At 38.1% G+C, this 121896-nt stretch overlaps 1 protein-coding gene across 1 annotated transcript; it reads left to right on the forward strand.

Annotated features, from left to right (window-relative positions):
• The first annotated feature begins 2220 nt into the window (after positions 1-2220).
• On the forward strand, positions 2221-121641 carry PRKAR2B (protein kinase cAMP-dependent type II regulatory subunit beta). The gene is made up of 11 exons (XM_045828483.1): positions 2221-2796; positions 26166-26201; positions 91571-91623; positions 94963-95046; positions 104439-104545; positions 107160-107313; positions 113871-113972; positions 115266-115340; positions 117426-117491; positions 117632-117770; positions 119736-121641. The coding sequence occupies exons 1-11, from the start codon at positions 2487-2489 to the stop codon at positions 119867-119869; spliced, it is 1260 nt and encodes a 419-aa protein (XP_045684439.1). The 5' UTR covers positions 2221-2486; the 3' UTR covers positions 119870-121641.
• The last annotated feature ends 255 nt before the right edge of the window (positions 121642-121896 follow it).

Here is a 121896-nt window from a genome sequence, read left to right on the forward strand (position 1 = left end):
AGCTACTTTGAAATATGGCTCTTATAAATGTTTGGAAAAGGAGTGTTTTTCTCTCCTGCCATTTCTGTGGGAAGGGGTGTTAAGCATTGTGACAGACACCGATTATTGTTCCCAGAATTGGTTCTCCTTCATCTCCAAATGTTTACTTGGCACATGATTGCTTAAAATAAAGATTACATTCCCAAGCTTTCCTTTTAGCCATGTGTTTTAGTTGTTATTGCTGTGTAACAAATTAACCCAAAACTTGGAGAATTAAAACAACCTTTTTATATGCTCACAGATTCTGTGGGTCAGGATTTCAAACAGGGAATCACCAGACTGGCAGTCTCTGTCATACTGGAATAACTTCTATCAAAACCCTCATAAGCCCTTTCAGATTCAGAAGAGGGGAACTAAGACTTCAATTTTTAATAGAGGAATGGCATAGTTACAAGGAAGAAGCACACATGAAACAGGAAATATTTTTGCAGCCACCTTTGGAAAATGCAATTTGTCACACCACAGATGTGGCCATCTTGACTAAGTTCTGGCCAAGAAGATATAAGAGTACTAGGTGTGTTTAACTTCCTGGAAGTGTCCTTAGAGACGGTGTGTGTGTGGCGGGGGGAGTTGGGGGCAAGTTCCCTTCTCTTTTCCATTTTCCTCTTGGCTGAAATATAGATGAGATGACTGAAGATGGAGCAGTAATTTTGGACCACAAATTGAGAATTACAGAGCAAGGGTCTGGAAGGAGGCTGGGTGCCTGATGATCATGGAACCACCATTAACAGTACTGAACTGCTTACATTTTACATTATAGAGAAATAAGCTATTGTGTTTAAGCTACTGTATTTTGCACTTTCTGCCACATACAAACAATGCTCATCTTAATAAAAAACACCATGAATAAACACAGATGATGCAAATTTGTCTTAAATTACTAGAGTTATAAAGATAATAATGCTAACTTGGTTAGAGTTTGACAAATATTGTGGGCCATGCAGTGAGGATCGTGGTATAGTATTTAATAAAAGCTTACTCCTTAAAATGCTTGATACTTACAAGTAGAAGTACATTACTATATTTAAAAACATTACTATGAGATTGAAAAGAAATGGAAATAGAGAAAACATTCACCCTTGGAGTGAATTCAGGTTGGATTATTTAAAAAGGTTACTATCAAGAAGTACTTTTTATAAAAGGGACTATTTTGTTACAATTTGATTTCTAGTTTCTAGTCTCTGAGTAATGAAGAAAAGATAACTCAGAGTAAGCTAGCTTGCTGTTCCTGTATTTTATTTACAATAATATGGTGGCCATTGTAGAAAATGACGTATGTTTTTAAATAGCATTTAATTGGCAAAAACCAATTTTATAATTCAAAACTGTAAACATTTGCAGAATTGGCTTCATTTCAAAGTCAAGACTCTACTTTGAAAGAACACATCTCTAATTCCATTTCTCTTTATATTGAAGTATTCTTATTTTTGAAGATATTCAAAATCACGGAAGGCCTAAGGGAAAGTCTTAAAATAAATAATAAGAGCCTAATCAAGCAAAGCTTTTCCTGCTTTAGGACCATCTGTCCTAACCATGACATTTTATTCCAGTTCCTGCACTATCCTATTTGAAAGGTATCCACTAACTTTGATAGGTGCCCCACAATAAACGGTATATTTGTCTCAATAAGTAGTAGTAAATGCATAGGGTGGAAAATGGAATAGTATCATTAAAGCAAAACATAATAAACAGGATGGATGGAGAAAGGCTGGATAAAATGTGGTGAAAGAAAAAGGAAGGTGTCACAAACATATTTTCTTTATCCAAAGAGAACCAGTATAACTCTATGACTTTAAACAAAAGACATTACAAACACTTATCAATGCAACTAGATTCTTGGAAAAAAATAAAATGCCGCTACCGAGGTGGGGGGCTTCAGTTTCAGGGCTTGTGGCACCAGCGTGGGTTCCCCCTGGTGAAAGACTCATGAGAATTCGGCCCTGTGGCCCGCCCGCTCAGAGCGTCTGGACAGGTGTACGGCTAGGCGAGGCTGGTTACCGGGCCCGGGGCGGGGACGGGCACAACCCCGGGTACTGTGAAGTGGAGGCCCCACGCCTCAGCCGCGCGCAGGAACCACGTTCCCGCAAACCCGCCAGCCGGCTGGGTTACCATGGTTTCCGAGGGTCACGTGGGCGCACGTGGGAGCTCCCTCCCGCGCTGCGGAGGGTGGGGGCGGGGCGGTCCGGGCGGGGGAGAGAAGCCGCCGCGGTGGGAGCGGGAGGAGCCGGAGATGCTGCCAGCCCTCCCGGGGCCGCACTCGCTCAGCTACCGCCGCCGCACCGAGCAGCCGCGTGCTGGGCCAGCCCGGCCGCCGACTACCATTACGCCACACTAGCAGCCGGTAGCGCTTCCTGCACCCACGGCGCTTCGTGGGCGCCGGGGGGCCCAAGGCTTGTCCGGGGAGGGGGCGAGGGCGGCGCGCAGGCGCCCGCCGCCCGGAAGGCAGGATGAGCATCGAGATTCCGGCGGGACTGACGGAGCTCCTGCAGGGTTTCACCGTGGAGGTGCTGAGGCACCAGCCCGCGGACCTGCTGGAGTTCGCGCTGCAGCACTTCACGCGCCTGCAGCAGGAAAACGAGCGCAAAGGCGCCGCGCGCTCCGGCCATGAGGGCAGGACCTGGGGGGACGCGGGCGCCGCCGTTGGGGGCGGAACCCCCAGCAAGGGGGTCAACTTCGCGGAGGAGCCCATGCACACCGACTCCGAGAACGGGGAGCAGGAAGAGGAGGAGGAGGCCTCGGAAACCGGGGCGTTCAACGGTGAGGACTGACCCCCTGCCCGCTCCCTCTCCCCACAGCCTTTCTCCCCTGTGCTCTTGAATTCCTCATCTTTGCCCACCCACTTCTTCCCGCATTATCCACCTTCCCTACCTTCCCATTTCGCTCACCCCCTCAGCATCCATTTCTGACTCTCCTATTCGCCCACTTTCCTACTCTGCTCTCTTTTCATGCCTTTCCCCTCGTCTCCTCCTGGAGTGGGGAGCTGAAAGGTAAGGGTTCTCTGCCCGTCTGCCCTTCTGGCCCTGAGCTGTGAGGCCGAGGACGGTCGGTTGGGGATGGGCATCTGCAAGACAACTTTCACTGTGGTTGGAGATAACTGCTTTGGACGGATACCATTGTGCATAAAGAAAACTGGCCCGCTTGGCATCCTCTTTCAGACCTTATGTTTATTAATGGAGTGTCCTAAGCGAAAACGCGAGGGGTGTTCGATTGGATTGGCTTTGTTGTTAGTGCAAATTCTCTAAAAGCATGAAATTGGGGAAGAACAAAATGTATGGTAATAGCTTTGATATTCTTGGAAACAAAGTAATCCCTTATTTTCCAATTTACCAATTCTGCGTTGTGTTATTTTTGGGGACACAACAAAAGATCCTTTTTAACCTGTAACGTGCTGGGTCTTTGGAATGAAGAAACGGGGTAATAGTTTGTTTTTCATATAAAACAAATATTGAGTGATTCGGAGCCGTTTAAAAAAAATAAGCGTTTGAAAAACACTGTAGGAAGTTTTGAAAGCTTGGTAAGTTGTCTTTAGAATTAAAAGCCAGTGAGTAATTGCAAAGACTGTGCCAGACACTGAAGCTAGAAAGATGAATGGGAAAGAAAAAGGAATTTTCTCAAATAGCTGTTCCTGGCAAGTCCCACCCCTTCTGCTTACAACCTTCTTTCCCTAACACACACCCACATTTGCAGCCTCCTGTGTTTACACAAATGTGTAAATCCCATCTTTATGGCATCACAAGTTAAAACAACATGGTGTGCACTGTGCAAGTGTTTCTCTTTGTGGTATAAGGCAAACATGCATTCAGCATTGCAGCAGCTTTTATTTACTTACACTACTTGTGACTTGTGTGCCTGCAGTTCATTTCATATGATGAAAATAGTTACAAGTGTCACATTCTTGTGTGTGTACCTAGGAAGGTGTTTCTTTGCAAAGTTGTTGAACTCTATTATAAAATTAAAGTATTTTTAGCTTGTTCAAAACAGCCACAAAATCCCTGGAAATTAGTGCTCTGTGAAGATAAAGGGAAAGGGTGTTACTTAAAAATTTTAAATCAGTTTAAATTTTTTTGTACAAGAATTTAATCAAATAATTTTCTTACTAGAGGCAAGAAAAGGATAAAGGAATACATATTTTAAATAAATGAGGAGAAGCCATTAATGGATAACACAAAAGACAGAGGCATCTAATGTTATTTTTTTATGCTTCCAACATACATGTGCACACATATGTGCATACCCATGCACATGCACACACACAAAAGGAAAAAAGAGTTGTTTCCAAGATTGGAGGAAACTGGGAACTAAGGGAGTTGTTAAAGAACCTGTATGTGCTCAATACAATTTAGTATAACTAAAATACTGTGTATAATGCTTTTGAAGTACTTGGCATTGATGATTCCAGTTTTTCCTTACAGCCACGTATGTTACACACAGGGCAGATTTCATTTCTATTTTGCAATGAAAAAATAAGTTACTAACTTCTGAACAGCAGGGATCATTTTGTATGGTTTTATATTTTCCAAGGCACCCTTATTGTAAAAATTACTCAGTGTGAGTTTTAATACATACTTGTTAACCAATTATACCACCTTCAACAACTTAAAAACTTTTTTGATTTTAACCAAATGCAATTTGATCGTTACCTAGTACACACGTACACACACACACACACACACACACACACACACACACACTATCAGAAACTTTGGCAATGGTACTTCCCTCTACTAGGTGCAGTAGAAAATGTCTACTAGAGTATTTTCTGTTATAATCCTCTCCTTTAAAAAAATAAATTGTATTGAGACTTGGAGTTTAAAAACATTTTCAGGCTGCCAGTGGTCGGCAGACTTTTTTGTAAAAGTTCAAGCAGTAAATACTTTATTTGATTTTGTGAGCCACATTTGGGCTCTGTATCATATTCTTCTTTTTTTTTTAAACAACCCTTTGAATACGTGTTCCTCTGGAGGTTGGGGCTGTACAAAATTGGCCACAGACCAAGGCCGTAGTTTGCCAGTTTCTCGTCAGAGAGGGGAAAAAAATGTCAGAGTAATGCCATTGGAAAACAAAGGAGTGAGCCTGTCTGTTCAATGTCTAGGTCCAAAAGAGTGCCCAGATATATTTAAACAAACAAACAAACAAACAAACAAACAAACAAATGAACCAGTTACTTGATAATCTCCTAGTAAAGGAAAGAAGTACTGGAAGATAAGTCCTAATTTACTGTGACACAACACAGAGCCAGCTGGATCAGTAATTCTTAAATTTTAGTATGCATCTCAAGGAAGTTCGATTCAGAAATGAATATTCCTAGGTACCATTCTTGGAAAGCTTTTTGAATAAGTTGGGCTGGGACAGGTTTTTTTTTTTTTTTTTTCCCAGACATGCCAGGTCTTTCTGATACTCATCGTTCCCTGACTACTCTTTGAGAAACATTGATAAACACTGATAAGAATAATATCTTTCTTGTATTAACAATTAAAAAGTAGCTGCCATTTATTGACATTTGGTGTATGCTAGGCACTAGCTAAATGCTTCAATTCATTATCCCACCTTTATGACAAAGATGACTGTTATTTGCTCACTATTTCACAGCCAGCGTGCTGTAAACCTGGAATTGCAACACAGGTGGGCTTGGCTCCATCCCTGTGCCCTTAACTCCTTCCAGCTTTTACCTCTGGAAGGCAGTGAGGGCTGGCATCACTTGAGCATTTTTTTTATGTCAAGCTCTACCTTAATGTGGTTTATCTTTAGAGCTTTGAAAAATTAACTTGTCCAAGGTTACACGTAGGGCCAGGAAGTAGCAGAGTCTGTTTTCTCACATCTCTCTGATCCAAGCCTATCAGGGAGTTCTTCCTAAATTAAATTTGTAGAATGGGCTGACTCACAAGTCAGGTTTTCCTGTCGTTGTTGTTTTCCTCAGTAATGGTGATACAATTGCATTGATTGGTTCATACCCATTTTCATGAATCCCTTTAGGACAAGTACTGGAATTTATAAACAAATGGGCAAATAGGCAAGTTTTTGACTGTGGAACGGGTGCTCGTAAACTCACAGGCATGTGACATTGACATCTTAGTGTGGTGATTGAATCAAAACAAGGCAGCCGGGTCTAGTAGCATGACTGTGGATGACACCATATGAAATAGGTGGGTGAAGGTGGTCTTGACTTCTGCTTTCTTGTTCCTCTCCTGTTTTGTTTTAATTTTGTCACTTCTGATTTCTGTTTTCTGTTTGCTATCATTTCTAGTTAAAAAGGCAGTTTTTAGTTGTTAGAATAATAATGGCACATGGTAATCCCCTTTTGGGGAACTTCTGACATCCTGAAAGAAGCTATAATGGAGACCCTGCCTCCCTCTTTCCCATCCTGTGGAAGTGAGTAAAGCTTGGCCTATCACTTCTGAAAAGGCAGTGTTCCCAGGCTTGGAATTTATTAGAAAGGTTTAGAGTTTACAGAACAAATAGTTGGATTAGCTGCAGTTTGTAGTGGACTCTACCCATATAAAAGTAGAGTGTTCCTATGAAATCTTTTGTAAAATGAAGAAGCAATTACAATTGACCCTTGAACAACAGGAAGAAGGGGTGGGGGTGGGTGTTAGAGGTACCAACCCCTGGTGCAGTCGAACATCTGTGTGTAACTTTTGACTCCTCCAAAAGGTAACTACTGATAGCCTATTGTTGACTAAAAGCCTACTGATAACATAAACAGTCGATTAACATATATTTTTGTTATATGTATTGCATACTGTATCCTTACAATAAAATAAGCTAGATAAAAGACAGTGACTAAGAAAATCATAAGGAAGAGAAAGTATATTTATAGTATTTACTGAAAATATTCTGCACATAAATGGACTCATTCAAACCTGTAGTGTTCAAGAGTGAACTGTACCATTAATTTATATGGAAAATATTGACCCCCAAAATAACCCACCAAACCATGCCAAATAGCACAAACCTAAAAATAATACTAACATAAAGTAAAAGTAGCGCCACTCTTGCTGCTCAGGGTACGCACTACCCCTAACATGGCTTGCTACAGAACAAATGCTGAACACTGTTTTTACCTTTTGCCTTGTTTCATAAGAATGAAAATCCTCTTTTTTTTTTTTTCAGTTAGCAAAAAACAGGTATGCACTAATACAGGTTTTGTCGAAGTGGTGTAACATGAACTTTGAAAAGCAGAGAATACCTGTAGTGGTTTTACATAGACATCATTGTGAGATCTTGTGTTGCTCAATAATTTCTTCAGTGAAATTGCTAAAATTATAACATTAAATAAAATTTGAAGATACCCTGATAAATAGACAAGTGTCCAGAAAAGCGTAAGTTATACATTCTGTATATGAAAAGCAATGAATCTGGAAGAAAAATAAACTAATATACACTATGGAAGAAGTAATTTTCCTTATTGTAGAAGATAAGGATCTAGAATTCAAAGTGGATAAACAGGCCAAAAATGTAGAACAATATCTAATAAGCAGGCATGTCAGAGGTATATAAAAAGAAATTTACCATGTAAAAACTATGACTTAATCCCCTTAACTTTCAGCAATGTCAAATTTTTGTTGGAGATTGTTATCTACTGTTGACTTTTTACAATTTAAGGGGATTCTCAAAACCATGCAAAATATTGGAAAGTTGGAGCTTGTGGTGGTGGTTGTGGCGGTGGGAGACTTAGGGAACAGTTATGAAATGGTGAAGGAGAGTTGAGAAGGATAGTCGTGTTTCTAAAAATGTTTTCTTAGTTGATTATGAGCAAATATCTGTTAGAGACAGAATTAGAAGAACTAAAGCCCCATTCCTACTTGAAGAATACAAGTCAGAAATTTATCTGTTGACACGGTTTACATGGTCTCTCTAAAATGAGATGACGGAAAAGTGGTGAGGGCAATAGACGGACTAACTTCTCAAGACTCAGCTATGAAAGTGTTCTCACTGCGCTTGTGCTGGGAGTAAGAAATATGTTTATCTATCGAGTTCATGACCCAACTGATAGCAGGAAGCTGGAGAAAGTAATCATCACTTGAAAGAATTGTTGCTTCGGCTAATTTATTAGGCTCACTTCTTTGTGCCTTTATATAAGAACTTGCTTTCTCTATGGTGAGGAGATTATTATGAGACAAAGCAACCAATTGTCAGCTCTTACTTCCTCCTACATGTAGCTGTCAGCATAGTACTGAAGAAATTTTGGTTGTTGGAGTTATCTTAAGCAAGTGACTAAAAGTTAAAATGTCTTAATATATCAGCACCCTCTTAAATACATTTAATCAGTTTGAATAATGTTTATGAAAGTCAGGTTTTCAGGCAACATTTATTTTTTATGTATGGAGTGCTGTTCTAGGCATGTTGCCATGTTACTAGAGTAATAGTACCTACCTTATGAAGTTGTTATGGACATAAATGGTTTAATATTTGTAAGGCCCATAGCACAGTGCACTCTCCAAATGTTGATTGCATGCTAAACAAATTATCTCATTAATGTGAAATCTTACAGAAGTGTATGTACACTTTTCTTGCAGAATAGTAATTTTATTGTATTTGGGGGAAATGAAGCTAGCATTTGCACTTTCTGGAGATATAAAGTAGGAAATAAGTTTATGTGAGTTCTACTTAGGATTTAATATGCAGTTGTGTTGCACAGTAAAAAAAGAAAAACCCTCACATCCTTTCAACTCATAATTTGTAGCTAAGAGCCCAGCCCAGGATTTTGTAATTAATGAGCCTTAATGGTCTTTGGATATTAGAAATTTATGTGGTAGTTTTAAATCCTCCTGAAATGGATTACATCATTTATGACAGATGGCTAAAACATTGAAGGCATTATTTTACTTATGAGCATCAAACAATACTATTAGAAATTTAAAAAATAGTTTGAGTTATAGATGGTAATTATGATTTTCAGAGCAGACAGTTAAGAACATTATTAATTTTTATAGTAATATTCAGTGGGTTGCTTTAGTGTTGAAATTAGAAAATCAAAGTACTTGAAATAGTGTCCTTTTTCAAACTGTTATCCAACTTTTATTTTAGGCTTTAGGAAAAGAGGGCATAGAATGAAAACACCCAAACAAAAGTAAAGTATTGGATGCTTCTGTGTGTCTACTTAAGCAATATCAAACTGTTTAGTCGTCGCTTAATGTAATGGTTACAAGTTTTCTTTTTGGGTTGCTGGTAAAGTGATGTGCTATGTCTGGATGGGACTGGAGTAAACATTTAATGGTTATTTGTTGTTGCAAATCTCATTTTATAGATTCTAGTAAATTTCCAGCTGTAAAGATTTTGTTCATAACTGTGTCAAAAAAACCAATGTTTCTTTTTAAACTGTGTAAATACTAACAAGATATTTTGAATTGATCAATAAGAAGTTAAATTGTAAGCCATTAGGTGATTTTTTTATAGCCTCACCCAAGGACATGCTTACTGATTTTAGAGGGAGGGGAATGGAGGCAGAGAAACATCAATGTGAGGGAGAGAAACATTGATCCATAACCTCTTGTATGCACCTGGACTGGGACCAAACCAGGACTGAACCCACAAACTAGGCATGTGCCCCAACTGGATATCAAACCCGAGACTTTCCTGTGTACTAGACAACACTCAACCAACTGAGCCACACCAGCTAGGGCTGTAACCCATTTCGTCTTTTAATGAAGATAATCAGTAGAGCAAGCAGGCCTGTGGTGGAGGTTGGGATTGATGCACTATTTGAGAGTGAGGAGTTCAGTTAAGGAGATTTTGAGTAACTGACTGCAGAGTCTACTTTCTTAGTGTCGAGGGTCACATGATGCCAGAAAGGGGCTGAGGCCTGGAGAAGGAATACCTGTATGTTGGAAGGTAGGGTGTTATGCTGATTCACTCATCCACTCACTGCAGAAATTTTTGAGAATCAACTCCCATTGTTTTTAAGAAAAAAGAAATTATTCTCTTAAGTGTTCTATCTCTAGACTTCTTAGGAATCAATCCTGTTGTCAGATACTGTCTCCCAGATAGCATACATAGTCTATTTCATTTAACAGGTGGAGCAGCTGAGAGCCAGAGAAGTTCCTTAACCAAATTTAGTTGGTTTGGGTCTTCTTGGACATAGAACTATCACTGACATTTTGAGTGCTATTTATATTAACTTGAATATTATGAATTCTTTCTGTTTTCTATCAAAGTGATAGATAAGGTTTAAGGTATAAAAGATTAGACCAGAGATTTTCAGCTAGCATGCCCCAGAAAATTTTAAAACGTACAGTGCTTGACTATTTACTCAGGGGCACTGACCCTTTTTCCCCTTGGACTGTCAAATTAGAAAAACGACAACAGCCGACAACAATAGCTTTCTGTCATGAGTGAATCAAAATTATAGCTTTTTTTTTTGGTCACATTGGCATAAAATATATTTTGGGTGTGCCTTGGAATTTTGGTAATTAGTTAATGTGTACCATGAGATGAGAAAGGTTGAAAATTGCTGGGCTAGGCTAAAGAAAAGTACTTTTGTATTTTTGTGTTTGGAATTACCATTTTTTAAAGTATGTTTTATTGATTACACTACTATAGTTGTCCCATTATTTCTCCCCTTAATACCCCTCTGCCTCGCACCCCCCTCCTGCCAGCATTCCCCCCCTAGTTCATGTCCGTGGGTCATACATACAAATTCTTGGCTTCTCCATTTCTTATACTATTCTTAACTTCTCCCATCTATTTTGTACCTACCATTTATGCTTCTTATTCCCTGTGCCTTTTTTTTCCCCCATTCTCTCCCTCCCTACTGATAACCCTTCATATAATCTTCATGTTGTGGTTTGGTTCCTGGTCTAGCTGTTTGCTTAGTTTTTGTTTTGTGTTAATAGGTTCAGTTGTTGATGGTTAGGAGTTTGTTGTCATTTTAATGTTCTTGATCTTCTGATCATCTTCTTTTCTTAGATAAGTCCCTTTAGCATATCATGTAATAAGGGCTTGGTGATAATGAACTCCTTTAACTTGACCTTATCTGGGGAGCATTTTATCTGCTCTTCCATCTAAATGATAGCTTTGCTGGAGAGAGTAATCTTGGATGTAGGTCCTTGCCTTTCCTGACTTTAAATACTTCTGTCCAGCCCCTTCTGGCCTGCAAGGTTTCTTTTGAGAAATCAGCTGAGAGTAAGGGAACTCCTTTGTAGGTAACTGTGTCCTTTTCTCTTGCTGCTTTTAAGATTTTCTCCTTCTCTTTAATCTTGGCTAATGTAATTATGATGTGCCTTGGTATGTTTCTGCTTTTTGGTTCCTTTGCCAGATAGGGGAAGTTTTTCTTTATTATATTTTTCAAGTAAGTTTTCAATTTCTTGCTCTTCCTCTTCTCCATCTGGCAACCCTATGATTTGGATATTGGAACGTTTAAAGTTGTCCCAGAGGTTCCCTAAGGCTCTCCTCATTTTTTTTGAATTCTTGTTTCTTATTCTGTTCTGGTTGAATGTTAATGTCTTCCTTCTCTTCCAAATCATTGATTTGAGTACTGGTTTCCTTCCCTTCACTGTTGGTTCCTTGTACATTTTCCTTTATTTCACTTTGTATAGACTTCATTTCTTCCTTTATTTTGCGACCATACTCAATCATTTCTGTGAGCATCCTGATTACCAGCATTTTGAACTCTGCACCTGATAGGCTGGCTATCTCCCGTTGCTTAATTCTTTTCCTGGAGTTTTGATTTGCTTTTTCATTTGGGTCATATTTTTTGTTTGTCTTGTCACACCTGTTATGTTTTAAGAGGCAGAGCCTTAGGTATTCTTCAGGGCAGGACAGCCCATGGCGGGGCAGCCTTCTCTGCGTTGTGGTGCTATTTTGTCGGGGAGGGGTCCGAGAGGGGACAGTGCTGCTTACTTGGCTCTCGGCAGGCTTTCAGTCAGTTCCCCTTTACCCACAAACAAATTGGGCCCTTTTGGTCCTGATTCCTGGGTAGGTGGGTTTGTGTATGTTCTAGGACCCTGTAGGTCTCTCCAGTGGACTCTCCTGTGAAACTGGAAGTTTTTCCCACTACTGCAACCCCCACAGGTCTTTACAGCCAGAGTTTTTGAGGCTTTAGTTTCCTGCACTGGAACCCTAGGTTGCCATGGTCTGTCGCACTCCCCAGTTGTTCCTCCTGGTGTATCTGCACGGGAATGTGGGATATCTCAGTTCTCCCCCTGCCCCCTGCCAGCCGCTACATTGTTGCGCGTCCTCTCTATCCTGGCCTCCTGTCTCCACCCCTCCTATAGGTCTGGATGCATGTTTCTTCTTTAACTCCTTTGTTGTCAGACTTCCATACAGTTTGATTTTCTGTCAGTTCTGGATTAAAAAAAATACTGTATTTATTTATTTTTCGAGAGAGGGGAAGGGAAGGAAAAAGAGAGGGAGAGAAACATCAATGTGTGGTCGCCTGTCTTGTGCCCCCTACTGGGGACCTGGCCCACAACTCTGGCATGTGCCCTGACTGGGCCTCGAACCAGTGATCCCTTGGTTCGCAGGCCAGCATTCAGTCTTCTGAGCTACACCAGCCAGAGCATAGTTGTTTTTTGTTTATAAATTGGTTGTTATCTTTCCTTTGGTTGTATGAGGAAGTGAAGCCTATCTACCTATGCCTCCATCTTGGCTGGAAGTCCTGAATTACCATTTTTTCTGTTCGATTTTTTTCCTTGAATTGAAATCTCATGTTAGACTTTATTTTTGTATTACTGAAGAAGAGACAATTGAAAAGTAAAAAGAATGCAGTGATTTTTCTGAGTTAGATGAATTATCATCATCGTGTTCTTGAGCCTGGTTTTATTGTCCTTCTGCTCTTACACACACCATTCAGGTGTGGTTGGGATCATCACAGAACCCTGCACAAAAATCTCACTGTGATGCCAGTCATCATCTTTATTTTCTATGGGTTAGTTTTGTGTTTTGGAAGTTCAAAATGACTCAGATTGTTCCATTATGTAATTATTTTGTGGAAAGAATTTGATCTAAAATTTGTAGGTCATGACTTACATGAAAACAAAACAATCTAAAAAAATCAGATATATAAACACAGTTGGTGTAACATTTATAAATGTTTCAGCAATAGGCTTTGTCATGTGTAGCCTAATATGTTTGGAAACAGAAAAATTCATTCCAGTTGCTGCTGGTTAAAAATGTTTCTGTATTTAAGAAAAAAGACAAAAGGTCAAAATATAAACACATGTTCCACATAAAAGTGAAGCCAAGAAGATACACTGTATACAGTTATTCCAGTATCCGTTTGGCTAGGGACCGACATTGTTTAATTTACATTAGCTGTTCCAAGACAGAATAGTTTATGGCAGTGATATTAAGAGGATTTTTTTGGATTAAAAAAAAAGAAAAGAGGAAAAAAGCTTCTGTTTGTTTAAATACATTTCAGTTAGACCCCAAAAACATCATTCCAAAACATTCTTCAAATTAAAACATGACTCAGCTGTTTCATTTCAGTACTGTGGAAAGCTAATATTTGTTAAATGATATTCTTTTTATTTAATAATTGTTAACATTTTGACTGCTTAAGCATGAGACATTGAAAAAATGCCACTTATAAAGTGTGATGATTGGGTGTTCATGCTCTGGTGTGTGATGCACCTCCCACAAACCTTGAAAAAATGCCGCTTATACATACTTAGCCCTCACCAAGGAAGTGGTATAGTCAGGATTTGAACCTGACAGTCTTAATTCAGAACCCATCTCCTTAACCATGGTATGTACACTTCATTTTCAGCAGTTCTTACAGGGTAACATAGTTTAAAAGAACTACATACCAAAAAGTAAGCTAGTTACTTTTCTTTCTCAAAATTTGCAGTCTAGTCCAGCATTGATCTGTCTGTTTTAGTTTGTTTTTTTCTGTTTGTTACATTCAAATTCGCATTTACAATAGTACTTTAGAAACTAAAGATACTGTTTATTTTTAGAAGTAGCACCACATATACTGAACTGTTTTAATTCTCAAAACTTTTTTGATTATATACCATCATGGGCAAAATCTATTTGAATATGCATTCCCAATAGGTATTTATGAATTATATACATGTACCAGTATATTAGTTTATTATGTAGATGATAAAGCTTCCCAGAATGTAGATATTGAAAAGAAAAAATAATGGTAAGCAAGTTCTAATTTTTTCTATACTCCGAAGGATTGCTTTATACTCTGCCTGGGGTGCATGAACCCATTTTGTAGATCCCAACACTAAACAACACAACATGACCCAGAACTATTAATATATAAGACAGCATGGCTGATTACCTTTGGTTTCCTGACTTAAGCTGTTGGGTTACAAAGGACCTGCCCATAGGCAGGGTTACTGTGGGTGCGCATGCTCTCTTAAATGGACATTCATTAGGTAAGTTGTTTGACTCAATAGAAATCCTATTTTTTTTAAAGGAAATAAAACCAAAACCATAGTAGGGAAGATCCAGGCCTTAAATTTACATTCCTGTCTTCACCTTGAACTCCAACCTAGATTATAGAATACCACTATTCTTCATGCAGATTCTGAGTATGGACAAAAAGACTCATCATATTGTAGGTTTTTAAGAATCACGAAACCATGGAAATGCCAATTGGAATTAGAAGAAAATCTAAGCTTAAAGAAGTTTAAAAGAAATGCAGTTTCATGGAGCATCTCTCTCAGGAAGAATGTCTCTGGAGATGACATCTGGTTAGGAGGGAGACTTTTCATTATCTCCCCTTTTTTGTCTTTCGAAAAAATGTTTATCACTATACTTGTGTGATGCAGACACCAGCCCACATTGTCCGCAGTGTCATGCATGAGACATGAGACATTCACACGGACTACCAAGTCCTGTGTAGAGGAAAAGGGACAGCCAGGCTACCCTCTCAAGGGGAGGGCGCCTCGGAGTGGCCTGGCCACTCTCTTAAGAGGAGAGCGCCCCGATCCTTCCTTCACAGGGTTTTTACTGGCTTTTGATTTGCCCAGGAATACAGGTAAAGTTCAGGCAGTAAGGATCAAACAATAGATAACATACAAAGAACTCGGAGGGCCTATTCTGAGTCAGGGTCTGTTAGCTAAAGGGCTACAAAACTCTGAGAAGCAAACCCATTTCCTGCCCGAACCTTTATCATTTAATTAAGAGCATTCTTAGTGAAGCAGGTTTCACAGGAGTTTATGTATTCTTTCTCAGGCCTGATCACCCTGGGGAATCTGCCCTTTCTAGCACAGGGCTGCACTGCCCTCTGTCATTGTTTCAGGATTAAGTCAGGCAGAGGGAGCGAGACAGCCAAGAGATTAGAAGACTTCTTGCAGGCAGAATGAGAACTCAGGCTATGTGAAAGCTGAGGGGCGAGGATCCATCACCGCCTTTCTCCATAGCCCCCCAAGTCCTTCCCTGGGGCCTCCACGTGATCATGCCTGTCTTAGGTCGTTCCCCCCTTGGGGAGTCTTACCCGTCACTGGCTAACTGATCAAGCACTGGGGTCAGTTACAGATGAAGTAAAAGGAGCAGAAGTGGTGCTCCTGCCAGGGAGATAAGCTTTTGTTTCCTTAGAGGCTTATGGTCTGAAGGTCGCTCCCTCAGCCTTAGCCATGGGAGGGTTACAGCTCCTGAAACCAGGCAGGGTGGTCCCCAGCACTTGTGTTATCTATTTAATGAATTTTAACTGTAACGAGATGTGAAGAAAAGTCAATTCTTTTATAAATACTCATTAAGTAGTCATTAACACACAGTCTGTAGAGGCACATGACATGGTTCTTAACTGACATGACTGAATATTGCTGCATAAGTTATTCTGGTCCTGACGCCTAGTCCTCCCTCCTTACCTTGCTGCTGAGCCCCACTCTTTCTTAAAGGCCAGCAGACGTTGTGCCCTGACAGAAATTTGTGCCCGTTCTCTGGCCAACATTAATGGCATCAATATGGCAGGGTGAATATGCACTGTATCTGAGTAAGCTTTGCAGATGTCAAGTGTCCCCACCCCAGGCAGGCAGGAAAATGCAGGACTATGCTCTCTTTCAGCTTTCTGGTGTGGACTGTGCTTTGCCCAGAGTAAGTGCTCAAATATACTTTAACCTCAATTGAAAACTGTCTAATTAATAGTAAATGCCTGTACATGGGTATTTCTGAAGTGATTGAAACCCTCTCATGAATGTACATTTTTAAAATAGTCTCCTAATAATTCTTTACATAAATGAGTTTTAAAATGTTCACATGAAATGTAATAGCCTTAGCCTATTTTCAGTTTCATAGATTTAGACTTCATTGTATTAAAAATGAGGCCATATTATGTATTGGCTTGATACCGGTTCAGTCTGCAAAATGCAAAGAACATAGGCATATAGGCTTACCTTGCTGGTAAGTAGTTCACATTCTAATCTAGGAGACATTCTGACCAACCTAAGTTTACCACATTACCTCTTCTTATATGAGCTTCATGCCAAATCTAAAACTTGTATGTTGCCATGAACCTTCTTCCATCAGCCTGAGTGCAGGCTGCCTCCTTCCCTTTCTGAGTGACTCCTGCCCACCCCTCAAGGCTCACATGTTCTTTGGAGCCCCCCAATTTTTCCTCTTTTCCTCTCGCTGCAGCACAGACTTCCCTTTATTTAAGATTCAGATTAACACAGCTACCCACTTACCAACCACCTCTACTCGTGTGTCCTTTGGGCACCTCCATATAATTTTGTTCTAAACAGAATGTGTTATCTTCTGCCTCAGTTGTTATTCTTTCCTGTACACACTCATGTTGTTCTTTTTTTTGTGTGTCTGATAATTTGATAAATGTGATCAATTAGAGCCTATATCCTCTTCCTCATACTTCTTATACCTGGTTGTTTATGGAAAACAAACATTGCTTTTAGTTGCTGAAATTTTAAGAGTAGTGACAGGAAAAATTAGAAACAATGCACACTTTAAAAAAAATGACTTCACTTTGGCATGGACTCTGGGTTTAAATCCTGGCTCTGCCATTTATAACATGTGGAACCTTGGGCAAATTACTTTATCATCTGTGCCTCAGTTTCTTCATCTATGAAATGGGAATAATGATAGTATGTACCTCAGATGGCTGCTGTAAGAAATGAGTGAGTTAACACTGTCTGGCATATAGTCATGATGAGCTTGTTAAAGAAAGAAGGGAAGGAGGGAGAGGGGGGGAAAGGAACAGTAAGTTTTAGACATCTGAGAATATGACAGTTTCTAAAAATGAAGTTTGCTTGGAAATATAAGAAGTGAGAAGTTGCTTTCAAGGCTGTGTAGTAATAGTAACTTTTTTAAAAAGCTGTTAACGAGCCCTGGGTGGCTCAGTTGGTTGGAGCTTCATCCTGCACACCAAAGGTTGTGGGTTCGATTTCTGGTTAGGGCACATGCTGGGTCTCCTGTTGGGTCATGGGTGGGGTGCATATGGGATTGATGTCTCCCTGTCTCTCTCTCTCTTTTTTTCAAATCAACAAACATATCCTTGAGTGAATATTAAAAAAAGCTGGTAATGAAAAATATGAAAACAGTCTTTAGGTTTTTGAGCTGTTTCAAACTTTTAAAAAAATGCTCCTTTAAATCTGAAGCCCTACTTCTTAATTGCATTTGAAATGCAAGGCAAATAATCTGACTTTTAAAAATAAAGTTAAAACAACCCCCAAACAATAGGATAAAGCTTTGCTTTGTTTTCCTACCATCCCCTACCTCGAGAATTAACTGACCGCATAAACAAACTTATGTGTACAAAATCTTCAAGTTTATAGTTTTATTTAAGTTTTTAAAAAAATCATTTTAAAATGCTCCAGGAAAGAGAAGGTAGGAGTATTGAAAATCATCACTTTATTTAAATGAGGCAGATGTTTATAGTAAGAACATCACTATGTGTCTGAAATAGAAATTAATTGGAAAAATTTAGTTGCATTAAATTGACAGCTTGTTTCTGTTTCCTCATGTCATAATATTTATGAAAGTAAGCTCAGGGTAGGACAAATTCATACCTAAGTTTTACATTAGAATGAGGTTTTATTTCAAAAACCTAATTCTGTACTTGCTCCACTATAAATTGCTAGCTTAATAGATTTTTAGAAGAAAAAAAAAAAGGCAGTTCTTTCAGGTAACTGTTTGTATGGAGTTGTTCACAGATCTTTGATTTCTTATTTGACTGTCATTAGCAGCAGTTTAACAGCTAAGTAACAATAGGACATTTGATTCTTAATAATTCCTTAAAATAATTTCCTTACAATCCCTTTAAAAAAACCAAAAGGATTTTAGTGTTTGAATTTTAATACTCATTTGTAAAAAGGATGTTTTGTAAAAAATATTTTAGGAACACATTTAGCATTAAAAAAGTACAAAGTTTAGTTAATGCAAGATGAATGAGTTCTGGAGATCTAACGTACAGCATGGAGCGGTAGTTAACCAGTACTGTGTCATGTACTTGAAATTTCCTGAGAGGTATATCTTTAATTTTTCACACACGCACACACACACACAAAATGGTAGCTATGTAGAGTGGTAAGTTATTTAGCTTGATTGTGGTTTCACATTGTGTGCATATATCAAAATACCAAATTAAGCTATCAATATACCTTAAATATGTACAGTTTTTATATGTCAAAGGTGATATTTAAAAAATGTGAATTAATATGGTTGGGCTACTGATAATACTGTTAGAGCATAGCAAGAAATTTTTATTTGCCAAAACCAACTAGCGCAGAACATTTTCTATTTTTTTAAAATGTGAGATATTTCTGCCCTGGTTGGTGTGGCTCAGTGTATTGAGCGCCAGCCTGCAAACCAAATGGTGGCCTGTTCAATTCCTGGTCTAGGGTACATGCCTGGGTTGCAGGCCAGGTCCCCAGTGAGGGGCACTTGGGAGGCAACCACACACTGATGTTTCTCTCCCTCTCTGTCTCCCTCCCTTCCCTTCTGTCTAAAAAAATAAATAAAAATCTTTAAAATGTGAGATATTTCCAATACACAGAAAGGAACAGAGACTAAATAAAGAACACTCACATAAACCATCCTCTAGCTCTTAACAAATTTTAACATTTTAACCCTTGAGGTCTTTTTTTCTTTTAAGAAAATATCACGTACAGTAGGAGTCCCCTCTCTTACCCCATTCTCTTCATTTCTTCTCCATCCATGACTGCCACTGTGGTCAGTTTGGTGTTTCTATTTCCGGTGCATGTGTTTGTACTATAACTACTTAGCCATCTAATTTTATCCAAAGATTAGAAACGGTGTTATTTTGCATACTTCCAAACCTTTTAGTTGTACCACTTACAGAAGTTTCATTTATATAAATTTTCATCTTTCTACTTGTTTTTGAGAACACTGTAATGATGTTACATAGACTCATTAAACCCTAGTTCATTTATTTTAAACTGCTGTGTGATAGACCCTTGTATAAATAGACACTTTGTACATTCTTCAATAAGCATTTTGATTGTTTCCAACTTGTTGTTACTGGAGTGCTGTAGTAAACATTGTGTGTTATACAAATGTACTAGTGTTGGAAAGGTGGATTTCAAAGTGTTATGTGGGGACCCTTGGAGGATCCCCACATAGGTGTGAGGGTAAACGCCTATTATATTAATTTTTCATTAGCATTATTGATTCAGCTTTTGTTGAACCTAATGTTTTATACCAAGCAGTGTTCTAGGCCCTGGGGGTACAGTCTTGAAGCAGACAGACAGGGAAGGACCCTGCCCTCAAAGAGCTTATAGTCTAGTGTGGGAGGAAACAAAATAAAGATAATACCCTGGATACCTTTAGAAGTGCTGATGGCTATGAAGAAAATGAGACCGGATGATGTAGGGTCTACTTCCAACTGTGTGTTCAGGGAAGGGCTTCCCAAGGAGGGCCCTTTGAGTTGAGACTGGAATAGCAGGGACAACTTCGTCCTATGAAGCTGTGGGGGAGGGTTTTCTATAACTGTACTTTTAGGCCAACCATAATCACATCCCCTGATTGTTTTCTCAGTTGTTCTTCATTTCAGAGTCCTTATATTTTTCTTTTTTTTTTTAAGATTTTATTTATTTATTTTTAGAGAGGGAAGGCGGGGGGGGGAGAGAGAGAAACATCAATGTGCGGTTGCTGGGGGTCATGGCCTGCAACCCAGGCATGTCCCCTGACTGGGAATCCAACCTGCGACACTTTGGTTCGCAGCCCACGCTCAACCACTGAGCTATGCCAGCCAGGGCTTATATTTTTCTTGATTACCCTTTTTAGGGTTCGTTTTGCTGTGACTTTATGGTTGTGAGACAATCTGAACTCAAGCCTTAGGCTTTCCTCTATTCCTACTAATTTATTCTGTAGCATTCACTCTTAGAAACAGAACAGTAGTCTCCACAAATCTTCTCTTTGTACATATTTGACCTTGTAGGTTTAGAAGAGACAGTATTAGTATATGTAGAAGCAGAGATTGAATTTCTGTAGTTTCGACAACAGACATCCTACATCGTACTCCTCTTCTGAACCACATTGTAAAAATGCTGAAAGTATCTGGGAGCCTTCCTCTCAGAACTGTTATTGCATCAACTCTGTGTTGAGCTTAGCAGCCTTGGAACTGTTGTAGCTGAAGCTGTATTTTTCTTTTTGTTCCTAAGAGGGCATTTTTGGTAAAGTTCCCATGAATTAAAAAGTGGAGAACCAAGTTCACAAGCAAAAGTAAGTAGGAGTGTTTTTTTCCCCTTATATAGTAGTTACATGTTATTACTGTGATATTTTAAAATATCAGTTCTATTTTGAGGACTTTGGTTCATGAATAGAAAGAATAAAAATATGTATCTTTATAGTGGTCCTTAAAGTTGGCACTTGCTAAAAGCTCAGGTGTCTGTATGTCCTCTCACTGTGCCCTGCGGCCGTGCTTCATCATGTCTTGGTGGGATGGACTCTGGATTGCATGCTGTATAATCAGAAAGGAAGCAGAAAATTGGTCCCCCAAATGCCTGCTTCTCAAACAGTTCCCATCATGTCTGATCAGAAGTATGTGGAGGATACATGGCTGGTAATCTGTGTCATCTTAGGAGCAAGACTGGGAAGCTTTGAGGACCGTCTTTTCAACTGTGGTTCTGTCCTAGTGCCCCTGAGGCCCTTCAGAGGCTCCCAGTGTCTGGAAACAAACACAAAGGATCACAGATCAGTGGCGAGTAGAGTATCTAAGTAGTACTTATAAAAGTGGCCCAAGTTCATTGTCTTTGGACAAAAATATAGACCGTAAGTGATTGTTTTCAATATCAGGAATGAAACGTGTAAAAGGTTTGAAAATTGTGTTAGGTTATTTAGCAAAATATTTCAGGCTTTTTGGGGTTTTTTTTTTTTTTTTTGCTTTTCTGCTATTGATCTTTTAAAAAAACTAATTCTTCCTTGATTCAAGAGTGACTTGTACTGCCCTTTTAATTTTTGAAGTGTGGGCATAAGAGAAATGAATTTATTCTGAGCTAAGTATTTGCTCTGTTAAAAACAATTAATTTACATGGTTTCAATTTATGCAATTTCTAGTACCTTTTATGTAGACAGTTAACAGATTCAGAAAGTGTTTATTACTCGAAAAGGTGACTAATAGAATAGGGATGCTCATTATTTCACTGACTCCAAGATTATTGTGTACATCTCCTCCCTTCAGGGCATGTGATCACTTTTCTGCAGAGTCCATTTAACTAATGTGGCTTCAGTATAGACAAGCTATGTGTGTACATATGTGTTTGATGATCCCAGATCATGACTCTAGGCTGTTACTTTGTTAACTTGGAACTTCTTTCCCATAATTTGCCGTATGCGCCACTCTACCCTGACGTTTCTTCTTGAAGACCAAACTCACAGATTGATGCTTTTCCAGTTGACTGCTTTTGTTTTTATAGAATTTAAGTTTTTAGTTTTGTACAGAATTTCTCTTCTAATTTTTTTGGTTAGGTAGCTGCTTACATGGTGTAAACCATTGCAGTCACAGAATCTGAAAACACAACTAGCATTCATCAGACTCTTCAGAGGCAGGGATTCTGTTAACAGTTTAAAGCGGTAAAATAAGTGGGACAAGGAGCTCGCTTTGTTTACCTCCCAGAGTTTATTGATTTGTGCTGCAGGTATTTACATGGGCTTCTGCTCTGCCAGGTACTTAGGCTTTGGGCACAAAGAACTGGGAAGATTAGCAGGTCCTGCTGACACCAGTGGAGCCACAGGTTGGGAGGCTTTAGGAATAGAGGCTCATTCAGTTCACCTCAAGTCATGGAGGATTTTTCTTGTAAGAATATTTCAGGATTACAGTTACACTTCTGGGTCTCCTGGGAGAGGAATTGAGACCAGTCTAGTGGAATATGGTTTGGGAACTGAGGGGATTTCTGGTTTGACAAGAATTAAGATATTCATAGGACATAGGACTCTCAGTCTTCCACTGCAATGGCGTTTGGAAGAAAGTCAAAGCTATGTAAATAATTCTGCATTTTTCTTGAAGATTCACTAAGATCTTAGGTTGTATCTCTTTAAACTGTTAGCAGTTTAGTGTATTTTTTTTTATTTTGATCATTGTTCAAGTACAGTTTTCTCCCTTTTACTCCCAATCCAGCCCACCCACCCAACCCTCCCCACTTCCCTCCCATTACCACCCTCCCTCTAGTTTTTGTCCATGTGTCCTTTAAATTTGTTCCTATAATAGTGTATACTTAAGTTACATTTCATGTTTCTCCAGAAACACAATGCATTTCCTATATTTTTCCTTCTGTATTTTCCTAGTTGCTAATATTGGTTTTTGTGTTTTTTTTGGGGGGGGTGTAAATACATTCATAGTATATATATAGATCAGAAACTCTAAAGGTGAAAACTTTATTTGACTTGTCACATTTAAAAACATCATCTGCCAACTTTTTTGTGAGTTTGTACTGCTGTTTACTTTGTGTGTGTTGAAAATGGTAATATTAAAATTTGTAACAGTAGCCCACAATAAACATCAGTCTCTTACATTTGAATAGGGATGCATAGTTTATAGGCACTTTCAAAGATGTTTCTATTTTTTCTTCATAACCCCTGCCCTCCCCCCCAAAAGAAGGCAGGCAGGTCTTACTTTTTGTAAGTTGAGAATTTAAATCAAAGTTACATGATTCATCTGAGGTTTCACAGAAGGCAACAGGGCCGGTAGTGGATGGAGCCTTAGTCTCCTGACTCTGGGTGGCACCCGAACCTGGGTCTCAGCTTGATCCCCAGGGGCAGGGAATGTCAGCAGTGCCTGTCCTCACCTTCCTCCTATTCCCTTCCCTGTCCTGGGGTTCCTGAGAGAGAACACCAGGCTACTCTGCCCAGACATAACATTGCTTTATTTCCTGCAAGGCAATATGTCACCCTTGGTAATTAGACTAAAAAAATCTAGAAAAATTGTGAAGGTTACTATTAACTTGCCAAAAGTTTGTGCAGGAAAGGTGTGTTTCATCCCTGCAAGTGAGTGTGGAGGAATATGGATTGAGGGACTGGATTTTTGGTAATTGTTGTTGACACCCAGTCTTCACCTTGGCTACTGCAGACCACTAGCTGGGGGCAACCATCTTCTTAACAACCCAGTTCTGGGCCCATTTGCTGTTGAGAAGTGGAAATCATAGTCATATAACCTATTTGCCCACAATTTAAAAGTTGATACAATTTCTAGCAAAAATATACAGGAGAAATGAAGAAAGCAATTTATAGTAAGTGAGCTATGTTTTGGTAGGGATGTCTGTCAGCATGCACACGAGAAGGCATGGTGTCAGGTGTTCCACTTCCATGTGAAGTCACTACGAATATGAAGTGGCACTGCAGCTGTGACGTGACTTTTTGAAATAATGAACATCTTATATTAAAATTCCAAACAAAACAAAATACAACCCTGCCCCAAATTCCTTTAATTTATGTGGTAATCATGTTGTGGAAAATTTGGTGTATATTAAAACTGTATAAAATAATCATGTTTACATAAAGCAGTGTTTGGATCCAGGCTCAGATGGCTATAAACTGACTTTTTTGCACCATGAATGTCCAGTTGGATATTTGAAAGGAGAACAGGACAAAAATTGTGGGATTCAGGACAGTTCTCTGTTGTACAGAACTGCCCTGTATGTCGTCTGCCAAATGCCAAGGATGTCTTCTAAATTATGGTGACAATGAAAAAATTGCCCCCACAAGCTCAGAATACACCTTCTAGGTGGCAGTGCCACTTGTGTTGAAAATCTCTGCCTTAAACACTTCCGAGACACAGAAACCCAAAGAGATCATCTCAAGCCAGAAGCTCGTTGTGCTATGATGTCATGGTCTAGAGAGGCTCGACAGGCTGCAGGTGGAAGTCTACTCTGTTTTTTCCCCTAAGGCTAAGATATGTTTTTGCCTTCATCTTGCCTTTATCAGTCTGCACTATACTACCCTGCATTCTGTGGTTGAAGCTTTTTGCATCCCCTCCATTCCCCATCCTTGTAGCTTTTCTGGGGAGGCTTTCTTTAGACCAGCTTCTGAAGCAAGTGTGAAAATGGGTTTGAAAGTATTCAAGAAAACTAATGGAAGTGTAAATATATGTAACTTACAGTTTACCCAATTAGAGGCTTTTTCATACATAATTTGTAACTTGGCAAACATGGCTAAATTATTTTGGTACATAAATTATGAGAATTTTATCTCTTGAAGGATACAGTTTTGCTATAAAGTATAATATTTTGATAATTGGATTTGTGAATTACTTCACAACGTTAATCTTTAATAACAATGCAAATCAATATGGGGGAAATACTTAGCTATTATTGTGATTTCAGGAATCAATATTTTTGCTTTCTGTTCTTTGTGAGGCAGCCTTTTGGTGATGTACATAAGTTTAAATTCTCCATCTGTCATAGGGTGGTTGTGTGAGGTAAAGCAAATTAATCAGTATCTCTGAGCCTTGTTGTAAATTGTCCTTATCAGTAATACAGTGATGCTGATATTTAATAGCATGGTTGTAAGGACTCGTTTAGAACATCTGATGCAGTTTTCTCCTAGTACTTGCTACTGTGTGTTCATATTTTTCAGGCAGCATACAATAAGGCTGATAAAAATTTTAAGTCTTTTTTACTTGACCTATTTCCATAATGTAAACAGTTTTTATAATTACTGTTTTGAAAATACTGAAATATTAAAAAGTATTACAATAGGCTCATGACATTCTGCTACTAAATATACTGTATAGTACATGCTCTCATTTCTGTAAATAATATGGGCAACAATTTTACCTGATTCTCTCAAGAAATGAAGTTTTTAAAAACCTAACTTCTTGAGATAACTAAAACCAAAACCAAGAAGAAATAGTGGGCTGAGTTGAGTCTGGGAAGCGGGCCCATGACAGGCTTCCAAGTTGAGTGGTACACTCGCACATACCAGCCTGAAATTGTAGCCTTCAATGTATAGATTTGTATGTCATGGACCTTTGGGTTACACAAAAATTGTAAAGCCACATAGCTTAAATCTGAGAATGTCGAGGCTACATTGTCCTTCACCAAATAATGATTTTGGTATATGTGGGCATTTTAAATTTTGTTTCCTAATATTTGCCATTGTAAAAATGATGCTGCTGAATAGTTACATACATACATTACTTTCTTCTTTCTCTAGTGGTATTTCTTTTTAGTTATTATTTATTGATTTTTTAGTGAGAGAGAAAGAGAGAGACATCAATTTGTTGTTGCACTTATTTAGGTCTTCATTCGTTGCTTCTTGTGTGTTCCCTGATTAGAGATTAAACCTCCTACCTTGATATATCTGGATGATGCTCTAACCAACTGAGTTACCCAGCCAGGGTCTAGTGGTATTTCTTTAGGATAAATCTCTAAAAGTAAAAGTAGAATTAGTTTATTAAAGGACACAAACCTTTTATGTTTTATGGCACTTGATGTAATCGTTAAATTATTTATAAAAATGTTCTATAGATTTACACTGTCTTCAGGTAAGTAGACACTGAACAGCTGTCTCTAACTAGGGAATTTTTTATTTAAAGTGTTTTGGGGGACACTAGTTTTTAAACAAGTGAAATATTTTAACTTGTATTTCTTTGATTAGTAAATTTAAACATTTACTTTTCATATGTTTGTGGTATTTCCTCTTGATTATTCACTTACTTTTTCATATTTAACTTACAGGATCACTTAACTTATTTAGGTTTTTTTCAGGACTTCGGCTAAATTAGATTTTTATCTAATCATATTCTGCTTTTTTTTTTCTTTTAGCTCCGGTAATAAACCGATTCACAAGGCGTGCCTCAGGTAACTCTGTGTTATGGATTTTGCTTATTAATGGTGACATTTTTTAAATGATACCAGTACTGGAGAATAAGGTATGAAGAGAATAATTGCTATAGAGCAGTGGTTTCCATTGGTATGTAGCTGCAGGCACACTGATGTGCCACAAGAATTTTTAAAACATGCAATACCTGACTACTTTGTCAGGGGCACTGACTTTTTTCCCTTAGATTGTCAGGTAACTGGCAACAGCTGTTCCTTGTGAATGAATCAAAATTATACCTATTTTTTTTATCAGATCAACAAAGATTATACTTCTTGGTATGCTGCAGAATTTTAGTAGTTTATGTGTGCCACGAGATGAAAAAGGTTGAAAATCGCTGCTATAGATTGATAATTTATTTGTCATTTTCCCAGGAAAACATAACCTCTGATATAGTCAAGAATAGGAAGTAGGTGGAAATATTCTCTGATTGGCTAAACTTAAAATTACACTGTGCAGTGAAGCTAATATCCCTTTTAAATGCAGACTGTCACCCCAATTTGTTTATTCTTGCACTTAATTAGTTATTAGTATATGCATGATTCATGAGCCACAGTTTAGAAGCACTATTTAGAAGATTGGGTAAAGGGTCAAGGACACTGTAGAAACAGTGATGGATGAGAGTTTTTAATAAGGGGCAGGAAAACTTAAAATGCAGGTGCCATAAGAACTTATCGTCATGTGGCCATTTAGAATTGGAGCAAATTGCTTTACATTTCTTAATACCCCTATGGCTATTGCTGTCTTCAAGATACCACAGTAACCTCCTGCATATTCACAGTGATTACAAGTGCTTAAATTAGGTTCATTACCTGCACTGGTAGAAGGACATAGCTGAGAGTATTTCTATCCAGAATGGTTGAAGTAAAGTTTGGGTATTGAAATGGGTAAACTGTTATTTGAAAAACTCACCTTTGTGGAATACTTCTTCTCTGAAGGTAGAGGACAAATGAAGTTTTACCATGTTTGGTTTGAGAAAATTACTCTTTCTTTTAAGTATAACTAGATTCTTCTTGTTGAAAACCACAAGATAAACATTTCACACAGATCATCTTTGATGTTTATATAATGCAAATAAGTGATTCATTTCATAAAATTACCTTATTTCCATCCGTACTATATTCCTAAAGGTGTTTTAAGGTTGAGTTTTATTTTAATTTGTCAGCCATTACTGACAAAATTTACTCTAATGTAGTGACCAAGTCTGTAAAGAGAAAGACAAGGATTAGGAAAATGTGCTGTATTGGGATGCTGTTTATTTTACCCTCCTAAATTTTTGTAATCTCAAGGCATATTTATTTTAAATGTTGAAAACAAAAAGTAAATTATGCTAACTTGTGGAATGAGAGATTATGTTCACGTTAGTAAGTCGTCAAATTTTATCTCAAAGTAGAGCTATCAAGAATGATTGTAGTCTAGTTTGGTATATAGTCTTTATGAGCAGTGGTGGAAATAATAAGAGAATCAATAGGGTGATACCTTGTTTTTGTGATTAAAAATTCTTTCCATAGGTACAGAGATAAGAATCTTAGAGTAAATTATTTACTTTTCTGTCTAAAACTGTATGACATGAGATTTATTTCTGGGCAAGTTTCACTAGTATTTATTGTACCTTATACATATCAATTGATGAGTTGGGGCTACAGTTATGTAGGTTAATTTTTTTTAAAGCTTTTATTTAATTTTAGAGAGAGGGGAAGGGAGGGAAGGGAGTAAGACAGGGGAAGAAACATTCATGCGAGGGAAACATCGATTGATTGCCTTTCATACACGCCCCATCGGTGGACTGAACCTGCTCTGGATTTGCCCTGCTCTGGAATGGAACCAACCACCTTTCGCTTTGCAGGATGATGCCGTCCAACACAGCTGCACCATTGAGGGTGTAGGTTACTTTTTAAACACAATTGTTTGAGTGCCCCTTCACCACTAATCCTGTGAGCAGTGTATCTCAGCAGGGCTTTGCTGAAAATGGAGAGAAGATGGAATGTGAGCAGAGAAATACACATTAAAGTGATACTGCATTTACTCCTAGAATGACAGGACATAGGAAATGTCAGTGAACATCATAAGAAGCAATTCGATTTAAAGAAAAATGATAAAGTGATACCAAGTTCAAGAATCATGTTATATAAAGCATTATGCCTTAAAAGGAATAAAAATTGTTACTGTAACATTCTGAAACCATTATGAGACTAAATCATGACATTGAATATAGGAAGGAAAAGAGAATTAATTTATGGAGTGCCCCTGGTGGGTCAGGCACTAAGCATTTTATATACATTTTCAGTCTTTCAAGCAAGGCAAATAGGGTTATGTTTACTACTTTAGATAAAAACAACAGTGGTTAAAAAAAAAAAGGAATGGGATTGTTACAGAAAACCCCCTGTGGGTCTTTTGTTCTGTGGCACCAGATACTATTGCAGAAAAAATATCCCCCTTCTCCCCTGCAGTGGTCTTAATCACTCCGGGTTCTTTTTGCCCACTGCCAATATGAACTGTGACTCTCAATGCCAGAGTTTGGTAAAAAGGAAAGGAATTATTTATTCAAAAGTTATACAGGTTTAGAGTAATGGTGGAATGTTGTCATTAAATTTCAAAGTCTCTTTAAAAATCCCACAGACACACACAGTCCTCCTTCTCCTTGCCAAACCAGATCAGTTAGGGGTACTGTCTCTCAGGAAAAGAAATAGAATTTGTAGCTTGGCTAGGCTCCCATTCCATTTTTAAAATAACTTTTGAATTTTATTGTTGTTCAAATACAGTTTTCTGCCCTTCCCCTGCTACCCCTTCTCACCACCCAGCCAGCTCCACCTCCCTCCCCTGTCTACAGGCCCCACTTGTTTTTGTCCATGTGTCCTTTATAGTTCATGTAAACCCTTTACTTCTTTCCCCCCATTATCCCCTCCCCTCTGGTTACTGTCAGTTCTTAATTTCAATGTCTTTGGTTATATTTTGCTTGCTTGTTTGTTTTGTTGATCAGGTTCCAGTTAAAGGTGAGACCATGTGGTATTTGTTGCTCATCACCTGGTGTATTTCACTTAGCATAATGCTCTCCAATTCCATCCATGCTGTTGGAAAAGGTAGTAGCTCCTTTCTTTCTGCTGCATAGAATTCCATCGTGTGAATGGACCATAGTTTTTTAATCTGTTTATTTAGCGATGGGCACTTGGCTTGCTTCCAGCACTTGGCTATTGTAAATTGTGCTACTATGAACACTGGGGTGCATAGGTTCTTTTGGGTTGGTGTTTCAGGGTTCTTAGGATATAATCCTAGCAGTGGAATTGCCAGGTCAAAAGGCAGTTCCATTTTTAGTTTTCTGAGGAAATTCCGTACCATTTTCCGTAGTGGTTGTACCAGTCTGCATTCCCACCAACAGTGCACTAGGGTTCCTTCCCTTTGCTCTACAACCTCTCCAGCACTTGTTATTTGCTGCTTTGTTTATGATGGCCATTCTCAATGGTGGGTGTGAAGGTATCATTGTGATTTTAATTTGCATCTCTCTGATGGCCAGTGATGCTGAGCGTCTTTTCATATGTCTCTGGACCCTCTGTATGTCCTCCTTCGAGAAGTGTCTGTTCAAGTCTTTTGCCCATTTTTTAATTGGGTTGCTTGTGTTCTTAGAGTGGAGTCATGTGAGTTCTTGATATATTTTGGAGATCAAACCCTTGTCTGAGGTATCATTGGCAAATATGTTTTTCTATACAGTTGGTTTTCTTTTTGTTTTAATGCTATTTTCTTTAGCCATGCAGAAGCTTTTTTATTCTGATGAGGTCCCATTTGTGTTTATTCTTTCCTTTATGTCCCTTGCTCTAGGGGACATATCAGTGAAAATATCTGAGATTTTCCTGTGTATGTTCTCCTGAAGAACTTTTATGGTGTCACGACTTATTTTTGAGTCTTTTATCCATCTTGAATTTGTTTTTGTGTATGATGTAAGTTGGTGATAAAGTTTTTTTTTTTTTTTTGCATGTAGCTCTCCCAGCACCATTTGTTGAAGAAGCTATTTTTGCTCCATTTTATGCTTTGTACCCCTTTGTCAAATACTAATTGGCCATAGAGACTTGGGTTTATTTCTGGGCTCTCAGTTCTGTTCCATTGGTCCATGTGTATGTTCTTATGCCAGTACCAGGCTGTTTTGATTACAGTGGCCTTGTAATGCAGTTTGATATCGGGTATCATGATCACTCCTACTTTGTTCTTCTGTCTCAAAATCGCTGCAGCTATTCAGGGTTGTTTATGTTTCCATATAAATTTTTGAAGTATTTGTTCTATATCTGTGAAATATGCTATTGGTACTTTAATAAGTACTACATTGAATCTATAAATTGCTTTGGGTAGTATGGACATTTTTGATGATGTTAATTCTTCCAATCCATGAACACGGTGTATGTTTCCATTTCTTTGTGTCTTTCTTAATTTCTTTTTTCCCTGTTGTGTAGTTTTCTGAGTACAGGTCTTTTATTTCCTTTTCTAGGTTTATTCCTAGGTACTTTATTTTTCTTGTTGCTATATCAAATGGGATTTTTTCCCTGATTTCTATTTCTGATATTACATTGTTGGTATACAGAAATGCCTTTGATTTCCGAATATTGACTTTGTATCCTACTGTTTTGCCAAACTCATTTATTAGGTTGAGCAGTTTTTTGGTGGAATCTATAGGATTTTCTATGTACACAATTATATCATCTGCAAACAATGACAGTTTTATTTCCTCTTTTCCAATTTGGATGCCTTTTATTTCCTTTTCTTGTCTGATTGCTGTTGCAAGGAGTTCCATTACTATGTTGAATAGAAGTGGTGAAAGTGGACAGCCTTGTCTTGTTCCTAATCTTAGTGGGAAAGTTTTTAGTTTTTATCCATTGAATGTGCTATTGGCTGTAGGTCTCTCATATATGGCCTTTATTATATTGAGGAATGCTTCCTCTGTTCCCACTTTGCTGAGTGTTTTAATCATAAGTGGGTGCTGTACCTCATCAAATGCTTTTTCCATATCTATTGATATGATTTGTGATTTTTGTCTTTGCTTTTATGTGATGCATTACATTTATTGATTTGGGAATATTGTACCATCCTTGCATCCCTGGAATGAATCCCACTTGGTCATGGTGTATGATCTTTTTAATGTATTGTTGGATGTGGTTTGCCAATATTTTGTTGAGGATTTTAACGTCTATGTTCATCAGTGATATTGACCTGAAGTTTTCTTTCTTTGTTGTGTCTTTATCTGGTTTTGGGATTAGCATGATGCTGGCTTCATAAAAAGAGGTTGGGAGTCTTCTGTCTTCTTAGATTTTTTGGAGTAGTCTGTGATGGATAGGGGTTAGCTCTTCCTTAAATGCTTTGTAAAATTCTCCTGTGAAACCATCTGGTCCAGGGCTTTTGTGTGTTGGGAATTTTTTGATTTCTGCTTCAATTTCTTTTGCTGTTATTGATCTGTTCAGGCTTTCTGCTGCTTCTTCACTGAGTTTTAGAAGATTACATTTTTCTAGAAATTTGTTTATTTCACCTAGGTTTTCCAATTTCTTGGTGTATTGTTCTTTGTAGTAATTTCTTATAGTCCTTTGTATTTCTGTGGTATCAGTAGTAATCTCTCCTCTTTCATTTCTGATTGCGTTTATTTGGGTTCTGTCTCTTTTCTGTTGAGTCTGCTTTTAAAGGCTTGTCAATCTTGCCTACCTTTTCAAAGAACAAACTCCTGGATTCACTGGTCCTTAAAATTGTGCTTTTTAGTCTCTATGTCATTTAATTCTGCTCTGATCTTGGTTATTTCCTTCCTTCTACTTGCTCTGGGCTGTCTTTGTTGTTGTTCCTTCAGTTCTAGTACCTGTAGGGTTAGGTTGTTTATTTGAAATATTCCTATCTTTTGCAGGGAGGCCTGTATCGCTATGAACTTCCCTTTTAGGACTGCCTTTGCTGTGTCCCATAAGTTTTGGGGTTGTTGTGAGCTTATTTTCATTTGTTTCCAGAAACTTTTTGATTTCTTCCTTGATCTCATTCTTGACCCATTCATTGTTTAATAGCATGCTATTCAATCTCCATGATTTTGAGAGCTTTTAAGTTTTTTCCTTGAGGTGGTTTCTAGTTTCAGTCCCTTGTGGTCGGAGAAAATGCTTGATATAATTTCAGTTTTCTTCAATTTGTTAAGGCTTGTTTTATGTCCTATCATGTGGTCTGTCTTTGAAAATGTTCTATGGCCCTGGCTGGCGTAGCTCAGTGGATTGAGCGTGGGCTGTGAACCAAAGTGTCGTAGGTTCGATTCCCAGTCAGGGTACAGGTTTGGGTTGCAGGTCATGACCCCCAGCAACCGCACATTGATGTTTCTCTCTCTCTTTCTCCCTCCCTTCTCTAAAAATAAATAAATAAAATCTTTAAAAAAAATTAAAAAAAATGTTCTATGTACACTTGAAAAGAATGTGTATTTTGCTTCTTTGGGATGAAAAGCTCTATGTAGATCAGTTAAGTTCATTTGATCTAGGACATTGTTCAGTGCTGCAATATCTTTGTTGATATTTTGTTTGGAAGATCTATTCATTTTTGATAGTGGGGGTGTTAATATGCCCCACTATAATTGTGTTGCTGTCAATATCTTTCTTGAAGTCCTGTAAGATTTTATGTATATATTTAGATGCTTTTATGTTGGGTGCATGTATATTTACAATGTTTATGTGTTCTTGATGGATTCTTCCCTTGAGTGTTATGAAGTGACCTTCTGGGTCTCTTTTTACAACCCCTTTTTGAAGTCTTATTTTGTCTGATATGAGTATTGCTACCCTGGCTTTTTTTCTGTCCATTTGCTTGGAATATTTGTTTGCAGCCCTTCACTTTCAGCCTGTGCAGGTCTTTGGTTCTGAGGTGGATCTCTTGCAGGCAGTATATGTGTGGATCATGATTTTTTATCCATTCAGCTATTCTGTGTCTTTTGATTGGAGCATTTAATCCATTTATGTTTAAGGTTATTATTGATAGGTACTTAAATTCATCGCCATTTTTGTACCTGTGTTCCTCTCTCTCTCTCTCTTCCTTCCTTTCCTTAAAGCAGGCCCTTTAGCATATCTTGTAGAGCTGGTTTGGTGGAGGTGTATTCTTTTAGACTTCCTTTGTCTGGGAAGCTCCTTATTTGGCCTTTCATTTTAATTGAGAGCCTTGCTGGATAAAGTAGTCTCCCTTGCAGGCCCTTGGTTTTCATTACTTGAAATATTTCTTGCCAATCCCTTCTGCCTTGGAGCATTTCCATTGAGAAGTCAGCTGCTAGCCTTATTGGGGCTCCCTTGTATATTACTTCCTATTTCTCCCTTGTTGCCTTTAAGATTCTCTCTTTGTCTTGGAATTTTGCCTTTTAATTGTAATGTGTCTTGAAGTGGGCCTCTTTGGTTTTCCTCTTGATTGGGGCTCACTGTGTTTCCTGGATTTGTGTGACTTTTTCTCCCATCAAATCAGGGAAGTTTTCCATCATTATTTTTTCAAACAGGTTTTTTATCTTTTACTCTTCTTCTTCTCCCTCTGGTATCCCTATTATACAGGTATTTATGTTTCATATTGTCTTGCATTCCCTTACCACCTCTTCTTCTTTCTAACTCTCTTTTCCTTTCCTTGCTCTTTTTGGGTGTTTTTTTCTCCCTAGTCCTCCAGCTTGCTGATTCAATCCTCTGCTTCATCCAGCCAGCTTGTAATTCCTTTTAGTGTGTTTTTTATTTCCGAGATTTTATTGTTCATTTCTCCCTTGTTGTTGTTTATAGTTTATATTTCCTTTTTCATACCATTGTAGTTCTCACTCAGTTCCTTGTAGTTTTCTGTGAGTTCCTTGGGCATATTTAAAACCATTCTTTTGAATTCTATATTTGATAGTTTGCTTACCTCCATTTTATTTAGCTCTTTTGTTGTGCGTGGGTCCCCGGCCAGCAGTGACCACGGAACACTGTGGATGGCTCGACGATAAACACGTGATAAAAAACACACATGCACAGAGACAAACTAGTTTCTGTGGGGAAGTAGGGACGAAATGGCCACCCCCCCCCCTAGTGGGGAGCGCGCTGATTTACCGTCCATACCTGCTTTTATTGGGCTCATTTTGCATAATAATTCAGGTAAAGTACAGTACTCATTAGGGGGAAGTAAGGAACCATAGAAAACAAAGAACTCTGCCGGTCTATTGAGTTGGGGGGTCAAAGAGCTGTAAGACTGAGGAACAAAATAACTTCCTCCTAAGACCCTTCTCATTCAACTGAGAGCATTCTAAACAAAGAAGGTTTCACAGTAATTTACATATTCTTTCTTAGGCCTGATCACCCTGGGGAATCCGCACTTCTCAGTACAGAGCTGCACCACCACCCTGTCATTGTTTCAGGCTTAGGTGGAGCAAGGGAACTAAGGCAACTGGGAGACAAGGAGGTTTTTTCCCAGAAGCTGAGAACTCAGGCTATGTCAAAGCCGAGGAGCGAGGGTCCATCACCCCCTTTTGCTGCAGCCCCCCAAGTCCTTCTTTTGGGGGGCCCCCCCAAAGTGATCGTGCCTGTCTTAGGTCGTTCCCCCCGTGGGGAATTTTACCCGTCTTTGGCTAACCGACCAAGCTTTTTGGGGTTCAGTCATGAATAAAGCAGCAGAAGCAGCATTCCTGCCAGCAAGATAAGCTTTTGTCTCCTTGCTGGCTTACGGTTCCAAGGGCGTTCCCTTAGCTTTAGCTAGGCGGGGGTTTCAGCTTCTGATACCAGTCAGGGCGGTTCCCAACACTCTTTTAGTGGGGAGTCTTCCATTCCTTTTGATTGCATGTTCTTTTTTTGCCTCCTCATTTTAGGTGAGTTTGTTTCTTCATTTCCTGATGTTTTGCTTTGCTAGCTGTCTTTGTAGGGTGAACTTCTATACTTCTATGGTAGGAGTTCTGTGGGGTTCAGTGGTGTGGTCTCTTTGATCTCCTTGTGTGGATGCTGTAGGTTTGCCCTTTCTTCTGTTTATATGGGCTTTCTAGTTGTACTTGGGTTTTTACTTTTTGGTGGTTCTTTTTTTGGTGGTTTTTCTCCTACAGCAGGAATACTGATGTTTGCAGCTCCCACGTATTCTTGTATGTGATCAGTGTAGGGGGTAGGCAAAATGGATTAAGACAGCGGGAGAGTATTTTATGGGATTTAAAGTACCAGCAAGTAGAGAAGAGATGGGATATTCTTTGGGTAAGTATAGCATTAACTATGATATTTCACCCAACTAGCCACTTTTTATGAAAGGTGAAAGAGAGATAAGACTCTTGTTTGAGGAGAGGAGGATTGTGAGCTGAATCCAGAAAACAGAGCACTTGTGTAAGGTTAGATGATGAGATGTAGTGAGAGTAAAGGATAGAAAGTTGGCATAGTGTGAGAGAGAATAGAGTTAACAACAACAATGATAAAGCTCAGGAATAAAGTGGAGTGGGCTAAGATCAGGGAGGGTTGCTGTGTAGTATTTACAATTGCATGGAACAACAATTATTTACTATAGTACTGGAACAACAGTAATATTTCAAGAAATATATGATTTGGATAGCCAGAATAGAAAGTACATGATGAAGAGTAGTGTGTAATTGGAACACAAGTGAAGTGAAAGAAGGAAAATTAAAATACAGTAGAGAGAGAATTAGGAAAGCCAATCAAACATTGCAATTAAACAGAGAAATAAAAATGAGGAAAACTAAACATATGGAAGAGAAATTTAAAAAATACTAATAAAATAAGAGAAGTAAAAATAATGAATAATAGTAATAATACAAATAAACCATAAAATGCCAGTTCCATGGGATAGCAAAGTGACAAATGTCCCAGTTTCTCAGTTGTTGGGGTTAGCCTTGTGCTCCCTTTTTGTGTCTGTCTCTGGACTTTTCATAACTCCGCGTCTCATTGTCTCACTTGGGGGAAGAAAAAAAAGAGGAAAAGAAAAAAAAATAAGCCTCTTGCTGACTTTAAACCTATTCAGCAAGTTCTGCTGGTCTTCCTGGTTGCCACAGGAGGTTGTGGGGGCTGGGCCTCGCTTTTCTCCCTTCCTATGGTTCTGGGAGGATGGGGACCAGGTCTGGGCCACAATATTCACAGTTCCTCAGCCTCTGGCCCAGGTGCTCCGTGAGCTGTTAGGCTCAAATCTGCTACTCAGTATCTGGGCGTGCAACGCGAGTCAGGCCTGGGCACACTGTTCCACTCAGCCCCTCTGCCTCTGGGCCTACACAGCTCAAATCACCCTCAGGGTGAGCCAGCTGCTGCTAGAGTTCCTTACAAAGCAGCTGCCCACTGTTCTTAACAAGCCCACAGCTTTTCCCACAGCCCAACTTTCCAACCAGTCAGAGACTATCCAAGTCAGGGTCTGACAAGGTCCAATTCCTTCTTTCTCCAGGTGTCACCTGCACTCTACAATTTCTCTAGTGCTGGCGTCCAGTGTCAGTGGATGTAAATCGCCTCTGTGTGTCTCCCACTTCATCTGTTTCCCCACAGTGACTTCCAGGTCCTTCCTAGTGCTGGGCTGCCCTCCCTGCTCTGATAGGACAGGGAGCTGGTAATCTAACTCTTCTACTTGTATCCTGAAGAGCCGGGCCAGAGGCCACAGCGGCCTGGGTTCCTATGCAGATCCCAGGGACCTTACCATCCTCACTGTCTGTTTTCTAATGTCCTCTACAATTTTTGGCCTCTAAATTTTACATAAGCTGGGATTCCATTGGCTGTTCACTCTGTCCCTCAGGTAAACTAGGTGTTCCAACTGGGCACAGGGAGAATTGGGCTCAGCTCCCACGTACCTTGCCACCATCTTGCCATATCCTGTAGGCTCCCATTCTTAATCCAAGACCATCCTCATGGTGGGCGGGGAATCCTACATCCTTTCAAACCACATGGCCAAGAGAGAGAACTCCCCACGGCTGCTGCATCTTGCTTTCCTGCTTTCTAAGCCATGTGGTCAAGAGAGCCCCCTCTCTACCCCCAAACCACGTGGATTAAGCCCCCTTTCCGCTCCTAGATGGCATGATAAAAAGCCCCCAAACTTCATGGTAAAGCTCCAGCATGGCTGCTGCACCTGGGTTTAAATCCCGGCTCAGATTTGCCTGCAAAACCCCATTTCTGACTTCTCCCACACTGGGTTACTCCTGCCAGTAGTCTGGTTTCTTTGCCTTTGTCAGCTGCCATTGTTAGTCTGGGCAAGCATGGCCCTGTGACACAGCCGCCTTCAAGCCTCTCTGGAAGGCACATGAAATGAAGCCCCTCAGGCAACATTGCATCAGGGGTTAGAGTCATGCCCCTCTCCCTGGTTCAGAGCAGGCACAGCTTTTTAAACACTGGAAGGTTTTTCAGTTATGCAAAGTAGCTTTCAGTGGCCCTGCTTTGCTTCCCTTATTCCCCAAGCAATAGCTGTGGGGGTTTGGGGAAAACTCTAGCTCAGCACCCTGTTACAGGATCTGTTTAATCATCTACATGTCTATAATTCATATTGACTTTCTTATATTAAAAAATGTGTTTAACTTTCACGGCAAAGAAGAATATAAAAACAACTTTAAGACATCTTGAAGAAGAAATTCTATAGCTTTCTTTGTTAATTTAGTGGCTAAAAGTAATTTATTTTCATGGTAGAGGTATACATCAGTTTCTTTTCAAGTAGCATTTCCTGAAAATGAAAATAAATGTCTGCTTAATATAGATAGTCATACTTGGTAATTAAAAATATTTCTTAGGCTGTCTTAGGCTTGGAGTTTTATTTTAGAAATACTTTTCTTCTTAGAAATAAACTGTAAAACTTTGCAATTTAGAGGAGGAAAATTAAGTTAGGTAAAATTAGCCAGAAGTCTGTATGATATGAAAGTTTTAAAAATTATCTATTTTTAATGTAACAATAATAAATGCTATGTTTTTATGTATATAAAACAATAATAAGTATACTATGTGTAGTGCTAGGTGTTCAATCACTATTGATTGAATGAAAAAAATGTTATATTTTTAATTCTGAGTTTTCCAAATCTCTGAGGTTTTTTGGCTTTTGATATTCATATTGCATCTATCAAAATAAGTTTTTCAACCTGAATGATTCAAACAAAACATTTATTTCTTTTATGCCTTTTTTCTTTTGTTGTGGTTCATGAAGATAAGAGGAATGTTTATATTAAAGTGTTTAACAAAAATGTTATTTAGGATCATTTTTACACGTTTAATAATACTTTCTGCTAAATGCTTTTCATGTGTTTTAAGTGGCTGTCCACAAAACTGTCAGTTTTTATTTCTGTGAGTAAAATAAATCATTTCACTCAGTATTTTTTAACAGAATTCCTAGATTTTTTTTAAATCCTCGCCTGAGGAGGAAGAAAGGGAAGGAGGGGAAGGAGAAAGAGAGAGAAAAACATTGATGTGACAGAGAAATAATGCTTGATTGCCTCCCACATGCACCCCAATTGAGAATCATACTGGGAATTGGACCCACAACCTACGTATGTGCCCTGACTAGGGATTGAACTGGCCACCTTTTGGTTTATGGGGTGATGCTCCAACCAACTGAGCCACACTGTCCAGGGCCAAAGTTCCTAGAATCTTAAGAGTTTGTAGAAGTTTCAGAATTTCTTTTTTTATTTTTTAAAAGATTTTATTATTTATTTTTAGAGAGAGGGGAAGGGAGGGAGAAAGACAGGGAGAAAAACATCAACATGTATTTGCCTCTCACATGCCCCCTTCTGGGGACCTGGCCCGCAACCTAAGCATGTGCCCTGACTGAGAATCAAACCAGCGACGCTTTGGTTCACAGGCGTGTGTTCAATCCACTGAGCTACACCAGTGGATTGAACAGGGTGAGGTTTCAGGATTTCTTAAGCAGTTTTCTACTTGGTACAGGAATGAAAGAAAGAAAACAAACCAATGGGTATTGGAAGAATAGGATCTTGCCTTATATGTTAGATTGGGTAAGTTGTACAAAACATATTTGAAACTGTTAGATATCTCCTGAAATCCAGGTAAAATGTAACCTTGGTATCTTGTTGACAACACTCTATAACCTTAATTTTATTATTCATTTTTATTGAGATATAATTGGCATACAATATTGTGTATGTTTAAGGCATACAGTGTGTTGATTTGATACATTTCTGTATTGCAGTATGATTACCCATAATGTTACTTTAAATAGCACCCCATAATCCTATTTTTAAACAAGGAAAAAGTATTGCTTTTGTTCTTTTTTTAACCCATTTCCACTCTTAGTAATCACTTCTTATCTGTGTTTTTTTTAAATACACAGAAGTCATACACAATCTATTTTAGAATTTTTATGTAATTAACATAGCAAATTTAGGGTTTAATTTTTCCTGTAGCTTATTGTGGGTTTTCTGTTTGGGAGGTCATTTTTTTTAGGTGGAAAAATAGAAATATACCACTTATTGTTATAATTATTAAAAATTAGCACTGACTGGTGTAGCTCAGTAGGTTGAGCATCATCTAGCAAATCAGAAGGTCACCAGTTTGATTCCCAGTCAGGGCACATGCCTAGGTTGTGGACCAGGTCCCCAGATGGGGATGTGCGAGAAGTAAGCAAGCTATTGATGTTTCTTTGTCACATCGATGTTTCTTTCCCTGTCTAAAAATAAATAAATAGGGTCTTTAAAAAATTATCTGTGGTGGTAGATATAGTAACTCAATAAAACTTTGAAGAGTAAACTAAGCAAACAACAATCTTGTTTCATTGTTCATCTAGTATAACATATGGGAAAGACTCTAGACTGTGAAGTTACAAAGACCAGACTTGAGTTCAAAGTACCCATTTAGTCCTGGAATTTGCATGTAAGTTCTTTATCTCATTGAGTTTTACTTTATTTTCATTTTATTTCAGTTTGGAATCATATCAGCTACAGTCATACTTGTGATGGTTAAATCATTTTTGTTAAGCAGAATGTCTAGGCTCTCAAAAATGTTAAGTGGTTGTTCTCTAGAACATTAAAACAAAGGAAAACAATAATATCCTCAGCTCTGTGCCTTAGCCTGCCACCATTCAAAAAGCCTTAAAGATATAACACTATTTGGTATTCATCCTTTAATGTAGGCATCTCTTTTTATTATTTGCACTTTATGATTTTTAAAAAGATTATAATGGTTTTTATATGTGTTTTTCCCCCTCTGAATTGAGGGGGACAAATGTCAGGAAGTACCCTTTCATCTGGAGACACTGGGCTGCAGCATGAGGTCAGACCTCTGTCTGAATTTTTTTTAACCCCAGGATTTTCTTTTGAAAAAAGTCAAGCTTATAGGAAAGTATGAAGAGTAATTCAGTGCACACCTTTATCTGGTTTTCCCATTTGTTAAAATTTTGCCACATTTGCACACTATTTTCCTTCCTTTCTTATACATGCACATACAGATATTTTTTGTTTTTTCACTGAACCTTTTAGGAATCCTGAATCCTTCATGGATAGCTCCTAAAAATAAGGACATTCTTCTACATAATATAACACAAAGAGTTTAATCTTCATACAATGATGTTAACTAATATAGAGTCTGGAGTTCAATTTCCTCAGTTGTCTTGATATGTTCTGTCTCCCTCTCTCTTTTTAAAAAAATTCAAGCTCATCCAAGGCCTTTATATTGATTGAATTTAATTGTCAAGACTTTGCTTTTCTTGCCATAAATTGACTTCTTTTTTTGCAACCTGCTTTCTTAGAGTTCTGAAGGTTATCCCTAACAATGAAACAGTTCACTGTATCGCGTGCTATGAATTCCTAGACTGCATGGGCACATGCACTGCCCAGTCACTGTGCCCCATTGATGTGCAGGAATCTCTGTATTGACATTTAGTGTTGCTTTCATGGACTACCATGAGCATTACTTGTTGTAATATGTAACTATTTATTCTAATAGAAATGAAAATCAAACTCCAAATTATGAATTTGCTAATTTTTCTTTTCTTATGTAGATAGTTAACCAACTCTATATTTTTAACATGAGTATTGAACTTTATAGTATATTTTTTAGCAGAGCTAAAATTTTCTATTTTTTCCTAAACTAACATTTAGAATAATTCAGAGGTAAAATTAAATTTTTAAATCTCATATACCCACTGTGTAAAATGACATTAAAAACTCATTGAAATCACCCAAAACAGAAAAATGATTAGTCTCCAAGAAAGTGATAAATAGCAGAAGTTCAGATCTTGTCTTGAATCTGATTCAGGGAACCTGTGCTGCCTTGATTCAGAGGACATATGCTTCCTTTTGTTTTGTTTTGGAAATATTTTGTAGCTGTAGCATTCATTGTTTTTATTTTGAAGTTATTTGATGAGATCTCTTAAACTCCCGTCCCTCTCCCACAATGATTGTGCCAGAGGTTATTCTCAGATTGTCAAACTAATTTGCTAGTATGGCTGTATTTACCTTTATATTTTGTTTTTGAAATGAGCATTTTCAAGCTTGGTAATCACCAGCACTAGGTAGATAATGCACACTGGGAGAATACTACTTTAACTCATTTATCAAACATTTACTCAGTCCCTAATGTATGCCACATGCAGGGCTGGGGATGCAAGAAGAGTCTGGGGAGCTACACAGCCCATGGGAAGCTCATAGTCTAGCAGGGAAGCTGGTTGTGACTCACTGTGGTCACCCTCTGAGTGTGACCACAATATCCACAAAGGGAAAAGGAGAAAACGTGTAGTTTTTCCACGGTATGGCTCACAGGTGCCATTTGAGCTGGTCTTTAAGTTCATAATATGGGTTTGAAGTGGAAAGGTTTTTATTATTAAAAACTAGCTATTTTGATTATAAAAAGCCCCTTTTTACAGTATGCTGCTCTGCCTTTTGCCTCTGTCATCAAGCACCTGTGTCATGGAGTAAACAGATGCCATGACCATGGTTAGCAGGGTCTTAGGGCCAGGCGTTATTTATGCCTTTAACTTACCATTGTTTCAGAATGTGTGTGTCATACCAGAGTAGGCAGTCTGGGCTCAGGGTTCAGACAGGCCTGGGCTGGAGTACTGCCTCTGCCACTCACGTGTCCACTTATTAAAAATAAGTAACTGTGTGGGTGTGTGTGCGCGCGCGCACAGCCTTAGTCACCTTTCTGATGCCCAGTCTTCTCACAAGATTATTAAACAGTAAATAATCTCTGAAAGACACTTAACACAGTATTTTTCCAGTTTGGTTTCAGAGTATCTACCTGTTGTCCATATGTGTCTCCTAGATAGGCAGGGGCTTTTAGGAGCTTAGAATGAATGTTGAAGTGCGTCAGAAGTAGCTCGTGGACTGCAAACCTTGACCTGAAGAATTTGTTAGAAAGATGATACCCCAGGTGAGGCTGAAATCAAGAGTCAGAGAGTTCAGCCAGGGCAACAGGATGAAACCAGGGGTGCTGTCAGTGAGCATGGGAGGTGAGAAGGGAGAGTAGAGGGTAGACCTGAGAGAGCAGAGGGTCTCAGAGATGCCAAAGCACAGTCCCTGAGGCTATTTGTCTGGGCTTCTCTCTCAGATGGGGTGGAAGTAGCTTCAACTACTCCATGCACCTGTTAACGCTCAGTGCCCAGGCTAATGTTAAAATCGATTCTCCCCTGTGAATGGTTACAAATAAAACCAAAAAGAACAGAGCAGGTGGTACAATCACTTGTCCCCAACCTCTTCCCTCTCTTTATATTCTAGCAATGCTCATTTACTGCTACTTAAGCATACTGTGTTCTTGCAGGCTTTAGCTGGCTGTGGGAATTAGATTCCAGTGGAATCTATGGGAAATGTTGAGTCTGGTTCTTTTTTGTTAGTCCCATGAATGCAGATAAACTATCTCAAGGTCAGTGAGAAATTCAGTTATCGCCCTGGTTGGCGTAGCTCAGTGGATTGAGCTTGGGCTGCGAACCAAAGTGTCGCAGGTTCAATTCCCAGTCAGGGTACATGCCTGGGTTGCAGGCCATGACTCCCAGCAACCACACATTGATGTTTCTCTCTCTCTCTCTTTCTCCCTCCCTTCCCTCTCTAAAAAAATAAATAAATAAAGTCTTTTTAAAAAAAGAGCTTTAAAAAAAAAGAAATTCAGTTATTTCTTGAACTTAACTGCATTTTCTTCAAAGTACCCTTTGAGTCCTCCAGGGAAGAGAGAGAGAGGAATACAATAGTAAAAACATGACCAACAGTGCAGGGCTGGGCAGTGTGGGATGTCTCCTGTTCCTGTGTCTTTAGATTTTTCTCATCAGCGGACTGCGAGGGACTGTGTCATGGGAAGCCTCTGTAGGTCGTTAGCCCCTTAGTCGGTCACTGCCTAAAAACACACATGAGTACATGGAATGGCCATTTGAACTTATCACTACCATCTCTAATTTGGATCGGTGTTTAGGTCATAAATTCTCCATAATTTACTCCATAAATTCTCTGTGTAAAGGGCCAGTTTTTTCCCATAATCCATTGCAGACCAGTACTTTTATAAAATATAGTAAAATTGCCACAGCAAAATGAAATAGCTATAATAGTTTCTAAACACTTTTACTCTCTGTACTTATCTCATTGTGGACTGCTGTGATATGGGTGACATGACTTTGGTATGCTCTGTAGGAAGCATGAAAGTCCTCATAAAAAGCTCTTATAAGGGGAAATCATGTATTTATCTAAAAGAACTGCTTATTAAAACAAAACCAGAAACCTTACGTTGCCACTTGGCAGTCTGTGAGAACAGACCGCAGCTTGAGCAGTGCCCCTCAGAGTGGTAGAATGGTGATACTTGGTAGCCCTGCGGCAGGTCTGTGGTATACATATTGCTACTTCTGCTGCCTGGCATGTGCCTGCTCCTATTGGGAATACTCCACAAACTTCACTTGTCCAGCCTTGCTACAACTCACTGCCTCCCCTCCCCTAATCATGTTCCTTCCCCCTCAGCATTATTTCTGTCTCTCTGGATGCCCTCTGTGTTTAGAGTACATACTCCTGCTGCTGTTACTATTATACATCATTTGCTATTATAGTTTTTGATGTGTCTCTTCCCTCCATTGAACTGTGAGCATCACAATTGATGAACAAAGAGAAGAGGGTATTTCCGGATGAAGTCAAAGAAAAAATAGAATGCAAAAATAGAAGTGGGAGTGATGGCAGGATGGGAAGATTTGGCCAGACATGGGTAATGGGGTTTACAATTCTATTTTTTTTTAATTTAATCTTTATTATATTTAATAAGGACCAGCCATGTATGTAATTATAGAGTGAGACTTCTAAAGTGGATGAAGTTTTATTGGTGTCAAAAAAGCAAACACACTTCTGGCCAAGATGGAGGCATGGGTAGACACACTGTGCCTCCTTGCACAACCAAAAAAACCCCAACAAAATTTAGAAACAAAAAACAACCAGAACTGACAGAAAATCGACTGTACGGAAGTTGGACAGCCAAGGAGTTAAAGAAGAAACATTGTTCCAGATTGGTAGGAGGGGTGGAGACAGGCTGCTGGGCAGAGAGGACTCGTGGCAAGGTGGTGGCTGGTGGACCCAGTGAGGCATCGGATTGCGGAGCAGGGCACACAAGGCAGCAGCAGGTGGATCAGCCAGGTGGCGGATTGTGGGCTGGGTGGTCCCACATTCACATGCAGATAAACTGAGAGAAACTACTGGGGAGCAGGATGGACTGCACAACCCAGGGTTGTAGCACAGGGAAATAAAGCCTCAAACCACTGATTGAAAACACCTGTGGGGGTTGAGGCTGCCAGAGAAACTCCCAACGTCACAGGAGAATTCGTTGGAGAGACCCACAGGGTTTTAGAATATACACAAACCCACCCACCCAGGAATCAGCACCAGAAGGGCCCAATCTGCTTGTGGGAAGTGGGGGAAGTGACTGAAATCTGGCAGAGTGTAGCAAGCACCATTGTTCCCTCTCAGACCCCTGCCCCACATACAGCGTTACAACACGGTGACATGGGTTACTCCACCTGGGTGAATACTTAAGGCCCCGCCCCTCACTACAGAACAGGTGTGTCAAGACCAAAAAAAAAATGGCCCAAACGAAAGAACAGATTAAAGCTCCAGAAAAAATATAACTAAGCCACGAAGAGGTAGCCAGCTTATCAGATGCACAGTTCAAAACACTGGTAATCGGGATGCTCACAGAATTTGGCCGCAAATTAGATGAAAAATGAACGCTACACTAAGTGAAATAAAGGAAAATGTTCAGGGAACCACTAGTGATGGGAAGGAAACGGGAATCAGATCAATGGTGTGGACCAGAAGGAAGAAAGAAACATCCAGCCAGAAAAGAAAGAAGAAACAAGAATTCAAAAAAAACTGCAGAGAGGCTTAGGAACCTCCAGGACATCTTTAAACATTCCAACATCCGAATTATAGGGGTACCAGGAGGAGAAGAGGAAGAGCAACAAGTGCAAAACTTATTTGAACAAATAATAAAGGAGAACTTCCCCAATCTGGCAAAGGAAATAGACTTCCAGGAAGTCCAGGAAGCTCAGGGAGTCCCAAAGAAGTTGGACCCAAGGAGGAACACACCAAGACATATCATAATTACATTAGCCAAGGTAAAAATGAAGGAGAGAATCCTAGAAGCAGCAAGAGAGAAGGAGACAGTAATCTACAAAGGAGTTCCCATCAGACTGTCAGCTGGTTTCTCAAAAGAGACCTTGCAGGCAAGAAGAGGCTGGAAAGAAGTATTCCAAGTCATGAAGGGCAAGGACCTACATCCAAGATTGCTCTATCCAGCCAAGCTTTCTTTTAGAATGGAAGGGCAGATAAAGTGCTTCTCAGATAAGGTCAAATTAAAGGAGTTCATCATCACCCAGCTCTTATTATATGAAATGTTAAAGGGACTTATCTAAGACAAAGAAGAAGAAAAATATGAACAGTAAAATGACTGCAAACTCACAATTATTAACAACCACAACAAAAACAAACTAAGCAAACAACTAGAACAGGAAGAGAAACACAGAAATGGAGATCACATGGAGGGTTGTCAACAGGAGAGTGTGTGGGGGGGGGAAGGTATAGAGAATGAGTAGCATAAATGGTAGGTAGGAAATAGGGGGAGGGTAAGAATAGTATAGGAAATATAGAAGCCAAAGAACTTATACGTGTGACCCATGGACATGAACTAAAGGGGGTAAATGTGGGTGGGAGGGGTGTGCAGGGTGGAGGGGAGTGAAGGGTGGGAAATGGGACAACTGTAATAGAATAATCAATAAAATACATTTTTAAGAAAAGAATTATTGATCAACATACAGAAATACTAGGAAAATTACTGCTGGACTGCAACCCTTACCAATTAAACTTAAAAAGAAAGCAACCTTACCTACCCTTCTAACCAATTAACCTTTCCCAAAACCTCTTACCCACCCTTTCTTCTCTTTGTAAAAAGGTCAACTTAAAAAGAGGTGTTAAGGGCCAACTTCTTAGATCCTCAACATAAAAAAAAAAAAAAGAAAGCAAACACAATTGAGGATGGGCTTGGACATTGAAGTCTTTGTGATGATGGAAAACCTGGAGTGGAAAGCAAATTGAGTCAGGTGCCAATCACGAGGGGTGCCAGAATGCTGTGAATATCATAGGAGCACAGGTGTTTGCATGGGAGGGCCAAGCAGTGGTCTGGGTGCCAGTGTGGGGAGCCATGAGAGTCACTCGCTTGTGCAGGGAGTGAGTCCTTCTAAGAGAACTGGTGTTCTTAGAGAAGAACCAGGTTCCAGCTGAGGCAGAGAAATGTTGGAAATGTGTTATAAAAGCACTTAAAGGTGTGGGGAATGTATTGGAAAGGAGAAAGGTAGTAGTGGACAGGAGGAATCCACACGTCAGCAGTTCAATGAGCAAATACTAATTGAGCAGTTACCATTGCCAGGCACTGTGCTACGCACTGGATACTGCAGCAGCAAACACTCCCTGCCCTCAAGATACTTACAGTCTGATGGGTGACCTTAAAGGAGTGTGGTGATGACATTGGGGCAAAGGCAGTTGTCTGGAGGCTCTTGCATGCTGTGGGTGACCAAGGATGACAGAGTAAAGAGGGCAGGTTGGTTCTAGGGACTTTAGGTTCTAATTTGTTTACTATGAATACTTTACTTGTTTACTTGCTTATTTAATTCACCTTTCTTTAGGGTTAACTCTGTTGAGTTTCCAATGAGAGCATTTTAACTTTCTGTTGTTTACCTTAAGTATAAAGGCAGTATGGTGTAGATGTGAAGAGCTTGAATTTGGGCCATTCTTTTATTTATGTATTAAATATTCAAAAGAAAACCTACAATGTGTCTGGCACTGGGTGAACCTGAGGCAAAAAAAAACATCATTTAGGATTTTAGTTGCATCATTTATTAGCTTTGTGACCTGGAGCAATTTACTCAAACTGTCTTCGGTAGAACTGGGTGGTTGTAATTCCTGAAGAGAATACAGGTGTAGCTGTCGTGTGAGTGTGTCTGTTTTAAGTACAGTGCCCGACACAGTGAGTGCTAATATATCATTATGCTCAGTTTATTAAGTTTTTAAAATAAAAATGCCACCATATTAATATCGTTGTTATTTTCTCCTCTGATTTATCCCACTTAATTTTAAATGGCCAAAGTACATGATTTTGTGTGTCTCTGACAGCTAATTCCCTCACCCCAAATTTGGATTGATTTAACATTGTAAGGAGATTTTGTGAGAGATGGAAGAGATTTCTTTGAAATACAACATCCTTTAGCTTTTTAGATAAAAACGAAAGAGCAACTCCATTCTCCTCTAAATGATATTTGTGGACTTATTTTTAAAATAAATGGATCTGCCTTTTAAATTTTAACCTTTAATTTTAAACAGGCATGTATGAATTTAGTTCCCACCCTCCCCCCTTCCATGCTGTGAATCAGGTTGAACCACCTGCTTTTTGGAGCTGATCAGTAGGGAATGTTACTTTCACTGGGTTCTGAGAGCCCAACAGTGTATTATATGCTAGCTGATCATTTGATTATGTTTCTGATATTTAAAAAAATTAATGGCACAACTAAAACTCAGAAAAGTATGTTTAGGCCTTCTCTTTTACCAGTAGCAAGCAGATTTTACCTGCACCATCACCGCCGCCCTCTCTCCTGTCTTCAGTCTTGAGTTACTAAAACTAGGGAACATTGATTCTGATGTTGCTGTTTTATATACGATGGTATAATTAAACTGCTGAAACCTTAAAATATAGATTAGTGGTATATTGTTTTCAGAATGGTAGAAAAGAGGAGCCTTTTGTTTGAAAGACTAAAGAACTTAAATAATGGTGTTGTTATACTTTTATCAAGGAATTGTGAATATTATCGTTATTGACCTCCATCGGAAAAGGTGGAACTGACCCCTTCCTTAGATATTTTAAAACAGGATTTCAAGTTATAGCTCCCTTTTAAAAACAGATGTGGATAATTCAGTATGTCCATTGTATAACACAAAGTAATACTAGATTGCAAAGTATCTCAGAAAATGTACATGGTTATGCTGTCAGGTCATTTTCAGAGCTGCATTTCAACAAGTTGCTAAGTGGTGATTTGCAGTAGAAACTGCAAATTTAAACTTACCACATCTACTCTTGTGGCTTTTTAAAAATAAACCCCTACTTTCAAGTTACCTATTTATTTGGTATTTTTACTTTATTGAGATTTCATGGACCTTTAGGGTCTTGCTTTTCTCTTCTTCAGTGCATTTATATGAAGGGGAGGATTTAACCTATTTTAAGTTCATTTTTTAGATTTGAAAATTGGTCTTGGAATTAGAATAATAATACAACTTTTTGGAGCTGATTACTAGAGAACGTATTAGGCAGAATTTTTATTGATTTTTATTGATTAACATATAAGCATTTTGTATTACATAGGCAGTTTTACATCAGAAGTTAAGTGAAATTAAAAACTTGTTTAGTTAAATAATTTTTTAGGAGGGAATCGATGTTAAACTGTATAGTTGGTAGGACTGCAGTCTCTTGGACAGTGCTTATAGCTGCAGGAGAGTCACACTGCATTTCTCTCACCCTAGACAGAGGTTTTAAGGCAGTCTATGAAAAAATCCTGATAAAAGATATGAGGAGTATCAAAATTTTGTTTATTTGAGCAAAAATTGATTCAAATTGAGTAGCATTCTATCTAACAGATAGAAAGGAATTCCAACATGGACAAAATGAAAGACTTTATAGACAGAAAGGAGTTGGAACAAGGAAGTTATTGTAGGCAAAAAGCTGGTTGGGTATTAGAAGGTTATTTTATTTTAGGGGATGGCAGGGATCAGTTAGGCAGATTACCTAATCTGGCAGTTTCTGATTGGCTGCTTTTTCTTTTCTGGGAAAGCTGAAACTGATTAAGGCAAGTCTCAGGTTGGTGACCTGGGGCTTAGCAACTAACTCCATTCTGGGACTGTTGTCTTTTTCTTTTTTTTCTCCAAACTGTCTTTAGTGTTTTCCATGAATTTACAACTTTCAAAGCTTTGATCTTTCTCTTTCATCAAATAATAAGTTTAACAAGGGAGTAGCTCAAAAGTTTGAAAAGGAATGGATTATTTAGGTTGTAGCCACAGCCTGATTTGGGAAAGTAGATGATAATGATAAAGACACTAAAACGTATTCAGGGGCACTGGACTGTGTGCTAGGCACCATTTCTCAGGTTTGCTTTCCCCATGACAACCCATGAGAGTCACTAGTGCCGTCTGTAAAGGAGACTTTCTTATTATCATCATTTTACAGGTGTGGGAACTGAGGCACAAAGAGTGTAATGTGCTCATTGTCATTTTGATTTTTAACAGTATTTAGTGTAATGTGCTCATTGTCATTTTGATTTTTAACAGTATTTATGCTTTAAAATAGAATCAAACTAGTTTTAACTGTTTAATTAAATGGTAGAACTGTAAAAATCTTGGATACTTCATAGCCAAATCATGAAGTTGTTAATGAGGATTCTGCAGGGCACTAAATCAAATGACCTCTAGTTATTTTTCCCTGTTATAATTATCATCCTGAATTTTGAAAATGTATTAAATATTTCATATGCTAAATTCCAACAAAGTAGAGGAAAAGTAGTTGTTAGAGTAATTTCTAGTACCAGCATTGTTTTTTTCTACACATTTTCTTATAGATGAAGTATTTAAATTGTTGTTTAATAAAACCCAAGAAGTTCTTTATATTTTAATCAATTCATCATTCAAATTTCCAGTGTCCCAAATTAAAAAACAGTTTACATTGTAATGCTTTTAGTAATAGTCAATCTGAGTAATTCAGATATTTTTTTGGTATCAGAAAAGGTCTATTAGGAAATTCTCACCCTGAGCTGGTATGGTACGTGCTGCTGTGTTGCCACTCGTGGAAAACCAATGACTGGCAGCTCATTTCCAAAGCAGTCCTTGTAAACAGTGCCTGAAGAGCAGTTTCTGGTATGATTTGTGCTCTGTTTATGCCCCTTGATGTTATAATTCAGATTAATTATGATCTAAATTTATATATTATCTCCTTCCCTTTTCAGCTAGAAATCTGAAAATACTACATTGCCACCCACCTTAATGGGTGTACACTTAATCTACACCCATTAAATGTAGATACTTAATGGATAAGTATACTGTCAACTAAAGTACCATTTATTTATACATGGAATTAACTGTGTTTCTAGAAATGATTTGCCTTCAGTTTAGTCAGGTTTATTATTTCTCTTTGTTTCTCCATGGAGAGTGGAAAAAACCCTTAATATTGGGAAAATTCAATTTAATTTATATTGTAATGACTACCATTTATATACTTCTGATGTGTGCAAATGAACAAAAGATGATGCACGTATACCTAAGGTAGATGCAAAGAACTGCATAAGTCATGTTTGCTTGGTTTGCAGAATTGTATTATTAAATACATACTCCTTTGCAGTTATGGATCCTATAAAAATAAAAAATCTAGTTATATCTGTTTGTACAAATTAGAAACCAATGAGACTAGCACTCTAAGCAATCTAAAAGCAGTCCACGGGATGCTCTGTGGTGATTTATAGGAGAGGGTGAGATGAGAAGGGCCAAAGGAGGTGTGTATGGATGGAGAGGAGAGACAAGTGGAGGCTTGGTCACTTTCTCCACCTTAATTTGAAGTCGTTTTCAGTTCTTCCATAAAAATTGTTTTAATGATGATGTCATGTTTTCCACTACATATTAAGTTCAATGGTGAAAGTTTTTCTAAAATGGAATCTTAGTGAGTCAGTGTCCATGTTTTTTTATAGCTGTGATCTGTGTGCACCATATACCTTTTATGTCACTTAAACACTTTTTATTGTAAAATTGGTACATGCTCATGATAAAAAATTCAAATAGTACAAAGATGTATAAAATGAAAACTAAAGGTGCTTGTTTCTTCCATCGTTCCCAGTCCTAGTTCTGGAGAGAACCATAATTAAAGGTGTCTTGAGGACTTTCCTGGACATTTCAATACATACTCATATTTAGTTGGAATTAAAATTATATACAACTTTGCATATTGCCTGCTTCACTTAATAGCATATCTGACACTACTTTTCATGCCCCTACAGCTAGGGGTACCTAATTCTTATTTTAATGCTGAATGTTAGTCTTTTGTATGGATGTATTAAAATTTTAAACAAGGTTGTTCAAATATTAGGGGTGTTTATCTTTGCATAATAGTGCAAGTAGATTTAAAGGATTCTAGGAGTAGAATTGCTTATGAAAGCTATGAGCATGTGAAATTTGAATAGGCATTGTCAAATTGCCCTCTAAATAGTATACTAATTAATATTTTTGTCTTACTTGTAACATAGTAATAAAGCATTCAACATTAAAGAATTTTTAAATGTGTATCAATTCATTGGGTCAATTATGTTTTAGGTGCTTTCGTTTTTTAGGTTTTTTTTTTTTTCAATATTTTATTGATTATGCTATTACAGCTGTCCCAATACCCTCCTCCACCCCCCTCCACCCTGTACACCCTTCCCCACCCACATTCCCCCCTCTAGTTCATATCTATGTGTCATAAATTCTTTAGCTTCTACATTTTCCATACTATTCTTGCCCTCCCCCTGTCTATTTTCTACCTACCATCTATGCTACTTACTCTCTGTACCTTGTCCCACTCTCTCCTCCTCCCACTCCCCCGTTGCTAACCTTCCATGTGATCTCCATTTCTTTGGTTCTCTTCCTGTTCTAGTTGTTTGCTTAGTTTTTGTTTTTGTTTTTGTTGTGGTTGTTAATAATTGTGAGTTTGCTGTCATTTTACTATACATGATTTTTATCTTCTTTTTCTTAGATAAGTCCCTTTAACATTTCATATGAGGGCTTGGTGATGATGAACTCCTTTAACTTAACCTTATCTGAGAAGCACTTTATCTGCCCTTTCCATTCTAAAAGAAAGCTTGGCTGGATAGAGCAATCTTGGATGTAGGTCCTTGCCCTTCATGACTTGGAATACTTCTTTCCAGCCTCTTCTTGCCTGCAAGGTCTCTTTTGAGAAACCAGCTGACAGTCTGATGGGAACTCCTTTGTAGATTACTGTCTCCTTCTCTCTTGCTGCTTCTAGGATTCTCTCCTTCATTTTTACCTTGGCTAATGTAACCATGATATGTCTTGGTGTGTTCCTCCTTGGGTCCAACTTCTTTGGGACTCTCTGAGCTTCCTGGACTTCCTGGAATTCTATTTCCTTTGCCAGATTGGGGAAGTTCTCCTTTATTATTTGTTCAAATAAGTTTTGCACTTGTTGCTCTTCCTCTTCTCCTTCTGATACCCCTATGATTCGGATGTTGGAATGATTAAAGATGTCCTGGAGGTTCCTAAGCCTCTCATTTTTTTGGATTCTAATTTCTTCATTCTTTTATGGTTGGATGTTTCTTTCTTCCTTCTGGTCCACACCATTGATGTAAGACCCAGTTTCCTTCCCGTCACTATTGGTTCCCTGTGTATTTTTCTTCATTTCACTTAATGCAGCCTTCATTTTTTTATTTAATTTGGGACCAAAATCAACCAATTCTGTGAGCATCCTGATCACCAGTGCTTTGAACTGTGCATGGGATAGGTTGACTATCTCTTGGTTGCTTAAAAGGATGGGTTCTGGGGCTTTCATTTGTTCTTATGTTTGAGCCATCTCTTTTTTTCTTGTTTGGTCTGGTCGTGCCTGTTATGTATGAGGGGCAGAGTCTTAGGTGTTCACCAGGGTGGGTCAACCCTCTCACTGGGTTGTGACTCTGTATGTGGGGACGGAGTCCAAGAGGGAACAATGGTGCTTGCTCCGCTCTCTGCCAATTTCAGTCCCTTCCGCTGCTTTCCCTAATCAAATTGGATGTTTCTGGTGCTGTTTCCCATGTGAGTGGGCTTGTGTATGTTCTAGGACCCCGTGGGTCTCTCCAGCAAACTCTCCTATGAGGCTGGGAGTCTCTCCCTGCGCCTCAACCCCACAGATGTTTTCAATCAGTGCCCCAAGGCTCTATTTCCCAGTGCTGGGAACCTGGGCTGCACGCAGTGCCTTGCTTCACAATCGCTACCTCGCTGGGTCTGCAGGTTGCCACCCCTCGGCCGGGTTTTGCCAGCTGCCGCTTGCGCACCCAGTGTCTGCCTGCTGCGGTCTTATGCGCCAAGTCCCAATGTTCTTTGTGCAGAGTGACCCCTCTCCTCCTGGCTTCCTGATTCCGCCCCTCCTACCAGTCTGGATGATTGTGTCTGTTTTAACTCCTTGGTTGTCCAACTTCCATACAGTTCAATTTTCTGTCAGTTTTCTGTCAGTTCTGGTTGTTACTCTGTTTCTAAAGTAGTGTTGTTCCTGTCTTGGTTGTGTGAGGAGGCACAGTGTGTCTACCTATGGCCGGAAGTCCTTTTTTTTTTTTTTTTAAATTTGAGTGAGGCTTGGCTTCTTTTCATTGTTGTTAACTCTTTATATTTATTTTTCCTGTGAAGTGTCTGTTCAATTTTTTTTTCCTCTACTGATTTGTTAAATGTTTGAATTCCGAAGTCAGATCATTTTGGGTTTAAACTTGGGCTTTGTCACTCACTAATTGTTTGACCTTCAGAGGGTTATTTAGTCTTTTCGAACTTCAGTTTATTATATGTGAAATGTGGTAAGTGTTGAGTCCTCATGGACTATTGTTAATTGATTAATAAAATAATCAATGTAAAATGTTTAACATTTGTATAGTAAGACTATAATATGTGTTTGCTAGTTTCATTACTAATACTAGTAAGATTTTTTAAAAATTAAGAACAGAATTTGTCAAATGCCTTCCTAGCATTATCTGATCATTCAGTTTTTCTCTTTTAACACAGTGATATAAGTTGTATTAATAGATTTTGTAATATTGAACTATACTTACATTTCTGGAACAAACTGCTTGGTCCTAATATTTATTATTATATGTGTTCTTAAGATATAAAACACATATCAACTTATTTTAGTACAGATCAAAACACATTTTAAACAGAACCTGAGAATTTTAGGTATATTTCAGACATATCACTGAATGTGCTTTCCTGTTTTAGGTGAATAATGAGAATCACAGCTAGGAATCATCAAACTAGAAGCTGTTGCTTGAAACACCTGCTGATCCCAGCAAGAGGCATTTATTTTGCATGAGATGCCCTAGTCAATATATATAACAAGCAGCCATTGTCCATCCATACTTTAATGCCAATTGAGATTTTATATATGTACCTCATGCCTTTTAAAATAAGAGTCACGATGTAGTTTTATGAAACTGCAATAAAACTTGTAACACATAGGAAAGTCTTACATGTTCTAAATTGGTGTCTTTTTAAGGATGTATGTGCCTCCATAATAGTATGTTATATTCTTTTTTTTTTTAAGATTTTATTTATTTATTTTTAGAGAGGGAAGGGAAGGCGAAAGAAAGAGAGAGAGGGAGGGAGAGAAACATCAATGTGTGGTTGCTGGGGGCCATGGCCTGCAACCTAGGCATTTGCCCTGACTGGGAATTGAACCTGCGATGCCTGGTTCGCAGTCCGCGCTCAATCCACTGAGCTATGCCAGCCAGGGCCTGTTATATTCTTCTGATTATTCATATTATGGTATTAAGATTGATTTTATAGGGAATATAGTGGAGAAATGAAATAAATACATTAGGAACATTTGTGTAAATTACTTCTCATGGTTTTTGTTCCTAAAACCATTTGCATTCATCAAATACTGACTTCTTTCTTAATTGTTCCTTTTTCACTGCAGAACTACTGAGGGTATTAGAAATGTGATATGCGTGGTAAAGATATTTTACATTGTATACAAACTTATATGTATAATTAGAACCTGGAATACCAATGAGAAACACTTTGAATAAACCTAATAGTTGCCATTTATTGAGGGCTTACCATGAACCAGGAACTGTTCTTTACATAAATGTTTTTTATATATATAAATCCATTTTATTCTTAAAGCATTTCTACACAAGTACTGTTACTGTTTTAATACTACAGGGAAAGAAACTGATACACAAAGAGGTACTCCATGCCCCAGGTAACAGCAACAGAATGGCAGAGACAGGATACAAATTCAGGCTGTCTATCTATAGAACCTGTGCTCTTTTAAATACTTCAATCTACTGACAAAGATGGAATTACTTCCATTCAACAAATATTTACTGAGTGCCTACAGTGTGTGTACAACAATGTACAACCTAATTGTTGTACATCTGGGACAATGCCATGGTGTGGTGAGTAAGACACAAGTTCCCTGCTGTCATGGGGTGTACATTATGGTGAAAACAGAAAATATCAATAAAAATGCAAATTTATAGCTTCTCAGGGTTTTTCATGATGATGAATGTTTTTTGCCATTTCTTCATTTACTCAGTTGGGTTATGAATTTCTCCCTTGGCCATCAGTAATATGCTCTGTTTTTATATAAACCCAGGAGATTGGGCTGTGTAAGGAGAAATTCCTATACTTTGTGAAGACCTGGGTGAGAATGTGTTAGCTGTGTGTGAAATCTGAGCTTTTGTGTCTTCATTTATAAGCTAGGCATTGAATGCCCTACCTCTTGAGGTGGTGGTTAGGATTAAATACACACAGGCTCCTAGCACAGTGCTTGACATAGAACAGGCTGATAATTATTGGTTTCGTCCCTTCCCTACATTTTCTAGTCCTAATTTTTAGTAGAAAATGTAAATGCAGATAGAGGGACTACATTGAATTGCCTGTAAATGATTATTTCTCAACAAAATGCTGTGGGTTTTTCCTAACTTAGATACTTATTGCTTCAAATTCTCATTTAGGCATATGTTGAAAAAAGTTGATATTTTCAGGATATCTGAAAATTATTGGGTTGGCCAAAAAGTTCATCTGGGATTGGGAGTTCTGGCCAAGATGGAGGCATAGGTAGAAACGCTTTGTTTCCTTGCACAACCAAAAGAAGAATAACAACCAGTTTAAAAACAAACAATCAGAACTGCCAGAAAATCAAACTGCATGGAACTCCTTAGGGGTGGAGACAGACAGCTGGGTGGAGAGGACCTGTGGCAAGGTGGCAGACTAGGTGAGGCGGGGTTGGCTGACTGGGAAACTAAAGGCTCAAAACCTGTTGCTGTAAAATACTGTGGGGGTTGCAAAGACAGGAGAAATTCTCAGTCTCACAGGAGAGTGGTTGGAAAGTGGGGCTAGAGTAGAGGCATTGTTCCCTCTCTGATCCCTCCCCCACACCCAGCACACCATGATGCAATAAAGAAATGCAGGTTTCTCCACCCTAGCTCCGCCCCTTACTATGTAACAGGTGTGCCAAGACAAAGAAATATAGCCCAAATGGAAGAATAGATCAAAACTCCAGAAAAAGAGTGAAGCAATGAGGAGATAGACAACTGAACAGATGCAGAGTTCAAAAGACTGGTAATCACGATGCTTACAGAATTGATTGAGCTCAGTCCCTAATGAAGGTAGACATGAAGGCTACACAAAGTGAAATAAAGGAAAATCTGCAGGGAACCAACAGTGAAGGGAAGGAAACCATAACTCAAATCAACGATTTGGAACAGAAGGAAGAAATAAACATCCAGCTGGAACAGAATGAAGAAACAAGAATTCAAAAAGATGAGGAGAGGCTGAAGTACCTCTGCAACAAGTTTGAACATTCCAACATCTGAATCATAGGGGTGCCAGAAAGAGAAGAGGAAGAACAAGAAATTGAAAACTTATTTGAACAAATAATGAAAAAGAACTACCCCTATCTGGTGAAGGAACTACACTTCCAGGAAGCACAGAGAGTCCCAAAGAAATTGAGCCCAAAGAGGAACATATCAAGGCACATCATAATTATCTAAGTTATCCATAGTTATCCAAGATTAAAGATAAGGAAAGAATCTTAAAAGCAGCAAGAGGGAAAGGAGTTACCTGCAAAGGAGTTCCCATAAGACTGTCAGGTGATTTCTGAAAAGAAACTCTATAGGTAGTAAGGGACTGGACAGAAGTGTTTGAAATTATGAAAGGCATGGACCTACATCCAAGATTATTCTATCCAGCCAAGCTGTCATTTAGAATGGAAGGGCAGATAAAGTGCTTTCCAGATAAGCTAAAGGAATTCATTATCACTTAGGCCTTATTATACGAAATGTTAAAGGGACTTACCTAAGAAATAGAAGATCAAAAACTATGAATGTTAAAATGACAACAAGCTCATAACTATCAATAACTGAACCTAAAAAAAACAAACAAAAAAAAACTAAGCAAACAAGTAGAATAGGAACAGAATCACAGAAATGGAGATAACATGGACGGTTTTCAGTTGGGGGGTAGAACTGGGAAGAAAGGTACAGGATATAAGAAGTATAATTGGAGCCCTGGCTGGCATAGCTCAGTGGATTGAGCTCGGGCTGTGAACCAAAGCGTTGCAGGTTCGAGTCCCAGCCAGGTCACATACCTGGGTTGCAGGCTATGGCCCCCAGCAACCGCACATTGATGTTTCTCTCTCTCTCTCTCTCTCTCTCCCTCCCTTCCCTCTCTAAAAATAAATAAATAAAATCTTTTTTAAAAAAGAAGCATAATTGGTAGGAATAAAATAGATGGGGGGAGGTTAAGAATAGTACAGGAAATGGAGAAGCCAAAGAACCTATATGTGGGACCCATGGACATGAACTAAGGGGGGGTGGCGAGTGTAGGAGGGCGGGGGTTGCAGCGCAGAGGGGGGTTTAAAAGGAGAAAGAATGGGGACAACTATAATAACACAATCAAAATATACTTAAAAGAGAAAAAGTTCATTTGTTTTTTTTCTGTTAGGTGGCTTAATAGGGCTTAGTTGTCTTTAACTTTATTCAGAACAATTTTGTTAGATTGTATTTTGACAGCTGTCATATCAGCATGCATTAAAAAAACTTACCAAACTGTTGAATTTTTGTGTAGCCATTTTAATATTGAAGATGGAAGAAAATAAGTGACATTTTTTGGCATATTATGCTTTATTATTTCAAGAAAGTTAAAAACAAGTGAAATGCCAAAAAAAGATTTGTGCAGTGTATGGAGAAGGTTCTGTGACTGATTAAATGTGTCAAAAGTGGTTTGTGAAGTTTCGTGCTGGAGTGTTCTCACTGGAGCATGTTCTCAATGCTCCATGGTTGGGTAGACCAGTTAAAGTTGATAGTGATCAAATCAAGACATTAATGAAAATAAGCCAGGATGTGAAAGACAAATATTATATGATCTCACTTATAAGTGGAACCTAATCAACAAAACAAAGAAGTTAGAACACTATAACCAGAGACATTGAAATCAAGAACAAACTAATAGTAACCAGAGGGGAGGGAGGAGGTCAATAATGGGGGAAAGAAGGGGAAGGGTCATCAAGGAAAATGTATAAAAGACCCATGGACAAAGCCAAAATGGTGGAGGAGTGAGGGTGGGAGGTGGGTGGGTGGGGGAAAGTGGTGGCAGGAAAATGGAGACAACTGTACTTAATACAACTTTTTACAACACCAATAAAAATAAAAAATAAAGACATTAATTGAGAACAGTCAGCATTATACCACAGAGGAGATAGCCAACATCTTCAAAATATCCAAATCAATAAAGCTATTGGTGAAAATGAAAAATGTGTCTTTTACTTTACAGAAAAAACTAAACATAACTTTTTGGCCATCCCAGTATTAATCATAAAAATATCTTTTTGAAAGAGTTAAGTATAAAAAATGCATCATAGCAGACTGGTTTCTCAAATTTTCCTTGAATGACATTGGTATATTACATTTCTGTGCTAGAATTCAGTTCTTTATTTTATACCCTAAAAATAATTTGTTACTTTGGTATTACTTTAAAAATGATATTGCTTCTTATTTTATTATACTTACAAATATCCACATTTGGTTCATTAGAAATATTTTTAAACTAGTAACTGAATATAATGTGATAGTTTTTATTGTACTACGGTGAGTTCTTGATGGAAACCATATCCGTTCATTAAGTTATTAATGTGTACAGTTAATAACCTTGGCCCTATATCTAGTCTGTCAGTGGGTTAAGGCTTTCTTTTACTTTCTTTCTATTGTCACCATACCAATGAGCATACACACAGATTGCTGTAGTGATGCTAAGTGATCTCTTGCTTTAGTCTTCCTCCTTTTTTCTAATTCATTTGGTACATTTCTATCATTTTACATGTCGCACAAGGTAAAGTCTATATATTTTAAATCCGTATTCAACTCAAGACCCTTACAAACCTAGACTCAGCTGCTCTATAACACTGTACAGGGTGGGGCAAAAGTAGATTTACAGTTGTGAGTACATGAAACAGAGTTCATTTTTGTATTATTATTTATTAGTCATTGTATTATTTTCTGTATGAACAAGTGTAAGCCTACTTTTACCCCACCCTGTAATCTGTTATCCCTAACAAAAACCTTGCCATCCACTCATGCTGTGGCTGCCTATGGTATTCTGAACATTCTTGAATTGAAAATATATGTAATCCTTCCATCAACTTCTTGAATAAGGTACCATTATTATCCCCATTTTATAGACATAAAACTGAGGCACAGATAAGTTAAATAACTAGTCCAAAGTCCCTCAGCTTCTTTGGAGTGCTGTCAAAGTTTGTTTCCCCTGATGTGGGTTTTTTGCACAGCCTTTTTTAGGGGCTACAGCCCTCCTCAGGTGTCATCTTGAATGAAAATCTGTGGAGTGACTCAGTTCTTCAGTGAGAGACACATGATACCTGTTTATGTGGGGTAGCTATTTACATGGGGGATAATGCCTCTCTCAGGAGGTCATGTTTTAACCAAGACCTGGGAATAAGTGGGTAGCAGGGCTTGGTTGGGGGAAGCATTCCAGGAGGTTCCATGTGCAAAAGCCTGGAGCTTACTCTCATTCATAGGAATGTATGAATGTGTGTGTATTCCACTTCATCATTATATGTTTGAGCTTAAGCCAGGTATGTCAGTATAGTTTTCAAGGTTTACTCCTTATGTGATTCCTATACAGCTGACTTTTATTTATTTAATCATAGCAAGTTGATGAGGTAGGTCATAATAGCCACACTTTACAGAAAGAAAAGAATTGATATTCCTATTACTTAGTACTTAGTAATACTTAGTAATGTACAAAGGTCACACAGTTAATATGTGACAGGAACAAATGGCAGGGCTGAGATATGCCTCACTCTCTCTGAATCCTGTGCTGTTTTCCCTACACTGTATATCAGTACTCTCTGTATAATAACCACATAAAATAGATTATACTACTGCTTTAACAGATGAATCAATCTCTCTAACCAGATTATATAGGCTAGTAGAGTGCAAGGACCTGGTTTGGTACTGAGTACTTGCATCTGTCATAAGCACCAAGCACAGCTTTACAAGTAGTAAGGTAAAGTTATTTTCATGTGGTAGTTTCACTAAAGCTGGAGGCATTTTGCATTTGATAAAACAGAATTTTACTAGTTAGCAGATGAGGTGTTTGCAAGGTGCATGTATTATTTTCATAAAAACAGTAAAGCTATTTTTTAAAAACACCAGTTCATGGAGCATAAGAACTAAATTGTAGAGCTAAGCCCCTTGTTATTTGCAAAATTTGTTGGCAGAGAATATTTTCAATTTGATGGAGAACCTTTCTCATTTTTACATTCTCTGATATCACAGATGAAAAGTTGTGCGTACTCTTGTGAGAACCACACATGGTCCCCAAGCCATCTACTTTTGTTGTTAGAATTTCATTGAATAGGCCCTAGAGTTTGAACTTATTTTCCAAATACCACTTCCTTATCAATGATTGCTGTGTAGTTTTATTCTTAGTTATTTTTGGTAGTTGGATGAACCTTTGTTATATTGCTTTCCATGTGTTGTCCTGATCTTTTGAATCAGTGTTCCCCTTAATTTCTGAAGTCTCCTGGGTTGCGAGTTATTGAAACACATTGAAATTAAGTGAAAATGAAAAATGTATTGAAATGTTGAGAGTGGAGGGCAGGCAGGAATGCAGCTGGACCTGAAGAGCAGCTGCACTATTAGGGATCTGTCCGTCTCTTGCCTCTAACTCTCTCTTGTTGTAGGCTGCTTTCCCCACATGGTGAGGAATATGACCACCACAGCTCCACACTCTACAATAGCCACCAGAAAGAGACTGGCCTGACATTCCCTCAGATTCAGGCTTCCCAAAATCCCCGGAAAGGGTTCTGACTAGCCTAGCCATTCTGGATCGACCTGGACGTTGTCTCATTTGCCCATCTGGAGTCTGCTGTGACACAGGGCTCAGAAACCCAGACTCCTGTGGAATTTATTTTAATTGACCCGTTTCGGATTATTGGAATCGAGTCTGCTAGCTTATTCTTAGTTTAGACCAGCTGCCCCCTGAGTTTCCTTTCCAGCCTAGGGGGCATCTGCAGTCTACCCAGCACATTTGTTAAGTCAGAGGGCCAACAAGCCCTGAGCTCCGTGTAAGACAGAAACTCAAGTAACTTGTTTTACCAACTGTGTGTACTGCTGCAGGTGACCTATTTGTATGAGTCTTTTTCTACTGAGAAAAATTACCATTTTATGATGGAATAATAATTTACACATAGAGTGACAATAAAAATGCCAGACAAATGTTGCTTCTCTTCAAAAGAATTACCTTGCATATCAGTTCATCCCACAAACTTCAAAAGAGATGAAGTGGGAGACTAAAGGTCACTGTAATTTTCTTTATTTCTTCAGAACATTAACAGCAGCCAGCCACCTGGTTCTCTCATACTGTGCAGAATTATTGCATTTAAAATCAGATTGGATGTTTTTTCTACACTTGCAAGTGTTTTTAATTTGTAAGAGGATAACTTTTGTGCTAAAATGTTTGTTTTGGGAATATTTATTCCCTGATAACCGTAGAAGAGATGGCTTTATATCTGGTTGGTTATGTTGTCACTTCAGTTAAATTTAAAAACCATTAATCATTAACTCACTATATGCAAGACTGTCTTTGCATACTGTGAGCTTACTAAAGGTGAGAAAGACATATCTTGTGCCCAAGCCCCTGGAAGAGCTGACCATGTGTGTACCCATGGCTGTCCTACCAACAGCTGCTGTGTTGGGTTATGGTTAGTGACACTCACTCTGATTCCACTACACATGTTCTATGGAGAACCTAAGTGCAAAGGAACAGAGACACATTCTGCTTAGTGAGTTTGTGCCTTCAGGGGGCAAGGGGTAGATGTGAATCTACCATTTCTGCTGGCCTGCTCAGCTCCTGCATGCCTTTCAGAGTATGAGCACTTTTAGTGATTAAAGGTATCTGTTTTCCAAACATGTGCCTTCTGAATGTAAGCCAGCAACAACTTATAGTGATCAACAGAAGAAAAAGCAATCAGTCCTAATGCTGGAGGGAAAACCCATTGTTGTGGACTTACCGTGGGGCTTCATAACCATTTTTCAGCAGTGGCTTCCTATGGGATTTTTAAGAATAACATACAGAGTATTGGAGATTTTTGCCTCATATATTGTATTTAGAATTTGCCCCCACATAATACATGATTACACTGAGGTAAATATACAAATAAGGTACCTTCTCTGTTGCTACATAAAATGAAGCATTTAATTCTAACTTTTGTGCTTAGAGAAAGTGTCAGGGAGTATGTGGCATTTATGCAGAGCTTTGGGAGAAGAGTCAGATTTTGATAGCGGGGAGTGGGAATGGAACGGATAAATTGCCTGTTGAGCATACCACATGAAATAATACTGTGCTGAGGCAATAGTGAGTAGTCTAATGAGGTTAGAAATTTATGGGTTTTATTATAGGAGGAGGAGAATATAAAAAAATAGGTTTGAATCATCATGGGAGACCCTTGAAAGTCTTCTCAAGAATTTGAATTTTATTCTTGGTGTTGTGGGAAGCATTAAAAATTTTTGGTCAGAGATGTACCATGACCAGGAATGGTCTGGATGGAATCCAGGAAGGTCCTTATTATTCTCCACTTCTCTTTTACCTTCACATCATGCAGGAACAAACTGAGAAGATGTGATCTCTTTCCGGGCAAGGCCACATGTATCCATCAGACCACCTTGTTAAGGTGTATGAACTCGGAGGAATTAAGGGAGGTAATGTTAGACTGTCAGCCCCCTGTGCTATTACTATCTTTTAAGATTTTATTTATTTTATTTTTAGAGAGAGGGGAAGGTAGGGAGAAAGAAAGGGAGAGAAGCATCAATGTGTGGTTGCCTCTCACATACCCCCTACCGGGGACCTGGGGCAACCCAGGCATGTGCCCCAGTTGGGAATCAAACCAGTGACCCTTTGGTTCACAGGCCTTCGATCAATCCACTGAGCTACACCAGCCAGGGTTATTGTCAACATATGTAATATATATTTATAAACCCAACCATTTAATGTTATAATTATTGCTTTATGCAGTCTTGTCCTTTAGAGTAAAAATTAAGAGAAAAAGTGAAAAAGATGTGTTTATACAGTCTTTTGTATTTACCTTTTATTTCCTGCCAGTTGAAGTTTGCATCTAGTGTCATCTCCTTTCAGCCTGAAGAACTTCCTTTAATATTTCTTTTTTAAAAAAATGTTGTAAGCTGTATGTCTTTTAAAATTTTATTTATTTATTTTTTAGAGAGAGGGAAGGAATGAATCAATTCAAGAAAGAAAGATCAATCAGCTGCCTCTCACTCACACCCTGACTAGGAACAAAACACGCAACCCAGGCATGCTCCCTGACTGGGAGTTGAACTGGTGACCTTTTGTTCTGCGGGACTACTTGTAACCAACTGAGCCGCACTGGTCAGGGCTTCTTTAATATTTCTTATAGGGCACATCTGCTTGCAACAAATTCTCTCAGTTTTCATTTATCAGAGAATAAATATATTTCACTTTAATTTTTAAAGGGCCATTTTGCTGGGTATAGAATTCTTAGGAGCTATTTTTCTTTCAGGAATCTGAATATGCCATTAATGCCTTCTGATTTCTGTTGTTTCTGATGAGAAGTTAACCATTCACTAATTTATTGTTTCCTTGTATAATCTTTTTTTTCTGTTTTGATGATTTTCTTTGTTCTTGACTTTTAACAATTTGACTAAAATGTGCCTAAGAATGGATTTCTTTGTGTTTATTCTAGGTTAAGGTTCATTGACCTTCTTTGATCTGTAAATTGGTGTCCATTATAAAAATTGGTAATTTTTTGGCCATTATTTCTTCCCATTTTCCCAGTTCTTGGTACAGAGCTCCTACAATCTTGTACTTTTCTTTTTTTTTTAAATATATTTTATTGATTATGCTATTACAATTGTCCCATTTCCCCCCCTTTTTCCCCTCCATCCTGCACACCCCGTCCCACCCACATTCCCCCCCTTTAGTTCATGTCCATGTGTTATATATACAAGTTCTTTGGATTCTACATTTCCTGTACTATTCTTAACCTCACCCTATCTATTTTCTACCTACCATTTATGCTACTTATTCTCTGTACCTTTTCCCCCTCTACCCCCTCCCATTCCCCGACTGATAACCCTTCATGTGATCTCCATTTCTGTGGTTCTGTTCCTGTTCTAGTTGTTTGCTTTGTTGTTTTTGTTTTTATTTTTTTTAGGTTCAGTTGTGAGTTTGTTGTCATTTTACTATTCATATTTTTATTGTTAAGTAGTTTTCTGCCTTTTCCCCCTAGCCCTCCCCACCACCCCAGCTATCCCTCCCTCCCATTTCCACCCCCCCTTGTTATTGTTCATATATCCTTTATAATTGTTCCTGTAAACCCTTTACCCTTTTTCCCCATTATCACCCTTCCCCCCTAATCACTGTCAGCCTGTTCTCAATTTCAATGTCTTTTGTTATACTTTGCTTGCTTTTTTGTTTTGTTGATTAGGTTCCTGTTGATGGTGAGATCATATGGTATTTGTCTTTCACCACCTGGCTTATTTCACTTAGCATAATTCTCTCCAGTTCCATCCAAGCTGTCATAAAGGGTAGGAGCTCCTTCTTTCTTTCTGCTGCATAGAATTCCATTATGTAGATGTACCATAGTTTTTTGATCCAGTTATTTCATGATGGGCACTTGGGTTGCTTCCAGCACATGGCTATTGTAAATTGTGCTTCTGTGAACATTGGGGTGCGTAGGTTCTTTGGATTGGTGTTTCTTGGGATATAATCCTAACAGTGGAATTGCCAGGTCAAAAGGCAGTTCCATTTTTAGTTTTCTGAGGAAATTCCATACTGTTTTCCATAGTGGTTGCACCAGTCTGCATTCCCACCAACAGTGCACTAGGGTTCCCTTTTCTCCACAACCTCTCCACAACACTTGTTATTTGTTGCTTTGTTTATGATGGCCATTCTCAATGGTGGATGTGAAGTGGTATCTCATTGTGGTTTTAATTTGCATCTCTCTGATAGCTAGTGATATTGAGCATCTTTTCATGTGTCTCTGGCCCCTCTGTATGTCCTCCTTGGAGAAGTGTCTGTTCAAGTGTTTTGCCCATTTTTTAATTGAGTTGCTTGTTTTAGAGTGGATTTTGGAGATCAAACCCTTGTCTGAGGTATCATTGGCAGATATGTTTTTCTATATGGTTGGTTTTCTTTTCATTTTAATATTGTTTTCTTCAGCCATGCAGAAGCTTTCAATTTTGATGAGATCCCATTCGTTTATTCTTTCCTTTATGTCCCTTGCTCTAGGGGACATATCAGTGAAAATGTTGCTGCATGAAATATCTGAGATTTTCCTGCCTATGTTCTCCTCTAGGACTTTCATGGTGTCACAGTTTATATTTAAGTATTTTATCCACCTTGAATTTATTTTTGTGTATGGTGTAAGTTGATGCTTGAGTTTCATTTTTTTTTGCATGTAGCTCTCCAGCTCTCCCAACACCATTTGTTGAAGAGGCTATTTTTACTCCATCTTATGCTGCTTCCCCCTTTGTTGAATATTAATTGACCATAGAGACTTGGGTTTATTTCTGGGCTGTCTATTGTCCATATTTTTTATCTTCTTTTTCTTAGATAAATTCCTTTAACATTTCATATAATAAGGGCTGGGTGATGATGAACTCCTTTAATTTGACCTTATCTGGGAATCACTTTATCTGCCCTTCTATTATAAATGATACTTTGCTGGATAGAGTAATTTTGAATGTAGGAAGCCTTTCCTGACTTTGAATACTTCTTTCCAGCCCCTTCTTGCCTGCAAGGATTCTTTTGAGAAACCAGCTGACAGTCTAATGGGAACTCCTTTGTAGGTATCTCTCTCCTTTTCTCTTGCTGCTTTTGAGATTCTCTCCTTAACTTTAATCTTGAGTAATGTAATTATGATGTGCCTTGGTGTGTTCCTCCTTGGGTCCAACTTCTTTGGGACTCTCTGAGCTTCCTGGACTTCCTGAAAGTCTGTTTTCTTGCCAGATTGGGGAAGTTCTTCTTCATTATTTGTTCAAATAAGGTTTCAATTTCTTGGTCTTCCTGTTCTCCTTCTGGCACCCCTATGATTCAGATGTTGGAACATTTAAAGATGTCTTGGAGGCTCTCCTCTTTTTTTTTTTGAATTCTTGTTTCTTCATTCTGTTCTGGTTAAATGTTTATTTCTTCTTTCTGCTCCAAACTGTTGATGTGAATCCTGGTTTCCTTCCTGTCACTGTTGGTTCCCTATAGATTTTTCTTTATTTCACATAATACAACTTTCATTGCCTCCTGGGTCTTTTTTATGCTATTGAAGTATCCAGTAAGTTCCTGGAGCATCCTGATAACCAGTGTTTTGAACTGTGCATATGATAGGGTGGCTATCTCTTTGTTGTTTAGTTGTATTTTTTCTGCAGCTTTGAAGTGTTCTTTTATTTGGGCTTTTTTTTTTTTTTTTTTTTGTCTGTGCCTGTCTGTTACATAGTAAGGAGTGGAGCCTTAGGTATTCACCAGGATGAGGCAACGCATGTTGCTGCTTTGTTGATGCTGTATGTGGGGAGGGGGTCCGAGAGGGAGCAATGCCGCTTGCTCTGCTCTCTGCTCTCTGCTCGTTTTTAGCCACTTCCTCGACTACCCACAAGCAAATTGAGCTCTTCTGGTGCTGATCCTGGGTGGGTCGGTTTGTGTATGTCCTAGGACCCTGTAGGTCTCACCAATGAACTCTTGTGTGAGGCTGGGAGTTTTTCCTGCTGTCACTTCAACCCTCACAGGTTTTTTTAGTCAGAGGCTTTGAGACTCTTATTTCCCTGTGCTGGGTTTTGCAGTCTGTCTCATTCCACAGTTGTTCCTCCTGGTTTACCTGCAGGCAAATGTGGTCTGCCTAGTCCACAAGCCACTGCCTCTCCCAGTCCTTTAGCCACTGCCTTTCCACAAGCCCTCTTCACCCAGCTGCCTGTTCCACCCCTTCTACAAGTCTGGATGAATGTTTTTTCTTTAACTCCTTGGTTGTCGGACTTCCATACAGTTCCATTTTCTATCAGTTCTGGTTGTTTTTTGTTTTTAAATTTGTTGTCCTTTTGGTTGTGGGAGGAAGCACAGTGTGTCTACCTACACCTCCATCTTGGCTGAAAGTCCTAAAGCCTTGTAATTTTCTAAGTGGTAAGAATAATAAGAGCATCTTTTGAATTTGATCTTTGACCCTAGATCTTGACATATAACTTCTAAATCCTTTGGAATTTCCTGGGTTAAAGTAGTGTCTTTTGTTCTAGTGAGGTGACTCTTGGTGGGCTCCTGTATAGTTTCAAGATGCAAGCTGGTCACCAAAAAGACCAAGCTATATGTGCAGGCCTAGAATTTTCAGGTCCTTTCCCCATCTTCTGAGAAGGGGAGAGTGTCTGGAGATTGAGTTAATGATCAATCATGCATACGTGATGAAGCCTCCATAAAAATCCCAGAAGTATTGAGTTTGGTGAACACATCTACGTGCTAGAAGGGTAGTATAACCCAGCTCCACTGGAATAGATGCTCCTACCCTGGGGACCCTTCCAGACTTTGCCCTCTCTATCTGTTTATCTGACTTTCCCTGAATTCTCTGAGCTATTCTAGAAGTGATCAAATTTGAGGAGAGGGTGTGGTAATCTCTAGTTTGTAGCTGTGTTCAACAGATGTCGTGGGTGACCTGGGTACCTGCCACCTGCTATTGGCATCTGAAGTGGGTAGGTTTATGAAATGGAACCCTTACCTTGTGGGATCTGGCTCTAGATTGATAGTGTCAGAATTGGGTTGAAATGTAGAACACTCAGCTGGTCTTGGAGAATTAGCCAGTATGGAAATGACCCACATATCTGTGTCAGAAGTGTTGTGAGTGTGGTGTAGTGGTTTGAGTAAATGAAAAACATTCCTTTGTTTCTCCTATATACTCCCAACTGTTCTAACTTGTGATTCAGTAGTTTTCTGTGAAATGCTTCTCAGTTTATTGTATGTCTTTAATTGATTTTGAGTCCTGAAATGTTTTATGTTTTTTGTTTTTCTGTGAAAATTTCATCTTGTTTTTGTCATTGTTTTGGGGGCAAGGATTTGCCACACCCTCCACTCTGCTGTACTGCACCCCTGCAGGTGGTTTTTAAGCATTCAAGGATAAAGGAAACCATGTTATTGTAAAATTGAGGTAGACATTAAGTCTCTATTCTTTTCTTTTAATCCTCACTGAGGATATATTTATTGATTTTAGAGAGAGAGGGAGGAAAGGAGATAGAGAGAGAGACACATTGATGTGAGAAACATCAATCGGTTGCCTCCCAGATGCGCTCTGACCAGGAGTCGAACCCACAACCTTTTTTGGTGTATGGAATGATGCTCCAACCAACTGAACCACTCATCCAGGGCTAAGTCAGTATTATTGTTTGAGAATTTTTATTAGAATATTTTCAGTTTTACAATAATATTATTAATGAAGTTATTTTTATAACTACTTTCTAAGTAGTTCTAGTACCTTATTTCTGCCAGTTGTAGAAGCTGTACATTTTTAGGAAGTATTAAATTATAAGAGTAATTTTTATAAAAGGATTAGATTCACTTCAAAGAAAGACTAATTATTAGCAAGATAACTTATTTTTAAGCCTTTTATATGTTTTAGTTATGAATGTTTCAGGGAGTTTTATAATCTCTTTTTTAAAAGAAACCCTGTATTTCCGATTGTAGACATAAATTCTCTGTTGAAAATGAGGAAGACCTAGGGAAGCACAAATACGAAAAATAGAATTATCACAGTCATACTACCAAGAAACAAATACAAACTTTCGTGTCTGCCCTATCAGACTTCTGCATACTTTATGTGGGCTGAAATCATGCACCTGCCTTGAAACCTGCTTTTAAAAAAAAACCCAAACTAGTAAGATTTGGTGAACATTTGCCTTTGTCATTAGATAATCTTATAAAACAAATTTTAAGTGGCTACACAGTGTATCAGTAGTATATGTGGATAGCTATCATAATTTATTATTTGTTTATTTTTGGAACTGAGGTTTCTTCTGTTTTCAACTGTCATCTCTTTAGATCAAATTACTTGAAGATCACTTGCTTAATTGGATATGGACATTTTTAATTTTTTTTTGCTTAAATATATTTTTAATTCATTTTTTATTTTACGTTTTTCTATCACCATTTATCCCCCACACCCTCTTCCACCTCCACGTACTCCCCTTTCTCCACAGCCACCACACTTGTCCATGTTCATGAGTTCTTTCTCTTTTTTATCCTTTTTGCTCAATTCCTGGCCCCCCCAAGCCTTTCCCCATCCCCAGCTTTTTCCCACCCTCTGCTGTCAGCCTGCTCTCTGTAAGCCTGTCTCTGTTTTGCTTGTTAGTTCAGCTTGTTCGTTATGTTCCTCATGTGAGTGAAATCATATTAGTACTTTCCTTCTCTGACTGGCTTATTTCACTTGCATAATATTCTCCAGGTCTATCCATGCTGTGACAGGAACATTTTCAAGATTTTTAATATTTTCACACTGACCTCTCCATCTCTAATCCCACTCCTTGTTTAGCATTTCACCAGCAGTGTATGAAAAAGTTCATTCTAATCTATGTACTCCTTCTAAAAGTGGGTTTTATTAAAAAAAAAACTAAACTTGGCTCATTTATTAGATTTAAAATACAGGTTCCAGCACAAATAATGCCCCTATGTATTACAAAACCTTTTATTACAAAATTATAGGTATGTAATTCTGTATCACACTCAAGCATACCATATGACATTTTAGGTGAAATGTTCAAAATTTAAACTATAAATTATTACACCCATATTATTACCCTACCAACCACACTCAAGCAGGTGTTACTTCTACTGGACCTTTTATATTTAATTGCTGTTTTATTTCCACATCTCCTGTCTTATTGTCTTTATATCATTTTTCTTTTTAATTAAAAATTCATTTAAATTCACTGTCATTTATCACCTTGCAAATTTTGACTTTTTAAAAAAGTTTCCCTTTGAAAAGTAGAAATGGAAATTGTTTCCAAGAAAATCCAATTAGGCTACTTACAAGGATTTATGTCTTTTGAATTTAATTAATGAGAAAGCTTGACTGAATTGCATTCATGTCTATGTGTGTGTATGTCTCTGGATATTGATATGTGTTGTTCTGTCACATTTTGGTCATATTTTCCTAAAATAGCATTGAAATTCTTTTCAGATTTTTGATGATCACATAGAGAGCCTTGATTGAAATATGTTGCCCAAATGTTCACATTTGGTAGTTTTATTACTAAACCTGGAAACCCAAAATTGACTAAACCATTTTCCTATAACTCTGGCTATACTTAAGTGTATATTTAGCATCCCAGAACCATCTGGTCAGATGATACTGGTTATGAAAACTTACTAATAAGTTATAGAAATCCCTGTGGTGATTCTGTTCCTATACTTTTCTTATAGGTACATGTTAGGCACATAAGCCTGAAAATCAGCAAACAAGTATTCAGAAGCTTTAAGAGCTCTAGCTTTACTGTATCTGAAGAACAAAATTGTATTTTGATAAATGTGGGTATATTATTTATTATCAGTTAGTATTTATATTCATATTACTTTAATGTGATTCAAGTCCTCAGACCAAAATAAAACGCCATGAGATGATCACATTATCTGAATTATTAGAGCATTTGCAAAAATTCTTGGGAAGCTGTTAGTGTTTTTAATTGAAGGATCAGAATTCTTTTTTGATTTCTCCTTGGCTATTAATTTTTAAAAACCTATAACCATAAAATACAATGCTCAGAAGTTCTTATTAGACCCTTTTCAGCAAAGCACATTATAATTTCTGTTACATGTCCTCTAGTACAGATGATCTACTTACTGTTCACTGTTTAATAGTTCTGGAGAATTTCAGTGAGGAATTTTAGTGATTAGCAGCAGGCTTTAAAATATTAATGGTTATCCAAATTTATTCTCAGAGTTATTCATCAGGTTCTTTGTATTTTATCTACTTATCTTGGTCATTTGCAAGTTTTTATACTTTAAGAAAATTTACTTGGAATAGATTATTTAGAAAATATCCAAAAATTAGGCCCTTTGATTACATGTACTTTTCCTATCTTGGATCTTGCACATTGTTAACTTTCTTATACCCTTACTGATGAAAGGAACATTAATAGCTATGGGGACCACTGTCCTTTGTGAGAGAGAAAGAGGGCTCATAGTGTATCCTCCGTTCTCTGAATCCCACAGGCTCATTATAGTGTATGAACAGTGGAATTACATCAAGTAGTTGAGCCTTCTGGTTCTGGATTCACCCTCACAGGTACATTCCATACTGACATGGTTTTCTGTATAAACCTACTGAGTGGTTTGTCTTATAAACTGTGCCATATTCCTTATAAATGATTTAATTATTAAAAGAGGCTGTGGATGTTTTATAGACTGAATGCATACATGTAGAGCATGTAGTGGAAAGAAAATGAAATGAAGATAGATGCAATGATTGAGTTCACATACTTCATAACTAAAGTTTTTAAATACATTGGAATCCAAGTGTAGGATAAAAAAATTGCATGTACATGGGTTCTACACAGTTTAGGGCTTTGTTTTTTCTTTGGAGGAGGCTTTGAAGAAAAATTGATACATTTTTTGAAACAGATTAAGGAATATTTTGTTTTCTGTAGCTTTTATAATAGGGAAAAAACAAATGGTGAACACATTTTCATTTGTCTGAAGCTATATTGCTGCTTATTTATGTGACTCAGTGACACTGATCTAATAGTATCTTGAACATGATGGTATGTTTGTGAGATATGAATGGTTCTTCATTATACAGTCACTTAAAGAGCATGGTGTACAGGTAGAAGAAAATTGTTCTTAGAAATATAAAAACACAATCCCATTTACTATTACAAAAAAAAATTAAGTACCTAGAAATAAATTTAACCAAGGAGATAAAAGACCTGTACTTGGAAAATTGAGAGTACATCGAAAATGAAATTAAGGAAGATACAAATAAGTGGAAGCATATACTGTGATCATGGATTGGAAGAATTACCATCATTAAAATGTCAATACTACCTAAAGTAATCTATAGATTCAACACAATTCCCATTAAGATACCAATGGCAAGTATTCCAAAAATGTATATTGAACCACAAAGACCCGAATAGCCTCAACAATCTTGAGAAAGAAGAACAAAGTAGGAGAGACCAGAATACCTGATATTAAACTATACTACAAGGCCATTGTAACCAGAACAGCCTGGTACTAGTGTAGGAACAGACACATAGATCCTGGAACAGAACAGAGCCCTGACATAAACCCACACCTTTATGGTCAATTAATGTTTGACAAAGGAGGGCAGTGTCTCCAGTAAATGGTGTTGAGGAAATGGACACGTACATGCAAAATAAATTAAACTAGATCACCAACTTAAACTATACATAAGAATAAACTCAAAGGAATAAAACTATGTAGGTCATAAAACCATAAAAAAATACTAGAAGCAAACATAGGTAATAAAATCTCATATTTCTCAGAGCAGTATTTTTGCCTATATGTCTCTTAGGGCAAGGGAAATAGAGGACAAAAATGGGACTATATCAAACTAAAAAGGTTTTGTACCATAAAAGAAAGCCATCAACAAAATGAAAAGGGAACCCACTGTATGGGAAGACGTCTTTGGCATTGATACTTCAGATAAGGGTTTAATTTCTAAAATACTTCTACAACTCAATACCAGGAAGACAAACAGTCCAATTAAAAAATGGGCAAAGGACCTGACTAGACACTTATCCAAAGAGGACATGTACATGGCCAGCAGACATATGAAAAGATGCTCGGCATCACTAATCATCAGAGAGATGCAAATTAAAAATCACAATCACCTCACACCTGCCAGAATGGCTATCATAAATAACAAACAAGTGTTAGTGAGGATGAGGAGAAAGGGAACCCTTTTGCACTGTTGGTGGGAATGCAAACTGGTATAGCCACTGTGGAAAACACTATGGAGTTTCCTCAAAAAATTAAAATTGGAGCTGCCTTTTGACCCAGTGATCCCACTTTTGGAAATATAGCCTAAGAATCCTGAAACACCAATTCAAAAGAATATATGCAACCCTGTGTTCATAGCATTATTTACAATGGCCAAGACCTGGAAACAGCCCACATGCCCATCAGTAGATGAGTGGATAAAACTGTGGGACATTTACACAATGGAATACTACCCAGCTATAAAAAAGGAGGAAATACCACTTTTTGTGACAGCATGGATGGACCTAGACATTACTATGCTAAGTGAAATGAGCCAGTCAGAGAAAGACAAATAGCATATAAACTCATTTATATGTGGAATCTAATGAACAAAATAAACTGATGAACAAAATAGAAATAAGCATGGACACATGGAACAGACTGGCAGCTTTCGGAGGGCTGGGGAGAGGTGGACTTCGTGAAAGAAGGTGAAGGAATTAACCAAAGAACATATATACATAACTCATAGACATAGGCAACAGTATGGGGATAGCCAGAGGGAAGGGGGTTTGGGGCATAGGTGGAGGTGGGTAAAGGAGGGGGTAATGGGGATGTGTATTAGTGTCAATAATAAATATAAGGGGAAAAAGAAATAATAAACACATAGAAAGGAACTGGTAAATTATGCACTTACTCAAAATACCTCTTGTTAAAGTGCAACAAAGATACTGTTTTTGTAATGAGTCAGGGCAGTTTAGTGAAATATTTAATAGAGTATATCTGAAATATGAGACAGTAGAACCTTTTATACTGGAAGTAGCAGGAAAAAAAATTATCAGTATTTTCTTTAGGATTGATAATTACACATCTCGGATGCTTCAGGAACCTACCTGAGTGAAGTTTAAAACAGAATTCTTTAGAGAACCAGAGGTGGTTTATGAAGGGCTGATTCTTAAAGCCCCATTGTTAACTTTGTGGAGAGGTAAAACAAAAGTAGATTAACTGGAAAATGTATTTCTACCATTTGTACAAGACAGGGTTATATATATAGTCTTAACTAAAATCTTTTTAGTAAAATTCTGCTGACATGAACATAGATGATCTATTTAAATACTATTTAGGGAGAATATAGGGGGAAAGGTACAGGGAATAAGAAGCATAATAGGTAGGCATAAAATAGACAGGGGGAGGTTAAGAATGGTGTAGGAAATAGAGAAGCCAAAGAACTTATATGTACAACCCATGGACATGAACTAAGGGGAGAGGGAATGCTGGAGGGTGGGGGGTGGTGCAGGGTGGAGGGGGAATAAAGTGGAGAAAAAAACTGAGACAACTGTAATAGCATAATCAATAAAATATACTTTAAAAATACCATTTAGTGAAGCCTACCAACATTTCTGCAGGATAGGTACATGATGTATATATTGCTTTTTGCTGAAATGTAGGCAGCAACACAGCAGATTATAATAATTTATAGTTTGATGCAGGAATACATTAAGTTACAAATTGAATCTTTGAATATTCATTTACTATTTGAAAGGCAGTTTTAAAGAAAATTGTAATGATTCTTTTCAGAGTTTATGAACCTTGCTCTGAAGATTTTTAGGAATTTTTTTTCTTTGTTTTTAAGTAAGCTGTGAGGTTGTGTCTAGTGCTCCCTTAATTCCCTTTCTGAGTGAGAGGAAACCTTGGGTTTAGGGTCGTCAGTGGTTTCTTTGGTCATTAGGACTCTTCACAATATCCTGGTTTTTTCTTCTCTGAGCACATGGTAAGATTATACTTCTCTGTCTTCTTGAAGTTAGGAATGGCCATGTCACTTGTCGCATAAAATGTGACATATATTCCTTCTTGGCAGAAGTGACATGTATCATTTCCAGGCAGAAGCTTTAGGAGTGCAGGGGAGAGAAAATTGTGTTTCCTCTTTGGGTCGCTGGCTAGGGCTAAGTATTAAACTGACATAAAATGAACATGAGAAAAACATACAAATTTTATTGAATTTTTTATATATATATGAGAGCCTTAACAGGAAAATGACTCCTCGAAGAAGTGATTGAAGCAGGAAGCTTTTATGCCTGTCAGACAAAGAAACAATAAATGTGTGAAGAATTGACAAGACAGGTTGGTACCATGTTGGAACATTTACTATGGGTAGTAAATGATGAAGAAGTAGCAAGGTTTGTTTATATGGCCTTTTCAGCTCTAAATTCTCCAGTGATATGGATGTCTTCCTCCTGGTAGAGGGAGAAGGGTACCTTTGAGATGAGAGGTTTATCTCCTGCTTTCAGGGCAGAAGGGTGACCTTCCTGCTTTGGCTGTTTTCTCAGATACCTTCAGCTTAAGATGTTTTGGGTTGCCACATCTTGACCCCATCAGGAGCCAGTCAGCAGTTTGCCATGGCCTTGGGGACTGGTAACATCACACATTGTGACAGCTCTGTTAGCCTGTAGTCTTCATTAAAGACCACATGGAACAGATTACCCACTGCCCTGAGATAGTCTTAGCAAGAAGTGAACCTCTGTTTCTTGTCACTAAGATTTAGGGATGCTTGTTACTGTAGTATAGGCCTGCCCACCTTGACAGATGCAGTTTCCGTTAGTCTAAGGATCAAAAGAAGATAATGCTTTTCTTCCAACAAAAAAGAACTATTCATTTCTTCAACCATTTTTGTTCACATTTATCGTGTGCTAGTTATTATTCTAAGTATTAATATAGCAGTGAACAAAACAATCTCCTTTTTTTTCTCAGTGAACAACTTTCCATTCTTGATTATTTAAGGAGTCTCTTCTGTGAGTCCTTCCTCTGTCTTCTAAGCAGCTGGTCGCTCCTTTGTCTTCTATGCTCCTACAGCACTTTGTACATACCTTCATCATGGCATTAATATTATTGTTGATTATTCTATTTCTGTCTTGCTTTCTAAGCTGTGATCTCCTAGACAGCAGATGGTTATATACAGTACATAGTTATGTATATTTAAAGTAATATAATAATATAATAGTAAAGTAAATATAAAATATATAGGCAAAATAATTTTTACCCTATTCATAATACATAATGATAATATGGTTTGCATTATTATTTTGCTGTTTGTGTTATCTCCTAAATTTCACAAATTATTTTTTATTTTTTAAGTTAAATTTGTTGGGGTGACATTGATTAATAAGATCATAAAGGTTCCAAGGGAACATTTTTCTGACACATGATCTGTAGGTTGCGTTGTGTGCCCAACACCCAAAGTCAAATAATCTGTCCCCATATATTTGGCCCCCTTTACTATCCCTCCACCCCCTTTCCTCTGGTAACCAACATACTGTTGTCTGTGTCTATGAGTGGAGTTGTAGTAGTTTTTAGATTTTTCTGACTCACTTAGTTCACTTAGCATAATATCTTCAAGTTCTATCCATGTTGTCACAAATGGCATTATTTTATCTTTTCTTATATCTGAGTAGTATTCCATAATACATTTTCTTTATCTAGTCCTCTATCGACAGACACTTTGGTTGTCTCCATGTCTTGGCCACCTTGAATAATATACTGCAATGAATAGGGGGTACAAATATTTGTAAAAGGACTTTGTGAATAAATGTTTTAGAGTTTTTTTTTAGTAGATACCCAAAAGGAGGATTGCTGGGTCGTATGCTTATTCTTAATTGTTTGAGGAACTGCCATACTGCTTTTCATAGTATCTATACCAGTTTATGTTCCTACCAGCAGTGAATGAGGGTTCCCTTTTCTCTACAGCCTCTCCAACATCTGTTATTTGTCTTGTTGATAATAGCCATTCTAACTGTTGTGGGATGGTATCTCATTGTAGTTTTATTTCCCTGATAGCTAGTTCACTGAAGTTCACCATCTTTTGCTGTATGTGTTGGCCATTTGTATGTTTTCTTGTGAGAAGTGTCTGTTCAGGTCTTCTGTCCATTTTTAATCAGATTGTTTTGTGTTGAGTTGTATGAATTCTTTATATATTTTGGATATTAACGCCTTGTCAGAGCTGTTGTTTGCAAATATCTCCCATTGAGTAGGTTGCCTTTTTCTTTTGGTGGTGGTGTTGTTGAATTGCTTCAGAATTGCAGTCTTGAATTCTCTCTCATTTATATCACATATTTCCATTTCAGTAAGTTTGTTTTCTGGAGATGTTTTATTTTCTTTCTGAACTGCCTTGCAACCTTGATTATTCATGGTTTTGATGGATTACTTCTCTGTCTAGGCATCTATGTATGAGTGGTACTTCTCCAACAAATTAATACGAAGAGGTCATTCTATTATTTTCTAGTAGGTGGCACTGAATCACAAGTTTTTTAGCTCTCTGGCACTCCTCTGGCTTTTCAGATCTTCATGGGTGATGTTCCCTGGGTAGATGATTCCCTCCACCATGAAGTGGTCCCAGGTGACGAACCCCACAGGGAAATACAGTGGGCAATGGGGCTCCAAATCTGTGAAGTCCCAGTGCCATCCCCAGCAGCCAGATGCTAGCATCGCTATAGTCAGGTGGGGGTGAGGTGGGCTGGGGGAATGCAGCTGGCTTCTTTGTTGTTTTGCCTAAACAGTTATGGTGACCTTGGACCACTGTGTGGTCCCCTTTGTGCCTCACCTCCAGGCTAAGTCACAGAGTGCACCCTTTGTTCAGGGAATAAAGTGATTTTGTAGTACCAGTTCTGGGGTTTGCAGGTAATGTGCACCACAACCCAACATCAAAGGTGAGGGGAGGCACAACTCTGGGAGGTCATGAGGTGGCCAGATGTGCCTTTTTTTCTCTGTTTAGAATGCCAACTGCCTAACAACTGTAGCCGAACTTCTGTGCTGTTCTCTCTTCCCCAGGTCTCTGGGCTCAGCTTCCACTTCTACTGCCCACTCCTGCAGGAATGCTCACCAAATTTCTTTGTTCCTCCTGGAGGAAGGGAATTCCAGCCACAACCTGATTCCTCCCCTTTCCAGACTAAGCCCTACTAGGAGCTCCCAGTTGTAGGGCTGTGTTGCTGGCTCATCTCAGCTTTTCTCCCTTCTTGTTTCTCTAGTTCACTCCCACTTGCCTACCTTTAGATGTTTCAAAATGTGATCTCTCAGGTGTGTTTGTACATTGAGTGGGGAATCTTTTGTTGAATTGTAGTTGTTGAAATTGTTGAGACTTCAAGGAGAGAGACCAAGGGGATCTCTCATACCACCATTCTTCTGACATGCATAGTTTTTTTTGTTTTTTTTGTATTTTAATGAATAAATAAGACTTCCTATGGGTCCTTTTGCTTGAGTATGATTTGGGATCAGAATGTGAACTTATGTATTTTTTGGACACATGCTAAATGCTTTGCTTTGTGAATTCAGATTTAAGATTGTGGACCTGGAGAAGGACTATATCTGCCAAGAAGGACTCCTTGCGGTTAACTGGGCACAATTTCGTAACTCAAGTCTAGCAGCTGTTGCCCACAGAGGCCTCTCACATACAGTATTTCAGGGAAAAGGTGTAGGCTGGACTATAAGCCTACAAAACAAAAGTACTGTGCTCCTGCCCTCTGAATCAGCCCTTATCAAGGAGTTTCTGGTATTTTTTTTTTTTTTTTGGACCAATGGGCTGAGACCTGCCCCATTCAGTCAGAAGTGCACAGCCATATCTCCATTGCATCTGAACAGATCAATCAGAGTGGCTCCATAATGACCAATCAGAATGTGTGAAGCTAACCAATCAGGAAAGTGCTTTTGTGACCAGATAGCACTTGTGGAGCCATCCTTTGCATAAAAATGGACCTCTCAGGAACCAGGGTGGGAACTCTCTCTGTATGAGCTGTTCTCTCTATTGTCTCTGTGGAGCCCAGTGTTGGTTTCCACCAGAAGCTACATTTCTCTGATTTGCAAACCGTTCACCTGAATAAAGTTTTTCCTTTTTCCACAACCCAGATTAGGAACTCCTGTTGACACTGGCTTGGTGGCGGTAACTTGTGTTGAGAAGATTATCACTATTGTGTCAGAGAAGATATGGAGCAAATTACCTTTACAGAAATGTAAAAGGGGAAGGGGAAAGTATATTGACTTGTCATTTTGTCTCTTCCCTCTACTTAGCTCTGACTAGTATGTTCTTATACCAACGTTTCTCAATTTTATTTTTATAGGTACCTCTCCTTTTTAGATATTTCCCCTTAATAGTCCCCAATGACATTTTAATACCACAGATATACTGTATATCTCTGTGTGCCTGTATAAATGTATATGTTTGTGTGTATGTATATATATAACGTGTGTGTGTGTGTGTGTGTGTGTGTGTATCAGTGCTTTATGTGGGGGAAAAAAACATGCTTTTTTGACCCCTCTCCTAATGGTCTTGTCTGAGAATACATGCCTTGAACTAATCTCTGTAACAGGTAATTTTTTTTTCCATTGTAGGAAGGCATTTCTACTTCAATAGGCTAAGTTTAACCATACTAAAGCAGTACTCTGTTGTCTGATGCACCTGTGCTTTTATAATACCTTTATTTGAAGCCAATTATCATTTAAATAAGTATGCTAAAATCTTAATGTACTGAGAACCTTGGAAAAGTAAATTTGATATTTTTTATAGAAGTCAATTTTTTTCTAGTCTAAAGGCCTTTAAAGCACGCAGTGTTTCTGTACAGGCTACATTTGCTTTTTATTCTTTCAATAAATATTTATTAAGGGTGTACCATGTGTAAGACCCTGCACCAGGTGCTGAGGCCCAGTGGCTCATGGAGTTCAGTTTGGTTCCCTTATGTTTTGTTAGCTTTGCTAAAGCTAATGTGGGTATGTAAACTTGTCCAGTGCAGAGTTGTTTTGACTGTCCTGCTTTTTATGCATTACCAACAAAGTATAGTGGATACTTCATGAAAGACACTGGAAGTTGGTGTAACCCCTGTGTGATATAAGTAAGAAAGGTACTTGGTCTTTGTCCTGCATGCATGGCACAGAGTTCCAGAAACCCTTAGAGTCTCCTCAGTGCTGAGTTTCTTTGATGTGCTCCTGAGGAGCTCCTAGACTATTCATAATGGGGGCTGGTTACCAGAAAGGCCAAGCTTTGATTAGAATCTTAAAACTTTCATCCGGCCAAGATGGAGGCATAGGTAGACACACTGTGCCTCCTCACACAACCAAGATAGGAACAACAACAATTTAGAAACAGAATAACGACCAGAACTGACAGAAAATTGAACTGTATGGAAGTTGGACACCCAAGGAGTTAAAATAGACATGTTCATCCAGACCAGTAGGAGGGGTGGAGTCAGGAAGCTGGGCAGAGAGGGGTCACGGTGGAGAGGGGTCACATGGCACGAAGAGCATTGGGACCTGGCACGGAAGACTGCAGTGGGCAGACCCTGGGTGTGCAAGCGGCGGCTGGCAAACCCTGGCCTAGGGGTGGCAACCTGCAGACCCAGCAAGGTGGCGATTTTGAAGCAAGGTACTGCGCACAACCCAGGATCCCAGTGCTGGGAAATAGAGCTTCAGGGCACTGATTGAAAACACGTGTGGGGTTGAGGCGCAGGGAGAGACTCTCAGCCTCACAGGAGAGGTCGTTGGAAAGACTGATGGGGTGCACAAGCCCACCCACACGGGAATCAGCACCAGAAATGTCCAGTTTGCTTGGGGGAAGCAGTGGAAAGGACTGAAGTCCCACAGAGAGGGGAGCAAGCACCATTGTTTGCTCTTGGTCTCCGTCCCCACATACAGCGTCACAACCTAGTGACTGGGTTGCCCCACCCTGGTGAACACCTAAGGCTCCGCCCCTCATACATAACAGGTGTCACCAGACCGCCCCTCCCAAAAGAGAGATGGCTCAAACAGAACAAATGAAAGCCCCAGAACCCATCCTTTTAAGTGACCAAGAGATAGCCAACCTATCATATGCACAGTTCAAAGCACTGGTGATTAGGATGCCCACAGAATTGGTTGATTTTGGTCCCAAATTAAATGAAAAAAATGAAGGCTGCAATAAGTGAAATGAAGGAAAATGCACAGGGAACCAATAGTGATGGGAAAAAACTGGGACTCAAATCAATGGAGTGGACCAGAAGGAAGAAAGAAACAACTGAGAAGAAAAGAATGAAGAAACAAGAATTCAAAAAATGAGGAGAGGCTTAGGAACCTCCAGGACATCTTTAAATGTTCCAACATCCAAATCATAGGGGTACCAGAAGGAGAAGAGGAAGAGCAACAAGTGGAAAAGTTATTTGAACAAATAATAAAGGAGAACTTCCCCAGTCCGGCAAAAGAAATAGACTTCCAGGAAGCTCAGAGAGTCCCAAAGAAGTTGGACCCAAGGAGGAACACACCAAGGCACATCATAATTACATTTTTAGCCAAGGTAAAAATGAAGGAGAGAATCCTAGAAGCAGCAAGAGAGAAGGAGACAGTAACCTACAAAGGAGTTCCCATCAGACTGTCAGCTGATTTCTCAAAAGAGACCTTGCAGGCAAGAAGGAGTTGGAAAGAAGCATTCCAAGTCATGAAAGGCAAGGGCCAACATCCAAGATTGCCCAATCCAGCAAAGCTTTCATTTAGAATGGAAGGGCAGATAAAGTGCTTCTCAGGTAAGGTCAAGTTAAAGGAGTTCATCATCACCAAGCCCTTATATTATGAAATGTTAAAGGGACTTATCTAAGAAAAGAATATAAAAAAAACATGTAATAAAATGACAGCAAACTCATGATTATTAACAACCACACCTAAAACAAAAACAAACTAAGCAAATAACTAGAACAGGAACAGAACCACTGAAATGGAGATCACATGGAGGGTTAGCAACAGGGGAGTGGGAGGAGGAGAGAGGGGTAAAAGGTACAAATAATAAATAGGATAAATGGTAGGTAGAAAATAGACAGTGGGAGGGCAGGAATGGTGTGGGAAATGTAGAAGCTAAAGAACTTATGATACATGGACATGAAGTAGAGGGGGGAAATGTGGGTGGGGGAGGGTGTGCAGGGTGGAGGGGAATGGAGGGGGGTAATGGGACAGCTGTAATAGCATAATCAATAAAATTTTTTTAAAAAGAAGCTTAAAACTTTCAGCCCAACCTTGGGCTGTGTAATGAGACCTCCATAAAACCCCCTCAGCTGGTTTCAGAGGGCTTCCAGATTGGTGAACAAACACATTGAGGTGCTCGGCAATGGGTGCACTAAAGACAGCTTGGAGGCTCTGTGCCACCCCCACCTGCTGCCCTCCATGCCACCCCAATTTCTTGCCCTCTGCTTCTCTTCCTCTTGGCTCTTCTTAAGTATCTTGTATAATAAAGTGGTAAGAGTAAGTAAAGCCTTCTTTTGAGTTCTGTTGGGTCATTCTAGTAAATTATCAAACCTGAGGAGAGGGTTGTGGGAACCTTCAATTTATAGCTGGTTGGTCAGAAGTATGGGTAGCCTGGGAATTGCACTGGTGTCTGAAGTGGGGCAATCCTGTAGGACTGACTGAGTCCTTTAACTTGTGGGATCTAATGTTGCTTCAAACAGATAATGTTAGAATTGAATTGAATAGTTGGACACCCAGTTGATGTCAGAGTTGAAGAAGTGGTGTTGCAAAAGGTAACACATATTTGATACCCTTCATGTATCACTATATCTCTATATCTGTCTGTCTACCTACCTACTTACCTACCTACCTATTTACCTATTTCTCATCTATCTATTGAATTGTATGAAGAGATTGAGGGCAAGGCCCCAGAAGATGCAAAGTCAGTGTAATTCTCACTTTCATTTTCTGTCTTACAAACTGTGACAGACGTCTGACTACACCATAGCATGTTATACTCTCTGCAGTATGAGAATGTACTTAAATTATTGGACCATTCTAGGTAACTAATGTATTATCCAAATACATATATGCACAGCATAATGGGAAAACCTTAATATTAGGTTCACTTAAACAAGAAGGCTCTGTCCCTCACTCTTGTGTAATTACCAAAGTATTATATATTATTTCAAACTTGGATTTCAGATTGCCCAGGAGGGATGGGGCAAATATATTTCAGAAAGGATATGAGGAAGTTCAAATTATCTGGAGACCATAGTTTGAGCATAGAACATTTCTTTCATTCATTCATTCATTCATTCATTCATTCGTTGGACAGATAGTTACTGAGTGCCTAATCTCTGTGCCAGGCCCTTTGGCGAACAGGACAAGAGGTCCTCATTTTCATCTACCTTTTCTGTCCCAATTTCTTGGACAAATGATGTAGGACATTTTAACATAACTGCCAAGAACTAAATCATTTAATACTGGCACAGTAAATGTTCAGTGAATTGGATAGTTCAGAACCAAACAATAAACATGTAATAAAGTAGGTGTCACAAGTTAGGAGGGTGTTAAATAGCAAATAATACTGGAACAATCAATGAGTTATTTAGGAAAAAAAAAATAGATACCCTTCATGGTTTTTAGTCAGAGTTTAGTGCTTGAAACTTAGAAATTACAGGGTTAAGATTTTCCTCTGTGAATTAAATTGTAAGATCAATGATAATGGGCCAGAGGATATATATGCTTATAATAAATACCTTAAGGAACCAAATACCTTACTTGCTGTATAATCACTTAATTGAATGTACTGATCTCATTAGCAGAGCTTAATTCATGGGCCCCGTACTCACAAAAGCCTCGATATTGGTTTAATGTTCTGTTGTTGACCTCTTGAAATTCTTAATTTTTAAAAATGGTGGCTTTGTTTTTACACTGAGTCCTGCAAATTTTGTAGCACTCCTGCCTGTGAAATTGGCCATTTATAGAAACAAAGTTACAGAGCCCAGCTTCAGAAGTGGATGTCCTCATGCTTTTAGGAGAGTTGCAGCCAACAAAATTAAATTGTCTAGGCCACATTAGCAGGGCCATCTCTTGTGTAAGTGGATGCCTCAGTCTGTCCCAGGTGATGCCATTAAACATTCATTTTATTTGACAAACTCTCTTCCTCCCATTTCTTTTCTACCAAGCAATCTTTTGTGTTTTTGGCTTTTTCTGTGGTCTTTCTGCAGGTAAAAAGCTGGCTAGTCATGCTGACTCCCTATTTGATTTAAGAAGTTAGTTATTAAATTGGCATTTTGGTGATATGCATCAGTTAGGTTCTTTAATAGGAGCCTGCCCCTTAGAGACAGGTCTCCTGTAGATTTCTGAGACAGAAGGCTGAAGGTAAGGTATCATGCTGGCGAATTCATCAGAGCAGTTGAGTGCAGAACTGTGGTTAAGAATGGGGACTTTGGAGTCAGCCAGCCAGTCCTGGGATCAAGTATTGGTACTGTGGTACTACAATATGTGATTCTGGCCAAGATACATAACCTCTGTATATCCTAGTCTTTTATCTGTCAAGTGGTGACATACCTGTCTTAGGGTTGTTGTGAGATTGAATGAGAAAATATACACTAGGTCAGGGTCTCTCAACCTTAGATGTATTGACATGTTGGAGGGTGGGTGCAGCAGGGCGCTGTCCTGTGCATTGTAGGCTGTTTAGCAGTATCTTTGGCCTTTTCCAGTAGCTTCCTCCTCAGCCCTCATAGGTGTGGCAAAATATCTTCAGACATTGCCAAATGTCCTCTGGGGACCAAATTTGTCCCTGGTTAAGAATCACTCACTGGCCTAGGTATATAGAGCAATGCTTGGAGATGAGAAAGCTAATGTCAGATTTTAGAATAAATAATGGTAATAGTAATCCTAATGATGATAATATTCTTTTTTTGTTTGCATTCTTTGCTTTGTTATTTTCTTAAACTGTTTTTTATTTTAAGTTACAGTTGACATACATTTTTATATTAGTTTTAGGTATACACCCTAGTGGTTAGACATTAGACATTAAGTTAGACATAACTTAAGTGATCATCCTGATAAATCTCACACCATCTGATACCATACATAGTTATTAGACTATTACTGACTATATTCCCTATGCTGTACTTTATATCCCTGTGACTATTTTGTAACAACCAATTTGAATTTCTTAATCCCTTCACCTTTTTTGCCCATCTCCCTGCACCCCCCTCCCCCACCCCAATCTGGCAGTTATCAAAACATTTTCTGTATCTATGATTCTGTTTCTGTTCTGCTTGCTCGTTGATTTTGTTTTTTTTTTATATTCCATTGTTGATAGATGTGTGTTGATTGCCATTTTATTGTCCATATTTTTTGTTCTTCTCCCCCTCCTCCCCCTTCTCCCCCTTCCTCTCTCCTGCTCCTTCTTCTCCTTCTCCTCCTCCATTTACTCCTCCACCTTCACCCTGTGACATTTCTAATAATACTGTTTTGGTGGTGATGAACTCCTTTAGCTTTTTCTTATCTGGGAAATTTTATCTGTCCTTCAATTCTAAAAGATAGCTTTGCTGGGTAGAGTAATCATGGTTGTAAATTCTTGAGTTTCATCACTTTAAATATTTTTTGACACTCCCTTCTGGCCTGCAAAGTTTCTTTATAGAAATCAGTTGACAGTCTTATGGGAGCTCCCTTGTAGGTACCTTACTGCTTTTCTCTTACTACTTTTAAGATTCTTTCTTTGATTTTAGCCTTTGGCATTTTAATTATGATGTGTCTTGGTATGTGCCTCTTTGGGTTCATCTTGTTTGGGACTCTCTGTGAATCCTGAACTTTCCTTCATCAAAGTAGGGAAGTTTTCTGTCACTATGTTTTCAAATAGGTTTTCAATTTCTTGCTCTTTTTTTCCAGCACCCCTATGATGAGAATATTGGTATGCTTGAAGTTGTCCCCGAGGCTCCTTAAACTAACGCCATTTTGGGGGGTTGTTTTCTTTTTACTCTTCTGATTGGATATTTTTTGCTTCCTTGTACTCGTATTCCAAATTGCTTATTTTTGGATAGAGTGGCTTCATCTACTCTATTGTTGATTTCCAATAAATTATCCTTTACTTCAATTAGTGTATTCTTTACTTCTGTCTGGCTCTGTTTTATGCTGTTGAGGTCCTCACTAAGTTCATTGAGCATCCTTATATCCAGTGTTTTGAACTTTGCATCTGATAGATTACTTGTCTGTGTTTAGTTCTTTTTCTGGAGTTTTGTTCTGTTCTATTTCATTTGGGCCATGTTTCTTTGTCTCCTCATTTAGGCGGACTCCCTGTGTTTGTTTCTATGTATTAGGTAGAGCTGCCATGTCTTCTAGGCTTGGTAGATTGGCCTAATATAGTAGGTGTCCAGTAGGATCCAGTGGCATAGTCTCCTCTATCTTTCAAACTGGACAGTCAAGGCGCAGCCTCATGTGTTCTGTATACCCTCATCTTATAGTTGGGCCTTGATGGCTGTTGCCATGTCAGTGGTAGGGTTTTACCTAGACTGATCAGCTGCAACATCTGGCTGTGACCATTGACCACCCACCGCCAACCACCTTGAAGGATCAGCTGTGCAGGGGCCTGCTCTGCAGAGCAGGACTTACGTCAGGAGGGCTCTGGTGCCTGCTAAGTCTTCCCCTTGAGTGTGTCACTTGTGGAGGTGGTTGAGTGATGGTGCCTTGATGTGGCCTGAAACTGACCACAGGGTGCGCTGGCCCTGGGGGGCTGTCTCAGAGGTGCATGCTAATGTAAGCCACCACTTGTATCCTGCGCGGGGTCACCCTTCATAAGCTACAGAGTGATCTGCAGATCGCTGCTACTTGTGCTGGGCTTAAAGGTGCCCAGGCAATACCAAGTCATAAACCAAGGCCTGCTGCTGCTTGTGCCAGGCCAGGGGCTACTTAGTGAGAGGAGAGGTATAGGGCTTTGCTGAGGCCAGATGATGCTTTTGAGAAAATGTAGGAAAATCTGAATCATGAGCTAAGCCAAGTCATTTGTATGGAAAAGCCACTGGAAATAGGTTGGGGGATGGGGCGGGGGGTGGGCTTCTGGAAATCCCCAGGGTGGGGCAAACAGTGAACTAGGTTGATGGGAGTCTCAGATATGGTACCCCACCTGCTGGTTCTGTGAGGGAGGTCTCAACAAAGTAGCAATGGCCTCTGGCAGCACTTATGTCTAGAATGAAGCTGCCCCTTTAGCCCTCACCCTGATGCCAGACAACTCACTTCCTCCCTGTATGTCTCTGGTGCCTTTCAAGCTGCTGCCCAGTGTTGGGGCTCAGAGAGGGTGAATCCGAGTAAGTTCATTTGGGGGCACATTAAGAAGAATTGCCTGGGACTCCAGAAGTTTCTGTCTTCCTCAGCCTCAATTGCTACTGGTTTTTAGAGCCAGAAGTTGTGGGGACTTCTCTTCCTGGCGCTGGAACTCTGGGCTGGAGGGCATCCTGTGGGGTTGGGACCCCTTGCTCCACAGAGGGGACCTCCACAGCTGAGCTATCCCTCCTGATTTTCATCTGCCACAGTTTGGTGTGGGACCATCCCATTCAGTATCCCCACCCCTCCTACCATTCTCGTTGTGGTTTCTTCTTTAATTCCTTAGTTGAAGGACTTGCACTCAGCTTGATTTCTGACAGTTTTGAATTGTGGGTTTTTTTGTAGTTTATTTGTAATTTTGATGTGGTTGTGTTACAGAACAATACAAGGGGGCCCTGGGACGATGTACTATTACTGAAAGAAATCCCCAGGTCTGTTATGTCTGCCGTCTATAGGAAAGACATCTCTCAATGCCAGAGATTTGTGAAAAGGAAAGGAAATGTTTATTTAATGCTATACAAACTTAAAGTAGTGACCTAATGTCTTCATCAAAAATCCTAAAGTCCCTTAAAATACCCACAGACAGACATAGTCCTTCCTTCCTTCCTTCTTTGCCCAGTCCGAAGTACCGTATCTCAGGAAAAGAAATAGAAGTCCATGGCTCAGGCAGTCCCTGGTTCTTCCCAGTACTCTGTGCTAGGCTGGTAGGCCTCCCTCGGTTCCCGGCACCCTCAGCTGTGTTGCCGGGATCTCTGCTAAAGCTGGGTGGTGGTTCCCCCTTCAAAAGCTGCAGGGGTCTCTACTTCGTCAAAGGCATGTGGTCCTCTCTCCACCACTCCAGCAGCGTGGTCCTCTCTCCCAGGGCCACGGGAGTCCCCACTCAGCCAAAACCACATGCTTCTCTCTTCAATGGCTACTGTGTCTGGGTTTAAATCCCCGCGCCAATCTTCCTCTGCAGCCCCATTTCCAACTCCTTCCACACTCCGCCACACTTGCACTCAATCTGCTGTCCTTTCCAGCTTTTCTGGTCACCATCGTGGGTCTGGGCAGGTGTGGCCCCATGTCATGGAGCCAGTCTTCTCCGAGCTCCCATGCAGGCACTGTAACTCGGGGGACCTGCCCCCCAGTCACATCCTGGGTGGAAGAGTCCCTTTCCATCCCCCTGGCCCAGAGCATGGCCATAGCTATTCAGCATATCTAAGCGACCAGCCAAAGGTTATAGGTATGTTAAATGACTATGCCATGGATTAGCTGCAAAGCTGCCCTGCATGTGCTTGTTCTGTGTGCTCCTTCCCCCAACTCACACCTGTGGGGGAAGGGGTGAAGACATCTTAAAATCTCCTGGACACCTTGACTTCTGGACCCCATTTCAAATGCCCATTTGGGGCCCCCCTTCTTGGCTGCACCCTGTAACAGTTGTAGGAGGAGGTGAGAACTGTGTTTACCTACTCTTCCATCTTGACTGGAAGTCCTCTGATAATCTTCTCTGGAGTCCTGGCTCTTACCCACACTGTACCATGCTGCCATGCTGCCTGTTCTTGATACTATTCTTTTTTTTTTTTTTTTTAAGATTTTATTTATTTATTTTTAGAGAAGGGAAGGGAGACACACACACACACACACACACACACACACACACACACACCCCAGTGTGTAGTTGCCTCTCACGTGGCCCCCACTGGGGATGTGGCCTGCAACCCAGGCATGTGCCCTGGCTGGGAATCGAACCTGCGATGCTTTGGTTCACAGCTTGCGCTCAATCCACTGAGCTATACCAGCCAGGGCTCTTGATACTATTCTTAATGATGACATATTCTTGATTCCATTGGAGGCCCTTGGAAAGACATTTTGTTAGCAGCCTTTTATCTATCCTCTGTTCTTTAAATTTCTGTATCTATGGCAGAATTCATATGGGCTAGAGGGTAATGTATCAATAAAAAGACCTGCCTTAAAAAAAAAGGAAAGGACTGTAGAGATGGGTTTATTTTTGGGTTCTCTGTTCTGTTCCATAGGTCTATGTGCCTGTTTTTATGCTAGCGCCAGGTTGGTTTGGTTACAATGACCTTGTAATACAGTTTGGTATCAGGTATTGTGATCCCTCCTGCTTTGTTCTTTCTCAGAATTACTGCAGCTATACAGGGTCATTATGGCTCCATATAAATTCCTGAAATGTTTGTTCTATATCTGTGAAATATGTCATGGGTACTTTAATAGGGATTACATTGAATCTATAAACCGTGGGAGTGGGGAGGGGACAGTGGGGAGAAGGGTTTTCAGGAACTACTGTAAAGGACACATGGACAAAACCAAGGAGGGGGGTGGAAGCAAGGGAGGAAGGTGGGTTTGGAGGGGTTGGAGGGAGGGGTGGGGAGAAAATACAGAAAACTGTAATGGAACAATAAAATAATTTTAAAAAAACTGAAAGATGAAGTAACAGATCTTGCAAATTAGACTTGCAAATTAAGACAGGATTTCCAAGCTCAGAACCAGCGGTAGTTTTGTGATGTTTAACATTTTAATTTAAATCATATTGGGGAGTTTTCTTCCTTGGTATCACTACATTAAAAATATATAAATATGCATATCTATAAAATCTTTGTAGTTATAGTTAAAAAGCAAACGGGATAAGATAATTGTAAGAAATATGACACAGTAGTATTAAGAAATTGGTATGAGTCAAAAAGAAAACCAAATACATACATAAATTCCTTATACATAAGGACAAAGGAGGAAGTATAGTCAGCTTATAAATATTTGAAATTTGTTCAAGGTCAGCAATAACTTTTAAAGTTTTAAATCCCGTTTTTATCTAAATTGGGAAAGATTTTAAAAGCATTAACATCCAACCCTGTTGTACAGTTTAGAAGAGTTGTCTTATACATTCTCTATAGGACAGTAAATAGGTACACTCTCTTTTGGTGGTATGTCTTAAAAATTGTATCTTTTAACCTACCCCTCAAAATAACATTTGAGAATAATTTCTTACAGCATAATTTGAAGTGTAGTCATACATTTCTGCATGAAGATGTTTATTGAAAGGTTGTTTTAATAGAAGCCAGGCTAAGTGTCTAGCGTTAGGGGAGTGGTTAATAATAGCTTATGATAAGTAATCATCAGTCTTTAAAACATTATTTACAAAATGTTTCTATTAGCATGTAAATTTTTTGCAGTGTTAAATGAAAAAAGGAGGTTTTAAAATTGCATATGCAGTATGAACTCAATTCAAAGAATAAAGACTGGATAGGAATATGCAAAATGTTAATAGTAGTATTTGTTCCTAGAAGATTGGTTTATACATAATTTATGAAAGTTACTCCTGACTATATAATTAAATCGATCATTTCATAGCAGACAAACTTTTTTTTTGTTGTCTATTCTTTTAGGTAACTTGTAGATCTTATACATTTCTATAGCTTGGAAATGAAGTTGGCAGAGGTTAAGCTATGTTTCTCTGAATAAGAGAAAGCAAACAGCAGTTGTCAGTGTCTTAAAGTACAGCTCTGTGTTTTAATAAATTCCATACGTACTGCAAGAGGAAATCGGTTTGGGGGTGGACTGCTTGTCCTGGATGAGGTGAATTAATGGTTTTTACACAATAGTATGCTTTTTGTTTATTAATTTTTTAAAGATGTAATTATTATAGTATTTTTCTTGAGGAAAGAATCTTTAAAATACTCATTTTTATTTTTATAGTTTGTGCAGAAGCTTATAATCCTGATGAAGAAGAAGATGATGCAGAGTCCAGGGTATGTAATTTATTGAATAAATTAATTTTAAATTACTCCTATATTGGGTAAGGAAAATAATAATAGAAAAGGTGTTAACAGGCACAGAGTTTAATGGAATTACTTTGACTATTTCTTTCCCTAGTTTTATCTCTGATAGTTTACTTCTCCTTCAAGTTCTGTAGAATTACTTTTATCCGGTCTCTCTCTTTGGCTAAAGGAAAGATAAATATAAAACCTCACTGCAGTTGTGGTTTTATTTCTTTTGCAAAAATACAGCTTCCTCATAATGACACTTTATTTTTCTTAGTATTTCTAGTAAAGAACAATATGGGGAAGAGCCTGCTGCTCCAACTAATTTGTGATAACTGAAGCTTACTCTGAAGCAAACAAAAAAATCCTGGTAAAATGACATCTAAAGTGTCAGTACAGCAGTTGATATTTTTTATGAGTCTTAATAGTTTGCCCAGAAACTGAGATTTTAGAGGTCCTAGTGTTTTTGTAAAAATTTGTTCAGTTTGGTTGGAAGCAAATTTTTCAGCTGTGTTGTTTAGTGCCGATTTCCTGTTATTTATTTAGTAAAAAGTAAACTAAATAAAGAGGTTACTGTGCTTGGAAATGGAAGCAATAATTTACCCTTTTTTTAGTACATATTTTACAAAAGTCCCCCTTTTCTATTTGGCCTTTAAAAATATAAACAAAAGTGTATTTCTGTAGCTCTCAAAAATACTTCTGTAAAATTGAGTTTTAATATGGAAAACCAGATATTGCATCCCTAAGTCATTGCTTCATTAAGCTCCCTGAAATATATGTGAAATCCAATGGTAACAAGATGAGGAGCCTTATATGACCAGAAGATCTTCAAAGAACTCCCATTTGCCTCCCTACTGTGGAGATTCCTAACACCAGGGTTGGGGAAGGCGGGCAGAAAAAAAGGAACAAGTACATTAGAGACCGGAGTTGGCTTAACTTGGGGATTGGTTGACTGGATATATCATGTTTCTGGTGAAGCAGAGCATTTCCGGGTACACAAAAGTTGTCAAAGTTTTGGTTTGCCAATGTGGCACCCCAGGTGGGAGCGGCTCCAACTTGGACCTAGAAAGTTATTTCAACAATGGTGACCTGATATCCCCAACTTTTTCTCTCTAAGGATAGAGCTTCTCAGCAGGTAAACATTTAAGAATGCTTTAGTTTGAAGGTCTTGATGAATTTCATGAAGTGAGAAATAACTTTTTGTTTTGTGCTGTTAGTTAGACTTCCTTGCTTAAAGTAGGAAGAAGTGAATTTTGGTTGGCATGATTTAGTGAATACCCACATTTTACAAGTCTCTTGTACACAATGAGTTAGTAGTCACCAAATCTGTTTTTTCTGTGTTCATGTGTCACCTTAGAATCTAGTTTGAGATGAATATTGATTAGTGAACAAAAGTTTGCATATGTCTTACCCTTATAGGAAGGTAATAGTACACGCATAAGTGGTATACACATATGGTAAATTTTCTTGATTCTTATTGGCCTTATGATTTTCATTAATATTTAGCCATCTGAGATGGGTTTGAAATACTGCTTTTTATTTCCCATTTTAAGTTCTGATATATTCATGGGCACAGAACTCACCGCGGCTGGATTCTCGTTGCTCTGGTGGTGGGGCTGGCTGGCTGAAGAGGAGAGGCTCCAGCTTATTATCTCCCACGGTCACTCTTAGAGTGAACATCAGAATAGGGAAAGGTGGTTTGTAGGTTTCCAGGAGATCAACTTGTTGCCTGCTGCTTTTAGGATTGTCTTTTGCCTAACTCATTTTATAAAAGTTACAAACTACCAGTGTTCATGAAAAAGTAGGCCTTTCGGTCCAAGTCAGTTTTGCCTTCTCTAATTTAGAGGGACTCTGGAGAGTTGGCAGGCCACACTTTCACAGAGCATTCTGTTTGTTCTTTACCTTCCTGGAATGAGAGTTTGGTAAGAATATAGGATGCTGGTTTTCTTGGAGCTCATTCTAAAGTGAGCATACCAGGACTGCTGGATTCATTTGTTCTCAAATCCACATTCCTGGTGTGGCATGGCACAATTGCTCCCTCCCTTTGGAGAGTTGCTCCCTGGGAAGGTATTTACATACAGGATACATAAAAATGTATTTAACATCTACTGTACTGTACATGTAAGAATTTACTTGCTTCTAGAGACTGTATTATATTCTGAGTAAGAATATAGAGAGTGTATTAAACAGAATAAAGGAAGTCTGTAGATTTTTAGTATATCTGTTGTCACCTATTATCCTGTTCTGTGTTCCCACTAGCTGGGGGCTTGAGTGTCTGTAGCGATTAGACCATCGCAGACCTTTTACAAAGTGTAACTTGCTAACCTGGGGGAAACACTCCTTTCAAAAACATTGAAGTGCTATCCAAAACACTAATTTGAAAAGATACATGTGGCCCTGTATTCACTGTAGCACTATTTAAAATAGCTAAGATATGTAAGCAACCTAAATGTCTATCAATATTGGATAAAGAATATGTGGTACGTACAGGGTGGGGAGAGCTAGGTTTACAGTGAGTACGTGAAACACAAGATTTTATTCTTGTATTATTTATTAAATATTGTATTATTTTTCCATACAAACAAGTGTAAACCTATTTTCCCCCCACCCTGTATCTATAATGGAATACTACTTGGCCATAAAAAGGAATGAAATCTTACCATTTGCAACAACATGGAAGGACCTAGAGGGTATTATGCTAAATGAAATAATTCAGATAGAGAAAGACAAGTACCATATGATTTCACTTAAATGTGGAATCTAAAGAACAAAGTAAATGAATAAACTAAATAGGCAAAGACTCAGAGATAACAGAACAAACTGATAGTTGCAGATAAGTGAGGGGTTGCAGGCCTGGGTGGAAAAGGAGAAGGGAGTAAGAAGTACAAATTGGTAGTTACAAAATAGTCAGGGAGATCTAAAGTACAATATAGAGAATATAGTCAATAATATTGTAATAACTATGGTGCCATGCGGGTACTATATATAGTATTTTTATAGACTTATGGGGGAGATCACTTCATAAATTGTACAAGTGTCTACCCACTTTGTTGTATACCTGAAACTAATGTAATATAATATTGAATGGCAAGTATAATTGAAAAACTAATAAAGAAAAGAAAAACATTGAAATGCTGTATTAATCAATGTACACCCACTCCTTGAGACAGATTATATTATTTTCTCCTACTTAGTAGGCTGATAGGTATCTAATTGCCTAAAGCAACCTCAGCACTCTCAGTTCTTCCTTCTAACATCCTACTAGGAAATTTTATCCCTTGTAAATAAGAATAGACTAATTATTTGTTGGTTTATTTGGTGTTTTAGATTATACATCCAAAAACGGATGATCAAAGGAATCGATTGCAAGAGGCTTGCAAAGACATCTTGCTGTTTAAGAACCTGGATCCGGTAAGATAAATCTCAGTGATAGATATGGTTTCTGCAGTAGTAGTGTGAAAAACTGTGCAGGGTCTTGGGATTTATTCTCTTTACTAGCTCACATCACCCTGTTGTATAATGGCCCTATTGTGGGTGCCTGCATGTGCAGTGGGTTGTAATATAGGGGAGGAATGTTTGTACTGAGCTTGGGATGTCATTGCTGTTAGAACAAGGAGTAAGCAGGCCTGCTGTTTGTCTGGGGGAAGATTATCTCATCCTTCCAAGTTACTAGCTATAAACAGCCCTGAGAAATGGCCCAGCTGAAGACAAGTTAGGACCTTGCATTGTCTCTACACCCAGCTGGAACATGCAGGCATGTGCCAGGGCCCTTGGTGAATTGCCTCTCTCACCAGCTGGTAATAGTAACTATATTCTCATGTGTAACTCCTAACACATACTTTAAAAATAACATTTTACTTAGCTCTAAAGGTAGTGGGTTTTTTTTTGTTCTTTGTAAGGATTTCAAAATCTCTAGTCTTTGGTTTGGGATGTATTTCTAGAGTACCCTTTCAGTGTGAGTGAGCACGCCACTCAGATTTTGCCTGGTTCTGCTTCCACCATCACAACTGTTGCTGTGTGGTCATTTGGGAGGAAAACCCTGCTGCTGTATTTCATATGTGAAAACTGAGTTAACTTTTGTGACTTACCTCACCCTTTTCTGGTCAAACTCAACGTCTTAGTTTCCAGATTGATGCCCTAGAGAAGAAAGCGTTCAATCTAGACCCATGCTTTTTAAGACGAAGTTTTCTCATAAAGGCCAGTTTTATAAAGAGGAAGGTACTACATTATACTGAGTCTTCTACACTGGGTCTGCTCCCAAACTGAAATAAAGCTTCTGTGTTTCTAATGCCATTTATGTTGGTATCATATTCCAGGAACATGGATTACATTTTATGACCTTGGAGATCTTATTTTAGGACCATACATTACAAGTTTTGTCCAGTTTGATCCCGGTCCTCCAGAATTATCCCTGGTGGGCAGAATTAGGAGCTATGAAGAATGCAGTTCTCTAATAATGGAAGATTAAGGAATGGAATTAAGAGAGAAAATTTAAGAATTTAATTTACAAATGGAAAATTTCCCTTGTAGTTTTAAATAGTGGAATGATAGACTAAAGGGCATTTGTGAAATTTTGGTGGGCTTCTAAATAATCCCAAATCTCATTTATCTAGAGTAGTAATGATTCTGTGAAATAGAAGACACTAAACTGTGTGATAATTTATAATCTCCCACCAGTAAGAGTCCAGATTAGTGTAAAGATACAATTGTGTGTGTGTGTGTGTGTGTGTGTGTGTGTGTGTGTAAGGTGATAATTTTGGTAGTGGGATTAAACGAATTTAGAATTTACTGTAACTCCCACTCTAGGTACATACAGAAGACAGCTACACCATTAATCCTCAGTTTTACCCATTGGTATAGGCTTCACCCAGAGAAATTCTCTATTTTTCAACTAGAACTTTCAGAGGTCACCAAAAATAGTGATTCTGAAACTTTAATATGCCTGTATACCATCAGGGGATGTTGTTAAAAATACAGATTCGTGTTCCACAGGACTGCAGTGAGGTGGAGAGTCTGCTTTTCTCACAAGCTCCCTGGTGATGTTGATGCTCCTACCCACAACAGTACACTTCAGTAGCAAGGAGTAGAGCTAGACGTGAAAATGCTCTAGCTCAGTATTTTGGTGCTACCATATGTTATTTTGTTTGCATATTTCCCTGTGAATTTGAACCAGTATTTTAATGCTTCTGCAGTGACTAAGCAATGATAGCCTGGTGTTTATGCACTAAGTGACAGATAGGCATGGGGGAAATAGCTGCCTATTCTAGTTCATACTCTAAATTATTATTATTATTTTTTTTTTTTGCCATTTCAACCCTAACTTTTTTAAAGCATTGTTAATACTTGGTTGCACTGAAAGCAGTTTAAAAAACTTTTGCGAGTATATTCTGGCAAGGGGCATCTTTGCTTGAACTGGTTATTTTTATAAATATAGGAATTTTTTTAGACTTCTTTTGCTGCTTTTTTGAAGGTCTTCAGTATATGTATTTTCTTAACAAAGAAAAAGTTCATGAAACTACTAATTCATGAATTACCGTTATTGAATGTTTTTTATAGGGAGGAGCAAATATTATTTGCATAGTTGTTTCCAAGAGATCTTTCACTGAGTTAGAGCTCAAAGCATCTTGACTTATTTCCCCACCATCTCACTTTCCCTTCTAGGAAAGACGCAGAATATAAATAAGTAAAAGTTAATTTTTCTCAGTAAATTACAACCTGTAATAGGAACTTTATCCTCAAACTTGGTTGATTGAAGATTTTGGATTAAGCTTATATTTCAAGTAGCTCTGTAGTTTTTTATGGTATACATTTTTACAGTAACCCAAATGCATTTAAATTGAATTACACATTCACCTCCTATAATCTGCTTGTTATGCAGGAGCTCTTTTCAGCTCAGTTCCTTGACTACCCACTGTGTTCCAAGTCCTGTCTAAAGTGTTGGAGGCCACACAAATACTTAGACATGGTTATTGTCCTCTTGGAACTTAAATTTGATGAGGGACTCAAATGTACATATAAAGCAGTTGGGTAAAACATGATACATACTGTAATATGATCAGGGCACTAAGAGAGAAGGAGGGTCTCTGATCCTCACTTGAGGATTCAGCAGGCTGGAGAGGCCACCTCCAAAGGTGAGTAGGAAGCTGCCAGTTGAACAAAAGTACAGAGTGTTATCACTACAGCCTAAGTGGAAGACATTCATCCAGTAGTGGGAGCTAAGATGTGCATTCTCTGAGCATTCTGGAATGCCTCGCTATAGCATGGGATGCATGCTGTAAGCAGTGGGTAGGCACAGCTGAAACACTTCAAGCAGAGAATGTAGCAATCAGATGTGTCTACAGGGTTACTGTGGTCGAGTTAAAGACCAGAGGGAGAGTGATAGAGCAAGCACAGAGGAATGGAGCTCAGTGAGGAAGCAGTGCCATCTGTGATCCAGGGAAAAGAAATGGGCCCAACTAGGGAAAGAAGGGGAGAAGGATGGCTTCACAAAATATTTAGGATTAGCAGAGGTTGGTACTTAGTGGTTGAATGAATTGGAACCCAACAGAAGGAGTCTAGGATGACTCCCAGTGTCTAGCCGGAATGACGGTGAGGTAGTACATTTTCCTGAAATGGGAAAACTTGACAGAGGAAAAGGAAGCAGTAATTACTGACTGACAAGAATAATAATCTTGGCTTTGTGTCTACTATCTCACTTGAATTTCCTGAAGTCACTGTTTATCTTGAAAACCTAGCACCTCCTAGACCTCACAGCATTTTTCCTTGCAGTGTTGTATATTCATACATTGAGCGCAGCATTTATAATTATTAATCTTTTTGAAGATAATCTTTTCATGAATATTTTAATGCTCGACTCAGTAGGCCATTTTTCTTCTGAAGTATTTCTAATATGAGGCAAACTGAAGTAATTTTCCTAAGCTATATGCTAGGCTCTTTCATTAATGAAGAGTAAATTGTTATTTTTAAGTGAGTCAGAGGCCTTTAACTGAGCTTAGTCTCCTAACTGCATTCTGTAGGAGAATAAGATAGGGATTTCCTATAGCAGTTGTCAGTCATTTTGATAAGGCCCTGCATGTTGAACATTTCCTAAGTTCTTCTCACTCTGTGTATAATAATTATGGGGAAATTACATTTTGATTGACTGGAATAGACACCTGTCACATAGAGAAGTTCTAGAAGAAATATTTGTTCTGTATTTTATCAGGAATTAGTTTTTAATATATCCATGTATGAATTCTTAAGCATTATAATTTTTTAAATGCAGCTAATTCAAAGATAGCAAAAATACTTATTATAGCACTGTTTTTCATCTTTGTCTACATTTGATATTTACAGCCAGAGCTAATCAATAAAGGTGATATTCCCCCTCCATTTGGCCTAAAAGAGTTGAAATATAAACAGTAAGCAAAACAAAGTATTAGTAAGCCATGTAATCCAACGTCATAATTTTAATAGGTGACCATATGTTGCCTGGTTCATGAACTCATTCGGGTAAAATGGCCCCTGTGGGGTCAATTAGCACCATACCAAGAAAGCACTGTTTTGCTCTGCCACATTGGCATCATCTTTAGGCCTGGCTGCTGTTTCACAAAGAGGTGCCAGGGCTCACACAGAGACCCAGGGCAGGGGTGAAAACCACTTCCTATGAACCCATCACCATTGTTCTCCCAAAAGTCTTTCTTAATTCACATGAAGATTCAGTATTATGTTCTCTGTATAAATGGAGAGTTTGGTTTTTTAATTGATTAAAAATGGTAAATCAGTATACATGTACAATTTACAAAAATTTAAAAAAAAAGAGAATAAAATTCTAAAACAACAAAAGAGTAGTCAGTGAAAGGAAATCTCCCTTTCATTCCTGTCTCCCAGCAACCCAATTTCTCAGGAGCCAAGTTCTTTTAGCATTATCATGTGTATTTTCCAGGATTATGCTATGTATATACAAGTATGAACTTTTAAAAATTTTGGCAGCAAATTCTACACAGTGCTGTGCCCAGTTCTTTTTTTACTTAACAACATGTCTGTACTCATGGAGATTCCATAATCTTTTTAAAATTATTTTTATTACTATTAATTTATTTGTAAAAGTTAAAGGTAATATGCTATAAAGCTTAATCATGAAAACATTAACATTTTGCTATTGTCTAATGTATGATTTAAAATTGTATATATAATAGGGAGGCTTCAATAGCAAAATAATATTGAAAAAGAAGAGCAAGTTGGAAGACTCACACAGGCCAGTTTCAAAGCTGTTACTACATAGCTACAGTAATCAAAACAATGTGTTACCAGCATAGGGATAGACAGAGAACATGGGATACAGTGGAGTTTAGAAATAAATCTGTGCATCTATGGCTATTTGATTTCAACAAGAATGCTAAGGCCCCTTGCTGGTGTAGCTCAGTGGATTGAGTGAGGGCTGCGAACCAAAATGTCGCAGGTTCGATTCCTAGTCAGGGTGCAATGCCTGGGTTGCCGGCCACGACCCCCAGCAACTGCACATTGATTTCTCTTTCTCTCTCCCTTCCCTCTCTAAAAAAAATATAAATAAATAAAATCTTAAAAAAAAGAATGCTAAGGCCATTCAATGGGAAAGAATAGTCACTTCAACAAATGGTGCTAGGACAACAAGATATCTACACACAAAATAACAGACTTGGCCTCCTACTTCATGCCATGTAAAAAAACTAACTCAAAGTGGATCAAAGACCTACCTGTAAACTCTAAAACTTCATAGTTTTAGTTCTCTTAGAAGAGAACAGAGAGGTATTCTTGACCTTGGATTTAACAGTGGATTCTTAGATGCTAAAAACAGGAATAAGGAAAGAAAAAAGATTATAGTCAGACCTTGGTACTTGTTGGCTTCAGAACTTGTTAACCCCTGTACTCATCACATTTTGATGGGAAAAAAATGTTACCACACTTGGCACTTGCTCAGGACTCATGGTGGTTGCCAGAACTTGTATGAGTCTATGCCACCCCACAAGAGAACATGCTTCATCATTCAGTATTTGTTTCAGCAGTTGTCATGAGTTTTGGAAGTAATTAACAGTGAGAACAGGTGTAACACTGTAATTGGACTCCATAAAAAAAGAAAATATAAAAAATTGCGCATTAAAGGATATCATCAAAAAAATGAAAAGATAACTTACAGAATGGGAGGAAATATTGTAAATAATATGTATGATAAGGCCTAGTATCCAGAATATGTAAAGAGCTCTTACTATTCAGCAACAAAAAGGCAAACAACCCAAGTTAAAAATGGGCAGAGTACTGGAATAGACATTTCTCCAAAGAAGATATACAAATAATCAGTGAGCACATGAAAAATTTTCAACATGGTTAGTCATTAGGGTAATGCATCAAAACCACTTCACCTGCACCCTGGCTGGGTGGCTCCGTTGGTTGGAGTGTTGTCTGTACATCAGAAAGTTTGCAGGTTTGATTCCCAGTCAGGGAATGTACCTAGGTTGTGGGTTTGATTCCTGGTCAGATGTGTACTGGAGGCAGCTGATGGATGTTTCTCTTTCTCTCTCTCAAATCAATAAACACATCCTCTTGTAATGATTAAAAAAAATCCACTTCACCTGCAGTGGGGTGGCTATAATTTAAAAAAAGAGGAAAATCAGTGTTGGTGAGGGCATGAGAAAATTAGAACCTTAATACATTTCTGATGAGAAAGTAAAATGGTTCAGGCACTGTGGAAAACAGTTTGGTGGTTTCTCCAAAATTAAACATGTAACTCAGCAAATTCTACTCCTAGGTGTAGACCCAAAAGAATTGAAACACAGATATTCAAACAAACATTTGTATATGAATGTTCATAGCCACATTATTCACTATGAACCCAAGTATTCATTGGCAGATGAATGGATAAGCAAATTTTGGAACAAATAGTATGTATCCCTAAAAACAAATGAAGTAATGCTGTAATAGGGGTGAACCACAAAAACTTTATGCTCAGTGAAATAAATCAGACACAAAAGATCACATATTATAGGACCCTATTATATGAAACATCCAGAATGAGTAACTCTATAGAAACAGAAAATGGATTAGTATAGCCAGTGGGTAGGGTGGGGTGCAGGGTAGAATGGCAAATGACTGCTCAGTGGGTACAGGTTTTTCTTTTATGGCAATGAAAACTGTTTTTGAAACTAGATAGATGTGTGGCCACTGAATATTGTTCACTTTAAAATGGCTTTTCATTTTATGTTGTGTAAAATTTCACTTTGTAAAAATTTTGTATATTTAATCCAGCTGAGCATTTTGATTTCCATTATAATATTTAATGGCTAAAATATACTTTTAAGGATGCAATTAAATAAACTATTTACAGAATTAATCCCTGAAGCGCCTCCAGAAAAGCCCTGGGTTCCACAAAACACAATTTGAGAACTGCCGGGCCCTTTCATAGCATGTAGAAGATGGAAAGCCAGCCTTGAACATTCCATTGAGTGACAAGGAGCTGATCTCTGTGCAAGGGGTCTAGTGCCACTGATAGACAGCTCTCATTCTTGGACAAGTTTTTACATTATGCCAAAGTCTCCATGACACTTCGACCCCGCAGTCCTGCTTGTGGCTTCTAGCATCACTGACATCATCAGTGTGACCACATGCAGGTCTTTTCTCACCTAAATGCCTCCAGTTCCTTGAACTATTCCTCTGTGGCAGGTTTTCAGATTTCCTGATTACCCTTGAGTGTTCTCAGCTACTCCAAGGAAAGGTAGATGTCTTAAATACCACATTCTTATAGCTACATAGCTTTTCAGTGAATAGATATACCAAATTTATTTATCCAGTGCCCTGTAGGTAGACGTTACTTGGTTTCCATTTGTTTTGCTATATGATGCTGCAATGAAAAATGCCTATGCACATGTCATTTCGCAAATATCTGCATACTATCTTCCTAGAAAAAAGAATAGTGAGGTGAAAGGTATGTGTATTTGGAACTTTATCAGATACTGACAGATTACTCTCTAGTTTCTTTCACTTTAGCAGTCTGTGTGAGGAGACCTCTTTTCCACACCATCTCCAACACTTAAATCTAAATGTTTTTATTTTTTTTAATCTGACTGGTGAAAAAGGTATCTTATTTCAGTTTTAATTTGCATTTCTTTTTGCTTTGAAAGAAGTGGAAAATCCTTTTGTGTTTTTAAGAGTTCCTTCCCTCTTTTTGCTGGAAGGTTTACAGATCAAGTTTACAAGTCATATTAGGGTGGGGCTTTCAGTCTTTGATTGTGTTGGACACCTTCCATTTACTGTATTTTGTCATGTAGAATGCGCACTTTTTGCTCAAATGTTTGAGGGAAAAATAATCATGTGCATTATACATGAGTATAAGGAATGCATACGATGGATATAATGGGCATAATCCCATGTATAATGCATACAAAACTGTGGGTGTGCATTATACACAGTAAAATCCGGTAGCCACCTGTGTTCTAGAAATGTCACCTCCATCCATTTCCTCTTCTATATTGTGTGTATTCATACCTTATATTTCCTATGAAATGTTCAAAAAGAGTCATGTATGGTCTGTTCTTGCTCTTGATCCAGAGCATCTTTTAAAAAACTAATTTTGATTTTAGAGAGAGGGGAAGAGGAAGAGAGAGAGAGAAACATCAATGTGAGAGAGGCATCTATTGGTTGCCTTCCATAAGCACCCTGACCCCCAGCTGGAACCAAACCTGAAACCATACCCAGGCATGTGCCCAACCAGGATAGAACCATCTACCTTTCTTTTGGTTTTGTGGAACGACACCGAACCAACTAAGCCATATCGGCAGGGACAGAGCATCTTGTTTTTTAACCAGTGTTCTCTACTTATATTTTCCTCACTACCCCCACAGTCTATCTTCAGCTTCTTAACTTGTAATACTAATGTATTTTGGCATGGGCAAGTTAGTGTTCTACCCTTTTAATACCCATTGAAAATAACTTGATAAAATATTCACAGCTAATAAGTGGCAAAGCAAATAACCCTCTTAAATCTTTTGACTTTTCTATTACTATGCATCATACTATTTTTCTGTGTCCATTTGTTTTGTGTATTCGAAGCCCTTTGAATTGTGTGTGGATTTCTTTTACTTCCTAGTTTATTCTCACTGGCTGAAGTTTATTTGTAAGCCTTGTTAAACTACCTATTAGGAGAATAAAATGTTTATATAATTTAAGTAGTTTCTGAATATTAGATTTGATGTTTCTGGCTTCAGTTTTAATAAACCTTCTCTCGAGAGGTAAATGGTTGTTTCTTGAAAAGAGCCTTAGTGAGAAAAAACAGTGATAGAATATTTGCCACAGTCATTTTTTATTTTGCTTTTTTTGTGTGTGTGTGCTAAACCAAAAAGGACTGGAGTCAGGATTTAAATTCACCAAGTATTTAAGTAATCTTCATATAAATTCTAGTGATGACTAATATAGGGAAGTTTTAAAAACAGATTTTTAAAAAGATATTTGCAGTAGCTCTTTACTTAACCTGGTCATTTTAGTTATGATTATATTTCACAAGGTATATGTGGTTTGATGGCTAATTTTTTCATGTTAAAGTGGTGCTAAATGCAAATATTCTGAAACAGACTAATTAGAATCCATTTAGATACTGAATATGAGGGTAAATATATAATCATCTCATTTGTATGTGATCAGAAAGATTGCTATGTATTTTTTTTGATAGGACTTAATAGCATGATGATATTCCATTTATTTGCACTTGCTCATAGAAACATAAAGCTAATTATGGTTACTTAAGAAAACATGTTTTAGATAACATATAGATTATATCCTTTCTTTTTAAAATATAGGAGCAGATGTCTCAAGTATTAGATGCCATGTTTGAAAAATTAGTCAAAGAAGGGGAACATGTAATTGATCAAGGTGATGATGGTGACAACTTTTACGTAATCGATAGGTAAGTTTTGCATAGCTTCACTAAAATGTAACAAACCTTTTGGGTAAAATCTTAATGGTTATAATGGTAGCAATTTAATATATAGTTTTGCTATTGCTTCTTTACTCGTATTACTACATAATAGACACTAAACCTGCTATGAATACATGCAGTGAAATCATACTGGATCATGAAAAGAGGCACAGTTTATAAAAGAACTGATGATTTTTATTTTAATCTATACATCTCAGTTGCTTACTGTGACCCTTCCCATTTGTTAACTTCTGTTTGACAGGTAGTTAGTATATAATTGGTGCCTATTATAGTGAGAATTAGAAGCATAATACAGCACCTGAGATACTGAATCACAGTAAACTCAATCTGTTACATTTTTTATTAGCTATAAAGTAAAACGTGCTCGTGGTTTAAAAAGTCAAAGGGGGTATATGGTAGAAAGTCTCATCCCCACTTCTTGAGCATCATGTAGTCGGTCTAGTAGTAGTTTGTCCTTCAGAAGTTGCTTATGCATTATTTTGTTTGCCTTTTAAGAACTCTATAAATTATTTTACTAAAATAAGATGGCATTGAAAAATCTAATTTCAGAAAACTTCAAGTTGTGCTTAATAAGACTTTGTGCATTAAGTATGCTTTTTACTGGTAATTAGGTGAGAGTCCCAAAGTTGTGATAGGGGAGCAGTCTGAACTGAGTATTTCTTCACGTTGTAAAGTGATATTGAAGTATTTATGAGACAATTGGTATCCCTACCCTGATTTATTGGATTACATTTGCTTCTGTGGGTAGAGCTGTGTTCAACTCAGAAGGCTTGTGGAAAATTACTCCCCATCTGTCTGCTTAGTCCTCGTTTCTTGATCTTGGCTCTGTGGGTGGTATCTTGCATAAATCAGCAGTGTGTGCTCTCTGCATCAGGGGTTTCCACTGATTCCTCCAATCCCTCATCCCAAATACCCTGGTGCCTGCAGAGCTGTTGCCAAGGCAGTATCCAGGGCCATGGTGCACTCTGATTTTAGAACAGAATAGAACCAGTTATCTCATATGTAAGTTACAGTCATGGTTTTTATATCATTAACCACTTCCATCAGTGAAGTGCCTCAGAAATTCATTCAGCTATTTGTTATTTAATTGTAGGGGCCTATGAGAACCACAAATGCCATATAGGATTAATCTTCTTTTAGTAGGTATTTTGACAATAATAATTCCCCTACATTTGTATAAAGTGCATTCTTTTCAGGTAGTTCCTGATTACCCATTTGACAGGTGAACTCTCAGGCACACAGATGTGGTGTGAGTGGGTGAGGGTTACCCAGATGATAGGTGTAGAGCCAGCCCTGCAGGCAGGTCTCTTGGCCACCATTTGTGTTCTGTCCATGCCCAAGGCCTCATGTTATCAGGGCAGCGATCTGTATAAAAAAGCAGCACACAGTACTTTAACAGATTTTAGACTTACGTGATTTCAACTGGACTAGAACTCATTTTACTTCCTCATCAGCACATTTGTTGTATATTTTACCTTACCTCAAAGTAGAAAATACAGAGACTAGTTTTAGTGCAAAGGTATAAATATCATAAAATACAAGAATTAAGCTATGCTTGAAAAATAATTATTCAGAAAAAAATTCTAGATGTTATCCTTGAAATAGCCATTCTATATGTGAATTAATTAAGCCAGTTACTATCTTCCTTATTGACTGGTACTTTTTGTCTATTTTATTATCTTTGTTTGTATTGTTTTAACCATTCATAACCCTTTTTAAATAAAGACATTCCTTTTTTTTTTTGTCTTTGCTAGGGTTTAGCCAATAAGATAAAGCCAAAGAACTTCAGTTGTTTGCCATCACAGGTGCTTCAGCAAGCCTTGAAACCATGTTCCCTGATAACCTACAGCATATGGAAAGGCAGTCCTCCACAAGAAGAGTGTAGTTCATATAAATACAGGATCTGGACAATATGTAGTGCAAATAAACCTCAGTGTGCTTGTGTTCCAGTAAAACTGTTCATGAAAACAGGCAGCCAGTATGTGGGCCAGCCCCTCCTCTAGATTATAAAGGATCCTCACAAGTATAGTAATGGCTGACCAAATTGTTGTTTTTATATATATATAAAATACATATATCTTAAATTGTTATGTATATATTTTAAAGTTATTTTCTTCTGATCTCAAAAGTAATACATATTCATTTTAGAAACAAAAACTCTTTATTAGGTAGTTCATGTCCCTGGATTCCTCCAGTATTCTTATGCTTAGAGATAACTACAGTCAGCATTTTCATACACATTCTTTCAGATGGTTATCGATGTATATACTGCTGGTTGCTCTTAGCTACATTTTATTATTTATTTTATTACATACAGTTTTTATTGTTTTGCCTTGTTTTCCCAAGCAGGCACATGTATGGTCCTCCCCCTAGTCTACTCAATGGTCTCTTCATGCTTTTCTGGATCAGGTGGTGTCTCTGGAACATCTTCATGCCCTTTAATTGCTTATTGCCATCAGAGGGGAAAGGAAAGCATGGAATGAGGTTTTATTGCACAGGGCTTTTCTCTCAAACCAGATTTTATTGTAATGAGATTTTACCTGAATTACTTTTTACCTTTTATTTTTCCTGTGTCCAACAGAGGAACATTTGATATTTACGTAAAATGTGATGGTGTTGGAAGATGTGTTGGTAACTATGATAATCGTGGGAGTTTTGGTGAACTGGCCTTAATGTACAATACACCCAGAGCAGCTACAATCACTGCTACCTCTCCTGGTGCTCTGTGGGGTTTGGTGAGTGAAATATTTCTTTGAACTGAATATTATTTGTAAAAAGCATATGACCAAAGCTAGGTAGATACAGTATTTTAGTGCTAATAGGTGAATTTATTGGGATCATCACCATGCCCCAGGGGCTTAAGCAACTATTGGTTGCTGAAATGTTGGGCACTAAGACTGTGCTGATTTTTCCCCCAGTCAAGTCAGGTGCTTAATGCACTGGCCCTGGGAAAGACACTCAGATCCAAAATGGTCCTCTGCCTTTGCTCATCTTTAAACAGTCACACTAGAAACCACCAAAGCCTTCAGTGCTCTTTTCTGAGATAGCCTTCTGTCTTAAGTGTGACCATCTGTGGCTCCCAAAGTGTGGTCCCCTGACTAGGAGCATCTGATCTGGGGCCCCACTTACTGATTTGGGCCCACTAAATCCAAAACTCTGGAGATGGAGCCCAGCAATCTGTATTTGAACAAGCATGCCAAGTGATTGTAATGCGCACTCAAGTTTAAGGAACCACTGTAAACTGATTTTGGTGGGGTATACATTGATTGGTAACAGCTTTGCATTGAATAGCAGCTGTGTAGAGAAAAAACACTTGGTGCCTGGGTTTCTTACCTGGTTGCACATCAGATTTACTTGAGCAGGGGTGGGGGGTTGGGGGGGGTGGTGATAAAAAATCCTTTTGCCTAGGCCCCACCACAAATTTAATCTCACTCTCCCTAATCAGACTCTTCCCAGGGTAGGGCCTGAGCCTTCAAAATAAATTCTTAATGGTAGTATTAGGGTTATAAGTAATGGTAGTATAACAACACTTAAAAGTTGGTTCAGAGGCATTTGGGTTTGTCCTTGTCATCTTTGCATAGATGATACCAGGATGCAGAGGAGCAGGCACTAGTAAAGCCGCTTCTGGAAGACTGTTTAAGCTGGCGCTTGTACAGATCACCTTGGAATTTAGTTAAAACTCAGATTCTGATTCAGTGGGTCTGGGATGAGGCCTGTGACTCTCTATTTCTCATAAGCTCCCAGGAGACACCAGTGCTTCTGGGACCTGAAACACACTTTCAGCAGCACTGCTTTAAGGGACTGTTTATATCACTTGTATTTTCTTTTTAAATTGTTGAAAATAGTCCACCCTGTAGTTTCAGCATGCATCTATCAGGTTATTTCTCTCAAATCCTTTGTAGAAGGGGGGAAGGGTAAGATGATAGGAAGTGTGTTAATTTCATTTCCAAGGACTGTAGCTTCACAGAAGCTAAAAATCATTCAATCAGGACTCCACATTTGACTCCAAAGTGGATTCAGCTGGTAAAAATACCACTTGATCATAGAAATAAGACAGTGTACCCTTCTTCTTACTAGAACCAGGCAGTTACTGGTCTACTTAATAAAAATGAGTCATGTTTTAAGTTGTAGAAGAAAACGTGGAATTGTTTCTGGTGGAGGAAAACTCATCATCTGAAGTGTTTTAAGGGCTATAAAAGATTTGGCTACCTCAAGCCAGACCAGTGAAACTTGCACATCAAGAGCAGACTTGATCCACAGGAAGTGTTCGCTTGTCATCAGAGTGGTGGGGAAAGCTAGAGTCTGCCATAACCTGTTCTCTAAGATATCATTGAAAGAATTAGTCTTCTGAGCGGGGTTGCTTGATAACCTTAGAGAAATAACTGATCAACGTGACCATGCTGATGATTCAGAGAGGTAATTAAGGAAATGACTAGGATGAAAACATTTGAAATGGGACATTCTGGATTTTATTTATATGTCACAGTGGGTGCGAAGAGGTGGGCCACTGATAGAAATTTTTTCTTGAGACATAAAGTTTACTTCTAAATCACTAAACTATTTCTAGTCTTCTCTGTTTTGCAATAAACTCTATCCATTAAATGGTGTTTCAGCTGGTTCCCAAACTTGATTGTTTGGGAAGATTTTATGAAACACAGATTATTGGGCCCTACATGGAGAGATTTTCAGTCATGAAACTCTGGGACCTCAAAAACCTTTTCTTAATACTCAGCTGATTCTGATGCCAAGCTTGGAAAATATTTCAGTATTTTTTACTTTGTAAGACTTTCTCTTTTAAAAAAATATTAAGAGTACAAGTCCAAATTATAGCCCTTGTAAAATTATAATAAACTAAACTGGAGAAAAGTACGCTTAATTTTTTTTGAGACATGTTCACACTGGCATTTTTCTCCATCTTCTCAGTTCATTTAAATTCAGCCTTAATATGTTGGCACAATTTAGTAATTGAAGAACATATCCCAGTTAATTTTATTTTATATAAGTTGGTATTTATTTATCAAGGTATGCCAAACTAACATAATTTGAGGGCCATTTATTAAGAACGAAAATTTTGTTCAGTAGGGATTTTTTTTGAAAACAAAATTTGTAGGAAAGTCCTTTTTTTTTTTGATAAAAAGGAACAGAACTATTTATTCAAAAGTTATATAGGTATAACAAAGTTCCTTTAAAACACCAACAAACACACACTCAAGTCCTGCCTTCCCCCATTTTTTGAGCTGTGATATTTAAAATTTCTCCAGTTCCTTAATTGAGTTATCTTTGAGGTTAAGTAGTATAAATATAGGAACATTTTAAAATCCTAAGCATGAAATAAACACTGGAATTAGACTTAAGAAAATTGTTTGTCTATGCACATCTTTAAGAGGACTGATACAATGTGAATATTAGAAAAATAATTTTTCAAAAACTCTTACAATTTCTTTATGATTTTAAAATATTTAATAGTGTTTCTCATGTAATTTTTTTACTGCAACTCATATTAAAAAGCACATCAGGAAACATGTATATGTGTTTGTGTAAAACTGAAACGGATACATAGGTAAAAAAACACTTTACTAAAAGGAATTAATGCTATATTCTATTTTACTTTATGATTTTATTTTATAAAAATGCTGGTCATGAGTGAAGGGGTCAAAAGGTACTAACTTCCACCAACATAAAAAGTTCTGGGTATGTAATGCTCAGCATGGTGACTGTAGTTAATAACAATACTGTATCATGTATTTGAAAGCTGCTGACTTAGGGTCAAGATGGCGGGGTAGGTAAATGCCGTACTTATTTACTCCTAAAACCTCATCAGAATTACAACTAAACTGCAGAACCTCCTGAAATCTGGCTGAATAATAGTCCTATAACTGGGGAATTAAAGAAGCCACTTGGAGACTAGTAGGAGGAGCAGAGAATCAAACAGGCTTGTCTCACACCCATGTGTGACAGATAAAAATCAGGAGGGATAGCTCAGCTGTGGAGTTCCTCCTGTAGAGCAAGGAGTCCCAACTCCACACCAATTCCTCCGGCCCAGGGTCCCAGTGCCGAGAAGAGAAGTCCCTATAACTTCTGACTCTGAAAACCAGTGGGGTTTGAGGCTGAGTGAGACAAAAGGCTTCTAGAGTCCCAGGCAGTTACTCTTTAAGGGTCCCCACATGGACTTACTCGGACTGACTTCCTTTGAGTTCCAGTGCTAGGGCAGCAGCTTGAAAGGCACCATTGGCATACAGGGAGGAACTGAAACGTATCAGGTAGGAACTTGGAGAGACGTGCAGCTTTCTGCCACAAAAAAGTGCTGGCAGACACCATTCTGTTTCTGAGTCCTCCCCCAACAAAGCCAGCCAGCAGGCATTATACGTGAGTCTCCATCAACTAGGCTCACATTGTTTGCCCACCCTGGTGATTCCCTGAAGTCCCTGCACCATCCAACTTTTAGCCCTCTCAAGTTGTTTCCAGTGGCTTTTCCATAAGATTGGCCTGTCTTGACTTATGTTTTAGACTATTTAAAATCTCTCAAGCAGATTCTGGCTTCAGCATGCCCAAACCTCTCTTGCTAAGTGGCCCCAGGCCTAGCACTAGCAACAGCCAGCCTTGGTTTGCACCTTGTCCTTACCTAGGGACCTCCAACCCCAGCACAAGTAGTGGCCATCTGCAGACTGCTTCGTAGCTTATACCAGGTGACCTTGGCCTACATCTCCCAGGAGACCTCAGAGCCACACCACTGGTGGACAGCTTCAGACCATGTCAAAGCAACCCCCAACCACCTTCACAAGCGACACACTAAAGGGGCAGACTCAGCAGGCACCAGAGCTCTGCTGACGTAAGTCCTGCTCCATGGGGTGGGCCCCTGCACAGCTGATACTCCACTGTGGTCAGAGGTTGGCGAACACAGCCAGTCCTTGAAGCTGATTAGCCTGGGGGTAAATCCCTGTCATTGACGTACCAACAGCAATCCAGGCTCAACTACAATAGGAGAGAGTATACAGTCTACATGTAGAGGGTGGACGACACCTGGAGTGTCCAGCTTGGATGACTGGGAGAGGCTGTGCCACTGGACCCTACAGAATACCCACTACCTTAGGCCACTCTACCAAGCCCAGGAAGACGTATCAACTTTACTTAATACATAGAAAAACACACAGGGAGGCTGCCAAAATGAAAAGAAACATGTTCCAAATAAAAGAACAGAACAAAACTCCAGAAAAAAATAAACATAATGGAGATAAGCAATCTACTAGATGCAGAGTTCAAAACACCAGATATAAGGATACTCAATGAACTTAGAACTTCAACAGCAGAAGAAAGGACATGGAAGGATACACTAACTGAATTGAAGAACAATTTACAGGGAATCAACAGTAGAGTATATGAGACCAAGAATCAAATCAGCAATTTGGAATATAAGGAAGCAAAAAACACCCAGTCAGAATAGTAGGGGAAAAAAATCCAAGAAATGAACATAGTGCTTCTGGGACAACTTCAAGCATACCAACATTCGCATCATGAGTGTGCCAGAAGAAAGAGCAAGAAACTGAAAACCTGCTTGAAAAGAATAATGACAGAAAACTTCCTTAACCTGGTGAAGTAGATAGATGTATAAGTCCAGGAAGCACAGAGAGCCAGTCTCAAACAGGATGAACCCAAAGAAATCCACACAAAGAGATACCATAATTAAAATGTAAAAGGTTAAAAACAAAAATTAAAAAATGTTAAAACTAGCAAGAGAAAAGCAATTATTTACCTACAAGAGTTTCCATAAGACTACCGGCTGATTTCTCAACAGGAACTTTGCAGGCCAGAAGGGATGGGCAGGAAATAATGAATAGTCAAAGTGATGGAAAGCAAGAACCTACAACCAAGATTACTTTATCTAGCAAAGTTATCATTTAGAATCAAAGGACAGATAAAGAACTTCTCAGCAAGAAAAAGGGAAAGGAGTTCATCACACCAAGCCAGTATTACATGAAATGTTTAAAAGGTCTTAAAAAGAACAAGATCAAAAAATGAACAGAATGTCTATCAACAGTTGAATCTAAAAAACAAAATAAATGAACAAGCAGAACAGAAAGACTCATAGATACAGAGAACATTTTGAGTTTTGCCAGCTAGGAGGGGGTTGGGTGGATGGGTGAAAATGGTGAAGGGAGTAAGGAGTACAAATGGTTGTTGGAGGTGTAAAGTGCAGCAGAGGAATGTGGTAGTAATATTCTAATGACTGTGTGGTGTCAGATGACTATGAGATTTACCAGGATGATCACTTAGTTATACAATGTCTTAACTACCAAGGTGTACACCTGAAACTAACATAAGATTGTATGTTCACTGTAATTTAAAACTGAAAAGTCGCTTAAATTATAAAGTTGCCAAGAGCAGATTTTAAGTGTTCTCATCACAATAAAGTTTTTATACCTGTGTAAAGTGATGGACATTATCTAAACTTTAATCGTGGTGATCATTTTGCAATATATACAAAAATCCAGTCATCATGTTGTACAACTGAAACTGTAGTATAACAGTTATACCTCAATTAAAAAATGCTGGTTATATGTTATCACTACTCTAGGGCTATCATCCATGGTCAAAGAACTGGGCACGATTCCCAACTAGAAGCAGCATACATTGGTGGTTGCCAGGGGCTGTGCGTGGGGTGTGTAGGGTGCATGGGGAGATACTGGTCAAAGGGGAGATACAACTCACAGTTAAAAGAATAAATTCTGGGACCAAATGTACAGCATGGTGGTTATTATAGTTAACAATATTGCATTATATATTTGAAAGTTGCTAAAGTAAATCTTAAAATATTCTCACCATAAAAGAGAAATGGCATTTAGGTGATAGAGGCTTTAACAAACTCTACTGTGGGAGTCATTTCACATGGTATAAGTGTATCAGATCAACACGTTGTTTACTTTAAACTTACACCATATTATTAGTCAGTTATGTCTCAGAACTGAAGAAAAAGTACTTGGTGCTGGAATCTAGTTTTTAAAATGGAGTGACAGCGCCACCTTGTGGGTTTAGCTTAATACATGGTAGTTGATCTCTGTTCTGAATAAACGTAAACTGATGCTTCCTTAAAAAAATGTAAAACTATTTTATATGGTTCTGTATTTCATGCTTGAATAAAAATTTTAAATGTTACATTAAATGTATAATAATGTTACTCTTATTTCAAAATCGTCAGTTATCATTCTTATTATAGGGAATGAAACTACCTCTTAAAACTTTTTTTCCTCAGAAAATTCACCTTTTAACTGTCTTTGTATTTGATATTCTGCCTTAGGACAGGGTAACCTTCAGGAGAATAATTGTAAAAAATAATGCCAAAAAAAGAAAAATGTATGAAAGTTTCATCGAGTCACTGCCATTTCTTAAATCTTTGGAAGTAAGTATATATTTATATTTTGCTTTGAAAACTTGTTTTATTAGGAATATTTACTTCTATACAAGTTTCTTTGAATAGAAATCTATCCACATTTTCATTTAAAGATTAGTTACGGTGTTTGTGTAGTTCAGTATTTCTTTTACTACTTAAAGCTGCATTTATTTTACTTTTTATAAGCAATAGTTTCTTGTGAGCATCTCTAGCAGTTTTATGCAGTCTTTTTCTAAAAGAGATTTGAAATAAACATGCAGTGTCATCAGGAGCCACTAGTTATACCTTTCTAGGGAGAGTATCAAAATACAGAAATGGATATTAACTCAATATAACAAATATCTATTCCCTTATAAATGTACCAGGGAAAAGAAACAACAAATAGAACAACATTCTCCCCCTCACCAAAAAATTAATCTTTCTAGTTACAAAAAAAAAAAAAAAAAAATTCCTCACTGGCCTCTCCTCCTCATGTCACCTTTGCTGTTTATTCCTCTTTTCGTTTCCTCTTAAATTGGCATTCTAGTATTTTTTCTTTTTTCAGGCTACTCTTACTCAGTGAATTTGTCAACTCCCCTGGCTTTAAACACTGTGTGTTGATGCCTTTTAAAATTGACATAATCTGATAAGGTCCCTCCCTAGAATGCCAGACTCATGTAACTATCTAACTGCATATTTAACATTCCCTCTCAGACACTAAATAGACAGCTGAAACCTCACATCCTAAATCTATTCCACCCCTCTTCCCTGTCTTAGTGGCTAGCAACTAAGATCCTTTCAGCATCTGGGCCAGAGTCTTTGGGGCTAGCACTGACTCATCTGCAGAAGTACCTTTGTTGTATTGTTAGTAGTATATGCCTGGCAAAAATTTTGGCCACATTACAGAGTGCAAACTAGGCAACTGATTTCTAGCAGCATATGTCTTTAAATTTAAATAGATCAGGGGTTGGAAATCCAAATGCCTTCAGATCTAGGCAAGTTACATAAAGAAGGAAAACCAAGCCAGGACAGGATTTTGGTAAACTGGAGAACATGTGCTCCATCTAAAGAAACAGCTGCAATTCCATGGTTGTTTTGTCATGTGGAAATATGGGCTGTATACTGTTAATTTTTCAAGAGAAACTGGAAATTCAAATTTTTTTTAGAAACTTACTTTAAAATGCTGTTAGTTAATTAATGTAACACATACAAACCCATACACTTCTTGGCTTATTTGGCTTATAGGCTACTGATTTTTAAACCTCTGAAATAGATATTACCACCCAATTAATCTTTACTTAATAGTTATTTTTTTCTTTGTAGGTTTCTGAACGCCTGAAAGTGGTAGATGTGATAGGCACCAAAGTATATAATGATGGAGAACAAATCATTGCTCAGGTATAATCCTTTTTATGTAATTTAGTTTAGGGTTATATTCCAAAAGTTGCTTAAAAATTGTAAATCTTGAGTTTTTCTTATGTCTATAATTAGCATGTATTGATGGATTAAATGAATATTACTTTTACTACATGACCTATTTAAAATGGTTTAATTTACAGCTATTAAGCTTTGAATATTTTTATTTATATAATTATCTTCTAATGAATATGTATTAAGCCATCAAGTGGACTTCTGCTTAATTTTGTATTTGTACATAATATATAAAGAATAAGATGCCATTTATAAGAAGAAAATTATAGGTGAATGTTCCATGAGATTAATGAGGACTCAGAAGGTGCACTGCAAGATATTAGACTTTTGTACAGTCAATTCATGATGTCATTCACGATGGCTGCTCCCTCATAAAATTAACCAAAAATGGAACACACTGTACCATATACTGTATTGGCTTCCAGACACTAAATGAGGGCCAACATGCTATTTAACCATTAATCTTATCTAAAAATCACACTTCCAGCCAGTAGTAATATTATACCTTGGTTAGAATATGGCTTGCGAGAAGTAGGATTTATGAGATAATTGAATTTCACAGATTGAGCACACAGATGATAGTACCTTATTTCCTAGTTTTGTTTTTGAAGTATTGAACAAATTATTTAAACGGATTTTTAATAGATTCTGTAGTTTTATCATATATATATATACTGTATTGTACTATTTATCTAAATATCCTCTCTTCTTTGGATATATGTGAAACAAGATTCAAGGTCTGTGAGACTGAGGAAGTAATTGTTTTAGAAGGTAAATAAGTCAATGTCTGTTCCCTCCCTGTTCCCCATCCCCCAGACATACTCAGAGCAGTGAAGGGTTGGCAAGAAGTGGAATCAAATTAGAAAACAAGGCTAAGATTCTATTATATAAATTGATAAGAAAGTATAGAACACTTTTGAAATGATTTTTTCAGCTTTTTATTTTGAAATAATTATAGCTTCACAGGAAGTTGCAAAAATAGAAGAGAAGTCCCATGCACTCTTCACCTAGTTTCCCCAGGGCATCTTGCATCACTAGAGCACAGTATCAAAACTAGGAAATGACACCGGCCTGATCCACAGACCTGACTCAGGTTTCACCAGTTCACATGCACTTAGAGCATATTTTAGAAACTAAATTACATAGCAGTCGATGCATCTACTATGATTCAAATTTGAAAATGAAACTCTTACGAAAACTTGATGTAAAAATAAGGGAAAGAGATATGTATACTATACTTGGAGTTTATTAAGGATATTTTGAGATATTTTTTAAGCATTCATATACACATGTATATTATATAAATCTCAATATTTATTTTGTGATATAAATTGATACTGTAGTTCTTGAATTACACTACAGGGTTTTAGAGTACCTAAGTTTCTTTTCCAAATTACTTGGAGAGGCCCAGTAATGTATCTACTCTCTTTTGTATTATACTATTTAATTTAGAAGGCATCATTGGAAGTCAAGGTGAAGTTTACTCAAAAACATCACTGAGAAAAAAATGAATATGCAGTTAGAAATGGCAACACTTCACCCCCCCCAAAGGTTTTATTTTTACTTATTTTGCTTAATCCCTTCATCCTTTTCACCCAGCCTTTTCTTTCAGAAGTTTTTTTTTTTGACACCTTGAGGTGGGTTGTCAATAAACAGGCATCTCAGAGTTTGGTCTCTAGCTAACTTCAGTCAAAACATCAGGATCCAAATCGACAGTTTCTGAATAAGTCTGGGTGTTCTAACATCTGTGCTGTTATCCAGGCTGTAGTTTGAGTGGAATTCTTATCCCAGTGTTATTTGCCATTTTTCTTGACTTAAAAATGCTGTGCTAGAGAGTGTATTCAAGTAATTTTACAAAGTAAATCATTACTACATAACTGTTGATTGTAACCTCTGTTTAGAAAGTGAGAGATGGGAAGGAACTATGGGGTGTTGCTTTTCAGGCAGATCATCACTGGAGTACACTGGAGTTGGCTTGACTTCAGGGTTATGATAGGTAAGAGGATTTTTGTCAACTAAATTTGCATTTTCATTCTGTTTTTGTTTTATTAGGGAGATTTGGCTGATTCTTTTTTCATTGTAGAATCTGGAGAAGTGAAAATTACTATGAAAAGGAAGGTAAGTGAATTCTCAAAAATTCACATATTAGCTAGGAACATAATAAATTTTTTGTGATGTTTAGACTAAAATTAACTCTTGTTTTTCAACATGCTGAGTAAAATCCCATGTTTTCAACATGCTTTTAATGACCTTGTCAGGGTAAATCAGAAGTGGAAGAGAATGGTGCCGTTGAAATCGCTCGGTGTTCTCGGGGACAGTACTTTGGAGAACTTGCGCTGGTAACTAACAAACCTCGAGCAGCCTCCGCACACGCCATCGGGACTGTCAAATGTTTAGGTAGGACTCACAGTGGTGGGCATACTCCTCCTGGCTGAAATTTTTATGTCTGCATTTTATGTATCTGTGTTGTACAGATTACTTTATTGGATTCATAGGTTTTATGGTCCCCACAAAATATAACAAGGGTAGCATTCATTGTATTATAAAATCAGTTTGTGGAAGCCAGGTTTTTTTTTTGTTTTTTGTTTTGTTTGTTTTTCGTTAAAAGTTTCACATACATATATAGTGTTTTTTTTTATAGGCATGAAATAACATTTTATTATAATAATTCTGGGTACCACATTTTATATCTGATTTTTCAAATAACATGTATTCTGTTCCTCAAAAAAGGCTAAAACAATATTTTTATAAAGCGAATTAAGCTCTGTGGAGAAAGTTGGGAGTATCTGTGGGAATACTTTGTACTGGGAAACATGGGTTAAGGTTGTGAGCACAGTACAATTTTATTTATTGTTTAGCTGTTTAATTACCTTCTTAAACTGTAGTAGTTTGGCAGAAGTGCCATCTTCAGCTGCAAGATTATAAATATGACCAACAACTTGCTTTAATAATGAAAAATATAATTCAGGTGGTGTCAATATAGATGACACTTTCTTTAAAAAATTATTCAGCTATAATTAGCCACTCTATTTTCTTCATCCACCATTTAGTAGAAGAAACTCAGCTTCCATATTCTTAAGATTTGTTAGTATCCTTAGAATTAACTTACAGAAAAGTCACTTTTTAAAATGTTTTAAAGTATAATGTTAATCAGTTGTTACACTTGGATAAAACAGAAGACAAACTGACAGGGAATTTCCCTGAGTAGAAATAGTAAACAATAAGAGTAAAGGTGATATGAATGAAAGCCCAATATTTTTTTCTATAATTACATTCACATTAAAGAAAATTTGAGAAATGCAGAAAAGGTAGGAAAAACTAAGGGGCACCCACACCACTACTACCCAGTGACTTTCCATATCCTATTATAGTTACTTCTCATCTTTTATTTGCATGATTTTTCTGTTTTAACAATTTTGTTAAATGCTTTTTTCATTCATTATAGCTTAGGCATTTTCTCATTTTATTACATCAAATTGTAACATTCTGTTAGGGAAATATGCACATTATAAAGTATTTAATGATCCCCCACTGGTAAATGTTTTAAGGATTTTGGCTCCATTTTGGAGGGGGCACTGCTTTCTCCAAATGTAGGATTTTCCCTTAGAAATGGTTTTTTTAGAGTGGATTTTCCTTTTATAGCTTTTGCTATATATTGTCAGGTCACTTTTACTTCTATCAATTTACATGCTACCAGCAGTGCAAGAATGTCCATTTGCTCTAATTTTGTAAACACTGCCTTTTTTACCTTTGTTATTTTAAAAAGCAAAAACATGTATTTTAAATCGTAGTTCTAGGGTACAGAGTGTGATCATATTTTCCATGTGTGTATTATAAATTTAGTTTTTAAAAGTATATGAGATAGGCAAGCAAAATGACATACAACATATAGTTATAGAAGTGGACAAAGCAGCATTGTGACTGCTATTTCAAAGTGACTATATGATAGTATAAGAGTAAAAATTATAAAAGGTTAACATTTGGTCTTAAAACATGGCATTGTAAACCCTGAGGGAAAACAAGATATTTCCTTGTCATCTTTGAGTTTGTATTTACTCAGATGACATAAAAACTAATTTTTTGAATTTCAAAGCCTTGCCGATGACAGTCCCTCATTCTTTCCTCAGTCTGGATCAGGAACTGCTCCCCAGCCTTGCATTGCGCATCATATTGCCAAGGAACTCTGGCTACTTTGAAGTGGAACAATTTTACCTTTATGCCTTTTTCTTGTATATTTATTTAAAAATGCCATTGAATTATTGACAATACAGAATGACATTACGAATTACTCAGAAATTCTGCAGATTTTCAAGGAACGTTATTCATTTTTCTTTTATTCGCCACACCCCCCTTTGTTTTTAGCCATGGATGTGCAAGCATTTGAAAGGCTTTTGGGACCTTGCATGGAAATTATGAAAAGGAACATCACTACCTATGAAGAACAATTAGTTGCCCTGTTTGGAACAAACATGGATATTGTTGAACCTACTGCATGAAGCAAAAGTATGGAGCAAGAAGACCTATAGTAACAAAATTACACAGTAGTGGTTAGTCCACTGAGAATGTGTTTGTGTAGATGCCAAGCATTTTCTGTGATTTCCTGTTTTTTCCTTTTTTTACATTTACAGTGTATCAGTAAACAGTAGTGATAGTCAATAGGCTTTAACATCACTTTCTAAAGAGATCATAAAAATATCGATATACTGATAATATGATTTTGTGTTCCACAAAATTGAAAGGTTTATTCAAATGATTGTAATATACTGAAAGTATCTGTGTTTAAGAAGATAATTAAAGGATGTTATCATAGGCTATTTGTGTTTGTTTTGACTTACTCAGATTGATATGTCAGTATGCCCATGTAAGAGGGAACTTGGCAATGAATCATGCTATACAGCATGATTTCACATTCTTTTACAACTCATTGTATATATAGTAAGTACAATTTTAATCATTTTTGTTTTAAAGTTGTTCTGCCTTGATAAGTTATGTGCTGGCTTTGGCCTTTTGGTGAAATGGTATAACACATCATATGCAATTCAAGAACCTTTTATATTTTTGCAATAAAGTACATTTTGACTTCTTTGGCATAATGTCAGTAACCAGTAGTTTTAGGACAGGCAATTTAGTTGTAATAGGTGAGAGTCTTTTTCAGATGAGAGATCATTAACACTTTTTCCTCATAAAGCATATATCTCTGCTTCTTTTTCATTTACAGTTCTCTGTATTCTTTATCTTTAAAAATTTGAGTTTGATATTTAATGTCACAAAGTTTTTTTAAAAGCTTTATTTTGAATTAACTTGTCTTCTAAAAGTCTAAGATCTTATATATACTACAAAGAAAATCCACACCAAAAATAATATGGGGTCCTTACCAACATGCCCACAAGATTATTTCTTTGTTCTTCACTTGTATCCATAACATGATTCTTTCAGACGTCTGCTCCCATGGGGTTCCTCCAAGGTAGTAAAAATAAATTTTTATAAGCAAAATCATATGCAAAGATAAAAGGAATTTCTGCCCATTCTGAATGTACCATTTGGCCTTACCATTTGCTTTAATGTAGACTCAAAGAATGACACCTCAACCAGAATAAATTTTCATTGATAACTGATAACTTATTATTGGCTACATAAGATGAATTATATTCAGCCAAAGCAATACAGCCTTACATTTCTAACCTATATAATCCAATGTCTAGAGAGATTAATTCTAACCAGTTCACTTTTCAATGAGGAATTCCATTTTAGGAAATATTTTAAAGAAATATTTACATGGGTAAAATTATTCTGTGGCTAGTGTGGTCTTATTAGAGAATGTTTTTGGTCTTACTTGTATAATTAAAATGTGTTTAAAATATGTTAACCAGATAATGTATATATAAGAAGTTAAAATATGTAAAGTGTAACTTCAGCCACATTTCAGAACACTGTTTAAAAATTTTGTAAACTTTCTTGTAGGAAGAGAGCTTACTATATGAAAATGACTTGTTTTCTATTTAATTTTATTTTAAAAGCCATGTTAATAAATTAAAAAAAAAAAAACCCAGAACCCCAGATTTCTGGTTCATCATTCTGTATTCTTTATTCACTTTTTCAGATTACCGATTTCGTTGCATAAGCTGATGAACTATTCATGGAATAGCAAAAATGCCTGTTTAATAAAGAACTCTGAAGCTGTAAATGCCAATTACATTATTGTTGGTTATATTTAAATTTTCCTTATAATGAAGCACACTTTTATAATAAATATGTTAATTATGTTTAACCAAGGGTTTTTCATTTGTTTTTTAATGACTTCCAGAGTGCATATTGTACCATGTGGAGAGCATGACAAACACAGCACATGTGAAAACTAATCCCCAGGTCATAATAGAGCAAGAAAGCATGGTTCTGAATGGCAATAGATTTTTAAAATAATTTTAACTATTAGTCATATGATTTTGGCATGTTTATATAATTATGGTATGTTAGAATAACCAAATAGATCTGGCTAAGAAATTTATGTCTTAAAGTATCTAAA

The sequence above is a fragment of the Phyllostomus hastatus genome, unplaced genomic scaffold, assembly GCF_019186645.2.
Source record: "Phyllostomus hastatus isolate PE091 unplaced genomic scaffold, TTU_PhHast_1.1 phas_scaffold_78, whole genome shotgun sequence".
NCBI lineage: Eukaryota > Metazoa > Chordata > Mammalia > Chiroptera > Phyllostomidae > Phyllostomus > Phyllostomus hastatus.

What these genes read in the sequence shown, in the direction of transcription:
- PRKAR2B (XM_045828483.1), top strand. Translation starts at nt 2,487, where the DNA reads ATGAGCATCGAGATTCCGGCGGGACTGACGGAGCTCCTGCAGGGTTTC. An exon ending in ATTCACAAGGCGTGCCTCAG is followed by an intron (nt 26,202 to 91,570) that starts GTAACTCTGTGT and finishes TTATTTTTATAG; the next exon opens with TTTGTGCAGAAGCTTATAAT. An exon ending in CGGGACTGTCAAATGTTTAG is followed by an intron (nt 117,771 to 119,735) that starts GTAGGACTCACA and finishes CTTTGTTTTTAG; the next exon opens with CCATGGATGTGCAAGCATTT.